General features: G+C 44.0%; 1 protein-coding gene across 2 annotated transcripts; it reads right to left on the bottom strand.

Annotated features, from left to right (window-relative positions):
- Positions 1-1,588: 1,588 nt before the first annotated feature.
- Positions 1,589-89,256, bottom strand: MAP6 (microtubule associated protein 6). 2 transcript variants are annotated; one of them, XM_061202859.1, is made up of 5 exons: positions 87,748-88,364; positions 37,011-37,175; positions 29,941-30,154; positions 27,641-27,837; positions 1,589-2,709 (listed from the first exon to the last, which is right to left on the bottom strand). In XM_061202859.1, the coding sequence occupies exons 1-5, from the start codon at positions 88,278-88,280 to the stop codon at positions 1,728-1,730; spliced, it is 2,091 nt and encodes a 696-aa protein (XP_061058842.1). In that variant the 5' UTR covers positions 88,281-88,364; the 3' UTR covers positions 1,589-1,727. The 2 variants fall into 2 exon arrangements, with proteins under 2 accessions (XP_061058842.1, XP_061058841.1); XM_061202858.1 differs by lacking the exon at positions 37,011-37,175 and having other exon boundaries at positions 87,748-89,256.
- Positions 89,257-107,414: the final 18,158 nt, after the last annotated feature.

The following is a 107,414-nucleotide window of genomic DNA, read 5'->3' as shown; positions in this document are numbered from 1 at the left end:
TTTCCTACCCCCGCTGCCTGGGCTGTCTGTACTTCATAGCCACTTTCTCTGAGAAGCCTTCCTGGATGCCCCTACTAAATTCTCTTTCTTCACTGTCCTCTCAAAGCCAGGCCTTTTGTTGTCCTAGGGCCTCATCCCATGCCACCTTTTATTGTCATAAGACTGGGACTTCTGTACCACAGTGACCTCATGCCCAGCACTGAGTGAGGCACAAAGTGAGTGCTAAGGACAAGTCAACTGCAGGCATGAGTGAGTGGGGGACTTGAGGCATTGTTTTAAAAGCCCTGGCTGAGCTGTCCTGGATACTGAATGAGGACCAGCAAATGTTAGGTTCTGCCCTCATGAGTGTCCTGGGACTCTTCTGATCAGAGGGCTGGTTTACTCAAGAAGCATGACCTCTGGATGATCTTTAGGACTGAGCCCTTGGCAAACAACTGTCATCCAGGATTATCCTGGGCCAGCTGGGTCCCTGCTCCTGTTTCCTCTGCAGGTTTCAACTCTGAACAGTCCAGGGCTCAGCTTGCTGCAGTTTGGTACCTGTTTGGTACCTAGGCTTTCGTGGAAACTGACCTGTGAAATAATAGAGCTCTTAAAACCCTTGAAATCTCCTGGGTTCTAGCAGTGTCTTTTGTTTTAATGAGGGGACTCTTGGTGGCTTCTGGATCACTTCAGGATGGGGGCTGGTCACCAGAAAGACCAAGTCACGATTAGAAGCTTGGAATTTTCAGCCCCACCTTCCATCCTCTGGGAAGGGGAGAGGGACTGGAGATTGAGTTAATGATTGATTATGCCAGCATGATGAAACCTTCATAAAAATCCCCAAAGTTTGAGGTTCGGAGAGCTTCTGGGTTGCCGGAGGCACTGGCAGGGTGGTGTGCTTGGCAAGGGCAGGGAAGCTCCGTGCCCCTTCCCCTATACCTTACCCTATGCATCTCTTCCATCTGGATGTATTCTTTATCCTTTGAGGATAAATCAGTAAACATAAGTATGTGTTTCCCAGAGTTCTGTGAGCCATTCTAGCAAATTACTGAACCCAAGCAGGGGGTTGTGGGAATGCTGGTTTATAGCAAGTCAGTCAGAAGTACAAGCGATAGCCTGGGGCTTGCAATTGGCATCTGAAGTTGGGGGGGCGGGGAGACAGTCCTGTGGGACTGAGCCCTTCACCTGTGGGAGCTGACGCTGTCTCTAGGTAGATAGCGTCAGAATTTGTTTCAATGTAAGGCCCCCCAGTTGGTGTTAGATAATTGCTTGATGTGCGGGACCTCCTCCACCCCCGCCCCGCCACCACTACCTCTGGTGTCAGAAGTGAAGTGTGGTCACAGTGTGAGAGTAAAAGGGAAACACACGGTGTCCCGCCCACACCCTCACGATGGGGTCCTGTCGTCAATCTCCAAGCAACTGCCACCCACTCCCATCTCATGCTGACAACTCACAGGAGCTGGGAATTTCTCAGATGGCCCGGATGGATGAATGCAGAGCCCTGCATGCCCACCCTCAAATGTGCATGGCGCGCGCACACACACACACACACACACACACACACACGCACACACACTCAAATGAAGCCAGACAGGGAGAGAGACACTACTGAGCCAGACGGACAAGTTTTATTAGATTCCAGCAAGACTATACAATACGTGTTTCATGCAGATTAAATGTGTCTTCGCTGCCCCGAGAGGGAGCACTTTCATTGCCAGCTCCTTCTTTGGCATGTCAAGGGGTGAGTGTCAAGGAGAACTCTCAACATATTCTGCATGGGGGACAGTTGGGATCATGACTGGGGGTGGAGGTGATACGGTGGGCAGCTGAGGGCTCCTGAGGCCTTGAATCTTCAGAGGCTCAGGGACCACAGGACCTTGGTCCTTTGCTGGTGGTGGCACCAGAGGACCTTGATTTTTCAGAGGCACTGGGGATATAGGAACTTGATTCTTCACAGGCTCAGGGACCACAGGACCTTGATTCTTAGGAGGCTCTGGGACCACGGGGCCTTGATCCTTGACTAGTTCTGGACCTTGATTCTTTACAGGTGCTGCAATTACAGAATCGTGATCCTTTAGAAGCTCTGGGGCCCCTCCACCTTGATCTTTGACTGGCTCTGGGACCACTAAACCTTGATTCTTTACAGACTCAGAGAGCACAGAACCTTCACTCTTCACAGGTGCTATGACCATGGCACTTTGATCCTGCGGTTGCTCTGGGACCATAGGACCTTGATCCTTGACAAGTGCTGGGACCATGGGGCCTTTATCCACAGGTTCAGGGACCATGGGGCCTTGATCCTTGACAGGTGCTGGGGCCACGGGGCCTTGATCCTTCAGAAGCTCTGGTACCACAGGACCTTGATCTTTAACTCTTGCTGGAACCATAGGACTTTGATTCTCTAGAGGCACTGGAGCCAAGGAATCTTGGTCCTTGACTGGTGCTGAGATCACAGAACCTTCATTCTTTAAAGGCTCAGGGACCACGTGATCTTGATCCTTAACTGATGCAGGGACTATGGGACCTAGATCCTTCAGAGACCCCAGGACCACAGAATCTTGATCCTTCAGAGGCTCTGGGACTGTGGGGTCTTCACCCTTTGAAGGCTTTTGGATCACAGGACCTTGATCTTTCAGAGGCCCAGGGCCCACGGGACCTTGATCTTTGTCTGGCTCTGTGGTTACAGGACCTTGACTCTTACGTGAATCACTGGTGGGTTCGACCTGGTTCCTGCAGAGGAGAGAGAGGTGGTCACTGTGAGGGCCAGCGCTCAGGCCAGGGACAGGGCAGAGCACAGATTGCCTGATAAGTCTTGGCCTAGTGGGGCCTGGGCAGGGCAGCTCTTGCTGGAGAGTCAGGAGGAGAACCTGATCTCCACGTCCTTAGTACAGAATGTGGGGTGGGGTGAGGAGCAGGCTTGGGAACTGGTCATTCAATGTGCTTGCCAATTGATTATAACCTGCGCATGGCACGGAGGGCAGCCCCCAGGTGACAGTGGCAGGACCGTAGCGGGACTCAGAGTCCTCCAGTGAGCGTCTGAGCAGCCTGTCCACCCCACACTCCACCCAGGCCACGCTGCCTTCCTCCAGAATATCTGGGCCCATCCTGGGGGCCCATCTTATCTATCCTCTCAAAGGACCCTACAGGCTAGGGTGCTCCTGTTCTCAGGGCCTTCCCAGACTCCTTCCCTCCCTAACCCCCTAGTTAGGTGCTGAGTGGGGAGGGGCAAAGGGTCCAATGCATGCATGAAAGAAAGAGGGAATGTTCCTCTTCCCCACCTCCCTTAAAAGGGAAAACGTAAAAACGTATTTTATCACTGACATTGTTTACAACAGCCAGCTGGCCGGGGTGACAATAAAAAGCAGAACAGCTTTTAATTGGTTTTATTATTGCTTTTAAATTCTCTATAAACAATGCTCCCCATTGTTGCCTGTATCACATTTGGTAGGTGACTGGCTGGGACTCCCCATTCAGGCAGTGAAGAGGCCCTGCTCCCCTCGCTCCGTCCCCACTCTGGCTCCCTCTACTCCCCCTGGGCCCTTGCCCTCACTTACTCCAAGGCTCTGGGGCTGATTTCCCGGCAACCAAGAGCCCAGGCCTCTCATCAGAACCCTCACAGGCTTCTCCACCTGCCTCACCGTGGACACCCGCCCCACCTCTCGGCCCACCCACATCATGGAGAGCAGGCGACATCACTGACACCAAGGGCAAACGTTGCCACACTCAGACCACCCCAGTCAAGATGAGAGTGCACCCTCCTGCCCTGCAGGCTGGGCTCAGCCAGTGTCACAAGCCTATGCACACTTACAGCACATTCTACTTTCCAAATCACTTCTTTCCAAAGCTCATTTCAGCAACCCAGCAATCCTGTGAAGCTCGAAGGGAGGATTTATTACCCTCACTTGTATGATATACAGATGAAGAAACTGAGGTCGAGTGGACAAGTGATATGGGAAGTGAGGGGACCTGCATGGACTGTAAAGTCTGGGTCTTTCCACTCCTGGGGCCTGTGCTCCTTCTCTTATAGCACCTGCCACATAGTAGGTGCTCAATATTGGTTGCTATTATTACCCTTTTACACATTGCAATCAAGTCTTTATGCTTAAAATCACTTCAGTATTTTAACAGTTCCTATAGTTTAAAGCTGGTCCAGTAAGACTTCTACTTGGTAACACTTTCTTAGCTCATTATGGTTTCATCTCTTTGGGCCCCAAGTGTGTCATCTATTTCATTGGGTAAAATGATATTTACTCAGAAACTTATGATGATTAGAAATTATGTACATAGAGCACCTTGTACCATATTACTATGTAATATTATAATTATTTTTCTATTTACTTAGAATAAAGTTACACACATCTGGACTATTTTTATTCTGACATGTCATCCTGATCCAGAAGCTTTTTACTATATTTAGCATCTTGAGCCCCGAGGAACTGACATCTCTCAGCAGAGTACACGGTGCCACAAGCAGCCTGTCCGTCCAGTCCCTCTTGATGTCTCTGAGCATCACAGTGGACAGAGAGGGGCCGGGGTCGCTCCCTGGTTCAGCACAACACAGAGCACAGCTGCCCTGGCCACATGAACCCAGCTGGCTGCCATCAGTAGGACCTTAGTGTTTGTGGAGGGAGCCAGGCAAGGCCACGAAAAACATGCAGAATCCAAGGATGGCACTAAAATACCTCTAATACCTGGTGGTTGGCCAGAAAGGAAAAATAAAAACCTAATTCAGAATAGAATCCAGCAGGACACTGATTAGATGAATCCTATCTGGGAGTGAACAACTTGGGTAGAGTCATCCTGAAAGGGGTGATGAAGCTGAGACAGGAGACAAAAGAGGTGACCAGGGCTTAACTTGATCTCAGGAGCTTGGGCTGCAAAACCTATCCCATTGACAGGACATGGACTTAGTGTCCCATTGGCAGGACATGGACTCAGCGTCCCCTGCTGTCATGGAGATTTAAAAGAGGGCCAGACCCACAGCATGGGGTGCAAAGTATATTTTCCCGGGTGTTTGTGGCACTGGCCCCCATGTCCTGCCTCATTTTTCTGCTTAATGAGCATTCTCAGCCAGCTGTGAACTAACCTTAAATTTGCTCAGATATACACCCCTATGTTGCTCTGGTTAGTAAACTTGTTCCCTTAGTAAGTAAGTGCCTTTAATCATGGAAAGTTTTAGAAAAAAGATTAGAAATGATAAATTAAATCAAATCTATATATTACCTTTTTTGGGTATTAAATTTAGGAAAAATCTATGTAGATTTAGTTTGAAAGTACTTGTAATGTTTAAAATAATTTGGCATATTATATCTAACAGATTAGCTCTGTGATTCCAATATAAAAGGTGTAATTTAATAATTACTTTAGACTTGATTTTAAGTTGAAAGATATAAGTTAACTGTCCTGAAGCTCTCATACTGTAAAGAAGCCAAGTCAGGACTTTTGGAAAAGCCACTTGGAAAGGCCATGTGGAGAGAGCAAGAGGTACCCAGACAGCTCCCAGCTGCTCTAACCCCCAGCCGTTCAACTCACCCCAGTTGATACACTGGAAATTTTAGGCAAGGCCGTGTGGCTGACAGGGTCTTGGTGCTCCGGCCGGGTGTCAGGCCTGTGCCTCTGAGGTGGGGGAGCCGAGTTCAGGACATTGGTCCACCAGAGACCTCCCAGCTCCATGTAACATCAAACGGCAAAAGCTCTCCCAGAGATTTCCATCTCAACGCTGAGACCCAGCTCCACTCAATGACCAGCAAGCTACAGTGCTGGACACCCCATGCCAAACAACTAGCAAGACAGGAACACAACCCCACCCATTAGCAGAGAGGCTGCCTAAAATCAGAATAAGGTCACAGACACCCCAGAACACACCACCGGACATAGTCCTGCTCACCAGAAAGATCCAGCCTCATCCACCAGAACACAGGCACTAGTCTGCTCCACCAGGAAACCTACACAACGCACTGAACCAACCTTAGCCGCTGGGGGCAGACACCAAAAATAAACGGGAACTACGAACCTGCAGCCTGCGAAAAGGAGGCCCCAAACACAGTGAGTTAAGCAAAATGAGAAGACAGAGAAACACACAGCAGATGAAGGAGCAAGGTGAAAACCCATCAGACCAAACAAATGAAGAGGAAATAGGCAGTCTACCTGAAAAAGAATTCAGAGTAATGATAGTAAAGATGATCCAAAATCTTGGAAATAGAATGGAGAAATATAAGAAACATTTAACAAGGACCTAGAAGAACTAAAGAGCAAACAAACAATGATGAACAACACAATAAATGAAATTAAAAATTCTCTAGAAGGAATCAATAGCAGAATAACTGAGGCAGAATAACGGATAAGTGACCTGGAAGATAAAATAGTGGAAATAACTACTGCAGAGCAGAATAAAGAAAAAAGAATGAAAAGAATTGAGGAGAGTCTCAGAGGTTTCTGGGACAACATTATACTCACTGACATTCGAATTATAGGGGTCCCAGAAGAAGAAGAGAATAGAAAAGGACTGAGAAAATATTTGAAGAGATTATAGTTGAAAACTTCCCTAATATGGAAAAGGAAATAGTCAATGAAGTCCAAGAAGCACAGAGAGTCCCATACAGGATAAATCCAAGGAGAAACACGCCAAGACACATATTAATCAAACTATCAACAATTAAATACAAAGACAAAATATTAAAAGCAGCAAGGGAAAAACAACAAATAACATACAAGGGAATCCCCATAAGGTTAACAGCTGATCTTTTAGCAGAAACTTTGCAAGCCAGAAGGGACTGGCAGGACATATTTAAACTGATGAAAGGGAAAAACCTACAACAAATATTACTCTACCCAGCAAAGATCTCATTCAGATTCAACAGAGAAATTAAAACTTTACAGACAAGCAAAAGCTAAGAGAATTCAGCACCACCAAACCAGCTTTACAACAAATGCTAAAGGAACTTCTCTAGGCAGGAAACACAAGAGAAGGAAAAGACCTACAATAACAAACCCAAAACAATTAAGAAAATGGTAATAGGAACACACATATCGATAATTACCTTAAATGTAAATGGATTAAATGTTCCCACCAAAAGACATAGACTGGCTGAATGAATACAAAAACAAGACCTATATATATGCTGTCTACAAGAGACCCATGTCAGACCTAGGGACACATACAGACTGAAAGTGGGGGGAAAAAGATATTCTGTGTAAATGGAAATCCAAAAAAAGCTGGCATAGCAAAGTCTCATATCAGACAAAGTAGACTTTAAAATAAAGACTATTACAAGAGACAAAGAAGGACACTACATAATGATCAAGGGATCAATCCAAGAAGAAGATATAACAATTGTAAATATTTATTCACCCAACATAGGAGCACATCTATACATAAGGCAAATGCTAACAGCTGTAAAAGGAGAAATTGACAGTAACACAATCATAGTAGGGGACTTTAACACCCCACTTTCACCAATGGACAGATCATCTAAAATGAAAATAAATAAGGAAACACAAGCTTTAAATGATACATTAAACAAGATGGACTTAATTGATATTTATAGGACATTCCATCCAAAAACAGCAGAATACACTTTCTTAAATGCTCATGGAACATTCTCCAGGATAGATCATATCTTGGGTCACATATCAAGCCTTGGTAAATTTAAGAAAATTGAAATCATATCAAGTATCTTTTCTGACCACAACGCTATGAGACTAGATATCAATTACAGGAAAAAAACTGTAAAAAAGACAAACACATGGAGGCTACACAATACGCTACTAAATAACCAAGAGATCACTGAAGAAATCAAAGTGGAAATCAAAAAATACCTAGAAACAAATGACAATGAAAACACGACCACCCAAACCTATGGGATGCAGCAAAAGCAGTTCTAAGAGGGAAGTTTATAGCAATACAATCCTATCTCAAGAAATAAGAAACATCTCAAATAAACAATCTAACCTTACACCTAAAGCAATTAGAGAAAGAAGAACAAAAAGACTCCAAAGTTAGCAGAAGGAAAGAAATCATAAAGATCAGATCAGAAATGAACGAAAAAGAAATGAAGGAAACAATAGCAAAGGTCAATAAAACTAAAAGCTGGTTCTTTGAGAAGATAAACAAAATTGATACACCATTAGCCAGACTCATCAAGAAAAAAAGGGAGAAGACGCAAATCAATAGAATTAGAAATGAAAAAGGAGAAGTAACAACTGACACTGCAGAAATACAAAGGATCATGAGAGATCACTACAAGCAACTATATGCCAATAAAATGGACAACCTGGAAGAAATGGACAAATTCTTAGAAAAGCACAACCTTCTGAGACTGAACCAGGAAGAAATAGAAAATATAAACAGACCAATCACAAGCGTTAAAATTGAGACTGTGATTAAAAATCTTCCAACAAACAAAAGCCCAGGACCGGATGGCTTTACAGGCGAATTCTATCAAACATTTAGAGAAGAGCTAACAGCTATCCTTCTCAAACTCTTCCAAAATATAGGAGAGGGAGGAACACTCCCCAACTCATTCTACAAGGTCACCATCACCCTGATACCAAAACCAGACAAAGATGTCACAAAGAAAGAAAACTACAGGCCAATATCACTGATGAACATAGATGCAAAAATCCTCAACAAAATGTGAGCAAACAGAATCCAACAGCACATGAAAAGGATCATACACCATGATCAAGTGGGGTTTATCCCAGGAATGCAATGATTCTTCAGTATACGCAAATCAATCAATGTGATAAACCATATTAACAAATTGAAGAAGAAAATCCATATGATCATCACAATAGATGCAGAAAAAGCTTTTGACAAAATTCAACACCCATTTATGATAAAAAAAAAAGCTCTCCAGAAAATAAGCATAGAGGGAACTTACCTGAACATAATAAAGGCCATATATGACAAACCCACAGCCAACATCGTCCTCAATGGTGAAAAACTGAAACCATTTCTACTAAGATCAGGAACAAGACAAGGTTGTCCACTCTCACCACTATTTTTTTTTTTTAATTTATTTATTTATGGCTGTGTTGGGTCTTCGTTTCTGTGCGAGGGCTTTCTCTAGTTGTGGCAAGCGGGGGCCACTCTTAATCGCGGTGCACGGGCCTCTCACTATCGTGGCCTCTCTTGTTGCGGAGCACAGGCTCCAGACGTGCAGGGTCAGTAATTGTGGCTCATGGACCCAGTTGCTCTGCGGCATGTGGGATCTTCCCACACCAGGGCTCAAACCCGTGTCCCCTGCATTGGCAGGCAGATTCTCAACCCCTGCACCACCAGGGAAGCCCTCACCACTATTATTCAACATAGTTTTGGAAGCTTTAGCCATGGCAATCAGAGAAGAAAAAGAAATAAAAGGAATCCAAATCGGAAAAGAAGAAGTAAAGCTGTCACTCTTTGCAGATGACATGATACTATACATAGAGAATCCTAAAGATGCTACCAGAAAACTACTAGAGCTAATCAATGAATTTGGAAAAGTAGCAGGATACAAAATTAATGCACAGAAATCTCTTGCATTCCTATACACTAATGATGAAAAATCTGAAAGAGAAATTAAGGAAACACTCCCATTTACCACTGCAACAAAAAGAATAAAATACCTAGGAATAAACCTACTTAAGGAGACAAAAGACCTGTATGCAGAAAACTATAAGACACTGATGAAAGAAATTAAAGATGATACAAACAGATGGAGAGATATACCATGTTCTTGGATTGGAAGAATCAACATTGTGAAAATGACTATACTACCCAAAGCAATCTACAGATTCAATGCAATCCCTATCAAACTGCCAATGGCATTTTTCACAGAACTAGAACAAAAAATTTCACAATTTGTGTGGAAACACAAAAGACCCCGAATTGCCAAAGCAATCTTGAGAAAGAAAAACGGAGCTGGAGGAGTCAGGCTCCCTGACTTCAGACTATACTACAAAGCTACAGTAATCAAGACAGTATGGTACTGGCACAAGTACAGAAATATAGATCAATGGAACAGGATAGAAAGCCCAGAGATAAACCCATGCACATATGGTCACCTTATTTTTGATAAAGGAGGCAAGAATATACAATGGAGAAAAGACAGCCTCTTCAATAAGTGGTGCTTGGGAAAACTGGACAGCTACATGTAAAAGAATGAAATTAGAACACTCCCTAACACCATACACAAAAATAAACTCAAAATGGATCAAAGACCTAAATGTAAGGCCAGACACTATAAAACTCTAAGAGGAAAACATAGGCATAACACTCTATGACATAAATCACAGCAAGATCCTTTTTGACCCACCTCGTAGAGAAATGGAAATAAAAACAAAAATAAACAAATGGGACCTAATGAAACTTAAAAGCTTTTGCACAGCAAAGGAAACCATAAACAAGGCGAAAAGACTACCCTCAGAATGGGAGAAAATATTTGTAAATGAAGCAACTGACAAAGGATTAATCTCCAAAATTTACAAGCAGCTCATGCAGCTCAATATCAAAAAAAAACAAACAACCCAATCCAAACATGGGCAGAAGACCTAAATAGACATTTCCCCAAAGAAGATATACAGATTGCCAGCAAACACATGAAAGGAAGCTCAACATCACTAATCATTAGAGAAATGCAAATCAAAACTACAATGAGGTATCACCTCCCACCAGTCAGAATGGCCATGTCAAAAAATTTACAAACAATAAATGCTGGAGAGGGTGTGGAGAAAAGGGAACCCTCTTGCACTGTTGGTGGGAATGTAAATTGATACAGCCACTATGGAGAACACTATGGAGGTTCCTTAAAAAACTAAAAATAGAACTACCATACGACGCAGCAATCCCACTACTGGGCATATACCCTGAGAAAACCATAATTCAAAAAGAGTCATGTACCACAATGTTCATTGCAGCTCTATTTACAATAGCCAGGACATGGAAGCAACCTAAGTGTCCATCGACAGATGAATGGATAAAGAAGATGTGGCACATATATAGTCTGTAAAATGTCCCACCACTCACGGTGCCATCTGTGTGAATGAGACAGAGCCACTCCCCCAGGGTGGAAGCCGATGCGTGGTGGGTGAGTGGAGATGGGCTGGGTTCAGCCCCACTCAGCCCACAGGCCAGCTGCCCAGGGGCCCTGCCCAACCTGCACAACTGAGTCTGAGTCTGGTGCCTTGAGCCAGCTGCAGATCTTCTCAAGACAGCATACGAGACAGGCTCCTTTCACCTCCCAGCCTGTGTACCCTCTCAGAAACTAAAATGACCTCTGGCTTTATCTTGGTTTCTGTTCTAATTGCCTGCCAGGCCTTGGGCAATTACTCAACCACAATAGACCTCAGTTTCCTCATCTGTAAAATGGGGATAGCAATACAAATGTCAGGGACAATTATGACAGAGGATCAGATGATCCTGTTGGGCAGGGATCTGAAATGATAATTTGTGACATTTGTAGAGTGCTTTTGTGCTTTACGTGAATAAGTCCATAACCATAATAACTGTGTAAGAGTTTATCAGATGATCACGCGCTCCTTACTTTAGCTCACTGGAGCCTCCTGGCAGCCCTGGAAGAAGGCAAGGAAGGTGGTGGACAGCCCTGCAGCCTCACCCTCCTGCACTGTCCTCTGGCCACCCCATGCCGCTGTTTTGTTTCTTTTTGTTTCTGCTGCCTGGATTGCCCTCTTTAACCCACTTTTCCTGTCTGTCCCTGATGGCTTGGCTCGGATCCCACCTTCTTACAAGGTCTTCCTGGATGCACCTCTCCAAATTAGTTTTGTCTGTATCTCCCTTGCAGCACCATTTTACAGTCTCTCGCCACATTCATAGATACCCTAATCGCATGTCAGTTTTCCCCCCATTCAACTGTGAACTCCCTGAAGGCAGGGGCCATCCACCTGGCCTGCAGCCCCAATGCTCAGCACAGTACCTGGAACAAATAAGGTCAAACAGAAAGATTTACAAATTATTGTTGCTGAAACCTGGTTCATCATCTATCCCATGGCCCCAGCCAGAAACTCAGAGTCATGCTAGATACTTTCGACTCCCTCAAAACCTTCACCCAATCCGTCAGGACCCATCTGTTCTGGCTCCTAACATTTATTTCCTGAATATTCACATTTGTTTCTCTCCCTCCCTTCCCCCACCAGCTGTGCCATCATCTCTGTGGACCACTGTCACAGTCCCCTAACTGGTATCCCTGGCCCCTCCTCCAATCCATTCTTCACACAGAAATCAGGATGACCTTTCAAAAAAGCAAATCCTTCCCCTGCTGAGGACGCTTCAAGGTTTCTCCTTGCGCTGAGAATAAAGAGGTTTTACCCTGTTCCATGGCCTCACCTCGCTGACCAGCCAGCTCCCACTGTCTTCCAGCTCTCTATGCCCCAGGCTCCCATGCCCTGCTCCTTTCCATTTACAGCTTTTGCACATGCTGTTGTCTCCTCCTGGGACCTTCTCTTGCTCCCTCTTCTGTTAATACTACTCATCCTCCATCTCTCAGCTCACCTTTCCAGGGAAGCAGATGTGACCAGGCCCCTGCTACAGGCTCTCCTAGTCCCTGACACTTTCTTTCATATCCCTTATCACAGCTAATTACTTGCATTCTTTTCCATTAATGTTTCTCCTACTAGACTGAAGCTTCAAAGGGCAGGACCATGTCAATTTTGTAAATCATTGTACCTAAAACAGTACCTGACCCAGGGAAAGCCCTGACTAAATACTTGTCGAATGAATGAATAAATGAGAGACTTTTCTGTGCCAGGCTCTGTCCTATTTGCAAAATGTAGCGTTCCAAGGTTACATGAGACAACCAAAGTCTTAGGAACTTAATTTTCTTCCCTTCTTCCTGTTTCCATGGTGACAGGCAATGCCTCCTGGGTACACACACGCTGACCTTGGATCCAAGCTTTATTAGAGTCTGTAAGCAGGATTACCAAGCACTGCCCGAGACTATCAGGAGAAAGGCTGATTCTTGCCATTGCACACAATTCTAATCCCATAATCCACCTGGTTTTCTTTCTTCCCAGACTCTCCCGATGCACCATCACAGCAGCCCGGAGCTGGGGCAGTGCTCCTGGTGTAGGGTCCTGTTCAGAAATCAGGGACCTATAGACCCTGTCCTTGAACCCCCTGCTTCCACAGCTTAGAAAAGCCCTGAGAAAGAAAGAAACTCATATTTCCTGAGCAATAACCATGTGCCAGGCTCGGTGCTGGGTATTTTAACCTAGGTCATTTCTTGGACGGTATAGAGCAGGCTGCTGGAGGAGAAAGTGCACTGACGGGGCTCGAGGCCAGAAGAGCTGGGTTCGAAGGCTGACTCAACTCCATCCTAGCCATGGGTGTCATCATGGGCATCCAGGCTGCAACGTTTCAGTTTCCTTAATCTATAAAATGGGGATTACAGTGCCCACCTTCCAGGGAGGGTTCATTTATGGAAACACTCAGGGCATGACCCCTGGAATACAGGTGATATTTAGTATTAACTAAATGTTAGTCCCAGAAGGGGACTCGGTGATCTGGTCCAATGTCTCACTCTACAGATGGGAAACTAGGTCCAGAGTGGGCAAGCAGCTCTCCCAAAGCCACACAGCTAGAAATAGCAGGTCCAGGACTAAATAGAGGCCTCTCAAAATCTCACTGGGTGGGTAGAAGGGATGGAGCAAACTCACTTGAAACAAAGATGGGCAGGAGCGGCTGAGAGGGGCCAGGCCGCCTGCACCTCAGGGGCCCTGCAGGAGGAGGGGGGACAGTGGGCCGGGCGATTTCACGGCTTTGTCTCCTCCTGTCTGCCTCCAAGGGCCCTGGACAGGCGCCCACGTTTCCTAGACACAGACAGAGCTCCCAACACATGATAAGAGATGCAGTTACCCGAGGGGGGATGTCAAGGAAACCGTCTTTGAAAGGCTTGTTATTCTTATGAAGAATTGCAGGAGACAAGGCCTTCTCAAAACAAGAACTCTCGCCCCGCCCCTCTCTCCCACGGGACTCTGTGGCCTCTATTTTAGCAATTATCATGGTGTTTGGTAATTACCTGCCTCTCCCCCTAGCTCGTGGGCTGTGTTTTGTTCATCTCTGCATCGTGAGTACCTAGTGTCTGGCTCATAGTACCTGACAGCTATTTGTGGGAGTAATGGGTGGCTGGCATACAGCTTTTTCTCTTTATTCTATTTGATGTTTTTTCTCTTTTATCCATTCATTGGACAAAGTCTGCTGAGCCTGCGCTCTGGATTAGGCCCTCTGCTGGGGGAACAGGCGGGAATGAGCCCGGGGCCCTGACTTGCGGAGCCCCCCATGTGGGGTGCACACCACGAACACTGTAAAGCTAACAGTGCACCAGGACCACCAGCCCTGGCCCCAAGCCCTCACCTGCCTGAGTTTCTCCAACCGGAGAGGCCTGAAAGTCCTTTCAGTGCGAAGACGTCACTTTGCTCGAGAAGTCCTTTCTCTCTGGTCCCTGAAAGCGCAACTCCGCAGAGCCACTTCAAAGGCTCCCAGGCTGAAAGGACAGACCTGGGGGTCATCGGGTCTCCTGAACTTGTGCTGCTGTCTCCCGCTGGCTGGCCCCAGCCTCTGCCCGCGCTGCCCCGGCGGTCGGTGGCGGGGGGTCAGGGCCACACAGCCGGGTGAGGCAGCCCACCCTCTGTAGCCCGGACCCTGAGCAGAGCCTGTATTTCTGTCAGCTCCACTCCCTGTATCCCTGCCCTGATCCGGATTCTGTGCTCTGGGGCCACCCTTCCAGAGAATGCCATGCTGCCTGACCCAGGACTGATATCTGAAGATATTCCTGGCTTCTCTGGGCAACGCATGTCCCCCAACAGCTCAGAGCCCTCACCGTCCCGACTGCTCTCCTCACTGCACATCTCCGTTGGCTTCCCTCCCTTGGAAAGTGTGCCCCCAGCACTGAAAGGGATGTCGCAGATACAGTCTCCAAGAAGCAGCATCCGCCACCTCTGCCCTGGCACCTCTACTGATACGGCCCTCGGCTGCTCTCTCTAAGGCACGTCAGTGCTGTTGCCCAGCACCACCGCCCGTCTGCCTAGTAACGCCCTCAGCAACTAAAGGTTCAGGTCTGGGGTTACTCCCTCAGGGAGATCACCCTGACCCTCCACCTCCAGGGGTCGAGTACTCCTTCTCCTGTGTCCACGCAGCCCCCCTCTGTCCCCATCCCCTTGCCCCATCACAGCAGCCTCCATCAGATGAGCTGCCAACCGTTCTGTAGCTGCCTCTCCAGACTGGGGCTCTTTAGGGCAGAGACCATGTCTGCTTCATTCTCTTTCCCTCCCTCCCTCTCTCCTTCCCCACCCTTTGCCCTCCCCTCCTCTTTACTCCCTCCATCTTTCCACAAACATTTAATAAATGCCTACTCGGTGCCAGGCTACTGACGAGAGTGGAGAGCCAGAGCGCCCTGGCATAGGGCTGGCACATACAGGAGGCCTCCACCCCAAATGGGAAGCTTAAAAAAAAAACTCACACAAGATCAAATTCTAACAACTGCATTTACAAGACACACAAATGCTTTCCTATTCTTAACTGCCTTAGCACCTTTTTTGTCCTCCCAAACTGTAACCTCCCTTTATGGTTTTCTAAGAGGACTTTACATCCAATGTGGCACATCATATTCTCACAGCAGCCCGTCACCCAGGCAGACAGGGGTCACTCGTGCCCCCATTTTCCAGAGGTGGAAGCGGGGCTCCGAAGGGTCACATAGTGAGTCAGTGGCAATGTCAAGACCTTAACTGAGGATGACAGACTTTCAGTCAAGCTTTTTCCTTTCTACAGCAGTATCCCTCAGGGGTGTGACTTCAACCATAGAGATTCCAAATTTGTCTGCAGAGGTCTGAACTGGGTCTGGCTTGACATGACTCTGACTGGTTCTGCCTGGTCCAGGAGGCTGGAGCCATTGACCTCTGCAGGTCCCCAACTCCGAGCTCCCAACTGTTTCTCCTGAGAGTTGCCCCTCTGGGACTCCAACAACCAGTCCCCCTTTGCCTCAGCTCTTCCTGCATCTACTACACAAGGACCTCCCTGGTTTACCTCCTGGTGTTCAGCAGACCCTGGCAAAGAAGATTGTCTCAGAAAACAGGGGCATCCTGGTCTAAGAGTACCCATCTGCACCCACACCTGTAAACCCTACCTGTATGGCTGCCAGTCAGTGTACCAGCCCGGGGCTACACAGGGAGTCCACCCAGATGTGGCTCATCAGCACAGGAAGAGCAGCTAAGACCATGGCTAGAAAAATGGCTGCCACCACAAGGCTTAATTCTGGGTGGGGTGGGTAGGAGGTAGTAACTGTGCTGATCAAACTCAGCATCTATGACCTTCATCTGACTCACTTTCCAAAGATGATGAGAATACTTAGGGTCACTGAAGGTTTTGGAGCAAGGAAGAGAGAGGATGAAGAGACTGCCCTTTCAGGAATTCTTTACAGTAGGAATCCTAGAGATGGTCCCAAGTACTAGACAAGGAATGGGTTTCAGTCACCCAAACCAGGCTCCAAATCCTGGCTCACCACTTACAAGTTGTGTGACTTTGTTATTTAATCACCTAGACTTGACTTCTTTATCTGTGAATGGGGATGATGCCTACAACAGACTCTCTAGCTCTATTGTGAGGATTAAATGGGAACAAGTGTGTAAAGGTCAAATAAATGCTCCTTCCCTTCCCCTAGGTTGTGCCACCTCTGCATTTTAAAAAAGTGGCACCAGACAGCTGGGGCAGATTCCTAGTTTGGATTTTTCTCCACCACTCCAGGTTCCCTGTGGGAAGATGTGTTCTCCTGAAATACAGAGAGATGGTTGCAGTACGTAGCTAGATAGTTTTGTTTTCTGCCCTGTGTTGTTGCTTTTTCTTTCTTTCTTTAAAAATTTTTTACTTTATTTATTTATTTTTTGGCCACGCCATGCATGGCATGTGGGATCTTAGTTCCCTGACCAGGGATCGAACCCATGCCCCCTGCAGTGGAAGCATGGAGTCTTAACCACTGGACCGCCAGGGAAGTCCCTGCTTTTTCCTTTTTCCTTTTTGCTGGTAAATACCTTTTCTAGATATAACCTGCTAAGAGCTAAATAAATTCCCATTTGTATAATAAATATTTTAAAAGCTTCCTTGGTTGTTTTAATACCAAGAAGGCAAAGTCAGGGGCATAGTTGACTGTCTTGATGAGCTGCCATGAATCTGATAATCCTGCTAATGACGCTTTTAAAAATGTGAAGTGCTGCATTAAAAGGATCATACACCATGATCAAGTGGGGTTTATCCCAGGAATGCAAGGATTCTTCAATATACACAAATCAATCAATGTAATACACCATATTAACAAACTGAAGGAGAAAAACCATATGATCATCTCAATAGATGCAGAAAAAGCTTTCGACAAAATTCAACACCCATTTATGATGAAAAACCCTCCAGAAAGTAGGCATAGAGGGAACTTACCACAACATAATAAAGGCCATATATGACAAATCCACAGCCAACAGCATTCGCAGTGGTGAAAAACTGAAATCATTTCCTCTAAGATCAGGAACGAGACAAGGTTGTCCACTCTCACCACTATTATTCAACATAGTTTTGGAAGCTTTAGCCACAGCAATCAGAGAAAAAAAAGAAATAAAAGGAATCCAAATTGGAAAAGAAGAAGTAAAGCTGTCACTCTTTGCAGATGACATGATACTATACATAGAGAATCCTAAAGATGCTACCAGAAAACTACTAGAGCTAATCAATGGATTTGGTAAAGTAGCAGGATACAAAATTAATGCACAGAAATCTCTTGCATTCCTATACACTAATGATGAAAAATCTGAAAGAGAAATTAAGGAAACACTCCCATTTACCACTGCAACAAAAAGAATAAAATATCTAGGAATAAACCTACTTAAGGAGACAAAAGACCTGTATGCAGAAAACTATAAGACACTGATGAAAGAAATTAAAGATGATACAAACAGATGGAGAGATATACCATGCCCTCGGATTGGAAGAATCAACATTGTAAAAATGACTATACTACCCAAAGCAATCTACAGATTCAATGCAATCCCTATCAAACTGCCAATGGCATTTTTCACAGAACTAGAACAAAAAATTTCACAGTTTGTATGGAAACACAGAAGACCCCAAATAGCCAAAGCAATCTTGAGAAAGAAAAACAGAGCTGGAGGAATCAGACTCCTGGACTTCAGACTATACTACAAAGCTACAGTAATCAAGACAGTATGGTACTGGCACAGAAACAGAAATATAGATCAATGGAACAGGATAGAAAGCCCAGAGATAAACCCACGCACATACGGTCACTTTATTTTTGATAAAGGAGGCAAGAATATACAATGGAGAAACGACAGCCTCTTCAATAAGTGGTGCTTGGGAAAACTGGACAGCTACATGTAAAAGAATGAAATTAGAACACTCCCTAACACCATACACAAAAATAAACTTAAAATGGATCAAAGACCTAAATGTAAGGCCAGACACTATAAAACTCTAAGAGGAAAACATAGGCATAACACTCTATGACATAAATCACAGCAAGATCCTTTTTGACCCACCTCCTAGAGAAATGGAAATAAAAACAAAAATAAACAAATGGAACCTAATGAAACTTAAAAGCTTTTGCACAGCAAAGGAAACCATAAACAAGACGAAAAGACAACCCTCAGAATGGGAGAAAATATTTGTAAATGAAGCAACTGACAAAGGATTAATCTCCAAAATTTACAAGCAGCTCATGCAGCTCAATATCAAAAAAACAAACAACCCAATCCAAAAATGGGCAGAAGACCTAAATAGACATTTCTCCAAAGAAGATACACAGATTGCCAGCAAACACATGAAAGGATGCTCAACATCATTAATCATTAGAGAAATGCAAATCAAAACTACAATGAGGTATCACCTCACACCAGTCAGAATGGCCATCATCAAAAAATCTACCAACAATAAATGCTGGAGAGGGTGTGGAGAAAAGGGAACCCTCTTGCACTGTTGGTGGGAATGTAAATTGATACAGCCACTATGGAGAATAGTACGGAGGTTCCTTAAAAAACTAAAAATAGAACTACCATACGACCCAGCAATCCCACTACTGGGCCTATACCCTGAGAAAACCATAATTCAAAAAGAGTCACGTACCACAATGTTCATTGCAGCTCTATTTACAATAGCCCCGACATGGAAGCAACCTAAGTGTCCATCGACAGATGAATGGATAAAGAAGATGTGGCACACATATACAATGGAGTATTACTCAGCCATAAAAAGAAACGAAATTGAGTTATTTGTAGTGAGGTGGATGGTCCTAGAGTTTGTCATACAGAGTGAAGTAAGTCAGAAAGAGAAAAACAAATACCGTATGCTAACACATATATATATGGAATCTAAAAAAAAAAAAAAAAAAGGTCATGAAGAACCTAGGGACAGGATGGGAATAAAGATGCAGACCTAATAGAGAATGGACTTGAGGACATGGGGAGGTGGAAGGGTAAGCTGGCATGAAGTGAGAGAGTGGCATGTACATATGTACAGTACCAAATGTAAAACCGATAGCTAGTGGGAAGCAGCCACATAGCACAGGGAGATGAGCTCGGTGCTTTGTGACCACCTAGAGGGGTGGTATAGGGAGGGTGGGAGGGAGGGAGACGCAAGAGGGAGGAGATATGGGGATATATATGTATGTATAGCTGATTCACTTTGTTATAAAGCAGAAACTAACACACCATTGTAAAGCAATTATACTCCCATAAAGATGTTAAAAAAAAAAAAAGTGAAGTGCTGGACTAAGGCCGCCAGACAGTAATGGCTCAGTTCTTGTCTACCTGGGAACTTGCAAATCAATCTTTGTCCTTCCCCCCACCCCATCTAAAGCAAAGGATGGGATCTTGAGCCATTAATCAGAAATTGGTTTGGTGTGTCCAGAGGGGATCAATGAAAATGACCGTGTAATTGCAGAAATGTAATCTGCACCAGGAGGTTGATTGATAAGGTGCTCAGGGAGCAGGGGCTGGGGAAGGGCTGGGAAGGCGAGGGGGCAGCAAGAGCCAGTACTAGAGGGGCATCATCTCAAGCTGTTGCGTGGCTGAGAGAGTGGCTTTGCCATGTGTAGCTCCAGCCACCACCATTCCGTTGGGACTAAGGGTAGTAAGTAACTGGGAAGTGGTGGTCCGCAAACTACCCATAAAGTGAACTGTGACAAGGGCGTTCCACTTACAGTTCACAGAGGCCTTCGTATGCATCCTCACGGGGCCCTCATAATAGTCCTCTGAATCACAAACAGGATTTTCTGTGATCAGACCTCTTACCACCTGCTACCCACACGCTGGAACCAAACAGATTCGGGTCACACTATATTCCTTGCTGACCAAACTCCTACCTTCTGAATTTGGGAGTCATATAGATCTGGGTAGTGGTTGATACTTGTATTCTTGTTATTTCTTTGAGGCTCAAAGAAAGTAAGAAACTCAGCCAAGGTTACACAGCTAGTAACTAGTAGAGCTTGGATTTAGAACCAGGCCTGCTGGCTCTAATTCCCAGCCATTGTTGCTAAGACATGCCTCTGCATGAGAGGCAGGTGCCTCTGCCATCATGGAGTTAGCAGCTCTGCACTGGGCAGGGGCTGGGCTCAGCCAGCCTCTTAAGATTACCCTCTAACCACGAGTCTATGATTTTATGAAGTCAGGACTGTTTAGAAAAAGTGGCCACATGACGTACAGAGGAGGCTGGCCCAGAGGCTGGCCATTATAAAAGCAGCGGTTGACCCCTCTGTGCTCAGCCGTTGCCGTGACCTTTCTTGAAACCACCCCTGTCTTGTGAGCAGAGCCAGTTACTAGGCAGAATAAAGCCTTGCGGAGGCTCGGTGGTCTCTATGGAGGCAGATGGTGAATATCATCATTCATTCATTCGCTCACTGTTCATTCAGCAAACACTTTAGAAGACATTATCTGTGGAAGACAATGGGCTGGAAGCTAGGGCTACAAAGATAAGCAGAAGGACAGGGTCCTTGCCCTGGGGGAGCATAGTCTAGTGGGGGGACACACACACACATATGAGCAGATGACACAGTACGTGTGCTAAGTTCCACGATGAAGAACACACAGGGAGCATCTTACCCAGCCTGGGAGGTGCGGGAAAGGCTTCCTGGAGCTGATCCCTGAGCGGAGTCTTGAAGGATGAGTTAGCCAGGTGGAGAAGCAGGAGAAGGGCAATCTGAGCAGGTGGGAGAGCGTGGGTAAAGCATGGAGGTGAGAAGCAGCATGGTGCGCTGAGCAGACATAAGCTTCTGCAGGCCGAGAGAGGAACCCACGGGTGGTTTAAAGCAGGGCGTGACATGGTCAGAGCTGCGTGTTCTAAAGATCCCTCTGGCAGCTTAAACCAGTACCAGTGGCAGTAATTTGTGTATCTCAGCATCTGAAGCTCCCTTGGCCCCAGGTAAGATGTCTGGGTTGAAATAGCTATATACAATACCAAATTAACAAGCGACTGAGGGCCACTTATATGAGGACAAGGGACAGAGAGTTAAGCTCAGTTCCACTGTTTGAAATAAAATGCACAAGATGGCGGTCTCTGATCCAACACCTCCAGTGTCAGGTTTGGGCACCTGTTTTATCTTGGTATCTCTAGTACCAAGTATATTTCTTATGAATGAAAACAGTTGGATCATTCTGTATTCAATAACCCAGTCAGTTAATTTAGCACCCAAAGGAGAAAACCTATATATTTGGCTGAGACAATCGGTCAATTCATTCAGGATGTTGGAGCCAGTTGTGTGTGAAAACCTGACCCAACTCTTACTTCCCCTCATTTGTATCTGGTTCCCAAGATTTAAAGGGGATCCTAGGTTAGCCTGCAGTTTGCCCAAGCAGACAGGGCACCTCGAGGTGAGGATATAGCTTAGGAGTCCAACTCGTCTGAAACCTGACTCCCTTCAGGCTGGCCCCCTCCCTTGGGTGAAGGGGAGAAGCAGCCCAGGTGGAGCTGGCAGACACCCTCCTCTCTGAGCTTCCCTCTCCTGTCTGTCACCTGGTGCAAACACCTGCTCCACTACATCAGAAGGGCTCAGTGGGACTGCACAGAAAGAAAGGCTTCGTAAGCAATCGGTAGTTATAAATTCTTAGAATATTATTGCTAAGGTTTGTGGACTCAAGGTAATTCAGTAGCTGGGATTCTTTAAAAGTGTTCTTCTTGATCAGTGTTTGCCTCAATCAGCTTCATATATTGTCAGAGTAACTATCAGAAAGACAGAGAACACAGACCTTTCAAGTACTGTACAGGGAAGGCAGAGGGGCCTGCAATGAGCTCTATTTAGTGTCCACTATGGGTTCCCTATAGCCATCAAGTCACTTCATCCTCACTCCTCTCATATGAGGTGGGTATTAGTGTCCCCATTTTCAGAGGAGGGCAGTCTGTGTTTAGTGAAAGACACAGACTGGCATAGCTGCCACCGACTTCCATCCACGAACCTGGTAAAGGCCTAAGGGCACCGCCACCGTTAACCTGTATTCACATGCTAAGGAAGAAAATATGTAAGGATGGCAACTCTGTTATTAGAGCTATTCTAGGGTGGTCTAGGTGTCATGAGGGTCGATGCATCAGTGGCAGTGGGATGGAGAGCTTTGGATCACGTGCCGGGTTCTGCACGAGGGGAAGCCGAGGAGAGTTGGTTCCATTGGTTTGAAACAGCTGCCTCTCCTGTCTCGGCTCGTCTGTCCCCGCCCTGTTGGCCTCAGGTGGGGCTGCTGTAGGGTCTACCCTTAACTGTAGATGGTCCACGGTCTACATCCTGAAAGAAACTTTTTATATCTGAGGTCCTGAAAATGTAAACTGCTCTAAGCATTTTAGCAGGGAGAGGGCCTTGAAACCATGATGACACCTAGAGGGAGTCCACTTGACACTCCCTGAATCTATGGGAAGCAGGCTGTGCATTCTTAAACCCTAGTGGAAAAAAAAATGAGGGAAGAACTTCACTAAGAACACAAACTCTAAGGAAGGATTAAACTACGCTTATAACGAATGTAGCAGTGGGGACCTATTTTAAAACTAGAGGCTGGTTTTAACTTCGTTTGCTGTTTCAGGGAGGTGGTGATAGTAATAGGTGGAGATTTGCCTCCTGGGCTTGGGCAGCATCAGGGAGCACAGCGGAAGCGAGGCTGAGGCTCCGGGTGAGCCTGACCACTGGGTGGTTCCCACCTTCCTGCTTCTCCGCTGCCCATTCTTGCCCTTTGATTCTGAGTGCGTCTCACCTTCTCCTGGGTTATTCTCAGTGTCTTCATACATGTGTGTTTTCTGTGTGTCTTCTCTCTTTGCCTCTCTTTCTACCTCTCCTGTCTTTTCATCTCTCTCAATCCCTAGTTTTTGATCAAACAATTCTTAACTGATCAAAAGAGAGCTAAATAATATACTTTTATGTATGTTTTATTATTGGACAGTATTTTGCATTTTCTGCCTCATACAAAAGCAGGCAGGTGGGTGGAATCCTTTCTGTTCATCTGGAAAACAAATATATAGTGTTTTTTCCCACATACATGATCCTTGATTATTCCTACCATGGCTCCTACTCAAAGCCCAGATTTTGAGAACCCGCAACAGAATGAGTCCCAGCCTAGAGCGAGAGAGGACCTGTGGCTGGCGCCCGGCTTGAGGGTGAGGGTGAGAAGCACGATGGCAGGAGCATGCGCAGGTGGGGTACAGCTGGGGGTGTGAATGGAGACCCTGGTTAGTGACCCCCCCCCACCACCGACGGCACCAGGACGTCCACGGCACCCTGACCCTCCCAAGGACTGAGCTCACCTGGCATTGGGCTCCCACATCTCTGCTCCTGCAGCCCCTCTGCCTGGCATGACTGGCCGCCGCCCCCCGGCTCTGTTCACTTGGTCGCCACCTGCCCATCCACTGAGGTCCTCCCTGACCCACAGAATCTGCTAGAACAGACTCCTTCTTCATGTTTCACTGTGATTGGAGGTGGGGTCTCAGCCATCCTGGTTCTCTGCTCCAGGCACAATGCCTGGCACATGAGAGGTATTCAATCAACACGCACTGGCAAAAGGAAGCGGGATCCCAAAGTATAGAATCTTTTGTCTCCCATTCCAGCAGAAGGATATCAAAGTGGGCACCCTCGGCCCTGGCTCTGAGGTGCCCACCCTTCTGCTCTCCTGCCTGTAGGCCTGCCCCTGCATGCCCCGCATACCCACATGCCACCCACTCTCCAAGATTTCCCCCCGTGAAGACTACAGATTCCCCACTCCCGGCGGGAAGAATCCTGTCCTCCATCTGAGCTCTCAGCTCCCTGGCCTGTCGTTACCTTGTTTGGACTCTCTTACGGCGGCTTCCACACCCCCGTGTTAGGCGCACACCCGACTGTCACGCCATCACCCACACAGTGAGCGAGCCCCTGAGCGTGGAGCCTCCACAGTGACCAGATTAAATAAGTGAAGGCATCTCTGCCGTCTCTTGGGAGGAGAAAAGCCAGAACAGACAGTCCTGCGGGTTGACGGGAAGAGGGTGGAGGTCGGGGGCCGGCCTCCCGGTGTGGCGAGGTGGTGCTGGCCACTCACCCCCAGCAACATGGGATCAGATCGTTATACTACCTTGTTGGCCACTGGGTCTCCTGGTCCATCGTCGCCTTTCCCAACACTTAGCTCTGACTGCTTGCAATTAGTATCTGAGAGGCAAGTATCTAAAAGAGTCAAGCTGCGTTATGGAGAACCCCAGAGAAACTGCAGGGCACAGCTCAGCTCGTGGAGAGCAGCTCAGATGGCAAAAGTTGGTTCCTTCACCTACTCAGCTGGGCCTTACCAAGGAAATAAGATCAAGAAAGTGGTGTTCGTCTTTAGCATTTATTTATAATTGGAAAAACTGTTTGTTTGTTTTTCTGAGCAAGCACAGACCACAAGCACGTCACAATCAATTGGCTATACATGAATATTTTTGTCATTTTCTTACTAACAGCAGGAATGAAATAGCACCAAGAGAGGTGTGCGCTACACATACATAGACAATCTGTGGTACGCAACAAAACCCAGGCCACAAAATCGTAATTAGACGCTTCCGGTCTGCCTTGAGAGAGGCAAAGGCATAATGGGAGCACCAGCGGATAACAAAAAGCTTTAAGGACCCAACGCACAGCTTTAGGGATCATCTTTGCAGGTGAGTGAAGCAGAAGGTGAGAAAGCTTCAGTCCTAGCTCTTTTGTCAGGGGAGTTCAGGGAACCACAGGGAAGTGTACAAAAATGGGGCGAACAGGCATTTGAAGCTTGGCCACCTTCAGAAAGGCAACACTAAAACACTGCTTGTGAAACTGAAATCAGTTCCAGTCAGCGCGTTTGGGATGCAGAACGAGACTGGCCGAGTTTTATTTGTAAACGGTAGAAATCAAAGGAGGTTTCTTGCCAGTGAAGTGACACATTCAAGAGTCAAAGCGAACTACCAACAGGGTTTTCTCAGTTGGAGGCACTAAAAAGATGGGGAGACTAAAGGCCTGAAAAGACATCCTATAGGTCATCTAAAGCGTCAGGTGGGGCAGGGAAGAAACTCAGTGCCTGGGGCCACAAGGTGGGTGGGAAACTCTACAATTTGGGCAACAAAAACTTGAATCAGACACAGGGGTGAAGTCCTACGTATCCTGGTTGTGCTGTGGTGCAGACATTTATACACACTACCCACCACGGCTGGCCCCGTGTCGGGCACACAGGCATCCAATAAGCGAATGTTGAGTGAATGGTCCCCTGTGCGTCGTAAAGTTTGATTTACTTGATCTGCAAAAAAATAGATAACTATTCTACGGAGAAATCCAAATCGCGGCTAACATCAACATGTCTGAGGAATGCCAGATCTCAAGAGAACGAACATACGTTGGCAGATTCTCTGGACAAAGTTAAGGTCATGCTGACCGAGCTCTCAGCATGAGATTATTGTTAAGATCAGCTAGCAAATACCTGAATCAGTACCAAGGTCTACTCTAGCCCTTTCCAGCTAGGCATCAAAATCTGTGATTCATAAACACTGAAACTCACTAACGTTTTCTACCTTCCTCGGTACTTCTTCCTCACAGTTCCTTCCCTGGGACAGAAAGGAAGATGGCAGAAAGGCCTGGCCAAGCGCTTCATTTCTGCAGGTTCTGTCCTCTTAGGAAATAGGGCCTGCATAGCACAGGCTCAATTAATTTGCAAGAGACTTCTCAATCAGCCCAAAGGTGACAAAATAAAATGGTGTAAATGGGGATTTTGCTGCCTGAACGGTCAGAAGATGAGAGAGCTTGTGGAGGCTCTATTTCCTCCAACTTGAAGGACCTAACGGGACTTTTGAGGTAGGGAACTGTGAGGACTTCACTCGTTACCACTTTTATTACAAAAGAAAAGTACGCCTGAGCAGAGGCTGGTGTCACACAACAGCCCAGCGATTTCAGAATGCCGGCGACAGGAAGCACCCTGGGGACATGAGAAACAAAGAGTACTGAGCAACCTACACGACGCCACGGGGTTTGCAAACGTAATTTTTCTGGTAGGTACGTGGGGTCTTTCCACAACTCCCTGACTAATGCCTACAACACAACTCTAGCACAACTAAGGTGGCACTGCTGCCACTGGCAGCTTTGGCCACACAGACACGAGACACACAATACAGGGAGAGCTGCTTTTATTCAGAAATGAGGTCAAAAATGCTTGCTAATCACATAGCAGGGAACTTTCCTCGTCTTAGGCTAAGTCATAGAAATTTCCCATAACCTGAAGTTCAGCATCTCCTGTCCTCTCCGAGGAACAGAGCAAGAAGAGTCCAGGCAGGAACACTAAACATTGTCACAGTAGCCACTACATCTGCTTCCTGCTGTGTGTTTCTCAGAAGCCAGAAAGCCACATTCTAAATACACTATCCTTACACCTTGAACCTTCTTCCTGGTTCCTCTGTAACCAGTCACTTTGCAAAATCCGCAGCACTGGATAGGCGGAGAGTTAACAGGAAAACAATCTTCTCATTTTTGTCATCTTCCTATGATGTCTGGAGTGTACCTACAACACCTAACCTTTTTGCCCTGGCCTAGTATTGGTCATCAGTGGCGCATCATTTACTTGGTATACAATTTAAAGCCCACTGATAGGAAACTAAATGCAGTCACGTGTTTCTAACAGAAGAGTCTATGAAAAAATTACTTAAACTTAACAGACACAACTCATTTTATGGACACGAAGGCCAGAACTTTTTTGTTTGCTTGTTAAATATTTCCACAAATTTTGTCAATTGCCGAAGCCCAGGTCAAGCTTCTAGAGCGCATGAATTTTGGAAAAGAACGCTTTTACCTAAAGTTCAAAATTGATCACTGGCACAGACCCTGGGGAGGAACAGGAGGAGGACGCCCTACATTCATGTCTAAGCACCGCCAGGACGGTTCCCCTGTGGTCCCCGGGCCTCCCTCGGCAGGTATATTCTCTCCCGCCAGGAGGCATCGCCCTGCACACAGGCTCTGGCTGGTCCAGGGGCCCGTGGTGCAGACCTGGTCTAGATCTGCACGGGAGGCAGGCCGCCCAGTCTCTGAAACAGGATCCGTCTGTTCAAAGAAACCAAAGAGCTCCTAGGACACTCAGGACCCAGGCAGATGGGAAGCCTCTAATCAATTTTGTGGCCTTTTTTGTTGGTTAGTGAAAAAGAAAAAGGAAAAAGGAGAGAAGAAGCAAGGGAAGTGCAGTGCATTACTCTTTAGCCTCAGCCAGCTTATTGTTCATCTCTGCGCTCTGCTCCTTGTCAGCAGGCGGGGCAGCGCTGGTGCCCTCCGCGCTCTTTTTCTTGGTGACCCGGCCCAACACCACCTGCTTGTCTTTGGCCTTCCTCAGGGGCTTATGGCTCGCGGAGGTCTTTTTTGGTTTGGAACTCTGGAGACTAGGTTTCTCCACCTGCACGGAGAGACAGACAGACAGACGGCGAACAGAAACACAGAAGGGGAGGGAGTAGGAGGGCGAATTTAGAGAGAAGACGTGATTAGTGAAAGGATAACAGTTAACAACACAGGACTCTGAGGAGCATGGCATGTAAAGCCTCTTCAGTGACGCCAGGCCATCCGGCATCTCCCCTCTGAAGCCCCCGCTCAGCCGTTCCGGCCGCCCTCTCGCTGGCCACACTGGCTCCCGCTGCCAGCCCTCGCCCCGGGCCACGCCAGGTGGGCTGTGTTTTTTGAGGCTCTCCCTGCTGCCCCTCCCCGCGGGAGGGCTGTACCTCACCATCCTGCTCAACTCAGGCAGGCACGTGAGTGGCTTTAGGCAAAGAAATGTGAGCAGAGGTGACGGGTCACCTCCAGACAGAAGATCAAGAGTCACAGCCTGTGCTTCCCAATGTGCCCCTTTCCTCTGCCACAGAGAGGCTGCTCCTCACCCTGAGTTCCAGACGGAGGAAGAGGTGCCGACGAAGAGAGCTGCAGCCCACCCACGGTGGACCCATACTGGTAAGAAATAAACCTTTGCTGATGGAAGACACTGAGATTCTGGGCGGTTTACTACCACAGCAGGAGCCGGCCTTTCCTGTTTCTGAGCTCCTGTGGACAAACGTCCTCACTGAGAGGCTTGGGCGGGCAGTCTCGCCCAGTGAGGCCTTCAGCACTGTCCAGCCATCCCCTCCTCCCCTCTGGCTGGCTTCCCAGACGGACTTCCCCAGAGCTGCCGTTCAAGCCCACTTCACTCTCCCCAAGCTACCTCCTGCTAGTTCTGCCCCCTCATTCCTGGAAGATGGTCTTTCCTTCTCTTTCTCAAGAACTCTGGGCCACTGGGTATGATCCCTCAATATGCCACCCTCCTCCCACCCACCTCTGGATTTACTTTCCCCAATCTTCCCTCCCTCCTCTACTTGAATCTTCTTTTGTCCAAAGTCAACCCCATGTCCTGGGTCCCACTTCATCTGTGGAAGGTGGGCAGAGAGGATGTTGGGCCTCACAGGCTGGGTCATCCACTCAATGAAGTCTAGGGGTTTTCAGTCACCCCTGACCTGTAAATAAGGTAACCGATCGTCCTGGTTTGCCCAGGACTGAGGGCTTTCATGGAATATGGAATTTTCAGTGCTTCATCTGGAGTAGTCCAGGCAAACTGGGTTGGGTAGTTGCCTTACCTGTAAACCAGTCCTGGGCCAAAGAGGAAACTCCACTTGACTGCAAGACTTTAGGGCAAAGCAGAGCAAAGACTCTTAGGTTTTCAGACTTTTACTGCTATTATAGAGAGGAGAGCTGATATTTGCACAATTCCGTATGGCTTGACATCATAGAATAAGCTATGGCATGTATGATTCCTGCCTCAGCAGCGGAGTCTCCAACATGATTCTCCCTCTCATGGATGCATATTGCGATGCAAATAAGGCAAAGCTCTGTTGTCATTGGAAAATCCCTGAATCCATTGTAACTTACTTAGAAATGAAAATCATTCACAAACTGTTTATTATAGTACCAAATTACTTGGAACACATCTTGAAGCTGATGTGACAGGTGTATTGTGACAGACTGAGGATTGTTGCTGGCTGGAGGGAAAGGATAACAAAAGGAAGGTGATTTTTAGGGATTTGGGAGGTAAAGAAGTGTCCAGTGATTGGAGCTGAGGATGAGGCAGGGGCTGGGTGGGAAAGAAGTCAGGCAAGGAAGCCTCCAAGGCTGGGTCAGCACTTCAGGGGCAAAAGCACAGTTATTTTAAGACAAGGGGATTTAGGGCTCATGTGAGATTTTCTGCCATTTTTGGGGGGGTTTCTCAAAATCAGAAGCTAGCTCTCTGGAAACCTACCAGTCTTTAAGCTGTTTTCATTTTAGGTAATGTTCCTTTAAAAATTCACTTTGAATTTAGCAAACGTCCCCGGTAAGAAGCCCCTCTGTCTCTGTGTGCTGTGAAGGAAAGGAGGGGCTTTAAAGAAGCCCTTGGGGGCAGGGCCAGAGTTGGCAGTACCCCCTTCCCCGCCCCCCAATCTCTGCTGCAGTTAACCCCTCCATGCCAGCCAGTGCTGATGGGTCCCCAGAAGTTCAGTCTCACCTTTGGCGGTTCCTTGAAGGGCTCACTGTAGAGGCTGCGTATTCTTCTGCGATCAATGAACTTATTGTCAGCTGGGGTTGGCTTATTGGCCTCCCCTTTGAACTGGGAGCTGTAGCTGGTCTCATGAGCCATCTTATCATCCGGGGGCTTGTACTGGGGCTTGGCTTTTATGGGTTTCACAGGCTTGATGTCAGTCCATGCTCTGAATTCATTCCTGCAAATCAAAGAAAGCCTAAGTGATACGATACATCCTATATCCAGAAGCAGTGCTCTCGCACAGGGCGGCAAGCACAGCAGGTTCTCAGTTAGTGCTTGTCGTGCTGACTGATGTGTGGCTGAAGCGTGAACTCACTCTCTCCTCCTGCGTAAGGGTAAGTGTTCCTTCCTGCCCGGTCAAGGCAGGTTGTGATAACAGCAGCAGTACTTCAGAGAAAGAGCGCGGGCTCCCAGCTCCCACTGTGTGACCATGGACAGGCAGTTCTCATCTTTAGGCCTCATTTTCACAATACCTAAAATGAGGCTGAAAAAACTCAACCCATTCAGTCATTTATGAGTTCAACACGTATGACCGAATGCTGCTGTGTGTGAAGTTAGAGAGCTGGAACTGTTAAATGAGACAATGTGTTGGACATTATGCCTGATACATTGTGGCCAAACGAAAAAGTGCCAGTTCTGATTGAGTTATTTGTAGTGAGGTGGATGGACCTAGAGACTGTCATACAGGGTGAAGTAAGTCAGAAAGAGAAAAACCAATACCGTACGCTAAAACATATATATGGAATCTAAAAAAAAAAAAAATGGTTCTGAAGAACCTAGGGGCAGGACAGGAATAAAGACACAGACGTAGAGAATGGACTTGAGGACACGGGGAGGGGGAAGGGTAAGCTGGAATGAAGTGAGAGAGTAGCATGGACATATATACACTACCAAATGTAAAATAGATAGCTAGTGGGAGGCAGCTGCATCGCACAGGGAGATCAGCTCGGTGCTTTGTGACCACCTAGAGGGGTGGGATAGGGAGGGTGGGAGGGAGACGCAAGAGGGAGGAGATATGGGGATATATGTATATGTATAGCTGATTCACTTTGTTATACAGCAGAAACTAACACACCACTATAAAGCAAATATACTCCGATAAAGATGTTAAAAAAAAAAAAAAGAACTCTACAAAAAAACACAACTAACCATCAAAAAAAAAAAAAAAAGCCAGTTCTGTTCCTTCCTTTGTCATGATGAAGATGCTTTGTAACCCTGAATCTTTAAAGTTAATACTTCTCTTCAATAGCAGAGGGCTTGCTTCTTGTGCTACCTGAACTTTAACAATCTCAATCACTTTAGATGAAAATCCTTATGAAATGTCTAAATGCCTGCAGATCATAAATAAGCAAAATGTACTGAACACAACCGGATGTCACCATGGGGACTTGTGTTGGGATACATGATGTGTCAGAGAGTCTTGGTGGGTTTGGTGTGAATGGCTATTGGTCCTTACCCTAAATGATCCCTATTTGGTGTTTTTTGAGTCAGTGTGTCAGTTTGCTTGTTCATAGCAATCTCTCTCCTGGTTTCTAATCAGCCATATCTGATCTGTTACAGGACTGGAGAGTAGATGGTGACAGTGTTCAAAACAGGGTAAAATAAATGTTGCTGCTGATGTAGGCCACAGGGTCCATCCTGTTTGTTGAGTGCAAGACATTCAATACATAAGCTTTGTGGCTCTGAGGTCTTTATCAGGTCTTCCCTCATTTGGGGCCATGAGAAGCTGTGTTGTGGGAAAGGAAGAGCCAGTGTACGAATATCTGTGGAGTTAGGCTCTCCAGCACCCTCTCTCATCCTCATGGTAACTCCCTCCTTCAGGGCTCAGACATGAGTACCACAAACAACAGGCCATAGGGGACGGTAGAGAGAGCTCAGGCTGCCAAGGAGACACACGAATTCTAGCCCTAGCTCTGCCTCTAGGTAGATGCTAAGCAGGCCTCTCCCCTCTCTGAGCCTTAGTTTCCTCATCTGTCAAAAAAAGAATTGACCAGACAATGTCCTTATAATGTCCTTCAGGCTCTGAGGGTCTCTGAGTTGATAAAGCTGGTTTGGTAACACTAAGCCATATCCTGGTCATTTGAGCTCCAGAGGGGCACTGGCTCATGTGTGAGCAGACTGACCACAGTTTCTTAAGAGATCCTCCCGAAGCTTTAGACTTGCCTTTCCAGTGCAGTTGGACCTCCTTCTAAATGCCCCACCAACTCAAACTCAGCATCCCTAGAACCAAATCCTCTTGTCTCCCCTGCCAAGTTGTCTTCTCTTCTTGGATTCCCTCACTGCTCCATTGCTCATTCATTCATTCATTTATTCATTCGTTTATAAAACATTTACTGAGTGCTTAAGGTCTGCCTGGCAGGATGAACTCAAGGTATGGGAGAGGGAGGGACTGGAGTTTACTCCAGGACAATAAGATAGGCTCCATGAAGGAGGAGGGAGTGGGGAGCACAGGGGAGGAGCTCCTCCACCAGCCCGGGAGTTGGGGGGTGGGTTCTGGAAGGAGTCACTGAGGTTGACAGGGAGCTGGCCGAACGTGGCGGGGCGGGTTTCCAGGCAGAATGGGGGGCATACAAAGAGGCTCACGAGAGGCCCGGCCCCCCAGGAGGACCTGCGGGCAGCTCGGGCGGCTGGGTTGAAGCTTGGTGGGGAAGGACAGGAGAGGCTGGGCAGGTCATGCAGGTCCTGCCAGCCACGCCAAGGGGATAGTCTGGAGTGTAACAAGGAGTTGCCATGGATGCATGGGGCCAGATTCTTCCTGGGGAAGAGAACTTCGGTAGCAGTGTGAATGCGGACAGAGGGGGAGGGGTGGAGTGGGAGGCCAGAGGGGATGTGCAGTGAGCCGGGAGGAAAGCGGAGGCCTGAACCAGGATCATGGCAGTGGGGACGGAACACGGCACTGAGTCGAGGGAAATGGGCGGGACTCGAACATGGCTGAGCTGAGGGAGGCCAGGCTTGGAGAGATATTTGGGTTTGTGGGTGGGGACACTACCCCCTGAGCCGGGGAACCTGGGAAGAGAGGGGGTTTGGGAGGAGGGTTGAGACCCTCCTGATTCTGTTAATGGCAGCCACCCACTCGGCTTCAAGGCTGCTTTTTGATCCTCTCCTCCCCTCCTCCCCCCCACCCCCCGGCTTCGCCTCTGTAGCCTCAACCAGTTACCATGACCCGACTTCTGAGCCATTTTGGCTCTACACACAGGCCCACTGCTGGCCTGGGTTGCCTCTGGGGCTCAGGCTCCATTACCTGCCTGAGGCGCCAGGACTCCCTTCCTTCCTCCCACCCTCGGGCCCTGATACTTGGTCTGCATCTCCCAGTAGCCAAAGCAGTAACAACCTGCCTTCCAAAATACGATGGTAGAAACCTGGATTCTCTGCTCCCACCCCTGCCTGCCTGCCTGCTTGCAGAATGAGGGCTGAGATAGGTATACACTGGCCCTAAGCACTGATTCTGGGTCATTTCTCCCAGGCCAGCTTCTGCAGCTTTCTCTCTCTCTCTGCAGTGGCCCCTCTGGGCTGGCAAGTGTCTCTCTGTGAGCATTATCCATGGGACGTGTCCTTGTGGGGACAGCTTGGTCACCCTGGTCTTGAACAACTTTGGTACATCATCTTCACGTGGGATGTGTTAATGAGTCCCATAATAATTTCACTGTACTTAAAACAGGCTGTTAGGTTTAAACCCAAATTCTATTACCTAGAACTTTCTTTGAACTCTCCACAAAACCTTCCCCAGCCACATGGAACAATTAATCATATGTCATAAAAAAATTATGTACCATTCATTAGTCACCTCTTATAAGCTGGAAGGTTGTTTTTGTTTTGTATATTCTCTATAATCCTTACAACAACTTTGAAAGGAAGCAGTATTATTTCCCTTTTATGAAAGAGGGTCACCAAAGCTCAGAGAGGTTAAGCGGCTTGCATAAGGCCACACAGCTGGCAAAGAGCAGAGCTGATTCTCAGCCCAGGTCAGTGGGGCTCCACAGCCCACATCCTTCCCACTGCACTCGGACAACGTGCTGGAGCTGCAGCGTGCTGGCGGCCCTCACCGGAGGTGCTTGTGCAGGCTCTGGCCTGCTGTCTGCAGTGCTGTGGAGGGTTTATATGACACAGACTGGACAGAGAATACCTGAGCTCCCCAGCCCTGAGATGCTCCTCCCAGAGCAGTATGGGCCACATTCTCAGGTCAGTCACGTCCAGTTCCTTTTGCCACGAGTTCATGGTCCCCTGTAACCATCAACTCCCCTTTCTGTGCAACCAGATTTCACCTTGATCATTCATTCATTCACTTGTTTGGCATTTGCCAAACTCCAGCCATGGCCATGGCATGTGGCCCACAGAGAGGAGGAAGCCAAGGTTGAGGTCTCTACAGTATACTGAGTCAGGGTCTGTCCATGTGTGACCCTAAGAAAAGGCAGAATGAAGCAAATGGGGCAGAGCTCAGAAGGATAGAGGGGAAAGGATGCTTTATTCTGAGGGGTGAAGTGGGAAAGGGGGCACTGAAGGATGCAGATAGAGAAGTGGGTGGGGGGAATCAGGCAGCAGTGAGGTATTTGGGGCAGGTTCACAGAGCAGCTAAACCGCTCAGGGAGCTGGAGAGTGGGGCTCTTGGAGGGATGGCAAGGTGACCGGGTGGGCAGGAGCTAGGAGCAGGCTGTACAGAGCCTGGAATGCCATGCCTGGATGCTAGTGGGAGGCCTGGGGAGCCGCTGAACACTTCTGAGCGAGGCAGCTCTATTCCTATTCCTCCACTGACGGTGTCCTCCTCCTCTCAGACTGTCCCAATTTTAGTTATTCTTCAAGGCCCAGCTCAGGGCCCTCCTCTTCCAGGAAGCCCCCCTGGATTACTCAGCCCAAAGTCTCCCAGTTCTTGGCTCCTGGACCCTCTACTGTACTGTCCAACTTTGTGGTTACCTAGCAGTTTCACATTCTTTAATTCTTTCATGAGTCCGTTTGTCTCTCTCGAGGGATAAGATATGTAACAGAAAATTCATGACAGGGGGCTTCCCTGGTGGCGCAGTGGTTGAGAATCTGCCTGCCAATGCAGGGGACACGGGTTCGAGCCCTGGTCTGGGAAGATCCCACATGCCACGGAGCAACTAGGCCCGTGAGCCACAACTACTGAGCCTGCGCGTCTGGAGCCTGTGCTCCTCAACAAGAGAGGCCGCGATAGTGACAGGCCCGCGCACCGCGATGAAGAGTGGCCCCCGCTCGCCTCAACTAGAGAAAGCCCTCGCACAGAAACGAAGACCCAACACAGCCAAAAATAAATAAATAAATAAATAAAAATTAAAAAAAAAAAAAAAAGGGAAGCATTTATTTACAGGGCCCATAAATATTCTTAAAAAAAAAAAAATTCATGACAGAACTCTCCTTCAAGTCCAATCTCATTTGCGTGGCTGCAGAGGGATATCCTTTAACTTACCCTGTGTCAGACTACAGGTTAGGGGCCTGGCTGGGCGAGGACCTCAGTCCCCACCTGCCCTCCAGGGCCCTTCCCTCCCCCTGGGCCATCATTCAGAGCCACACTCCATATCTTTCCTACATTCCTCTCAGGATTGAAGTGTTTGGCATTCAGTAGGCATTTACTAGAAACAGCTGTTACTTGATTTCCTTTCTGGTCAGCAACTGGCCCTCCTCCTGAGCCCTCCCTGCCTGCCCAGATGGTGCAGCGCTTGCTCCTTGGAGGCAAGAGAACATCTTATGCTTCTATCCGGCGCCCATCATGCTGAAATGATGATGGTCTCACGAACTTGTCTCCTGCCTTAGCCAGAGGCCCTTTTCACCAGGAACTGAGCTCTGTTTATCTGTGTTTCCCTGCTGCCCTGAATAGCATAGAGCAAAACATCCAAGAAACATTTGGAGAATCAAAGAAAATCAAGGGTCCTGTTCTACTACAGAGACTTGTGAAGGCTGCTCACACATGGAAAGCTGCTCACATGTCGAGCTTCTATTATTGCTTAAACCACCCCCCTAAAACCCATGAGCCGCAAGTCTTAAGTCCTTGTCGGGAAGAGTTTCCCTTATGAAAGTAAACATGCCAAGTCACCCAAGCTTCCACAGAATCCATCCTCCCTAGATTGACAGGAGGCACCTAGCGCCCCTGCTGAGTGAAGCCTTCTCAGGTGGGAAAGGGGCTGGCTGGGGGCAGCGGGAGCACGGAGAATCAGGACAGGGAAGGAGAGGAAAACTTAACAAAAACTTGCCCAGCACCTACTTGTTAAAAGGTTGAGCCCTTTAAGAATCTAACCCTAACCATCATCGGATGAATGGATAAAGAAGATGTGGCACATATATACAATGGAATATTACTCAGCCATAAAAAGAAATGAAATGGAGGTATTTGTAATGAGGTGGATGGAGTTAGAGTCTGTCATACAGAGTGAAGTAAGTCAGAAAGAGAAAAACAAATACAGTATGCTAACACATATATATGGAATCTAAGGAAAAAAAAAAGGTCATGAAGAACCTAGTAGCAAGACGGGAATAAAGACACAGACCTACTAGAGAATGGACTTGAGGATATGGGGAGGGGGAGGGGTGAGATGTGACAGGGTGAGAGAGTGGCATGGACATATATACACTACCAAATGTAAAACAGATAGCTAGTGGGAAGCAGCCGCATAGCACAGGGAGATCAGCTCGGTGCTTTGTGACCACCTAGAGGGGTGGGATAGGGAGGGTGGGAGGGAGGGAGACGCAAGAGGGAAGAGATATGGGAACATATGTATATGTATAACTGATTCACTTTGTTATAAAGCAGAAACTAACACACCATCGTAAAGCAATTATACTTCAATAAAGATGTTAAAAAAAAAAAAAAAGAATCTAACCCTACTTTAGCCTTTGAACACCCTGTGTGGTCATTGTTATTCACCCCATGCTGTGTGTGAGGAACTGAGCACGGAGAGGTGAAGGGACACCAAGCCAAGCCAGTACAAGCCAGTACGTGGTGAGGCAGTTACTGGACCGAAGTCTGCCTGACTCAAAGGCCTTGTTCTGTCCGCTTCTCCACACTTGGGGGTGGGTGTGTAACCCACCTCAAGCTCATAGCGACTCTGGATCCTGGCAGCAAACACAAAAAAGCACTGCTCTTCAGCCTGTCTGGTACACACCACAGTGAGGCTCTGGGCAAACTGGGAGGATCCACATCTGCAGGCTGCTGCGCTGGCCTCCCAGAGATGTTCCTCATGCCAAGGCTTCTCCTGTATCGGGATGTAAGGAAGTCATGGGGATAGAATGATCCAACCACATTGCCAAGGCCCCACTGTCCCCTAGATGGACCCCATCACTTGAGGCTTAGGGCATCACTGATGTCCTAATAATCCCTGCAGGGGCAGAGAATGGGTTTGGGACTATGATGTCCCTCTGTGGGTGAGTCAGCTGCACAGAGAAGTGGCTCCACTGCTATGTTCAGGTCTGGGCATAAGGACTCCTTACAGGACTCCGCTGTTGGCCCCTGTGTGCTGGGGAAACCTATGGAGGGGAGCCTGGGCCGGCCCCTGGGCCCCAGCCAGGGATGGCGGAGCCAGGCCCGGTGTGAGCCGTCTCGGTGTGTGGGGACTTGGTGGACAAGATGTTCCTGGGCTGCTCTCTCGGGACCTTCAAATCACAGCATAGTCACGCTTAGAGCAGCTGCTGAAGTAGAGCTTTTGGATTGTGCTGACCAGGCAGAGTTTTTAAAGGGGTCAACAAATGCTCTACCTTCACCTCCTCCTGTCCAGCCCCTGTGCCCACCTCACCTGGGCCCTCAGCACCTCCTCTCCCTGGACCACGGCATCAGGATCCTGGTCCCCATCTCCTCACTTGGACCCACCCAAGACATGCTGCAGGACAAATCTGCTCGGCTGTGAGCACACTCTCCCCTATGGGAACACCTTAGCAGTTCCCAGTGTCCTAAAGGACCAAGTCCCAGCTAAGGTCCCTTCTAGTTGCCACGTGTCACGATTCCTTAGGATGATAGGCAGAGCCCTGTGACTTGGCCCCAAGTGACCATTCCAGCCTCATTTCTCTATCTTCATCGGTCGTCCACATCATCACTGAGTGAGTGTTTTCTGCGTGCCAGGCTCTTTGACTGCGTTGTCTTATGCTGTCCTCACAACGACACTGTGCCACGGGTACCGTCACCGACTCTGCCCAGGAGGACTCCACACTGCCCTTCCCCAGACACAGGCTGCACTTTCCTGCTGTGCTGTTCCCCTTCCTGGCACGCTATTCCCTCCACGCCTCCAGTTGCTGAAGCATTACATGACCTTCCGTGCCAGGATCCAGTGCTCTCCCCTCCAGGGAGTCCCCAGGCCCACTGCTGAATCAGGCCTTCCTCCTCTGACCTTCATCTCTTGGTAGCACTCACTGTCCTCCAGCTTGTCCTAGGCCACCCGTGTAGATACCTTCCTTCCCTCCCAGGCTGTGCCCTTGTTGAAGGTCAGGACTGGCTTTCTGCATCTGTGTACTCCTCACTGTGCCCTGGACAGGGATTCAGAATGCAGCCTCCGCCTCACCCCTGTGAACAGCTAAACAGGAAGTCCCTGGGCTGCCCCAGCCAGGGAGGGGGCATAAAGTTGCTACACGAGCATCTCATGGCATATATACCACTTCTCACAGTATGTCCACAAATTCCTTGACATTCTTCCCTTAGGTGGAGTTTAATTCCCTGCCCCTTGAATGTGATTGGACTCAGTGACTTGCTTCCAACAAACAGAATACGGTGGAAGTGATGGTATGTAGCTCCTGAGACTGCACCACAAAGCCCTTGTAGCCTCCTCCTTGCTCTCCCTCTCTTGGATCACTCAGCCTGGGGACAGCATGCTGCCACGTCACGAAGACACTCAAACAGCCCCTATGGAGAGGTCCATGTGGCAAGGAACCGAGCCTCCTGCTAAAAGCCATATGAGTGAGCCATCCTGGAAGTGGACCCTCAGCCCCAGGCAAGCGTTCAGGGAACCTCACGAGAGACCCTGAGCTAGAACTCCCCAGCTAAGCTGTTCCTGGATTTCTGACCCTCAGAAGCTGTCTGAGATCATTAACGTTTGTTGGCTTAAACTGCTAAATTTTGGAGTAATCTGTTACATAGCAATAAATTCTAATACAGACCCCAATCAGAAATTATTCTTCCCATCGAAAGGAGTTTTAAAAACCCAGGGTTCAGGTCAGCAAGGCAGAGAGCACTGGTGTGAGCAGAGCCCAGGAGGTTCAAGTTCCCAGCAGAGCTGTGGCATCAAGTGAATAGAGACGGTCATCCTCGGGTTGTAAGGACCTGAGCGGGAACATTTTGCAGCCTTCACTAGAGGTAGCAAAGCCTCCTATGCAGCAAAGCTGGTTAAGAAATACGTGTCTGGGGGCCTGGTCACAAGCAGAAACAAAGAAACTCAGGCCCTCACAGGAGAAAATGATGCCTCAGTGCACACAGCACATGCCAGGGCTCAGGGAAGCACAGGCCGAGGGCAGGGAGGTGGGAACAAGCATAGAACCTGGGCCAGAAGAGAGACGGCGGTTCCCTGGCAAGAACACAGGCTCTGGAATAAAATAAACCTGGGTGCCATCTTGGCTCTAACCCTCCAGTCAGTCCCTCACTTGCTCTGAACTTCAGTGAGCTCATTTGGAAAGGATTTGCTCAAGGCCTGTTTCACAGGATTGATGCGGGGTTAAATGAGAACGTATTAGTTGCAGAAGACCTGAACATCAGAATTACCAAGTCTATGGTGGATAACTGTATCATAATGTATTTGGTTTTCATTACAGAGTCACGTGCTCAAGAAGAATGACTGAACATCTTCTTCATTGCAGTCACGAAGCTGGAAATGCAGTGTGAAAGCCAGATGCTGCTCCAGCCTCACTGACCTTGCAGTTAGTGGGAAGGTCTAAACAATTACACAGACATCAAATATCTGTCCAGCTATTGTTTTTTCTGACCACTGCAGTCAACAGTTTGGTGCTCAATGTGGACAAAATTTGGATAGAAGCTTCCAGTGGCAGGTTCATTTCTGAATGCATTTCACGTTAGACTTGAACAAAGTAGTGTTCAATGAATGCCTGATTAATTGAATCTCCAACACTGAGGGCCCATTATAAGCAGATGTTCACTCCGTAAGGCCTTGTCCCACTTAAGCACATTTTCTTGCAGTGACTCAAGGGGAGATATTGAAAGAGCAGTTACAGAGGGAGAGACTGAAGACAGGCGAGAGCTGGGTGATTGATGAAGCCAGGTCCCAGAAGAGGAAGGGGGGAGGCATCAGGAGAATGCAGAGAGGGTTTGGCCTTGGAGAGACGGTGTTGTAAAAGAAGAGAATAGAGGCTGGTCCTTCATTTCTCATTTGGAAAAGCCTGAGATTTACAAGAAACAATGAAACAGAAGTATAGAAGGACAATTTTACTGCTGTGAAGAATATCTACATGTGTTAATTAGTACAAATCACCTCCTGACAGAAGTGGAGTCTTAGAATAATAGATTATTGCCAACTACAATCATATATAAATTCTACTTCTCTGCCCATAAGCCCCAGATATATTTATTATGTGTCTAAGTCCTTGGGAAAGATACTTGTTTCCCAATTCTCTTGACAACGAAATTTTCAACAACATTCCTCAACTGCTTTATGAAGGAAGAAAACCACACTTTTAAATCTTAATGGTTTAAAATCTTCCGTAGATTTTCATCAGTAATTTATGTTGCCATGGAAACATTGTCTTTGTTCAAAAATCATGTCCACACTTGTTATATTAAAGTGTTCTAAAAGAAGGGAAGCAGGCTCCTTCTTGAACTCAGGTGGAAGCAGTCAGTGAATGCTGTCAGTTGCCAAGTTATTGTCAGGAGTTGGTTAAAGGAAGTAGGATTTGTAGATTAAAAAGAAAAGAACATCCCTGAGCCTGGTGGGGTGCAGGGGGCTTAGAGAGGCTTCTCTCTCCTTCTAGGGGGAGTGGATGATTGCTTCTTCCCGCCAGAGATGACTGGGTCAAGAGAGGAGCTTTATGATCTATGCATGTGTATGTACTACATGCATCTTTCAGCTTCTTCTATGTGAAAGGGAATCTTATAGAGAATGCCAACATTCTAATCATTTAGAATTGCTCTTCTTATCCATTAAAACCCAATAAACACATGCACACCATGTGTGAGTTTTTTTTGAAATGAGGAAAGCACACACTGGGCAAAAAACTTGTCAGTATATAAAGTTTGAAGCTTATCTAATGTGAACAGAGAATGAGAGGAAAAGAATCCTCCTTTCCCTTCCATGGAAAGATCTAGCATGGGCATCAGTTGGCAATGACAAGTGTCGGGACGTGGGTTCCCCTCATTAGGTAAATGGCTCTTTCTGCAGGTAACTGCTGTCTCAGTCTGTCACGGGCTGCATGGGGCTCACAGGCCCCCGTGCACCTGGGAAACAGTGCCTCACACAGAGAAAGCCATGTGCACGATATATATGAGTATGATATATATGAATTATGAGTACAGATAGTTAAAAATGAAAACTGCTCAAAGTAGGAGTCAGTTTGATTCTACACAAATTAGTTTAGGTTGCAGTATCTAGCAGGCACTATGCTAGGAACTGTTGGGAAGAAAAAGGGTCCAAAATAAGAAACCTACAGTTGGCAGAGGTGGAGGATAAGAGTGGGGGAACGTGGTAGTTAAAGTAAGTGCACATACAAATACACCTCACGTAGAAACGAGTAAGAGCTAGATGAGAGGTTATAAGAAAATTACAGTTCCACGTCCTTGCTTGCCAACCCCCACTTTCGCATTATTGTCTGCGTTTATTATTCGCAGGAATGCAGGGGTTGTTGCGCTACAAGGCCATAGTTATCTGGTTGAGGCTGCTCTCTTCTGGATGGTTGGGTCCCCAAGGACCTGTGTCCATTACTTGCAGAAAGATGGTTCCTAAGACAGGAAATGGGAACCTTGAGAGTTGCCCTGAAAGGGGGGAAAGAGTGCTGCCTCCTTCTGGGTAAACCTAGAATTCTGGGAGGACACTTCTATGAGATGATCTATAAAAAGTGCCAAGGACATTGTATGATACATCCAGTGAAGTGCTCAATAAATCCAGGTTTCCTCATTCTTTGCTCTGGGTATAGGAGGTACTTGATAAATATTTTTTTAACAAATAAAGCTGGTGCTGAAGATAATATCATTTTATGACTTCTTGAGACCTATGCTAATTTACTCTTTAAAGTGTAGCTCCATTACAAGGAAATACTAGGAACAACTTCACGTCATTAAACTTGACAATATAGATGAAATGGACAAATTCTTAGAAAGATGCAAATCGCAAAAGCTGACTCAAAAAAGAAATAGAAAATCTGAATAAATGTATATCAAGTAAAGAAACTGAATTAGTCATTTAAAATCTTTCCACAAAGAAAATCCAGCCCCTGGTGATCTTTCTATCAAGCATTAGAATTAAAATTCACATTGTTGAATTCTATCAAACATTAAGGAAAAAATAAACACCCAGCCTAACAATCTCTTTTCAAAACAGAGGACGAGAGAACACTTCCTAACTCATTTTAAGATGGGTAATATCACGTATTACCCTGATACCAAGCCAGTCAAACACATTTTCAGAAAACTACAGGCCAATATTACTCATGAATATAGATATTAAAACCCTTAACAAAAGATTAGCAAATCAAATCCAGCAACATATAAGAAGGTTTAACAAGTGATGTTTATCCTAGGAATGCAAGCTTGGTTTAAGATACCAAAGAAAAAAAAAATTAATGTAATATGCCATTTTCATAGAATAAAGAACAGAAACCACATGATCATCTTAACAGATACAGAAAAAATGTTGGACAAAATCTAACACCTTTTCATGATTAAAAAAATCTCAGTAAACTAGGAATAGAAGGGAACTTCCTCAACCTAATAGAGGACATCTACAAAAACCCTAAAACTACCATCATACTCTATGGTGAAAGACTTAATGCTTTCCCCTTAAGATCAGGAATAAGGCAAGGATGTCCACTGTTATCACTTTTCTTCAACATTGTAGTGGAGGCCATAGCCAGTATAATAAAGCAAGATAAAGAAATTAAAGGCATACAGATTAGAAAAGAAGAGTAAAACTGTCATTATTTGTATATAACATGATCTTGCATTTAGAAAATCGTCAGAAATCTACAGAAAGTTCTAGAACAAATGAGTGAGTTTAGCAAGGTTACTGGATACACAATGAATATACAAAAATTAATTATATTTCTATAGACTAGTCTCAGACAACAAGAAAATAAAAAATTTAAAAATCCATTCACAACAGCATCAGAAAGAATAAAATGCTGTGGAATAAGTTTAACAAAAGAAGTGCAATGCCTGAACACTGAAAACTACATAATATTGCTGAGAGAAATTGAAGACCTAAACAAATGAAGTCATATACAATGTTCATAAATTGGAGGATTTAATATTGCTAAGATGGCAAATCTAGAAATTGATCTATAAATTTCAAAGCAAATATTATCAAGATCCCAGCAGGACTTTTTGTAGAAAATGACAAGCTGATTTTAAAATTTATATAGAAATACAGGAGATCTAGAATTGATAAAAATTTTTTGAGAAAGAGAAACAAAGTCTGAGTATTTATATTTCCTTATTTCAAAACTTATTATGAAGCTATAGTAATCAAGTATGTTACTGGCATAAAAATAGACACATAGATCTATGAACAAAATAGAGAGTTCAAATTGATCTTTGTATACAGTAGTGTGTTGAAGCTGGCCTATCCTGGCTTACAGAGCTGACTGTCAAATTTTCAGGAATTTGGTGAGCTGATTGTTAAACTATTGGTAGCTTGAAATGAGCCATGTAAGAGTATTCATACCAGGAAATTGGCCAACACTACAAATTAAGCCCCTTCTTTTTCCCAGAGAGTTAGTTGTTAAACATTTACCATCATACCATTGCTCACATATATGGTCAATTTATTTTTGACAAAGGCGCTAAGGTAATTCAGTGGAGGAAAGGATAGTCTTTTCAACAAATGGTGCTGGGAAAACTGGATATCCATATGGAAAGAAAATTAATCTCAACCATTACCTTACACCACACACAAAAATTAATCAGAAATGAACTATAGACCTAAACTAAATGTAAACCTGAAAATGATACAACTTCATAAAGAAGACATGGAAGAAAATCTTTGTGACCTTGGAGTAGGCCAAGATTTCTCAGATATGACACAAAAGGCAAAAACAATAAAATTTAAAAAATGATAAATTCAATTCATTAAAAATAACATTTTTAGTCTTCAAAAGATGCCATTAAGGCAAGGAAAAAAAAATCATAGTCTAAAAGAAAATATTTGCAAAACATATATCTGGGGGCTTCCCTGGTGGCACAGTGGTTGAGAATCTGCCTGCCAATGCAGGGGACACGGGTTCGAGCCCTGGTCTGGGAAGATCCCACAGGCCGTGGAGCAACTGGGCCCGTGAGCCACAATTACTGAGCCTGCACGTCTGGAGCCTGTGCTCCGCAACAAGAGAGGCCGCGATAGTGAGAGGCCCGCGCACCGCGATGAAGAGTGGACCCTGCTTGCCACAACTAGAGAAAGCCCTCGCACAGAAACAAAGACCCAACACAGCCATAAATAAATAAATTAATTAGTAAAAGAAACAAAAAAAACATATATCTGATTAAAAATTTGTATCCAGAATATATAAAGATCTCTTAAAACTCAATAATAAAAGACAACCCAATTTTAAAATGGGAAAACTACTGATAGACACTTTACTAAAGAAGATATACAAATGGCAAATAAGTACATGAAAAGATGGTCAACACCACATTTTGAAGGGAAATACAAATTAAAACCACAGTGAAATACCACCACACTCACTAAAATGGCTAAAATAAAGATCACTGACTACACTAAATGTTGACAAGAACGTGGAGCAACTGGATCTCTCATACATTGCTGATGGGAATGTAAGATGGTACAGCTACTTTGGAAAAAAAATTGTTTTTAAATTAACTGTACACTTACAACATGCCTCAGCAATTCTATTCCTAAGTATCAAGGAGAAATGAAAATATACATCTACAAACAATTGATACACAAATGTTAATAACAGTATTATTCATGGTAGCCAAAAAGCTAGAAACAACCCAAATATTCATCAACCAATAAATGAATAAAGAAAATGGTAAATCCACACAACGGAATAATACTCAGCAATAATAAGGAATGAACTAACATGGGTGAATCTCAAAAGTACCATGCTAAATGAAATAGCCAGACAGAAGATATGACATATATGATTTTGTTTATGTGAAATTGATAGAAAAGGCAAATTATAGAAACAGAAAGATCAGTGGTTGCCTAGGCCTGGGAGTGGGAGGGAGGATTGATTGTAAATGAGCGGGACAGATGACAATATTCTAATACCATCTTTCAGGGATGGTTGCCCCGATGCATAAATTTACTAAATCTCGTCAAACTGTACTTAAAAGGGGTTAATTTTATGTTATGTAAACTATACCTCAATAAAGCTGTTAAAATATCCAGCTGTCTTGTCTTCTTTCCTGACATCCCTCCCCTTGCAGGGAGCTGATCCCTGCCTCCTTTAGTGCCCTGGGACTTCCCTGTACCAGCTTCTTTGTCTGGTTGCTCACACTGCATTCTTGGTTGTTTCCAAGCCCATCTGGGAGGCCTGGGAGGACAGCCAGGGCTTCCAAGCCCTCTCTGTGTCCAGGTGCCTGGTTTGGAGGCTGGAACGTTTGATCATTCGCCCAGTCAGTGTTGCTGAACACGTAGATAAACACCCTTGTCTTCACTTTTTTAATTGTAAAAGTAATATGTAGCAGTTACAATTAGTTGTCTACTATTCTTTTTCCTATTAATTGGTATGAATCTCTATAAGTATTAGAGATAAAAATAAGACATAATATTTCTTTGCCACTGTGTTTCCCAGCTTGTCTTTTGCCTACCTCTCTATGGCTCTATCTATGTCTATGCAAATCCCAGTTTACATAACAGTGACCTACCATGGCTCCCTGTTTGGACTACAGCCCTGCTGCTCGGGGCCTCAGGGTGTTTGGACAAGTGCACGATGAGAGACCCCAGTGTTCCACAGCAGTCTCCTGAGCGTCACTGGAAAGCTGTGTACATAAGGCCTGAGGAGGGACAAGAGTCAGCGTGACTTCCTCACTTGTGGCTACATCCATATATAAGCTTTAAATTTGCACATGGCCTATTCTAGCAATCTTTTCCTTTATCCTTTTACTCTTGAGGTTAAAAACCTTTAAAAACCCTTCTCTATGCCATAATCATATAAATATTTACCTATAGTTTCTTCTTTATGTATTTATTTTTTACCTTTAAATCTTAAGCCATTGGGAATATATTACTATTTTCATGTAGACTGCCAAAACAGAGAAAGAATCAGAGTACCCACTATTGTCAAGGATGTGGGGAAAGTGTAGCCTGGCCCAGTGCAGCAGGGCACTACAGTAACTGCAGGGCCCAGCAGAGGGTCTGGAACATCATAAGTATCTGTTGAATTTGTGAATTAGTGAATGAGGCCTTTAAAATTGCTATCCTTTGATCTAGCAATTCCATTTCTAGGAACTTGCCATAAAGAAACAACTGGACAAGAAAGTATTTTTTTCAAGTAGCACAAACTCTGGATTATCATATGTGAAGGCTGCAAATCACTCCTCTGTTTGGAAATACGAATGCATTCCAAGTCTGACAGTGCTGGAGCACAGCTAAATCTCAGAAATTATTAAATAATATTTAGCCTAACAATATTAAATAGGTGATCTCCATGATGCCATTTTTCGTGCATTTAATGTCAGTGTGTTTCTTGTTGCTAATGATTCATTGGAAGCGGTACCCCTTAAATTCTGCCTTTGACTGCCTACACTCCATCTTGTCTGAGGTCAGGGGAACTCTGGGATGCATCAGGGAAAGAGCAGCCTGGCAGGAAAGGGGTGGGCAGTAGGGTGAGTGAATTAAGGACTTCATTTACCCAGGCAGACTAAACTTTATGGCTTCAATATCATTCTTTCTTTTTACATGGTAAATTTACTTGCAGGAGGTCTTTCAGCAGCCTGCTAGGTCTGAGGAAGCAAGAGACATCCTCAGAGGCATCAGAGTCTGAGAAAACGTGAGCCTGTTTTCAGGCCACACAATCTGGAGGGGCTTCCTCAAAACTGGGGTCGAGAATTGCTTCATGAAGCTGCAGCGTAGAACTCAAGTCTTGTTTGTCGCTTGCCTGGGTCAGGGACCAGCGTGACAGTGATTTGGTGTGGCAGGCGCCTTCAGAGGCTGGTTGCTAAGGGGCCAGAGAAGGGCTAGGGCTGCATTACATCCTTCTTCCTCTCTGTTCCAGGGGCAGGAGGAATTTACACGTTCGCTCTTCAACCATCAGTGCAGCCCTTAAGGCTGGAGGTTCCCTGAGTCTCAGATTGGGGCAACAATTTACTTGGGGTGTGTCAGTCAGGACCAGATTTGAGCCCAGGTCTGTTCAGCTCCACATTTCAACTCCATAAGCTGCCCCGTGAAACCCGAAACACTCCCATTACTCTGTGTGTTGCGCAGGCCTGTCCTTACTTGGAATTTTTTTCTTCCCCCTTTTGACTGGGGAAACCGCTGTGTCAAGATGCAACTCAAATACAGGCCCCAAAAGAGGTCAGGAAAAGGTCTGCATTCCTGAGATGGGCACGTGTTGGGCTGGGACTAGATATTGCCTGACCCCTGGCCACATCCCGGTCAGCAAACGTGATTGAACCCAGCACCTCGCACACAGCAGGCCCCCAAACAATATGTCAAGTCCTGTTTCATGCCTCTGAGCCTCTGCTAGCTCTCTGTTCAATAGGCATGCATGAAGCATCCCTGAGTAAGGTGAAGTATGAACTTGCCTTTCAGGAACTTTCTGCCCCATGGGGCAGAAGCCCCACCAACACAAGAAAGCAAAGGTGAATGGCAGGGCCTGAGGAGGGCAAGTGCTCTGGAGCTGAAGGTCCCACAGAGGAATCTGAGGGGGTTCAGAAGGTGAGTAGGGGTTTTCAGAGAAGGGGAGGCACTGACATTTCTGGAAGAAGCATTGAAATTCCTGCAATCCTTTCCCCCTCTGAGCTTTCCAGGGCTGTTGATAGGAAGGAGATCCCGTCCATAAACTCATGAACATTGTCTATGCACAGAGCCGTCTTAGCAGCACCCTCCCCCAGCAGCCTGGAATGGTAGGTTCTAGCTGGTAAGGTCACGAGCTTTCAGCTGGGCAAGCAAAGCCCTTCAGAACACCTAGTCTTTGGGGGAAGCAATTAATATTTCATAGGCAGCCTCCTTCAGATCAGTGCCCTGCCTTCTCTATCTGACAGACTGAGCAGGTCATCAGGCTGGCGACAGAGGGGGAGAGAAGAGAAGGGATGTGTCGGGCCCACAGTGAGCCATGTGCTTCACAAAAACACGCTCTCACCTAAATCCCCAGGCAGGCAGAGGACTCCCACCCCAGCCCCACAGCACATCCTCTCTGCTGCCTTCGTCTCTCGACAAGCCTGTATCCTCCTCTAACTGGAGGTTCTTGAGGGAAGGAGCTGTATCCCCAGAGCTGAGCCCAGGGCCAGGCACAGAGCAGACACTCAGAAAAGGCTTGTTGGGTGAACACAACTGCATGAGAATCACAGAGCAGCAGAGCCAGACAGGCACCTGGAGACTCTCACCTTATTTTACAGCAGAGGATTACATGAGGGGCAGTGGAGGCAAAGAAGGGGGAGAGGTGAGGTGGGAACACGTACTGGACTTGGACTTGACTCTGGAGGCAGCAGGAGTCACTAGAGACTTGGGAGCGGGGGAGTGATGTGATGATGTGGCCTGGGAGGTACTTTGGTGGGGTGACTCAGGCCACCTGGGAACAATGAGGGGTTGGGGATATGGAGGGACTGAAGCTGCAGATTCAGGTACATTTTAGTTAATGATGACAGCATTACAAACTTAGTGTCAACTCTGCTAACAAATTATTGAATTCCCCACTTAGTGCCTACAGCAGTTATAAGATGGTTTTCCTCTGTTGAGGGCCTGCGGTGTGCCAGATGCTTTGCACTCATTTAATCCTCAGAACTACCTTTTCAGATGGATGTGATTACCTTCCATTTTAAGGGTAAGGACAGGATGCTCAGAGAGGTAAAGTGAGTGTCTAAGGCCTCAGAGAGCCTGGGGGCCAGGCACCGTGTCAGCCCCTGGGGAGAGAGAATGAGGCGCTCCCCGTCAAGTGAGGGCGGAGGAGAAAGATAAGCAGCCTTGAGACCTGTGGTATGAGAGGTGCTGTAAGCAAGAAACACAGGGGCTGGGAGGCCACAGCAGGGCTCTAATCACTCTTAGGGGGTCATGGATGAAGTCTTATTGTGACAGGTGACAGGAGAAATGCATCACCAGTTGGAAACAGCCCATCATCCTAATAGTACTTTTGTTTTTTTGGAGCAAAACCAGGCTATGCAAAACCTAAAAAGAAATAACTCAAAGTAGAAGGAAAAGTATGCAGAGCATCACTGCATGAGATTCAAAAATCATCTTCACGCTTATAATCATTTAACACAGAGGCTCCTGCGTGTGATTTCCCAGCAATGGGATGAGCCCTGTCTTTCTGCTGCAGGAAACTCCGGGGCCATTAGGGGAGTCCCAGGGATCGTGGGAGAGAGATGGCTGACAATCCAGCAGCGGATGGCCTCACACAGGCCCACCACTTAATTAGTGAGGGACAGTGTAAGAGAGACACAAGTCAGGGGTGGTGGGGGACAGGGCACGTAGGGTGATTCTGCAGGAGCGCCAGCATCAAAGGGGGTCAGGAACTGAGACACCGCAAACAGCCACTACTCTGCACATGTGGCCATGCCTGCATGTCCCATTTGTGTTCCTATGTGTGTGTGTGTGTGTGTGTGTATGCTCCGGCCAAACAGTAAGAGGAGGGAGGGTTGGCCACAAAAGGACATGAAAATGAGGAATTTTCCCACTTAGAGACTGATTTGCTTTGAGATTGATCATGATAATGGTGATGGCAGTGCAGGCAGCTCACATCACAGAGAAGCTTCTCAGTGCCAGGGACTGTAGGAAGCTCATTTTGTGCGTTCTCTCATAGGTCACAGAGGACCTATGGGGCTAGAGCTCTTGTTATTGTTCTCGTTTCACAGATGAGGGAACAGGAGCTGAGGGTGTTAAGTGTCACGACCTTGGCTAGCAATAAGTGGAGCTGCTGGAGGTCCTTTATCAAGGGACCTGCAGGCTGGCATCCGCGTGATGAGTGGGGGTCTCCAGAGAACCCCGCACGGTGCCCCCAGGAGAGAGTCCACCCCACACACCTGCCGGTCCAGACAGCAGCGGTCACCACGACTGCGCCAGTCCAGGCTAGAACCCTCCTGCTCCCCTCCCTGGGCTCTTGTTCCCTGAACACCAACCTGGGCAGGTGGAATGCTGGAGGAGGGGAGCCGGACAGGTGGGACATAAGCCCCACCACAGACTTCCGCGCCAGAGCAGGCAGAGCTGCAGGAGGGGAAAAGCCTTAACTTGAAATAGACTGACCCTTTTCCTACAACATGGGACTGGACTTTTTAATGACTGAAGGACTTTCATTCACTGAAATCTGATGTACAAGTGATGGGACTTGCCCAAAATTTCATGCCAGGGTACGGGAAGAACTTGTCCCAGAATAAATTTGAAGGGATAGTGGAGGCAAAAATAAAGTCGCCTTACTATTCTGTCCTACCCTATGAGTTACAATTAGTGAAAGCCTACTGTGTGCCAGAAGCTTTCATAGTTGATTCACACCCTTGATCTAATTTAATCTCAAACCAATCCTTCAAGATAGAAGTTACTATTCCTATTTTACACATTAGAACATGGAGGCTCAGAGAAGAAAAGTGCCCCATCTAAAGTCACAGAGCTGGCAGGTGGCAGTGCCGGGGCCCAGACTCACAGGGACTCCACCCCAGGATCTTTCTCCCATGTCTTTGCTCCAGACGCCGGCAGGTCAACCTGAGCCGAAGAAAGTTGGGATGGGACCTTCTGTGACATTCTAAATCACAAGAACATTTATTCTGCATTAGTTCTGCTCTCACTCAATAAAGACTTCACTACAAAGGATAAAAGGCTTTGGTCTAAATACTAAGTGACAGAGCCGTCAAATGTATTTTAGAGCCTCAAATGTATTTTAAAATTTTGAGACCAAGGGGATTGGAAAGGAAACAGTTTATTCTGAAGACGCCATCACCTGACTGGCTGTCAAAGGATTACCATAAACGGCAGGAGTCATAACCAAGTAAAACAATGAGAGAGGCTGGATTGGATCTGGATCTGCATTCAAGTTGTGAAGCAAGGCTGGAGCTATACTGGCAGGGGTGTGCTGGGGTTCTATGGAGCGAGCTCTTATTATAGGACAGGAGAGAATAGGAGGGGAACGACGGCTGAGGGGGGAGAAGAGAAGTCAGGGAGAGTAAATCTCACTGACACAGGAGCAAGAGTCCCGATTCTTGCTCATAAGATAAATATTTAATTTTAATATCTTCTGTTAATACATTATAATTATCCACAGAAAGGAGCTATCGAGAGAAAGGCAAAGACCAGGATCTACCTTAGAGAAGATGCCTCACAAAAACACATGGCTGAATTTCGGTCTGTGTGTGTGTGACAGTGTGCCCGTCCTGTTGTAATTATAATCACTACCACCGTCTTGTCATTGTTTTCATCACAGCTGATCTTTCTGTCTCACCCGCTCCCTGAAATCTGCCTGCCAGAGTCAGAGAATGAGCAGGTGACTTGGGCTCACACCTCCCACCTTTGCAGGTGAATCTCATGCCTTTGTCTGGTTTTGGTAACAGGTAACACTGGCTTTATAGAATGAGTTGTGAAGCGCTCTTTCCTCTACTATTTTTTGGACGAGTTTGTGAAGGATTGGTATTAATTCTTTTTGAACATTTGGTAGAATTCACCAGCTTATGTATTTAGTTATTTTTGGTAACCCATTGCACCTGGCACAGAATTGATGTTCATTAAAGGATATTGAAAAACAGAGAAAAAACTAGTGGAGAGACAGAAGAGGGAGGGGCAAAATAGGGACAAGGGATTAAGAGGTACACGCTACTATGTATAAAATAAACAAGCTACAAGGGTATATTGTACAGCACAAGGAATACAGCCAATATTTCATAATAACTATGAATGGAGTACAGTCTTTAAAAATTGAGAATAACTATGTTGTACACCTGAAACATATAATATTGTACATCAACTATACCTCTATAAAAACTTTTTAACTTAAAAAAGGGATATTGAAGAAATGAATCTGTTTCTATAATTTTGCATCTTATAAAATTTATAAGATTTTACTTAAATATGTAAGAGGTTACTTGATACATCATAGACTATTACACAAGTCCAGAATGGAGGCCATTTTCCAAACTATTTATACCAGGACTTGAATTTTATAGTTGTGACCTACAATCAGTCCTAAAAATAAACTCCCTCAAATTCCTCTGACTGCCCAGAAATATTCACTTGCCTCAGCCTGTGATGAGTTCCAGCTTCCTCCTTTCTCTTTCCTAAACTCACTCACTGTTCACTAGAAGAACCTATAACTGCACTTCAAATACAAAATGCTTAGCTCAGAAAGCCTTCAAAAAAAGTAGTGATTTTCAGTGTTGCATTAATCACAAGAATTTATTACCTTTTAAAAACAACTGTCCTCCAACTTTGAGTGGCAAACATTACCAGAGAATTTGTTAATAGTGAAAATTCCACTGTTCGCACCCCTGGGATAAAGTCCTGGAATCTGTATTTTAACAGGCTCCTTGGGTGATTCTAATACAGCTGGTCAGAGGAACTCATTTTGGGAAACATCACTTTAAAGTTACCATGACTGTGTGGATGGAAGGTGATGAATAAAGAAACCGTGTCTGGAAAGGGCCAGGCACAGCCCCAGGCTCAAGGCACATGCTGAGGGGCCAGTGTGACTAGTTTAAGTACCAACGGAATTACCTCCAAGAGGGTTGCACCTGGGTAAAAAGTTAATTGTTGGCAGGCTTGTAGGCCATATCCAAGTATTTGGGGTCACTCTTTCACAATCTCCATTCATTCCCAACAAAGCCTGGCCTATCAGAAAGAGCTTGGGTTTGAATCCCAAACATGCTATTGACCAGCTGTGTAACCAAGAAAGTCACCTGCCCTTTCTAAGCCTCAGTTTCCTCATCTGTAAAATGGTGGTAATGTCATCTACCTTGCTCTGATAGTGTGATGATTTAATGAAATACAGCAAAAGTATTTTCTTACCTGACCTTCGCCCTTTGCTAACCCCCTTCCCTGCCCCTCCTCCAGATGAGATCATCTGGACACGGCACAGATGCACTTTCACAACTCTGACAATGGATGACTGTCAGGTGGCTCTCTGAGCTAACAAAACTCAAACATGAAAAGGGGGAAAAAGAGGCAGACTCAAAGGCTGGTGACCGGAAGATCACAGGCTTGCTTCTGAACACAAACCTCAGCATGAGAGCAGTGAAACTCAACTGAAGGAGAAAACGCTTGTATCCTTGGTGCTTTGATATATTTAGGGGGAGACAGGAAGGAATACCAAGGTCAGATCTAAAAGCAGATCAATGTAACGTGATCATTTCTGCTGTCCCAGGAGATAGGCACTGAGTATCCGATTATGTTACTTAGATGGGATCATACAATTCCATCCAGCAAATACCACCTGCCAAGGCATTTCTGGCATATTTTGCTGCAATGGACACCAAGTGTGTGAGTGAGTAAACCTCTAGCGATGGTGAAATTACCTCTGCGGGCACCATATAGATATTTCTTACTTTAAATCTGTTAATCAACAGATAGTCTAAAACGATGAGTCTCTTTTGATTCCTTTTATATCCACTTCCTACGAGAGCTCTGGGGTCCAAATGATTAGTTCTGTGACCTTGGAGGCATGTTACTTTACTTCACTGAGCCTTTTTATTGAATTCTCACTTCAACCCTATTAACTCTATTCTATTTCCAAGAAAATGAGGTGTAGGGGGTGCCTTACCCAAGGTCACCTAGCAAGTGAGTGGCGGACTGAAACTGGGCAGGCTCCTCTGTGTTCTCATCCACTCCAATTCTGGGTATTTACCCAAGGACACCAAATTAGGTGGGCAAGATCTCCTTCACATGTTCTTCTGGGTCTTTCCACATCCAGCTATCTGGGATTATAATTTGCCAGAGGGAAGAGTCAATGTGTAATTCTCTGTAATTCTTGTGCAAAAGTGTATAAAGAAATGACTCTCAAAAACAGACAGTAACAAGTAAAGCAGGTCCCATGAACTTTATCTTCTCCCCCAATTCTTGGAAGTAAGTCAGTATATTTATCCCTCTTCTTCCTTCCTTTCTCACAGAATAAATATGCTTCAGTTACCATCATTTCTGCTTTTTACTATTCTATAATCTACTGTTTTCTAACTGTCTACTAGTCAAAAAAGACATAAGGACCTCAGGGGTATACATAACAAATTTTCAGGTAAAGAATAGGGATCTTCTGGACTAGGAAAGAGTAGAAAGAAGAAACTAGAACCAACCAGGAGAGTTAATACTGGGGAAATGTGGTGGAATTTTAGAGCTGGTAGATTCTGGAGATGATTTAATCCAGTATGTTAATCTTACAAATTGGGAAAATGAAGTGGAGAGAGGGAAAGTAACTCCATGGAGTCACATAAAAACTAGTGGCAGGGCTTCCCTGGTGGCGCAGTGGTTGAGAATCTGCCTGCCAATGCAGGGGACACGGGTTCGAGCCCTGGTCTGGGAAGATCCCACATGCCGCGGAGCAACTGGGCCCGTGAGCCACAATTACTGAGCCTGCGCGTCTGGAGCCTGTGCTCCGCAACAAGAGAGGCTGCGATAATGAGAGGCCCGCGCACTGCGATGAAGAGTGGCCCCCACTTGCCGCAACTAGAGAAAGCCCTCGCACAGAAACGAAGACCCAACACAGCCATAAATAAATAAATAAATAAATAAAACCTTAAAAAAAAAAACCAAAAAAACTAGTGGCAGAGAGGGAACCAGCGCTCAAGTCTCTCAAGTCCTAGTCCGTTTTTTTTTTTTTTTCCCTACCAGAATAGGCTGATCGTTTTAAAGTTGCTAATATATGTTGTCATTAAAAACAACAAGAGATACTATCAGCGCAAAACCTAACAGTTTGCAACGTACCTTTATGTAAGTATTTCACTTGAGGTACCATTTAGAGGGCATTAGAAATCATCCCATTGTGTTCTTCAAGTTCCTTGGTGTTTGCTCATAAATCCCTATCCCGCAGGACTTGTGAAGGCAAATGATCTTTCCAACAGGTCCACCTGCCTATTGTTCTTTAGGTTAATCCTCATATGACTTGAAATTAAGTCTCCCTCCTTGGGCAGATAACCTGAGCACACAGGATTTTCCATCAGTAACTACTGAGGGATCGCTGAGTGATGCTCAGTAATTCACTCATTCATTTATTTGACATATATTAACCTAGATTCTGTGGACAGGAGATTGGGATACAACAGAGGCCACAAGAGACCAAGTCCCTGCTGTCTTGGAGAGAGTGACATACATTCCGGTGAGAGGAGATGGGCAATAAACCAATAAGCAGTTATATAATAAGTCAGGTGGTGGTAAGTTCTAACAAGACTAATAAAGGTGAACAGAGAGTCACATGTGCCTGTGTCAGTTTGTGCTGTGTTACCTAGGGTCAAGGACAACCTCTCTGATGAAGGGACATTTGGCAGAGACCTGATGGGGTGAGCCTTGTGAATGTGTGGGGAAGAGTGCTCCAGCAGGATGCTAAGATGCTGAGGCAAGAGGTGTGTGAGGGACCAAGGTCAAGGGAGACAGGAGCAGAAAAGGACAGGCAGATGGGTAGGCCTTGCACATACGAGCGAGGGATATGATTTTATCCTGTGTGAGTCAGGAGTCACCGCAGGATGTGAGGAGACCCCATCTAGTGCTGAGCACCACGATTCACTGGTCATTTTAGGAGGTTAAGAACAGCCACTACTTATGCAAGGAGGAAGCAGGGAGGCCAGGGAGAGGCTACTTCAACAGTCCCCGTGACAGATTACAGGTGAGTGGGCTGCAGTAGCTGTGTCCCCATCCCCAGGCCAGGCAGATGACACTCTGAGTAGGGATAGGTGCTGAATGAATGAGTAATCTCACACAGGAAGTATGTAAAAAGTGCTAAGGGCAAATAAATGAGAAGATTTATTCCACTTTATGGGAGAGGGGGCAGAAATGTCAAAGAAGTCACAGTGGAAGCTTGATGATTAAGAATTCACCAAAGATGCAGAACATAGGGCTTTTCAAGGTCAAAATGGTGAAAGCAAATTCACAAAGACCCCTGTGGTCAGAGTCCTGAGGGCAGGGAGCATGGGGGCGCACGGCAGTCAATGACCAGACGGTGGGCAGCCACTGTGCCGAGAGCCCACTCACATCCCTCCACTCCTCAGGCCAAAAGCCATGCCGGGTAGGCCCAGGCAGGACAAAGGCTTGGCCTCCAGGGGCTTCCGACCTGGTTTCAGCAGAATGGACTTTGAGGGGCTGGCGCCGGAGACCAATGGCCAGGATACTAGTTTCCTTGTCGGGTGTGTCTTTCTCAGTTTTACGAGGGGCAGTGGGGCACGGGAGGCTGATCATCATTGTTGCTGCTGCTCTTCTTTTCTAGAACTTTCAGAGGGACTTCACTCACTTAGGAATGGGCTCTTCGGAGCACATGGGAAACTTAGAGAAACATGTATTGAGTTAGAGTCTGTCATACAGAGTGAAGTAAGTCAGAAGGAGAAAAACAAATACAGTATGCTAACACATATATATGGACTCTAAGGAAAAAAAGGTCATGAAGAACCTAGGGGCAAGACGGGAATAAAGACACAGACCTACTAGAGAATGGACTTGAGGACATGGGGAGGGGGAAGGGTAAGATGTGACAAAGTGAGAGAGTGGCATGGACATATATACACTACCAAACGTAAAATAGATAGCTAGTGGGAAGCAGCCGCATAGCACAGGGAGATCAGCTCGGTGCTTTGTGACCACCTAGAGGGGTGGGATAGGGAGGGTGGGAGGGAGGGAGACGCAAGAGGGAAGAGATATGGGGACATATGTATATGTATAACTGATTCACTTTGTTATAAAGCAGAAACTAACACACCATTGTAAAGCAATTATACTCCAATAAAGATGTTAAAAAAGAAAAAAAAAACAGAGATATGCTGACACTTTTCAAAACACTGTGCAGGAAAAATTCTCCCTTTTCTTTTAGTGAGGGTTTAAGGGCTATGAAAACTGCAATTGTCATTTGTAATCTTTTCGCTATAAAGAGACACCCCTTTTATTATTCTTTCCCAGAGCTTTCTCACACCAAATTACTAATGAGGTAATTACCAACACGATAATTACTGCATGATTACTAGGGGAGTGGAAGGAAAACGCAGAACAAAAGCAGCAGCCAGGGTTTGGGTTGTTCTGTCAGAGATCCGATAAGTATGGTTTCTGTGAAAGGCAGTAACTGGAAGTTTTTCAGTTCATAAAGTGAGAGCTACATTACCAGGGTTTTATAAAGTAATTAGTTAGAAGCATGCCTTTTAACCCCAGCCCCCGGGGTTCCGGTATCTTCTTGAGGCAGCCTGGCTGGGAAAGCAAGGGGCCTCTGTAATCAAACAGCTGCCTGGAATCCCCTCCACCCCTTCCTTCCATGAATCCTGTACAAGCACCTGAATCCACCCGAGCCTCGCTGTACTAGAGACACAGGGGGAAATGCACCTTGGAGGTCTTCCGGGAGGATTAACACAGCGACCCCAGGGCCAAACTAGCGCGGCTTACTAAGCCTTCCTCTCAACCTTCCCAGTCACCACCGCTTGCCACAGCACCATCTGCCGAGACCCCAGTTAGGCCAGGCCAGAGGACTCAGCATTATTCATAATTCTTACCCACGTATTTTCCCTTGAAAGTGCCCCAATCACTTTCAGTTAGTCTGTCAGTTCATATTTTTTTAAAAAATCTGAGCTAAAAATAGAAATACCGGGGATAAACACGGAATTCGAAAGATCACACAGCTGCACTGGAGGCCAAGCTGGGCGTGGAGCCTGCTGGCCTTCTGAGGGGACTTGGTTCCCTGGCTGTGTTCCCTCCTGAGGCCATCAGGGCATCTGTAGCATCAGCCTTCCCCAGCAGCCAGCCTCAGACAGCCAGGGCAGAGGAGGCAGGGCCGGGGCTATATCTCTGTCGTCCTGTGTTTAACGCCTAGCTCAGCAGATGCTACATGAGGCAGGCAACCCAAACATAACTCTTGTTTAAGAGCTGACATGTAGAAGATACTGAAGCACAGCGAAGGTAATGGTTGGAATAAGTATCTAAGATTTCTTTACATATGTATAGTATTTTACTCTTTAGATTCTAGAATGCACCTAGCTTGTTTTCCCTAGTCTGGCCTCCAACTTCAGTGTTCTTAAGGATCAGCTAGGGTGGGAATGAGGGGCTTTTTAACATGCAGACTCCTGGGCCCCATCCTTATAGTCTGATTCTGAGTCCCAGGAAGCTGCATTTTAAACAGACCCTCCACGCAGTTCTTTTTTTTTTTGTAATTTTTTTTTTTTTTGGCTGTGCTGGGTCTCCGCTGCTGCGCGCAGGCTTTCTCTAGTTGCGGTGAGCCGGGGCTACTCTTCGTTGCCGTGCGCGGGCTTCTCATTGCAGCGGTTTCTCTTGTTGCAGAGCATGGGCTCTAGGCGCACGGGCTTCAGTAGTTGTGGCTCGTGGGCTCTAGAGTGCAGGCTCAGTAGTTGCGGCTCACGGGCCTAGTTGCTCCACGGCATGTGGGATCTTCTCGGACCAGGGCTCGAACCCGTGTCCCCTGCATTGGCAGGCGGATTCTTAACCACTGCGCCACCAGGGAAGCCCACCGTGCAGTTCTGATGCAGGGCCATAGACTGTCACAGGGAGAGGAACAACTGAGGTATTCACTTGTTCTGCACAACTTTGATATAAACAGAATATACACAGATATACACAAGATATAAACAGAATAAACGTCAGAGGGTTTAAGTGATTTGCCCAGGGTGCGCAACTGGCCAATGAATGCAGAGCTGGGATTCTCTCCCCTCACCCTGCCCTGCTGAAAACCAATTTCTTCCATTAGCCTTTGTCAGAACAAGTATTCTTGAAATAATCTTTTCCTCTTAACACCCCAAGTGTGCTTTTTTTTTTTATTACTTACAGCTTTCCTCCTTGTACAATACAATGCTAGAATAGCCACCTGCCCTGTCTCTGCGTTAAACATGCCTTTTTATTCTGGTGTTTTGGTATCTGGGGACTTGCTGACCCTGGGGAGACTGCTCCCACCTCCACCCCAGGGCTAGCTGTTCCTAGAGAGCAGACAGGCCTTTCACATGCAAACCACCCAAATCCAGTGCTCACCTCCACCACCTCCTTTACTAGGCTCTCATTCCTGGGTCACTACCCTCCTGCCCTAACTACCCCAGGGCCAAGGCACCAGATAACCATGGACGACCTCTACGCCCGAGAGCCACCGGAATCATTGAAACTATCCAGCCTGCTTACTCTGCCTCACCCGTTCCTTCTTGTGAAACCCACAACAAAGGCTCCTGCCCAAGCTTTCCCTCACTCCTTCTGCCTCCTGACCAACACCCCCCCCCCCAACACCGTGCCTCCCCACATGGCCCTGCAGTGCTTGTGTGGTCTGCCCCTTCTCTGAGAACAAACTGTCTTTTCAACGGCAGTCCTCTCCTGGTGTGTTGGCTTATCACACCTGAATAACAATAAAGCCTACATTTTCTAGCAGCGTCCCATAGTAAACTAGAAGCAACTTGAGGACAAATTCTGTCTCTCTCCGAACAGCTATTAGACTAACTCAGTGTCTTGTTCACTATGGGTGTTCAAAATATATTTGTTGAATTGATTCTAAAATTTAATCGAGAAGCTTAAATGAAGCTTCAGTGACTTTGTTCATTTTGGGGGTTAGAATTTGAAGTAAAATTTGAAGCTGCTCCCAAACTTACATTGTTTCTCTCAAGCAGGAGTGTACAAGTGAACAACATATGGTCATATGATGGTTGGGTTATTGAAACTGTGGGTCAAATCCATTTCATCTGCCTTCACTAATCAAGGTCATTTTATTTATTATTTATTTATTTATTTATGGCTGCGTTGGGTCTTGTTGCTGCGCACGGGCTTTCTCTAGTTGTGGTGAGCAGGGGCTACGGTTCGTTGCGGTGCGCGGGCTTCTCATTGCGGTGGCTTCTCTGTTGCAGAGCACGGGCTCCAGGCGTTGTGGCACTCGGGCTCAGTAGCTGTGGCGCATAGGCTTAGTTGCTCCACAGCATGTGGGATCTTCCCGGACCAGGGCTCGAACCCATGTCCTCTGCATTGGCAGGTGGATTCTTAACCACTGCACCACCAGGGAAGTCCTCCAAGCAGCACTTAGCCTAAAAAATAAGATGTCTGCCTGAGTTGTTTTCCAGGAGCTTGGAGTCAGCTGTGTCTTTTTTGAGCTGAGTTGATTAAGGCTGGATAGGACCACGGATCATTCAACTGAGCATGCGTGAATGTCCACTCTCCCCTCGGTAACCTTTTGAATGTGCAGAGGGCTGAAGCTTAGTTTCGCCTGCGCAGAAGACAGTTGTCGCACCTTTTCCCAATCACCTTTACCCTGCTCCCCAAGCCTCAGACCGCCCTGCTTCATTATTCTTTACCCCATAAATACCCTAAGCCCCTTGCCTTTGGGGAGGCAGATCTGAGACTTTTCTCCCGTCTCTTCGTTTCTCTGCCTTGTGAATAAATCCTCTCTTTGCAGCAAACCTTGATGTCTCAGTGTTTTGGCTTGCTGAGCGTAGGGGAAAATGAACCTAGTTTGGTAACATTATCACAGGCTCCCTTCAATCATGCAAGGACAGTATTTACTGACACTGAGTTGAAAAAGACACATTTCCTGCTTTCTAGTTTGCCATGAAAACAGACACTTTTGACTCATTAATAAACATGTAAAAGGACAGAAATATTTAAAAGGGCAGAAACATATCCAATAAAATAAACTCAGCTATTTTATAGAGTCTCCAGTGGGCTAAGTTGGGAGTACTTCTGTGCAATGGGATGAGAAATATGTGAGCAAGCAAAACAAAAAGATGGAGCTGCAGGTTGCTTGGTGAGAGAAAAGAGAGCACTGGACCAGGAATCCAAAAAGACTTAGATTTGATTCCCTACTCTGAACCCATCTGTGTGTGTCACTGGGCGCATCACAAACCCAGATGTCAGCCTCAGCTGCCACATCTGTAAAATGGGAGTTCAGACAAATTACTTTTAAAACTACTTCCAGTCACCAAGCTGCCAGTGGTTAAAAATTAAGGCCTTGAAATGTAGTTCTTCTGAAAGAAAGAAGAAAGGAAGGAAGGAAAGTAGGAAGGAAGGGAGGGAGGGAGGGATAGAAGAGGTGCAGCAGGGAAAATGACGTCCATCATGATGTTTTGAATTAACAGTGGTAAAAAAGTGAAAGCAGGTGAAATGTGCAGTAATAGAAGAATGGTTAAATAAAAGGTACTATGCCCACGTGATGGAATAGTGTGCAATCATTTAAATGATGTAAATAAGGAGTTTAATGCTTCAGGAAAATTTGAGGATACTAAGGTAGGCCTTATTAGCCCTTATTTGATCACACTCTCCTCACTCATCACCGATAGCCCTTATTACAGCTCTCGTGGTGGTTGCTATCACCCCTGTGGAGTGTCTTGCTCAAGGTCATACAGAACTGAGTGAACCCATGAGAAAAGAGCTGGTGTCAATAACGAATCAATCTGAGAAACACTCTGTTTCAAATGGCATCTTGGTCTCACCAGCAGTTTGCATATTTCAGTTGGTGATGCCACTTTCCCTCAAATATGACTGGTCACTTGAGGACGCAGCACCCGCCATGTGGTGTAAGTGTTCTTGGGGTAACAGGAATGATTGGGCTTGGTTGTATCAGGAAATTCAGGAGAAATGATCCAGATACACAGTTCTTACCCACTATGCCACACTCTATGTTCCATACAGCATTTAAATCTCAATGCTCTTTTCAAAAATATCTCAGCAAAACAATCTCCATTCTCTTCTCCCTTTGGAAGTTGCTTTTCTTTATGCACAGGCTTTATCAAAGTTGCTTAAACACACAAGAAATACCCTATTCAAAAACTGGTGAAACGACTAAAATGGGCACCACTGGCTCAGATGGCACAATAGCCATCACTTAGGAATATCCATTTTGTATCAATTTGTCCTTTTGGCCTCAGCCATTCATTTTCAACCAGGCAGATCTGCGATGCGAATGCAGGGGGGCATCTCGCTACACAGCCCATGTTTTTTTTTGTTTTTTTTTTCTCGAAGCTAAACGCCTGACTCAAAAGAACCTTTAAGAAAGCAGAATACAGAACTGAAAATGCATGATTTCAACCTTACAAAAATATGCATAGAGAAAAAGGCAAACTAACACCAAAATTAAAGCACCCGATTATGAGTGGTGGGATTTGAGGCAATTAAAAATTTCATGTTTTACTTTTCTACTAAGTTGTACTTTTTAAAAAAAAACTAAATTTCCTATTAAAGGAGGAAGGGAGAGAAGGAAGGAGGGAGGGAGGAAGAGAGAGGGAGAGAAATGCTAACATTCAAATTGCCTCAAGAGATCCTCCTGGGCGCAGCTGTGCAAGTCACAGTGCTGTCTGGAGGTTTCCTTCCGGGGCCAGATGCTGGGTTGGCTATGCTCATGCCTCACCCTTGCTCTCACAGCTGACGGCCTCCCACTCCATTGAACACACATGAGTCTGTCACTTTCAGTTCCACTTGATTTCCACTCTCCCCTCTGGCTGGTGGCCCTGAAGCCCTCCTGGCAACCTCCATACTGGTTCCCATGGATACCCTCGGCTCCCAGACAGGCGGCTGCTCAGAGCAGATGGTCGCCGGCTCTGGGTGGGGCACAGACTGGGGGACATGGGAGTTATCCAGCACCCTGCATCTTTCTGTTCCCCCCCTCCCAACGCACTGCACACGGACACGGACACGGACACACACACACACACACACACACACACACACACACACACGTCTTTCCCTAGATCCTGCTTGGTTCTGGCCTTGACAAGGAACTCGTGATGTTTCAAGTATCACAAACACTACAACAACAATGCTAACATTTACTGAGCACCAACCATCTGCCAGTCATTGACCTACGAAGTGCTTTGCATACGAAGCAAAAGAAATAGTTTACCAAAACAGTTTAAGCAGTTCAGTTTTTCTGACCCAATTCAAACATGACTGTTTGGACCAAGTCTTTTGGGGATTAATGTGACTGTTGACGTGCCTAAGAATAACCTCAGAAGCATACTGAAATTTCAGGTTCCTGGGCCCAAACTTAGAAATTCAGATTCAGAAGGTCAGGCGTAGGACCCAGGAGTCTGGGAGGGGGCCCAAGTGATTCCAATGCAGGTGGTCTGGACCACTTGAGAGAAAGCCTACGCTAGCTCAGGGATGCTCAGACTTTAGAGTACCCATGGGGTCTGTTAAACTGCAGTCTGACTCAGGATGTCCAAGGTGGTCCCTGAATTTCTGCATTTCTGATTAGCTTCCAGGTGAGGCTGATGCTGCAAGTCATTGGAACACACTTTGAGTGACAAGAAACTAAACGGTCAGTCTTCCAGAGGCTGGTGCATGCAGCACTTACCTGCCAACAGCCCAATTAGGTAAACCATTGGACTTTTAGCAATTATTCAGTAGTATGGTTCAGAGAGAGTGCAGAACACTGACCCCCCTTCCTGCCAGTGCAGACCAAGAGCAGGACTGTATCCAACACATCCGCCGGCACGAGAGTCCTTGGCACTGTGCCAACAGTGCCCAGGTTTCCAGTCACATCCCTGCTCTTCCCCAGCAGGAAGTCTATGCCCAGCCTCCCATACTGTCCCATTTCCTGTGCTTGGTTTCTCACGCCTCAAGCCTTTGCACATGCTGTTTGCGGTGCACTTCCCTTACTACGCGACCTCCATCACCTGGCACCTTGCTGACTGCACCACAGCATCATGGCACACCCTGCATCCAGCCTTGGCCCTCTCCCAAACCTCTCACCACACAGCTCCCAGACAGGTCTCCTGAGAATACAAATCCAATCACTCACTCTCTTGTTTAATATTCTTCTATGGTTCCCTAGAATTCTGGGGATAAGGGGTCCACAAGACCCTTCATGAATTACCTCTGCCCTTCTTCTCTGGTCTTCTCCTACTTCCCACCCTGTTCCTCAGAAGACTGGGAATGAGCTTCCCTCGTTCTGTTCCCTCTGCCTGAGATGTCTCCCTCTACCCAGCAGACTTCTATTCAACCCTCAGAACCCTGCTCAAACATCAGTCCTTCAGAAGCCTTCTCTGATTTCCACATCTATTTCAGATGTCAGTGATGTGCTGCAGCCAGCTCATACTATCTGGAGAGAGCCAACTGCTAGATTTTCTGAGCTAGTTGTTAAGCACAGCCATTATAGAAATGTAATTATATAAACATATGATTAAATAAATTATATTAAAAGTAAAGGTAACAAATGCTCAAAACACACAACTTTCTAATTATTTTACCACATTTTACTGTTATCTATGCTCTGGGGATGATTTAGATCTACTGTATGCATTGGATGGAAAGGCTACATACCGGTGTGCTCCTACCCACCCTGTAGCAGGTGATGTCAGGTGGGCAGCCTGAAATTAGCCGTGGTGGGATGTGGTGGGATGTTGACACCATGGAAATCAGCAAATGCTACAAATCAGCACTAGCTTTCTTGTTTTGCTGATTGTCCAGACTTAAGGAAGTGATAGGGTAAATGTTAATAAAGCAGATTAAACTTAAAAGTGTGCTATATCTGTGGCTGTTCCATTGTGAACAGCACAAAAAATTGAGGAAATATTTTTCCAGTATTCAAAACTATTACCTGAGCAAAGACGCTCACAGCACTGACTAAAGAGTGAAGTTCTGACATGTCTTTGCATCTTCATTGCTTCCCTTTCACCTCTTCCTTAATATAAACAAGAGTAGCAACCAACGTTTGTCAGACCTACACTCGTGTGTCAGTAACATCAGTGCCTTCTTTGTAAAGTCAGATAGTGATGAAGCACATAGTCAGTCTGGTCTGTGACCTATTTGTTGGTAGTGGAATTGTAAAAACTGACGGTGGATTTTTTGCTAAGAAATATAAAATCATACTGAAGTTATAGGTGTTTGGAGTTTTCAATAAGAATATTGTGTATTTTATTATTATTTGTCAAGTGTGTTCACATCCTTTATGTCAATAGTATAGTATGTATGTTTTTCCTTGGGGACCTGGTTGTTAACCATTTTCCAGCACAACGCTGCAGATGCCCCTGCTCTGTTTTCTTACAGCAGCCCAATCTTGCCTTTTTTTTTAATACTTATGAGCCCACAGTCTATAAAATCCCTGATTTACATATTTGTTTCTTCACCCAGTATGAAGACTCCTTGACAGCAGGGACCTCGAACTTTCTATCTTCACAAACCCGCTGATTAATAAGATTCTTGGCACAAAGGAGGACATTGGTAGGTGCTGAAGGCAAATTTGACTTCATCTATCAAGTCTTTCTTGCAACCCACACTTGACAGAACCAGCCAATTCTGTGCACCTACAGCAATTTCCACACGTCTCACACGTCCCTCCTGGCGGTCCTAGAGATGGAGCTCAGAGTAGGCCTTTGACTGTATGCAGAACCAAGTAATAATAATAAAACCTGACATTTCCTGCAGATGTTATGTGCCAGGTGCTTCTCTAAGTGCTTTACATGCATTAATTCATTTAATCCCCACCCCATGAGGTAGGTGCTGTTATGATTATTCTCATTTTATAGATGAAGAATGTGAGGTCTAGTGAAGTCAAAAAGCATGTCCAAGGTTAAGGAGCAGAGCCAGGATTAGAACCCAGGTCATCTGGCTTTAGGCATCTAGAAATGAGTGGATGGATGGATGGATGGACGGATGGATGATTTGCAAAGCAGCTCCTCTCCTAGGTAGCTTCTGATTCTATATATTATAGTTTACGTTTTCAACACACTGAAAAAGAGGAATTCTTATTCTTAGAGGCACATGGCTATAAGCTCATTACTTTCTTTGAGGTTCCTCTCAAGAAGCCTGCCTGGCCCTGAGCTTTTCTCCCTGTTTGCTCTGGAAGTGCTGAGCAAGGTACCAGGACCCTTGTCAGCCAGTTTCCCACAGATGGCCTGGCAAGTACTCTGCCCAGGGCCTGATTCTGCAACTGTACAAACCACTACTCCAATGGGGGCAGGATGATCTAGGGAGGGGAAGATACAGCTTCAGAAGACCTGTTCTGGGGTGTAAATTATGCTTCCCATTATTAGCTATGAGACACTGGGGAAGGTATTCAACCTCTCTGAGTCTCAGATAACAAACCTCTACAACAGATTTGGGAAGACTAGCTATAATGTATACTAAACTTTTACTATTATTTCTACTACTACAACTACTACTGCTGATAGTTAATATTTATGATACTTGTATTATGTGTCAGGTACTAATCCAAGTGGTTTACATATAGTAACTAGTTTAATTCTAAAAATAATTCTTCAAGGTAAATACCATTATTATCCCATTTTATAAATGAGAAAACTAGGTTTAAATAAGTTAGCAACCCGCACAAAACCAGAGGTATTAAGTCACAGAGCTTGAATTCAATCTAGACTTGCTAGATACAAAAATTAACCACTATATTATACTTCCTCCGTCTCTATACTAGTCTATGGAGATGCTTTGCAATGGTGTACTGGTGTTCCTAGACAGTGATATAAGATAAAACTGAATATATAAGAGGGAGAAAGATTGTGAAGACAGAGAAAATACTGTCATTAATTGCAGATAAAATGATCATCCAAGAATGGAAATTTGGTTGAGTAAGCTAAGTTCTCCTCCCCCCCTTAAAACACATAGAAATGCTGGATAAATTATAATAAAATATAATAAAAATCTTTTTTACATTCAGAGATGAGCTCAAAAGAAATAAACGGGAAACCTCAGATGCCAAAAGCAAAGGCATCCCTACATCAGAGCAGTAAGCCTGAGAAGTGACACCACTATGGCAGAGGGGAACCCTTGGACCCCAGTATCAGCTCTAATGGTAAGGCAGTGGGAGGAGACCAGGCTTCTGGAGTCTGGGGAGTGGAAACTGAAACTGCAGAATGAAGCAGGGCCACAGAGGCACTCCTGCTGTGTAAGGGAGTTGCTGGCCTAGAGAAGTAGCAAGGAAGCCCCTTTCTGCTAAGGGTCTAGGTGGGGGTGATGGCAGGGGTGGGGAAGTCTGTCACAACCAATCAATCTGCTCAGCATGGGTGTGGAGTCCCTAATTGTGCATAATTGCTCTAGGAGGCCACTTCTACAACCCACAATAAAAACTTTAAAAGCATATGAGGAAATGGTTTGCCATGATGATTAGTGTCCTAAGAACTTGAAATAACATCATGACCTGAAAGAGACTATTTAATAAACGTTTAATGACACAAAGAAAAAGAAATCATAATGAGACAATAGGGCACTATGAAAAAAAGAATAGCATATTTGAAAAAATAAAATAGAACTTCTAGAATGAAATACCATAGAAATGAAAAACTCAGTGGATGAGGTAAAATCATATATGTGAAAATTAGTGACAAATTGAAAAAATTATCCAGAATTAAGCACAAAGAGATAAGACATATGAAAATAAGAAGGACTTTCAAAGACAAGGAGGATATATGAGAAGAAACAGCATATGTAAGTTCTAGGCGAGAGAACAGAGAAAAAGGAGAGAGGCGTTATTCAGAGATACAGCCTGAGAAATTCATGGAACTGAAGAAGTAATGCATCTTCAAACTCAGGAAAACAGTGAGTCTCAAGCATAAAAATAAATCCATGCCTAGATGCATTATAGTAAAGGGTAGAACAGCAAAGACAAAGAGAACAACATTTAAATAAAAACAGGGAAGAAAGATCACACAGAAACGAATGACTGTTAGAGTTATGGCAGACTCCTCACAGGTAATGACAGAGCCCAGCAGACAGTGGAATGAAGTCTTCAAAGAGCTAGAGAAAACTCTTGTCTACCTAGATTCTTCACTCAGCTAACTATCACTAAAGCATGAAGTGCGATAAAGATATTTCAGACAAAGGACATACTCCAGAAGGCAAGAGCAATAGTCAAAAGGCAATGGTGAGCAAGATATTGCTGAATATTAAGGCAAGTCTAAATAAGAATTGAATATAAAAATGTATGATTAGGGCTTCCCTGGTGGCGCAGTGGTTAAGAATCCGCCTGCCAACGCAGGGGACACGGGTTTGAGCCCTGGTCCGGGAAGATCCCACATGCCGCGGAGCAACTAAGCCCGTGCGCCACAACTACCGAACCTGCGCTCTAGAGCCCACGAGCCACAACTACTGAAGCCCATGCACTTAGAGCCTGTGCTCTGCAACAAGAGAAGCCACTGCAATGAGAAGCCCGCACGCCACAACGAAGAGTAGCCCCCACTCGCTGCAACTAGAGAAAGCCCGTGCGCAGCAACAAAGACCCAACGCAGCCAAAAATAAATAAATAAAATAAATAAATTTTTAAAAATGTATTATTGATTATTTCTATATGAAATGTCTTATAAAGCAAAGATGAGCTAAAATATAAGACAACAGGAACATGCAGGTTGGGAGGGGTGATCAGAGGTAAAGTTTGACTAACTGGAAACTGAGATATACAGATTGAAAAAATAAGGATAGCCACCAAAAAACTACCCAACAACAATAAAAAACAGAAATAGAATGTATAACTTCTACACAGAAGGAAATACAGAAAAGTTTAATCAATTCAATAAAAGGCAGGAATGGATCAAAGCAGGAGCAAAGGAAATCATGGCAAATATAAAATCTAAGACAATCAGAAGAGACAATATTAGAATTAATGGGAGAATACAGCAAGTTTATAGGCACAAGGTAAGTATACAGCAATCAAATTGTTCCTATGCATCATCAACAACCAATTAGAAAAGATAACGGGAAAAAAAATCTCATTCACTACAGCAACAAAATCTAGAAAACATCTAGGAAAAACAAAGAGAAAAGGACCTTTTTGAAGTATATAAAAGAAAACCTGTGTAAATGTAATGACATATAGTCATCCCTCGGTATCCGCAGGGGATTGGTTCCAGGACCTCCACGAATACCAAAATCTGAGGACGCTCAAGTCCTTTAGATAAAATGGTGCAGTCCAGTCTGCCCTCCGTATGCCTAGGTTCTGCATCTGCAGAATCTTGTTTACACATAGAAGTACTCAGTATTATTCAAGATCAATTTTCAGATTAATCTATAACTTTAACCCAAGTCCAATTAAAATCTCAACAGTAACGTTTGTGGTGGCTGAAAACTGAGTCCAAAATAATTATGAAAGGGTAAATGCCTAAGAAAGATGAAGACAATTCTGAAAAAAACAAAAAACAACCAGAGGGAGACTTCCCTACTAAAAATCAAAACACATTGCAAGGCTATAATAGTAAGTGTGGTGTTTGTGAGGAACAGAAAAGTAGGTCATTGAACAAAATAAAGAGCCCATAGCAGATCCACACCAATGAGGGAACTTGCTATGAGACAGAGGGAACTTTTTAAATCGGGAGGAAAATGACCCTTCAAACAAGTGGATTTGGATCACTGGCCTTCTACACAGAAGAATGTGAAACATATCCCTATCTCACACAATACAGAAAAACTAATTCCAGATGTATTACAACCCTCGATGTGTGAAAATAAACCTTGAAATTATCAGGAGAAAATATAAAAGAATGCATCTCTCTCTTTGGGATAGTGAAGTATTTCTTCAATTAGGAATAAGAACATAAGCCATAAAGGCAAGGACTAAATACACTGAATACATTAAAATGAAAAATTTCTGTGTGACAAGAGACTCTGTAAATAAAGGCAAAAGACAAGACACAGGAAAAAAGGATTAATAATCAGAATCAATGTAGATCAATTAAAAAAAGATAACCTCCTAATAGGACAACAGCCATAGGGTATGAATATTCAGTCCACAGAAGAGGAATGCACATGGCCAATAAACACATGAAAAGCTTCTTAATTTCACGGAAAATTAGGGAAATATGAAATAAACAATATACCATTTCCACACTATGAAATTGGCAAAAATTTTTAATTCTGACATTAGAAGAAAAAGGGGTATTTTTATACACTACTCATTGAAGTATAAATGAACCCAGTAATTTTCCAATATCTAGTGAAATGTGTACAACCCAAGAGCCAACAGTTTCATGTTTAACTCATAAATATATTCACAGAGAGACATAAGAAAATTCATTGCAATATTATTTGTGATAGTTAAAAATTAGGAAAAAAAATTAGGAAAACCTAAATATAAATAAAGATAAGTAATAATATGTAAATATATTCATATGCTGGTAGATTATACAGCCATTAAAAAGAAGGAACTATATGAGTGGATGTTTACATATGCATGTTTGTATTTTTTCAAGATATATAATGTTGAGTGAAAAAAACAAAGTCACAAAATGATACATAGCGTTGGAGGTCATTTAAGTAAATACACACACACATACAGCAATGCCTTACATAGTTTATGGATAAAGAGGTGTGTACCCCAAAAGTGGTGACCTCCTGGGGAGCAGGGGGAGGAACAGAATGGGTCTTTTGGCCAGGTGGGCAAAAAGACCTTTACTATGAAAGAAAAAATGTTTTAACACAGAAAAGACTGGAAGTAAATATAATAATTTTTAAAATTCTGGGTAGTAGCAATATGGGTGTTATACTATTCTTTGTAGAGTATTTTTTAAAGTTCTAAAAAAGAAAGAAAAGAGAAAGTGCTTTGAAGATTTCTCGGACAAGATAGCATCAGCTATTTAGCAGGGAATAAGAGCAGTATCAAATGCATGAAACCAAATCCTTAGCCACGAGCTCCCTCTTCAATGTAATTGGATTTTCCAGTCACGGTCGTGCTCCCTCCTCTACCCTGTGTTGTCTACTGCAAGCCAATGACAAGGGCTCTCTGGTACCATGCATTGGGGTCTTTGAGTCTGGTCCTTTAGCACTGGGAAGGACTTGAGAGGAGACTGGGCCAGACTTCTAGTGACAGGCGAGGAAAATGAAGCCAGAGGAGAGGCTTGTTCAGGGTCACACGGGAATGCAGACGTCAAGGCTCATCTTCATCCTTCAGGGCTCGGCTCAAATGCTACTTCCTCAGATGACAGCTCCAACTCCTGGTCTAGGTTAGGCCTGTCAGCTCTCATTAAGTGCTCTGTTAGCACCTTGTACTTTCCTTGCCTAAAATTCCTCACAGCTGTGTTTAACATTAGTTATCAGAATGCATGCTTAACACCATACCTACTGTTGTACTGGTCACCCATGATGAACTGCGTCTGTCTTGCTCATAGCGGTAATCCAGGAACTTAAGTGCAGAGCCTGATCCCTGAAGTGACTGCTCTCCTGGCCTCTAAAGTGCTGTGCATTTAGATTCCATGCTCATTTCTGAGTATAAATATTTAAAACTGCAGGACCTAATGGTTTACAAAACATGTTCACATCCACACAGCCTATGACATATAATACTGCCCATTTTCTGGAGGAGGAAATTGAAGCTCAGAGACTTGAAATAACTTCACCGAGTTTACATAAATAGTAAATGGAAAGGCTGGGATTTGAACTGAGGTTTATCTGAAGCCAAGACATTTGGTTGATCCACTGCACCATGGCTACCAGATCAGTATCAGTGATTATTATTATTTTTTTTAACATCTTTATTGGAGTATAATTGCTTTACAATGTTGTGTTAGTTTCTGCTGTATAACAAAGTGAATCAGCTATATGTATGCATATATCCCCATATCCCCTCCCTCTTGTGTCTCCCTCTCCCCCTCTCTATCCCACCCCTCTAGGTGGTCACAAAGCACAGAGCTGATCTCCCTGTGCTATGTGGCTGCTTCCCACTAGCTATCTATTTTACATTGGGTAGTGTATATATGTCCATGCCACTCTCTCACTTCGTCCCAGCTTACCCTCCCCACTCCCTGTGTCCTCAAGTCCATTCTCTATGTCTGTGTCTTTATTCCTGTCCTGCCCCTAGGTTCTTCAGAACCATTTTTTTTTCTTTTAGATTCCATATATATGTGTTAGCATACGGTGTTTGTTTTTCTCTTTCTGACTTACTTCACCCTGTATGACAGACTCTAGGTCCATCCACCTCACTACAAATAACTCAATTTTGTTTCTTTTTATGGCTGAGTAATATTCCATTGTACATATGTGCCACATCTTCTTTATCCATTCATCTATCAGTGATTATTAATCTCCCTTACGTTCCTCACAATTTCTTCAGAACTCTTCCCTCTTCTATTGCCCCCAGCCCTAAACACCCTTCTGGTTAAAAGCACTCATGCTTCTGCCAGTGCAAGATCTTCTGCCTTTTCCTCCTTTTCCATCATCATCATCACCATCTTCCTCCTCCTCATGTATCTCCCTGCTATTGAAGTGGGAACAGACACAGAGTAAATCAGGATATCTCAAACTGTGGACCTCACAGTCATATCCCCAGACCTGAGCTCAGTGTCTTATACATAGGAAGTACTCAACAAATAGGAATTGAATTAAACTGAATGAATGAACTGAATATGAATTGAATTGAATCCATTCATTCACAAAGTAATACTCTCTACCAAAATTCCTCCGTCTAGGTAGAGATTAAGGTAGCACTTATAAAGTGTCACCTTCTCACAAATGTTGTTTGAATTAGGACTATCAGGATGTGCTAAAAAGGCTCCCCAGAGAATGGTGTTAGATTAGATTCTTAGCAGCTAGAATCACCAAACCTCTCTCCAATTCATAGCCAGCCTTTGGCCGACTCTGGAGGCATGCTGGATCAGGGGCTTCTTTGAGGAGTCAGAACAAAACTCTCATGGTAGAGCTCTCTTCCATACTTTTCTTGGATGCTGAGTCCTAGGCAAGCGGATTATGTCCCTCTACAACTTTTAATACCACTATTTCCTTGTCTATTTCTTTTAAAGTCTGTTCCAGCACCTGGGGAAGCCCTAAATGGATGGTCATAGCAGCCAGAGACTAATAATATTTCACAATGGAGACTCCTGTACCTTGTATCCTTGGTTGCTATGAGAGATGGGTTGGTTACCCATTATATATAAAGACAAAGAGACTCTCACTCGTACATCAGTGCCCTGTTGCTTTTCAGTCGTAAGGAAACAAGAGAGTGACTATGTCACTTGGGAAGAATAAATGATGTGCTTAATAAGGCATGGTCAAACCAAGTATTCTCAGGCACTCTGTTCAGGAGGTGATTTGCTACTTAAATACAGAGTCTGAACCTTGGTAGCACAGTATTCCGTCCTCAGTGATATAGATCAGAGATTGGCAAACTATGGTCCACGGACTAAATTTGGCCCTCAACCTGCTTTTGTTCAGCCAGGAGCTAAGAATGTTTTTTGTAGATAAATGTTTGCAATCAATATGATGAAAAAGATCACTAATTTTGAACCCGATTTCAGCAAAAGTTATTCCCCTAAAAAATCCATTCTTCTCATTAGTAGACCCATATTGCAAAAGATTATATTCTATTATTATTATATTTTGAATTTCATCAATAAAACTTTTTTGGAAATTTGTTCTTTCTGGTTATATAAGGGCCAGCAAAGCCTAAGATATTTACTATCTATCCCTTTACAGAAAATTTTCCGATCACTGGTCTAGACCTTTTCAGACTTGCCTCCTGCTGTATCATTCCTCACACTGGGAACATTTGCCATATCTGAATAGCTGTGGTCTCCAAATGCACATCTAGCTCCACATGCTTCAGCTATCCCTCTGCCTGCAGTGTGTCACCTCCCTGCCCACTGATCGTTTTGTCTACTGAAATCGGCTGATCCTTCAAAGTTCAGCTCAGATGATACCCTCCTCTCTGAGGTCTTCCCTGATCCTTCAAGTCAGACTAAAAACACTCACAGAAAATCTTTTGTCTGAGCAGTTCATGGTTCTGTTCCCAGAAATACAGAATGTGTGCACACAGAAGGGCAAAATTACCTCTCTATATTAGCCAAGTGGTACTCGAACCCACTGGGGAGATGGATGATGAGGACAGTTGTTGTTTACTGAGCACTCACTATGGGCTAAGCATTATGCTAAGTACTGCACATACATCATTCATTCATTTGTTCAATTAAAATCTATTAAGCATCTCCTAAAGACCATGCACTAAGCTTGGTGCTCGGGGTGCAGTGGTAAGTATGACAGGTAGGAGAGTCACAGACTTAATGAAATGTTAAGTCTTTCAACAACCGTGCAAGGTAGGTGTCATTGTCAACCAGGAAACAAAATCAGAGAAGAGAGGTTAAGCAACTTGACCAAAGACATACAGTTAATAGATGGTAAGCAGGATTTGAACGCAAAGCTCCAAATAAAGCTAGATATCTGGGAGGGGCTGGAATTACTATTAAGTATTGTATTCTTAAAAGGCCTTCTTCATTCTTATCTCATTGGTAAAGACCTCTAGGAAGGAATATATAGTTCCTAATCTTTGCCTTCCCAGTGGAACTAACTCCACGCTTTTGACACACTGCACAGGTCAACACCTCCTCAGGAAGTGGTCCCTGATTCAGAATGAATCAGACCCCCCTTTCCTCTATATCCCCTCAATACCTTGTGCATATTTCTATTATTGTACTTGCTACCATTACTGTAATTTTCTTAATATGTTTCTCTCACTAGACCAAGAACTCTTTTAGGACAGGTACTATGTAATTCATTTCTAAATCCCCAGGTTCTAGCATAGTGCCTGATACAAGATGTGGCAGATGTTAAGTGAATGAATCAGTGAAAGACTTTTATTGGTAACTCACTCTGTTCTGTTCTCTCAGTGATAACAAAAGTGGGCAGCACTTACTGATGGGCATGCACTCATAAAAGCATTATCTCCCTCCGCCTCCATCATGACTCTGTGAATTCACTACTGTAATTATCTCCTTTTATTGATGAGAAATATAAAGGCTTTCTAAGGTCGCACAGATTTTTAGTTAGAGAGAGATGATTCAAACCCAGTTTTAGTGGTTACCAAATCCTTTACTGGACACCAGGACACCGCCCAGGACTCATACAACCATCTCTTCCATGAATCTTGCAACAGAATTAACCAGCCCTTGCTGTGGCCCTTGAGAACTCTGGCCCTGATTAAACCTCACCAGGCCCTGCCTGGTACTTATGATACTTGCATCCATGTTACCTCCCCCACCAGACGGCAAGCTACTGTATGGGGGAGCAATGTGCTCTGCACCTTGAATCCTCATAGCCCATAGCCCCAGCCGTTGCATGCTCTTAAGACGATGCATTGAACTTGAAATAAAAATGATATTAAGCCCACTACATTATTATTATGATATTATGATCAAATAAATCCAACCTAATTCCCTGCTTTTATAGTATAAGCCTCTTTCACAATGGACTAAAAGCCCCGAAGGATAGGAAGGATTTAGAAAGAAGATGGAAGGCGGGCAGGAGGGGAAATTGTGAGCAAAATCCAGCAATGGTTATGTGTGGAGCTTGTCAAGACTCAGCTCAGCCTGTGATTTGGCTAGATCACCCGCTGGGGACCCTGAGATTTTAAGGTACAACCAGAACTGAGAATCTGCAGGAAAAAGCATCAGGTGTTGTGAAGGGAGCAGTGGGCAAAAATGCTGGATGCACCGGATAGGTCAGATCCTGGAAAGCCTTGACTGCAGGCTGAGCTGCCAAGGCCTTGCCCTGGAAGGGAAGGGGATCCATGGAGAGTTCAGGACAAGGAATAGTGAAACCATCCATCCCTCTGCCCCTGCAGAACCAGGTGGTGAAGGAGGATGGCGTGGGCTTAGGAGAGTGGGAGTTGGGGGCAGGTAGCAGCCCTCCCAGGAATGGCATGTTGAACTGCGGGGACATGGCAGGGGTCTGCTTGAGCCCACGAGTAAGACACAGCTGGAGGCCGGAATGAGGAGAACCAGGCTCCTGAGCCAGACCAGTCACTGACTGGTTGTGTGACCTCAGTCCCCAGACCTCCCTGACTCTATTCTTCATCTTTAAAGAGAGAGATGTTTACCTTAAAAGGTCATGATAAAGTCTAAATAAAAAAATATGTTAAAGCAATTGGCATTGTGCACTCAGCAAATGAGGTTGAAACTCAATTACGTCTCTGTTCTAACATTCTGCTCTTTTGCTGTCTGCCATTGTCTATCTTTCGCCCATTATTACGGTTTAATAGAGAACGATTCTTAGGGGCCAAGAAGATTGCAAAAAGGCACTCTAGGATATGCCACAATGTGGGCCAACTTTTTGAAGTCATTGCACAAAGTAGACAGTGACCACAAGCAACAGCACAGTGGAGGCACTTATGGTGGCTTTTGTGGTTTGGGGTTTGGGTCCTATTTTCCTACCGAAAGAGGTTCCATCAGGCTTGTTCCTGCAAAGCCTCTTCATTCAATTTGAAAAGGAACACACACTGACAATGGACTATGCCGGGATAGGGAGGATGCAGAAGACTACGATTATGTTATACATGTGTGGGTAGCTTTTGTGGGACGATGGTGGGCCTATGCTCTCGCTCTCGGATGGGAACAGCACAGACACACATGCTCCTTCCTTGCCTGACTCTTCTGCTCATCCCTGATATGTCGGGGAGGCTGGGCTCTGGCCGCAGCACGTTCTTCTTCTCACTCTCTTTCTTCCCACCCTCCCTGACCCCTACGGGTTTGATCCTCACTGACAGCTCGATATCCAGATATTTCTTTCCTGTTCTGCCTTTTCTCCTGAGCATCAAACTTATAGCTCCGTTTACTTAGTTTGTAATTTGTTTCTTACTTTTTGTTGAGTTATAACAAACAGAATAAAGTCCATAAATCTTAATGGTTCGTATGTATAGACCCACATGACCGCCATCCAGATCAAGATATAGAACATTTCCAACATCTTGGTCAACTACCCACCCCACCCCCAGAGATTATCACTATTCTGACATCCATCACCATCACTTACCTTTGCCTGTTTTTGAAATTTCATATAAATGGAATCATTCAGTAAGTACACTTATATCTGGTTTCATTCACTCATCATTATGTCTGTAAGACCTATCCATATTAGTGAGTATTGCAGTAACTTTCTTTTTCTGCTATGTAACAGTGGATCTCAACCAGTGGCAATTTTGGCACACCCAGAGGGCTTTTGGCAATGTCTGGAAAGATTTTTGATTGTCACAACTTGGAGGGGGATAATGTGGGGAACGCTACTGGTAAGGCGTGGAAAGAGGCCAGGGATGCTGCCAAACATCCTACAGTGCACAAGACAGCTCCGCACAACAAAGAATTATCTGGTCCAAAATGTCAGTAGTGCCGAGATTGAGAAACCCTGTATATTCATCTGCTATAGCTGCTCTAACAAATTACCACAAACTGGCTGGCTTAAAACCACATGAATGTATTCCCTTATAGTTCTGTAGTTAAGAGTCAGAAATGGGTCTCACCGGCTAGAATCATGGTGTCAGCAGAAGCAAAGTGCTCCTTCTGAAGGCTCTAGGAAGAATCCATTTCCTTGCCTTTTCCAGCTTCTGAGAAGCTGGTGCATTCCTTGGTGCATGTCCCACTTCCGTCTTCAAAGCCAACAATGGCTGGCCAAGTCTTTATCACACTGCATCACTGTGATACTGCCTCTTTCACTTATAAGGGTCCCTGTGATTACAATGGGCCCATCTGGATAATCCAGGATACTCATCCCACCTCAAGAGCCTTAACTTAATGACATCTGCAAAGTCCCTTTTGCTTTGTAACATAACATATTCAGAGGTTCCAGGAATTAGGATGTGGACATTCTGGGGTGGGGAAAGGGGACCATGATTCTGTCTACCACACCCTACCAGGTGATAGTCCACTGTATGAATATACCACAGTGTATTTTTCCTATTGTGGATGGACATTTGGGTTGATTTTACTTTTTAGCTATTATTAATAAAGCTGCTACACATTCTTGTACAAGGCTTCTGCACTCATTTTTGCTAGGTATATACTCAAGAGTGCAATTGCTGGGTCATAGAGTAAACATATGTTTAACTTGAATAGATAATGCTGAAGAGTTTTATAAGGTGATTGTAGCAATTTACACCCTTTACCAGCAGTGTGGGTTTCTATTTTCATTTTCTATTGAACACCTCCATGTAGTCTTTCTAAAGATACCTCAAATTCAACTTATCCAAAACTATGCTATCTAGCTCAGTGAATGATTGTTTCCCCAGACATCCAAAGCATCCAAAGGAAACATCTTAGACTCTTCCCCCTCCCTTTCTGCAGACTTTCAATTAGCCTTATGTTATTCTGTACCATCAGTGCTTGTTTACATCCTTTCCTGGCTGGAGGTCTTCATAATCTCTCACCTAGACCACAGCTTCCTTTCTGGATTCCATGCTCCCAGTCTAATCCCCTCCAATCCATCCTTCCCACTGCTGCCAAAGTCACCTTTGCTAAAATCCAAAACCTAATCCTCCTTCTTCATTTGCTCATAGGATAAAGGAGCTGGCCCAGCCTACCTACCTGGTACACCTCTCACCATTCTATCCTCATCCAATGAGACCTCTAAGTTCTACCTGCTCAGAACTGCTGACAATTTCTCTTCTGTACTTTTACTCAGACTGATCCCTTCCCCATTTAATGCCCATTCATCTTTGAAGATTCAGCCTAGCAGTCCCTTCTCTACTGAATCCTTTCCCTGATAACCCTCAAATCAAGTAGACTTAACCTCTCTCTCCTCTGTGCCCCACCAAACCCTGCATAGACTTTTTGTTAGGGCACCTATAACTTTTCAGCTCACCTGTCTCTGCCTAGTAAACATAAGTCTTCCAAGAGCAAGGACTACTTTGTCTTCCTAGGAATTAGCCAGATATAGAGCAGACACTAATCAATATTCAGTGGATTGAAAATGGTTTGAGACAATACATGTTAATATGATGTGGAGGAAGTGCCCTGTGGAGAGAAAGATTAGTGTTAGACAAAGTCTGTGCCTTCAACAGTTTTAAAACCTAAAGACAGACAAGAGGCCTTGTGGGTCCTCAGCTCTAACAGGGAAGTAACAGTACCACTTCTGCAGAGCTACTATAAAGATTACAGGCGAAAATGCGTCTAAAGTTTCTAGCAGCCTGCCAGGCACATAGGAGGCACTTGATTAACTACTACTATTGTTTCTAATGGTGAAAATTAGCATCTTTAGTGAACATCGAGAGAATTTTTAGTTTGCTGGTCGCAATCCATTTGCAGTTTTCTTCATTTGGCAGAGAATTAGAAGCTCACCTGTCTAGATGTCTACAACTGACCTAATTTGAAAAGCCAAAGCTGCATTGATTACAGAGATGGCTCTTTAATCCTAGTGGACATTGCTGGATTATTTTAGTTTTATATCCTGGACACAGTGATTCTTTGTGATTATAGATTTAGAACTATCACTGGCTTGACTTTTTTTGAAAGTTCATAGATGCATTAGATGCCATTTTTTTCTAGGACAGCAACCAAGGATTAATTGTGCGTATCTTATCTCCTCTCCTCTTTGTGGGTTAGTTTCAGTAACATTATATCTAACTGCGCAAGGTCAACCAATGATCTAGAAAAATGCTTTGCACACAGTAATTCCTCAGTAAAAATTTCCAGGGCAGCATAAGGCTTCGCTGAGTTAGGTGCCCAATGTGGTTTCCATGATTAGTCTCTCTCCTGCTTTTCTTCCCTCCCTTCTGATCACTCTTTTGTCTTTTTCATGGTTATCCCTTCTGCTGTCAGTACCCCAAATACATGTATCCCTCAGGGCTCCATTCTCTGATGGCTAATTTTCTCTACTTCCTCTCTAGGGATGATTTCACCTCCTCCCATGGCTTTAATAATATCCACAGGATGTTTCAAATCACAGCCCGATCTCTCTCTACACTTCAGATCCATTTATTCAGCTGCCCCTTGAAACTTCTTGTCAGATATCTCATAGACAACTCAAATTCTAGATACTAAAAATAAGCTCAACTTCCACTCCTGACTTTTTTCTCCTCTACATTCATCATAGAATTCTAAAAAAAGTCTGTTCCTTTTTTAAAAAAATATCTTTATTGGAGTATAATTGCTTTACAACGTTGTGTTAGTTTCTGCTGTACAACGAAGTGAATCGGCTATATGTATACATATATCCCCATATCCCCTCCCTCTTGAGCCTCCCTCCCACCCTCCCTATCCCACCCCTCTGTTCCAATGACTAGGACCACTACCAGTTACCCAAACCAGAAAAAAGTTATCCTGGATTTACCCTCTTCCTTGCATCTCAATTGGTCATTAAGATCTGTTTTTCAGTAACTGTATGTACTATGTTATAAATCTCCAGTCCCACAGCCTCAGTTCAGGCTTTATCATTGTCCCTGGATTATTCCAATAGGCTCGTTATTGAAAGGCCACCCTTTCTCTAACCTCCCCTGGTCACCGGTCAGTGGGACATTAATAAAATTTAAATCATATTAAACTATCATGTAGTTCCTCTACCTAGATTCCTTCAGTGACTCATTTCTTTAAAAAAAAAAAAAAATCCAAACTCCTCAGCCAGGGAAATAAAACTGTTCCTAACATGACCTATGCTTACCTCTCAGAGCATAAAAGGTAAAGGAATTGTAAAAATAAGAGCAAAACTTACTGAAAAGGGAGATGGTCAACAAAACCAAAATTTGATTCTTTGAAAAGACTAAGCAAACCTCAATAAGACAATTATGAAAAAAAAGAGAGACGGCACCAATTAATATTAAGTATGAAAGGGGATGTAACTGCAGATAAGTAGAGATGATTTTAAAATCCACAAGATAGTGCTATGGTGACTCTTATGTCAATAAATTTAAAAATTAAAAAAAATTATAACATTTCCTAGAAAAATATAAATTACTAAAATTGGCTCAAGAAGAAATACAAAAGCTGAATAAATGAATAACTATTAAAGACATCAAACTGGTAGTAAAAAAATAGTCTATTCATGAAAAAGACACCAGGCACAGAGAGCTTTACGGGAGACTCTTATCAGATATTTGAGGAGGAGTACTTGTTATAAGAATTGTTCCAAATAACTGAAAAGGAGAAAAATCTAACTATCTAACTTTATAGACATAACCATGATTCCAATACTGTACCAGATTGATATAAAAAAGGAAAAGATTTTAGACTAATTTCACTTATGAATATATATGCAAACATTTCAAATAAAAAGTAGCAAAAGAATTCAGCATCATAAACTATATTTTTCTTTAAGTAAGATTTATCCTAGGAATGGAAAGATGGTTCAGTATCAGAAAAATCTATTAGCAGATTAAAAATAAAAACCCTAAAACTTTCTCACTTGATGCCAAAAAAATCATTTAATAAAATTCAATACCAACTAATAAGAACCTGCTGTATAAAAAAATAAATAAAATGGAATTCAAAAATTCAAAAAAAAATTCAATACCAATCCACATTTTTAGAAACCCCTAGTAAACGAGTATAAAGACAAGTTTCTTAACCTGATATGACGCTATATTATAATGACACAGAGCAATCCTCATACTTAATGATGAAACTTAAGAAGCATTCCCATGTCTCAAGACAAAGAAGCCTATTATCAAAACTATATGGAGGGACTTCCCTGGTGGTGCAGTGGTTAAGAATCTGCCTGCCAATGCAGGGGACACGGGTTCGAGCCCTGGTCCGGGAAGATCCCACATGCCGCGGAGCAACAAAGGCCGTGCAGGAAATGCAAATCAACACTACAAAGAGGTAGTGAGCCTGTGCTCTAGAGCCCGCGAGCCACAACTGCTGAGCCTGCATGCCACAACTACTGAACTAGAGCCCGTGCTCTGTAACAAGAGAAGCCACCACAATGAGAAGCCCACGCACCCCAATGAAGAGTAGCCCCCGCTCTCAGCAACTAGAGAAAGCCCGTGCAGCAACGAAGACCCAACGCAGCCAAAAAGAAAAAAAGAAAGAAATAAAAAGCATTAAAAAAAAAAAAACTATATGGATATCCTCACCAGTGTAGCAATATACATACACACAAAAATATATGAATATCAGAATGAAGACAATAAACTGGTATTTGCTAAAAGTATACATTATCTCCACAGACAGTCCAAGAGAATCTACAAACAAAATTAGAGTGTGGTAAAGTTGCTGAATACAATAAAAACATATAAAAATTAATACATATGAGCAATAACAAATTAGAAAATGTAATAAGATATATGCTTGAAAATAGGAAAACTAATTTTAAATAGCTCAGAAAAAAAAGATGATAGTATGGCATTAGCTCAGATTAATGGAATACAACAGAGATCTCAGAAATATATTCAAGCATACGTGACCCTTATGTGATAGAAGAGATATCAGTGGGGATATTAATGGGGAAAAGTTGAACTGTTAAAAACGGTATTGGGATAAATGACTTTCCATATGGGAAAAAGGAAAATCAGATCCCTGCCTCATTCCATACATAAAGTTAAATCCAATTATATTATTAGAGGCTTAAATATAGAAAAATAAAACTTAAAAACTATTGTGTGTGTGTGTGTGTGTGTGTGTATGTGACTTTTGTGGAGAAAATTACAAAATGTAAGTGAAGGACAAAAAGACAAATAAATGGCAAGCAATACCACGTTTGTATATGGGAAAACTCAATACCTTAAAGATAGCAAACCTTCCCAAGTGGTGTTTTCGCAAGTAAGTCTGAAGTTCACCTGCATAAAAATTACCTAGAGTGCTTCTTAAAATATAGATTCTGGGCTTCCCTGGTGGCGCAGTGGTTGAGAGTCTGCCTGCCAATGCAGGGGACACGGGTTCGAGCCCTGGTCTGGGAGGATCCCACATGCCGCGGAGCAGCTAGGCCCGTGAGCCACAATTACTGAGCCTGCGTGTCTGGAGCCTGTGCTCCGCAACAAGAGAGGCCACGATAGTGAGAGGCCTGCGCACCGTGATGAAGAGTGGCCCCCACTTGCCGCAACTAGAGAAAGCCCTCGCACAGAAACGAAGACCCAACACAAGCCATAAATAAATAAAAACAAATAAATAAAAATTAAAATATATATATATAGATTCTTAGGCACCATTTTAAAAGTACTGAATCAGCATGTCTGAGGATGAGGCCCGGGAATCTGCATTTTAGAAAACTCTCCAGATGATTTTTTTGTGTACTAAATTTTGAGAACCTCTGTCTTAAGGGAAGAGGTCATAACCTGAATTGCACATGAGAATTATCTGGGGCAGTTTGAAAAGATTCACATGCGCAGGCTATACCCCAGACCAATTAAATCAGAATCTCTCGGCAAGGCAGCTATGTAACAGCATTTTTAAAGTTCTCCAGTGGTTCCATTATACAGCCAAGGTTGGGGACCACTGCCCTGGGTGAAGGTGCACCTAGAGTCAGGTCTGTAAGGTTTGCTGCCCTTCCCCATTTGAACATTTACTTCTAGTGCTAACCGAGTAGGAGTCCCCCTTTATTTTGAGTAAGGAAAACACAATTTCTTTACATAGGGTTATCACTTTTTGGTATCTCCAGTATCCTGTCTGATACACTGCAGGGGCTTGGTGGTCATTTTCCAAAATTAATTCAGCTAAATGAAACTGAATGAAATGAATCAATACGTAGGCGAATAAATTTTTCATCTAACTTAAAAAATTTCACTGGATTCAACAAACCTATATGATAGTTAGGCACAATGTTACACTGTGAGAGATAGAGATGAACAAAATACAGCCCTTCCCTTCAGGTGTTCCTATCTGGTAGGGGAGGCAGATAGAGACAAAAGTATCTTACAATCAAGCGGACTATGAGAAGTGTACAGAATACGAAAAGGAAATAAGAGAAAAATTAGTCCTGCGTGGCAGGACCTGGAAGGCGTTGCTGAAGACTAGTATCTGAGATTGGCCTTGAAGTATTGCTGGGATTTAGTCAAGAAGATCCTAGGGAAACGGGCAGTTGCCCTGTAGGTACAGGGCAGTTCTGTATAGCATAAGCCAAGTCAGATGGGCCTTTCTCTAACCTTTATGGAAGACTGCAGGGTAGATAGGAAAGGCTCTTTTTCTTTCTGATTTCCTTGTTACCGCTCTCATTTTTCAAGTACTATTTTGCCTCTGGTTTATTAATTTTACCTCCTGGTGCCCCAGCTGATTTCTTCCAGGAAAAGTTGCTCATTAGCATTTCTATGGGGAGCACCTGCTACCCCATCTATCACTCTTAACCGATGGCTGGGGCAATGGGGTTGGCTGAGAGAGGAATTTTAATCCCCTCCTATGACTCATCTATTTCCTAACTGAGAATGCTAGGTCTAAAGTCACAAATAGCTGCGCAGTAAAATCCATCCTTAACATTAAAAATAACAAAGACATGTTTCTCAATTTTATAATATCATTTATGTAATATGAATGTATTGAAAATCAACTTCATGATTGAGAATAATTCTAAAGATACCTCAGATACCACTTGAATGCAAAAAGTCTCAGGCTAGTGTGGATAGGTTATGAATTAAATGAACTGTTGAACAGGGAAGGTTTCTCAAAACCATAGTGTCAAAGGACATTTGATGTTATCTACTGATTGTACATTGCAGGAGAAAACCAAATAGCATGTATATGACTCTGGATGCTGAATATATATTTTATATTATGTACCAATATATCAAGCTGATGGATTATATATCCTTTCTCTATTTAAGCAAACTGCAACACTGATGTTACGTGACAGATGTCATTTGTAAAGCCCATGGGATGAACCAGTCACCATGGTGTAAACCACCATGATTTATGTAGAGTGGCAGAAGAAAAGGATTTGTCAATCAAATTATCAGTGAAATGTAGCCCAGCTTGGCTTCTAAGGTGATGTAAGGCTCATCTACAGAAGACATGGAACATACTTAAATTCAGGAGATATTTAGAATCCTAGCAAGGAAAAGGATGTGAGAGAATAGGGGGGAAAAAAATCAATGGTCCAGATAAGCCTATAATTTCCAGACATTTTTTTCTTTATAGTATACTTAATTAATTGATTATCTTATTTCTTCATATCTACTTTCACCCAAAGTGCATTTCCCTATTATTAGTTAATTTTTCTTCTGGAAGAAAAAATAATGTTAAATTTCACATCAAATTTGTCAAGTACTTAAATTGTCCATTAAAGAAATTGATGTTTCTTAGCAATATTTATTCTCTTAATGCTTCAAAACCCTTCTGATGATACAGCAAAATGGAACTGCTGATCCCAAAGTCATATGCATAATTAAATTTTACAGAAGACTCAAATTAGAAAAAAATGTTTTTTGAGGTACACAGAGATTTTTCTTGACAGGTTGATGAAATTCTGATAGCTATGAAAAATAATCATTCTTACCAGCTGCAAGAGCATAGCCTGCCCCTATTCAATCAAATCACTTGCAGGATGTGTGTAATTCTAACTGTAAAGCATGATATGCTTACTGCACAGTTAAGGTGTTGTTTGGGAGGAAAGAGGCTACACAGAACAAAGGTACAACCCAAAATATTTGGAGTGAGTTGTGTCTGAAGGGTGGTTTACGCCCTGACTGTCTGAACCATCATTTATGAACAAAGCAAGTCCTACTAGCCTGGAAACATAAACTGAGTAGGATCATCAAATGAGATTTGAGAATCTGGATCTCTCTTGATTGGCATTGACTATATTGAGGTGAGGAGAGGTAGATTCTGTCTGGTAGGTGGTAAGGTTCCACCTGCCACAGGGTGGTAGACTGGGAGTAGGATGATGAAGAGGCCAGTCCAGAAATCTGTGATGTTAGGCCAACCTTAGGGTTCTTAGGGAACAAAGGTAGGGCCTTGTAAACAGCAAAGCCATGACAGAGTCATAAAATTGTATCTTGGCTTTGTTTTTTTATTCCCCTTGCTTATTTGTTTCCTTTCTTTTCTTTTTGATCCTCCTTGGTAACAGCATAAAGATTTTGTGAAAATTCCACCTTCTCATAGCTAGAACCAAGGAAAAGGATCCATGTCCTTGCCTGACCCAGAGCTTTAAAAGGAAGTGGTGTATTCCTGGGGGACCAGCGTGGTCATGATAACAAGACACCAAGAGACAAATGCCAGGTGGGAGGTGGAATTCAGGAAGAAGGAATAGGGGCCAATTGATTAACTGCCCCTTTTCATTGGGAAATGCTTTCCAGAGGTAATACCTGAGTGGGGGGCAGATTTTGTCTTAACAAGAGAGGATGTCTATCAATGCTATTCTTCCTCAGCAATAAGAGGGAGTGTTTGTCATACTTAATGGAGAAGGACATCAGTCTGATGAGGCTACATATAAGGTCATGGCAAAAGACACTAACTCTGCAGTCCTCCTGTCCACACCCTCCTGCAGGAAGGAGGCAACTGGCTGTGGCATTGATGAAGGACCCCATAAGCCACAGTTTGAACACCTCTAGCTCAATTACTCATCGTGTACATCTGCTTCCCCAGAGACCCCAAACCCTATGCCACATATTCAGAGTCAACAGTGATCTGTTAGCTAATTGTTTCCATTTGAAACATAAGGGCAGGACTGAAAGCTAAGCATTCAGAAATACATATTAAATGAATGAAGGGTGAGAAAGCAGACTGGAAGGACTGAGGCTGCAGCAGAGGGAGAATTCTAGAAAAAGAGAGAGAGAAAGAGAGAGAGAATGAATAAATAAATATGCTCTTGTTTGAAGGCATTCATTTAAAGGAAATTTAAATGTGCTGAAGAGGGGGTTCTTGGTGGTAACAGAATGAGAACCACATTTGGCAAACATGAAAGGAAAGGAGATGCATCAATAGGGGAGAAGGCTGGAAGTGTCTGGGAAGTGGAAATCAAAATAATGAGGCATCATGCAGAAGGCTGGAATGGAACCAAGATGTACTAATTACCTACCATGTGCCAGGCATAATTCTCCTGAATCATCTCATTTAATTTTCAAAATGTCTAGCACAGTGCTTAGCATATAGTAGGTGCTCAAAAATATGTTGAGTATTTAATATTAAATCAATACATGAGCAAACAATCTAAGAGAAGAATCTATTATCCATCACGTCTTACAGATAAGAACCCTAGGCCAAGAAATGTTAAGAAACTTGCCCAGTGAGTCACAGCTAGAGGTGTAAGGAATCTGCCTTCAGCGTAAGTGGCTGAAAGAGGAAGGTGCTCTATAAGGGACCGGCAGGGAATCTAGAAAAGGGTGTGGTGTTTGGTCGTCTCCCAAGGATTGAGATAGAGGGGGTAAGAATGAAGGGCCAAGTGAACCGGGCTAGGGAGGAGAGGAAGGGGGAGAGATCACTCTTCTTTCGGGAGGATTGGCCCTGCAGGAAGGCACCGAGGCCCTTGGGCGGCAGCTGAGCCAGCAAGGGGCAGCATCCAGGCTAATGCAGCTGGTGAGTTGGGTGGGGCAGAATGGAAGCACAGCCAGTGAAGAAACTGCAAAGGTCTCTGTTGGGCAGGCAGGGACTCGGGGTGGGGCAGAGATGGGGAAAAGATGGCTGAAGTGGTTAAGTGAAAGACTTTGGCAAGATGGGGTGGATAATACTAACAGCTTTCACCAAAGAAAGAGCCAAAGAGCAGTCGGCCAGGGCTGGGGAGGGGGAGGGGGTGTGTTCTGGGCCGGAGGGGGAGGCTGACAGGGAGGCCTGCGATGCAGAGAATCTGTGGGAGAGGGTAAGGATGACCAGCCCCGTGGCCTGAGCTGCGGGCCGCGTCTCACCTGTAAGAGCTGCTCACCGCACTCGCCACCTCCTCGCGGATTTGCCTGTTGAGGGCGTCGGCCGCCGCACGCCCCTTGCCCCCTTCGGGGGCCGTGGCCTGGGCTGCGGGCAGCAGCGTCTGCTCGTGCCCCAGCCCCTCGGCGCGACGCAACATCCAGGCGGGCCCAGGCTTCTTGCGTGTGTCGCGGTCTTCCTCACTGGTCGCCCTTCCAGCCGCAAGGCCACCTGCTCCTCCAGGGGCCGCCTCCTGCTCCTGGGCCTCGGCGGCGGCCTGCACCGGCCAGCGCTCCTGGCTCTGCGGCCGGCGCTGGGGCGCCCCGAGCACAGGCGCCGCCGCCTGGGAGGACGTGGGTATATGCACTGGCTTGGGAATCCACGGGTGGTCCCCGCGTCGCGGCAGCGGCCAGGCGCGGAAGTCCTTCTGGTACTGGGTCTCGCGCTCAAAGGGCGCGTCCGAAAGCTGGTACTCGCTGCGCGGCCGGCAGCTCGGCTCCGGCCGCTGCACCTTCCAGGCGCGGTAGTCCTGCCGCATCACCGAGTCCGCGGGGCCCGCGCTGGAGGTGGAGCCGGAGCCAGAGCCCGAGCCCGGGCCCGGGCCGCTCCGGCCAGAGGTGGCCCCAGCCTCGCGTTCGCCGCTAGGCCCCGGCGCCGGCCCTGTTGCCCGGGCAACCGCATCCCCTTCGCCTTGGGCCGGCTGCGTTTCTATGGCGACCGCGCGCGCCGAGGGGGGCGCGGGCGCCGGCTGCGCCGGCTGCGCCGGCTGCTGGTGCGGCGGCTGGGCGCCCGGGTGCTCGGTGGCCTCCGAGTACTTGGTGAAAACCAGCGGCACGGCGATGTCTGCCTTGTCAAGCTGGTTCCAGAAGCGGGCGATGCAGCAGGCGCGCGTGATGCACGGCCACGCCATGGTGCTCGCCGCAGAGCTAGTCCTCCCTCTTCTTGCTCGATTCTAAAGCAAGTCCCTAATCTTCCTCAGTCCCCTGGCCCTCGTCCGGCCAATCTGGTTCTCACCGTGTTTTCCTTGGTGGCCTGAGCTACCGCGCCCTCCTACCTCAGAGAGCACCCGGGAAGGTTGGGTGGGCAGAGCTATCACTGAGAAAGTCCGTAAGGTCCCTCGATGCCCGGCTGTAAACGCCTCCGGGAGCCGCCGCACAGGTCTCGAGAGCGCGGTCTGCTGTGGGCACCGCAGCGTGAGACACCGCGTCCCGGGTCCCCGGGCGAGGGCGTCTGGGACGCGCCCCTCCCTGCGGCTGCTGCGGCGCTCAGACCCCTGCCAAGCAAGGCAACGCGAGGCAAGGTGGCTGCAGGCTTAAGCCATGGCGCAGAGGGAGGGCCGGGCAGTGTGGCCGCAGGGGCCGCGGACAAAGCTCTATCTTCTCCTTCCCGCCGGCGTCCAGTCTTAGCCGGCCACCTAGCAGGGCTCAGAGGAGATTAAGTCTCGAGGAGACCGAGCATTGCTGCCGCCACCGCTGCTCCCAATGATGCTGCAGCCGCCGCCGCCGCTGCCGCCGCTGCTGTCTCTGCTGCGGGGAAGCGGCCCCACCCTTTTCTGCCGGTCAGCAGAGGGGTGGGGCGGGGGGGCGGGATCCAGGAAAGATGCTGAGAGAAAGCGCGATGCAGAAAAAAAATCACCTGCTGTCGTCAGCGCGCGCTGCTGGGAACTCGCCCTCTCTCTTTTCCCTCCTCCCTCTGATCTGGCAGCTCCTCCCTCTTCAGTTCCTAGGCAACAACAGGATCTGGGGCCTAGGTAGGTTCAAGTACCAGGCTCCTTATGACTTGCTGTCCTTACACTGGTTGCTTCCCAACTGGGAGCCTCAGGCTCCTCTTCTGTGAAATAGGGTCAAACATGTGGGAAGGGTGGGGGGGATTCAATTTAAAAATACGGAGGAAACCTCTAGTGAAATGTCTGTCCCAGAATATAGGTTTTTTAAAAAGGAAGCTCCTGTTATTGGCCAAAGTCTCTGGCCTGGATTTGAACCCCTTTGGCTGGCTTCTGATCCAAGCACTTGTCAGTCTTATCCACAGACCTTGCTCAGATGTGGGAACAGGAACCTGCAGACTGATGGTACCTTAGCTGTTCCCTTCCTACGGGACCCTTGGGGGAAGGGATGTCTTAGAGCTTCCCAAGAACCATCCAATCCCTGTTCAGCCCAGGGGCCACACTGGAGGGGAGACAGTGAGAAGTAAATTCTTGAAAGGGGCCTAAGTGGGGAGGTCGGGGAGGGTGGGAAACAGCGAGATCGTGTCCTGGGAGAGGGTAGGCCTGACATGCAGTGGCTTTCTGCCATATTCCTGACCCCTAGCCTTTGCTTTTCTTCTACCTGGGAGGCAGAAAAATTTTGGAGTCAGATGTTCCTGCTTTGCCTCTGATACTTCCTACCTGTGTCACTTGGACAAGTTGGGTCATCCCTGAACTTCAGTCTCCTCACCTATAGAATGGAGGAAATAATAGCTACCTCAAAGTGGTTTTGTGAAGATAGCTAAGGACTCAGAGCAGAAGCTGTGAGTCAGATCAGATCCCAGAGGATTCAAATCCTGGCTTTTGCATGCCTTAGCTCATGGCCATGGGCACATCACTGCAACTTTCTGACATTTAGTTTCATCTTTGAATGTGGGTGCCAGCTCTCAACTCACAAGGTTGTTCCGAGAATTAAAATGAGATAATCACTAAAAGTGCTTACCACAATATCTGGAATATACCAATGGCTCAATAAATGGTAGCTATTAGTATTCACAGGACCCACCCTGGGAAACCCATAGGTGGAGCTTCCCAAGCAGGCCAGGCACTTGGACACCTTCTCCAGGAAGACCTCTTGTTCTTCTGAGTATCTCCTTTTGGTATCTCCTTGCACTGTTTCCCACTCCCTACCCCTAGCTACATTCACTGGCCTACAGCTCTGTTTCTCTCCAATACAGACAGAGTTTTCAGCCTCAGTTAAGCTGGGGGCATTGGTATTTATGGGGGAAAAAGTCATTTATGTGTTTAGATTGGGAATTGATTGCAAAATACAGCTTTTATTTTAAACCTTAGAATCAAACAGGATGAGAAGACAGCTCTAATTAGTCAATTGTCTGCTGAACTTCCTCCTACTTGGGTCTTGGCCTCTTGGTGATTTGATTTGAGTTCCACAAATAAAATGATGCCTGGCACTGTTTTCAGTCATAAGGAGATATATTTCTATAAACAAAATAATCTGGTCTCACCCTTCCTCTCCCCAGTTCTGCAGAACTCCCTGGGATTTGGCTTCTGCCTTTCCAATAATTATTTCCAAAGGTAAAAAGATGGACTAGCAATTGGAGTTGGAGGTCATTAACAGTCATTGAGACTTTACCCTTCCTTAATTTAGATGCCCACTCTGTGCCTTGGGCACTGTGGAACACAGATGAATTCTAGCTCTGGGGGAGCCCTCAATTACAGGGGTGCATTATGAAAGGACTGGGAGATAGATACATAAATAAATAATTAGCAAATAGTATGGTCAGCATAAGAGAGGTTCATTCACAAGGTGCTGAATGAATGACTAATGACAGATGAGTAGGAACTCTCCTAGCAGAAGTGTAAGTAAGAGTGCTCCAGGCAACTTCATCATCAATATCACCTCCCACATTCATTCATTTGGATTTTCTAAACACGTTCAATCGTACAACCTTCTTGAACCATACAATGGCTCAGTGGGATAGTCAAGTCTAATGGTTGTCTGTTATGTGGCTTGCTTAGCATCAATTCTGATGATAATAACACCTCCTTATTTGATTTTGGAGACTGCTCCTTTTCTAATTTCAGTCCATATGATTTGGGTGGGGTTAACCCTACTCAGTCCACTTCCAGATGTGACTATGTGACCCACACCTGTTTGCCAGTCACTGCATCACGCTGGCCAAAGTGACTAGTTTACTGATTGACATGTGATCCACATTGGACCAATTGGAGGAAATCCTAGACTTTAGCTGAAACTATCTGTAAAGAGCCACTCTCTTTTTTACTGAATTTCTACATGGGAGACCATGAGGCTACTGTTGTTAGTGACCATCTTTGCCATCAATGGGGGAGGCTGCCTGCCTAAGGCTGAATCAAACAGAGAAAATCAGAAGAGGATGCAAGATTCTGATGATGTCTATGGAAGACTGCAATTTGTGCCCCAAGCTCATTCTCTCCTTCTTCCTTTTAGGAACAAAAGCCTCCAAGTTTTAGTTGGGCTCTTGGTTACCCAACCAGAGACAACATTTTCCAACTTCCTGCAGCAAAGAGCAATCATATGTACTTCCAGGCCACTTCCTTAAAGAAGTTGCTTGGGTTCAACTTCATCTAGTGTAGAATGTGGACACGGTAGAGGTGAATTATCATCTGGGGGTTACAGTGCCTATGACATGGTGGATAAGAACGTTCAGGTGCCAGGATTTAGCCCTGGGTATGGGAGGATAGAGAACAAGATAGAGGAAACCTATCTTGGATGACCTCCTAGCACTGAGCTCTCCCAGCGGCCTTGGACCACCTGCCTGCTTCTGCACTGTTATGTGAGAAAGACACACACTTTTCTCTTCTTTGAACCATTGCTCTGGGGTCTCTGTTTCAGTCTTTTTGCCATTTGAGCATGTGGATCTGGCCATGCTTGAACTAATTTGAGGTACATGAAGACAGTGTGGAACTAAGATACATGTAAGATGGGAGAGAGTGATCAGAGTTAAAGTATTCCAAAGTCCTTATTTGTTTGTGAGGAGAAGAGTTATTGATTAACTTATTAACCTAAAATGTTTATTAACTTAAAAATGCACATGGAAGGAAAGAAAAGCAGCTATAGAAAACCTTATTAAGGCCAGAAAAAGGGTAAAAATAAGCAAAGAAAACACATAGCAAATAGAAAATAGAATACAAGGTGGTAGAAATATTTCCAAATATATTAGTGATTGAGGTAAATGTAAATGATCAAAACTTTCCGGTTAAAAGAGAATGTCAGACTGGAGAAAAGCACAAAACAAAATGCAACTATACACTGTATGCAGGAAACATATTTAGAACATAATGACACATAAATATGGACAAAAAGTGATGGAAAATGTGTAGCAGGCAAATACTAACCAAAAGAAAGCTGATACCATTATATTAATATCAGACAAATTGATCTTAAAACAAAAATCATAATTGGGGATAAAAATGAACGGTCATCACATAAAAATAGAAGAAACAATTCACCAGAAATATATGACATAGTTTGTATCTAACAATATAGCTTTAAAATATATACAGCAAAACTTGCTAGAATTTTAAGAAAAAATGCACAAATCCATTATTATCATCAAAAAGAGAGATTTAAAAAAAACACATCTAAGTAACTGGTAAAACAAACATAAAATGTTGTTAGGAATGTAGAAGATTTAAACAATTAATAAGCTTGATCTAATGGACCCTGCATCCAACAATTAGAGAATACACATTCTTTTCAAACTTAAATGGAATATATATAAATTGACCATATAGTAGGCTGCAAAACAAACATAAACAAGTACCAAAGACTCCTACAAATCACTTCTTCTGATGATGATGCAATGATATTAGGAACCAGTAACACCAGAAAATCACAAACCTCCACATGTTTAGAAATTAAGCAAAAAAAATACTTCTAAATAATTCATGGGTTTAAAAAGAAATTATAATGGATACTAGAAAATATTCAGTGCTGAAAGAAAATGAAACGTTATACATCAAAGTTTATGGGATGCAGCTAAAAACAATATTCACAGGGAAATTAATCACCTAAATACATACTTTAGAAACAAAGAAAGATTAAAAATACTCTACTGATCAGATTCAGGAAGTTAGAGATCATCCAGAGCAAACATAAAGAAAGCAAAAGAGGAAAAAAAAAAAAAGAAAATGTAAGGTAATTAAATTAAAAAAAAACGTATGTTAGAGACTGTCAAAAAATTCAAAAGTTGCTTCTTTAAAATAGACAAACCTTTGACAGATTCATCCAGAAACAAAAACACACAAGTAAGCAAAAGTCACACATCAACAATTTTAGGAAAGTAGGAGGGACAATTGTAGATATAGCAGAGATTTAAAGACTCATCGGCAAATACTAAGAATTACTGTCTGCTGATAAATTTGAAAAACCTTGTGTGGTAGGAGCCTCCAGGATGGCGCACAATAATCTTGACCTCCTGGAGTGCATAGCTCTGTGCGTAGTCCGCTCCCACACTGCCTAGAGCTAACCCAAGCAACCAATAGGATATTGTGAAAATGATGGTGTGTGAGTTTCGAGGCCAGGTCAGAAAAGACATTGTGGCTTCATCTTGCTCTCCCTTGGATACCCACCCTGGGGAAGCCAGCCACCATTTTGGGAGGATACTCAGGCAAGCTCGGCTGCAAATGATGAGGAACTGAGGCCTCCTGCTATCAGCCATGTGAGTGGTCCAAATTAGAAGTGGATCCTCCAGCTCCAGTGAACCTTCACATGACAGCAACCCTGGCTGACATCGTGACTGCAGCTTCATGTGAGACACCCTGAAGCAGAAGCACCCAGCTAGTCATTCCTGAATTCCTGACGCATAAAAATTATGTGAGGTAATAAATATTGATTGTTATTTAAAGTGCTAAGCTTAAGGGTAATTTTTAAATTTTTAAATAAACTTTATGTACTTATGTATTTATTTTAAATATACTTTATTTCTTAGAGCCTTTTTAGGTTCACAGCAAAATTGAGGATAAAATACACTCAGTTCTCATATACTCCACTCCCCATCGCCACACAGTCTCCCCAACTATCAACATCCTGCACCAGAGCAGTACATTTATTACGATTGATGAGCCTACATTGACATATAGTCACTCAAAGTTCATAGTCTACGTTAGGGTTCACTCTTGGTGTTTTCCAGTCTATGGATTTTGATAAATGTTTAATAACATGTATCCACCATTATAGTATCTACAGAATAGTTTCACTGCCTTAAAAATCCTCTGTGTTGGGCAGATTCATCCCTCGCTGCCCCCCTGCTCCTGGCAATCACTGAAATTTTTACTGTCTCCATGGTTTGTCTTTTTCAAAATATCATATAGTTGGAATCATTCAGTATGCAGCCTTTTCAGATTGGCTTCTTTCACTTAGTAATATGCATTTAAGGTTCCTCCATGTCTTTTCATGGCTTGGTATCTCATTTCTTTTTTAGCACTAAATGATATTTCATTGTTTGGACATACTGCAGTTCATTTATCCATTCACCTACTGAAGAATATCATGGTTGTTTCCGAATCTTGGCAAGTATAAATAAAACTGCTATAAACATTTATGTGCAAGTTTTTGAATGGACATACATTTTCAACTCATTTGAGTAAATACAAAGCAGCATGATTACTGCATCATACAAGAGTATATTTAGTTTTGTAAGAAATTGCCTGTCTTCCACGGTGACTGTACCAATTTGCATTTCCACCAGAAATGAATGAGAGTTCCTGTAGCTCCACATCCTTGCCAGCACTTGGTGATGTCAATGTTCTGGATTATGGCCTTTCTAATAGGTGTGCAGTGGTATTTCATTGTCTTAATTTGCATTTCCCTAATGAGATATGATGTGGAACATCTTTCTATATGCTTATTTGCCATCTATACATCTGCTCTGGGGAGGTGTTTGCTCAGCTCTTCTGCCTATTTTTTAATCAGGTCGTTCATTTTCTTATTGTTGAGTGTTAAGAGTTCTTTGTACATTTTGGATAACAGTCCTTTTTCAGATATGCCTTTTGTAAATATTTTCTCCAGGTCTATGCCTTATCTTCTCATTCTCTTGACAGTGTCATTTGAAAAGCAGAAGTATTTAATTTAATGAAGTCCATTGTATCAATTCTTTATTTCATGTCCTCCTATGCTATTTTCAAGGAGTTTTATGGTTTTGCATTTTACATGTAGGTCTATGATCCATTTTGAGTTAATTTTTGCGAAGGGTATAAAGTTTGTGTCTATATTCATTTTTTTGTGTGTAGATGTCCAGTTGTTCCAGCACCATTTGTTGAAAAGACGATCTTTTCTCCATTGTATTGCCTTTGTTCCTTTGTCAAAGATGAGTTAACTATACCTACATGGGCTATATTGGGGATCTCTATTGTGTTCCATTGATCTATTTGTCTCTTATTTTGCCAATACTACGCTGTCTTGATTACTGTAGCTTTACAGTAAGTCTTGTAGTCAGGTAGTGTCAATCCTCCATCTTTGTTCTTCCTTTTTCAATATTGTGGCAGCTGTTCTGGGTCTTTGTCTTGCCATACAAACTTTAGAATCAGTTTATCGATATCCACAAAATAGTTTGCTGGGATTTTGACTGGGACTGTGTTGAAGTTTTAGGGTAATTTTTTATGCAGCAATACAACTAACCCACCCAGGAGAAATAGAAAGTTTTCTTAGGAAAAAAATATATCTTACTAAAACTGAGTTTAGAAGGAATAGAAAACTTGAATAGTTCAATAAGTTGAATCAGTAGTTAAAAATCTACCCACAAAGGAAAACAAAACAAGACAAAATAAAATACCTGATACACTGACCTTACAGGTGATTCTCACAAAACTTTCATAAAACAATCCCTATGCTATGTAAATTATTCCATAAAACAGCAAAAAAAGGGAGAACTTCCCATCCCAGTTTAGAAAGCCAATATAATCGTTGTACCAAACTAGACAAGGATAATATGAGGAAGAAAAAATTATAGGCCAATCATAGCTGTAAAAATGCTAACTGAAATGACAGCAAACAATTCAAAATTCTACATAAAATTACTAAAATTTCAATATTAGTGTTTAATCCCAAGAATGAACACTTCTAATAACAGAAAATCTGTAGATATAATGCTAAACGCTTCTAGATTAAAGAGAAACATCACACAACCATCTCAAATAGATGTAGTATTTTGAAAAACATGATAAAAGTTGACACCCACTAATTAATTTTTTAAAACCCTTAGCAAGCTAGAACGTTCTAATATGTCAAAGGATATCTACCAATAACCTACCAGAAATAGTACACGTTACAGTGAAATATTGGAAGCCTTCCCTCCGTCTTCAGGAACACAACCAGGGAGAGTTGATCCCAGTCGTTAGGGTTGGCTGAGAGAGTCTGGTGGTTTTGGATTTCCAATTCTGAAGCTAGGTAAGGACTGGAGTCAAATACCTCAGTGCTTTTGCTATGGCTGGTATGACCACAGAAACAGGAATTACACCAAAATTGTGAATTCTTTGAATCCTGGAATCAGAATAAAAGAAGGATAGAATCTTAGAATCATAAAATATTTATTTAGAGTCCTAAATCTCATAATAATAGAATGATACAGTCCTAGAATCCTAGAAAAATGAATGTTAAATTCCTAGAATCTGGGAATAATTGAATATTCTTCTAAACTATTTATTTATTTATTTACTTGTTGCAGGCTAAGAAATTCTTCCTTTATTGAGCCAAAATAGGAATTCTTGCAATTTCTTTCTTTCCTTGAGACCACCCATGGCAGCATTTTAAAGTCATATTCAAAAACAACTGTTATATCCTCTCATCTTCTCTTCTCAGGGTAAATATTCCTAATTCTTTCACTTATTATCATATCCAAATATTATACTAAAAGCCGGATACTTTGATACTCTATAGATCTCCTGTTACTCATCAAACTTTCATCCACTGTTTTAACAACTATTGATGGTCTTGCCTGAGATAACTATTATTATGTTGTTTGCCAAATAGCGATTTTCTAACTCCATTATTCCTTATACGTTTATTAGTTGACATCATTGTTTATACCCGTATGGATTCATGAACTCTTTTTTTTTTCCAGTGGGTTTAGTTTATTACTATCACTTTTTATTTTGATGCTCAAACTACTCCAGATTTTCACAGCAGGAGCCCCTTGGTATGACTCTGCAGCTCCATTTGAATAAATGATACAGACACATCTTAAGTTCCATAGTGAACACACTCCCTGCCCTCCTTTCTCCAAAGTTACCTCCAAAAGAAGATGGTATAGATGCATGTTTTTGTACATGGATTACATACACATGTACCTACAATAAATGTGGTATTTTTTCCTGAGTGGTATCATACTTAATGAAGCCTTTTCAATGTGCCTTTTCCCTAATCAATAGGAATTTGAGAGTCATCCATGCTGATACAGCTAGATTTAGTTAGGCCGTTTCAACTGCTCTCTAGTAGTCTGTTGCATGATAAACAACTTAAAAAAATCTACATCTCCATTGATGAACAGTTAGGATGTTTCCATTTTTTAGTTGTTACAATTGGTACAGGGTATTTTTCCTTATGTCTGTCTCCATTGACCATATGAGAGCATTTCTCCAGGGCTGACAATCCAGAAGTAAAATTTCTTGGTCATACTATATGCTTCTTTTAATATAGAAGGAACAACTTGCTCTCCAAAGTGGTTTTACCAATTTACACTCCCACTTGTGACATGTGAGAGTTCCTGTTTCTCAGTATCCTCACCAATATTTGGTATTACAAGACTTCTTAACTTTTGCCAGTGTGAAGGCTGTGAAATGTTATATTAGGGGTGTTTAAATTTGAATACTAGGGAGGTTAAGCATATTTTCATGTGCTTATTTCCTGTTGGAGTTTCTGTGCATTACCTGTTTGTCTATTAGGTTAACTTTAAAGAATTATTTTATGAGTTCTTTATACATCCTGCATATTAATTACTATGGCTTGTATGTATTGCAAATATCTTCTCCCAGTGTGTAGCTTATCTTTTAACCTTGTTTATAGTATATTTTGGCATACAGAGGTTTAAATTTTTAACATAGTCAAATGTATCAGTGAAATCAAAGTTTATCCAACTTTGTGGGTTGTAATTTTTGCATCTGTAAGAACTCTTAGCTACTCTGATTTAAAGATAATCTCTTATATTGTCTTTAAAAGGTTTTGTCTTTATATTTTTAATCTATCCTCTGTGTGTGATGTGAGGGTGTGTGGTAGACTCCCATTCTTCCTTGTTTACCATACCCCAACTTATTTCAGTTCCCATTAACAGTGTACTTCCTTCCCTTTCTGACTTCCTTACAGCCAGAAGTGGTCATGCGACCTGATTCTGCCCAATGAGGTATAAGCAGAAGACTGCTTACAAGAAGTTGCAAAAATACTGCACAGAGGACCCTGTACCCATCACCTATCAACTCCTGATGGTGACATCTCAAATAACTATAGTACATTACCAGAAGGAAGTTGACATTAACACCATACAATTATTATTTTTTTTAACATCTTTATTGGAGAATAATTGCTTTACAATGGTGTGTTAGTTTCTGCATTATAACAAAGTGAATCAGCTATACATATACATATATCCCCATATCTCTTCCCTCTTGCGTCTCTCTCCCTCCCACCCTCCCTATCCCACCCCTCTAGGTGGTCACAAAGCACCGGGCTGATCTCCCTGTGCTATGCGGCTGCTTCCCACTAGCTATGGATTTTACATTTGGTAGTGTATATATGTCCATGCCACTCTCTCACTTTGTCCCAGCTTACCCTTCCCCCTCTCCATGTCCTCAAGTCCATTCTCTAGTAGGTCTGCGTCTTTATTCCCGTCCTGCCCCTAGGTTCTTCATAACCACTTTTTTAATATTCCATATATATGTGTTAGCATATGGTATTTGTTTTCTCTTTCTGACTTACTTCACTTTGTATGACAGACTCTAGGTCCATCCACCTCACTACAAATAACTCAATTTCATTTCTTTTTATGGCTGAATAATATTCCATTGTATATATGTGCCACATCTTCTTTATCCATTCATCTGTCGATGGACACTTAGGTTGCTTCCATGTCCTGGCTACTATAAATAGAGCTGCAATGAACATTGGGGTGCATGTGTCTTTTTGAATTATGGTTTTCTCGGGGTATATGCCCAGTAGTTGGATTGCTGGGTCGTATGGTAGCTCTATTTTTAGTTTTTTAAGGAACCTCCATACTGTTCTCCATAGTGGCTGTATCAATTTACATTCCCACCAACAGTGCAAGAGGGTTCCCTTTTCTCCACACCCTCTCCAGCATTTACTGTTGGTAGACTTTTTGATGATGGCCATTCTGACTGGTGTGAGGTGATACCTCATTGTAGTTTTGATTTGCATTTCTCTAATGATTAGTGATGTTGAGCGATCTTTCATGTGTTTGTTAGCAATCTGTATATCTTCCTTGGAGAAATGTCTATTTAGATCTTCTGCCCATTTTTGGATTGGGTTGTTTGTTTCTTTAATATTGAGCTGAATGAGCTGTTTATATATTTTGGAGATTAATCCTTTGTTAGTTGATTCGTTTGCAAATATGTTCTCCCATTCTGAGGGTTGTCTTTTCGTCTTGTTTATGGTTTCCTTTGCTGTGCAAAAGCTTTTAAGTTTCATTAGGTCCCATTTGTTTGTGTTTTTATTTCCATTACTCTAGGAGGTGGATCAAAAAAGATCTTGCTGTGATTTATGTCAAAGAGTGTTCTTCCTATGTTTTCCTCTAAGAGTTTTATAGTGTCCAGTCTTACATTTAGGTCTCTAATCCATTTTGAGTTTATTTTTGTGTATGGTGTTAGGGAGTGTTCTAATTTCATTCTTTTACATGTAGCTGTCCAGTTTTCCCAGCACCACTTATTGAAGAGGCTGTCTTTTCTCCACTGTATATTCTTGCCTCCTTTATCAAAGATAAGGTGACCATATGTGCATGGGTTTATCTCTGGGCTTTCTATCCTGTTCCATTGATCTATATTTCTGTTTCTGTGCCAGTACCATACTGTCTTGATTACTGTAGCTTTGTAGTATAGTCTGCAGTCAGGGAGCCTGATTCCTCCAGCTCCGTTTTTCTTTCTCAAGATTGCTTTGGCTATTTGGGGTCTTTTGTGTTTTCACACAAATTGTGAAATTTTTTGTTCTAGTTCTGTGAAAAATGACAGTAGTAGTTTGATAGGGATTGCACTGAATCTGTAGATTGCTTTGGGTAGTATAGTCATTTTCACAATGTTGATTCTTCCAATCCAAGGACATGGTATATCTCTCCATCTGTTTGTATCATCTTTAATTTCTTTCATCAGTGTCTTATAGTTTTCTGCATACAGGTCTTTTGTCTCCCTAGGTAGGTTTATTCCTAGGTATTTTATTCTTTTTGTTGCAGTGGTAAATGGGAGTGTTTCCTTAATTTCTCTTTCAGATTTTTCATCATTAGCACATAGGAAGGCAAAAGATTTCTGTGCATTAATTTTGTATCCTGCTACTTTACCAAATTCATTGATTAGCTCTAGTAGTTTTCTGGTAGCATCTTTAGGATTCTCTATGTATAGTATCGTGTCATCAACAAACAGTGACAGATTTACTTCTTCTTTTCCGATTTGGATTCCTTTTATTTCTTTTTTTTCTCTGATTGCTGTGGCTAAAACTTCCAAAACAATGTTGAATAATAGTGGTGAGAGTGGGCAACCTTGTCTTGCTCCTGATCTTAGTGGAAATGGTTTCAGTTTTTCACCATTGAGGACGATGTTGGCTGTGGGTTTGTCATATATGGCCTTTATTATGTTGAGGAGAGTTCCCTCTATGCTTGCTTTCTGGAGGGTTTTATCATAAATGGGTGTTGAATTTTGTCGAACGCCTTTTCTGCATCTACTGAGATGATCATATGGTTTTTATTCTTCAATTTGTTAATATGGTGTATCACATTGATTGATTTGCGTATATTGAAGAATCCTTGCATTCCTGGGATAAACCCCACTTGATCATGGTGTATGATCCTTTTCATGTGTTGTTGGATTCTGTTTGCTAGTATTTCATTGAGGATTTTTGCAGCTATGTTTATCAGTGATACTGGCCTGTAGTTTTCTTTCTTTGTGACATCTTTGTCTGGTTTTGGTATCAGGGTGATGGTGGCCTCGTAGAATGAGTTTGGGAGTGTTCCTCCCTCTGCTATATTTTGGAAGAGTTTGAGAAGGATAGGTGTTAGCTCTTCTCTAAATGTTTGATAGAATTCGCCTGTGAAGCCATCTGGTCCTGGGCTTTTGTTTGTTGGAAGATTTTTAATCACAGTTTCAATTTCAGTGCTCGTGATTCATCTGTTTATATTTCCTATTTCTTCCTGGTTCAGTCTTGGAAGGTTGTGCTTTTCTAAGAATTTGTCCATTTCTTCCAGGTTGTCCATTTTATTGGCATAGAGTTGCTTGTAGTAATCTCTCATGATCCTTTGTATTTCTGCAGTGTCAGTGGTTACTTCTCCTTTTTCATTTTTAATTCTATTGATTTGAGTCTTCTCCATTTTTTACTTGATGAGTCTGGCTAATAGTTTATCAATTTCGTTTATCTTCTCAAAGAACCAGCTTTTAGTTTTATTGATCTTTGCTATTGTTTCCTTCATTTCTTTTTCATTCATTTCTGATCTGATCTTTATGATTTCTTTCCTTCTGCTAACTTTGGGGTTTTTAAATTCTTCTTCTCTAATTGCTTTAGGTGTAAGGTTAGGTTGTTTATTTGAGATGTTTCTTGTTTCTTAAGGTAGGACTGCATTGCTATAAACTTCCCTCTTAGAACTGCTTTTGCTGCATCCCATAGGTTTTGGGTGGTCGTGTTTTCATTGCTATTTGTTTCTAGGTATTTTTTGATTTCCACTTTGATTTCTTCAGTGATCTCTTGGTTATTAAGTAGTGTATTGTTTAGCCTCCATGTATTTGTATTTTTTACAGTTTTTTTTCCTGTAATTGATATCTAGTCTCATAGCGTTGTGGTCGGAAAAGATACTTGATACAATTTCAATTTTATTAAATTTACCAAGGCTTGATTTGTGACCCAAGATATGATCTATCCTGGAGAATGTTCCATAAGCATTTGAGAAGAAAGTGTATTCTGTTGTTTTTGGATGGAATGTCCTATAAATATGAATTTAGTCCATCTTTTTTAATGTATCATTTAAAGCTTGTGTTTCCTTATTTATTTCATTTTGGATGATCTGTCCGTTGGTGAAAGTGGGGTGTTAAAGTCCCCTACTCTGATTGTGTTACTGTCAACAGCTGTTAGCATTTGCCTTATGTATTGAGGTGCACCTATATTGGGTGCATAAATATTTACAATTGTTCTATCTTCTTCTTGGATTGATCCCTTGATCATTATGTAGTGTCCTTCTTTGTCTCTTCTAATAGTCTTTATTTTAAAGTCTATTTTGTCTGATATGAGAATTGCTACTCCAGCTTTCTTTTGATTTCCATTTGCATGGAATATCTTTTTCCATCTCCCCACTTTCAGTCTGTATGTGTCCCTAGGTCTGAAGTGGGTCTCTTGTAGACAGCATGTATATGGGTCTTGTTTTTGTATCCATTCAGCCAGTCTATGTCTTCTGGTGGGAGCATTTAATCCATTTACATTTAAGGTAATTATCGATATGTATATTCCTATTACCATTTTCTTAATTGTTTGGGGTTTGTTATTGTAGGTCTTTTCCTTCTCTTGTGTTTCCTGCCTAGAGAAGTTCCTTTAGCATTTGTTGTAAAGCTGGTTTGGTGGTGCTGAATTCTCTTAGCATTTGCTTGTCTGTAAAGGTTTTAATTTCTCCGTTGAATCTGAATGAGATCCTTGCTGGGTAGAGTAATATTGGTTATAGGTTTTTCCCTTTTATCACTTTAAATATGTCCTGCCAGTCCCTTCTGGCTTGCAGAGTTTCTGCTGAAAGATCAACTGTTAACCTTATGGGGATTCCCTTGTATGTTATTTGTTGTTTTTCCCTTGCTGCTTTTAATATTTTGTCTTTGTATTTAATTGTTGTGATTAATATGTGTCTTGGTGTGTTTCTCCTTGGATTTATCCTCTATGGGATTCTCTGCACTTCCTGGACTTGATTAACTATTTCCTTTCCCATATTAGGGAAGTTTTCAACTATAACCTCTTCAAATATTTTCTCAGTCCTTTTCTTTTTCTCTTCTTCTTCTGGGACCCCTATAATTCGAATGTTGGTGCGTTTAATGTTGTCCCAGAGGTCTCTGAGACTCTCCTCAATTCTTTTCATTCTTTTTTCTTTATTCTGCTCTGCAGTAGTTATTTCCACTATTTTATCTTCCAGGTCACTTATCTGTTTTTCTGCCTCAGTTATTCTGCTATTGATTCCTTCTAGAGAATTTTTAATTTCAATTATTGTGTTGTTCATCGTTGTTTGTTTGCTCTTTAGTTCTTCTAGGTCCTTGTTAAACGTTTCTTGTATTTTCTCCATTCTATTTCCAAGATTTTGGATCATCTTTACTATCATTACTGTGAATTCTTTTTCAGGTAGACTGTCTATTTCCTCTTCATTTGTTTGGTGTGGTGGGTTTTTACCTTGCTCCTTCATCTGCTGTGTGTTTCTCTGTCTTCTCATTTTGCTTAACTTACTGTGTTTGGAGTCTCCTTTTCGCAGGCTGCATGTTCGTAGTTCCCATTGTTTTTGGTGTCCTCCCCCAGCGGTTAAGGTTCGTTCAGTGGGTTGTGTAGGCTTCCTGGTGGAGGGGACTGGTGCCTGTGTTCTGGTGGATGAGGCTGGATCTTGTCTTTCTGGTGGGCAGGACCATGTCCGGTGTAACACCATACAATTAAATAGGCTACATATAGACCTCACATGGATTTTAGCAGTTTTTGCATGTACTCATTTTTTAAAAATTAATTAATTATTTATTTATTTTTAGCACATTGGGTCTTCGTTGGTGCGCACGGGCTTTCTCTAGTTGTGGCAAGAGAGGGCTTCTCTTCATTGTGGTGCACGGGCTTCTCATTGCAGTGGCTTCTCTTGTTGCGGAGCACAGGCTCTAGGCACGCGAGCTTCAGTAGTTGTGGCACATGTAGTTGTGGCTCGCAGGCTGTAGAGCGCAGGCTCAGTAGTTGTGGCGCATGAGCTTAGTTGCTCTGCGGCATGTGGGATATTCCTGGACCAGGACTCGAACCCATGTCCCCTGCAGTGGCATGTGGATTCTTAACCACTGTGCCACCGGGGAAGCCCCTGCATGCACTCATTTTTAAAAAATATCTCTTGTGTATAGTCTATGACATTTTATCACATGTATAGATTTGTATAAACATAACCACAGTCAAGATACAGGACTGTTCTATCACCACAAAGCATCTCTCTCTCCTGCTACCTCTTCATAGTCACACCCTTCCCTGATTTTCCTGGTGGAAAATGCCCAGAGAGGAGGGGTGGCAACCACTGGTCTGTTCTCCGTCTCTGAATTTTTGGTGCTTGATAATGTTATCTAGATGTAATATGTAGCATATAATATTTTGAGACTGCTTTTTTCACTCAGCAGAGTTCCATGAAGATCCACCCAAGTTGTATATGTCATTAGTTTGTTCCTTTTTATTGCGGAGTATTATTCCTTTTGTTTAACCATTCACTCATGGAAGGACACTTGGGTTGTTTCCAGTTTGAGGAGATTACAAACAAAGCTGCTATGAACATGCTTGTACAAGTTTTTCTGTGAACATGTTTTCATTTCTTTAGGATAAGTGCTCAAGAGTGCATTTACAGGTTGTATGGTAAATGTATGTTTAATTTTTTAAGAAACTACCATCTGTTTCCAGAGTGGCTGCACCATTTTTCATTCGCATCAGTGGTGGATGAGAGATTCAGTTTTGTCACTGTTTGGTGCTATCAGTGTTTTTCATTTTAGCCATGGGTGTGTAGTGGTATCTCATCATTTTAATTTGCATTTCCCTAGAGGCTAGTGATGTTGAACATATTTTCATGTGCTTCTTTGAAATGATATATTTAAAATTACATCTTTCACTGTACTTATAAAAAAGATTATTGAATTTTGGCATATACTGATCTCTACTCAGCAGCCATACTAAACTCTTTAACCAGTTTTAATAGTTTCTAGATGATATTGAACTTATTGTTCACAAAAATGACAATTTTGCCTCCTTCCTTCTTACTTATACTTCTCTTCTTTCTCTTATCCAGTTGTCCCTAATGTACCCCTAGAATTATTATTCTCATCTTTAATGCATATGTTTCCACTACCTCACCATTAAGCATGATGTTGATTTTTGGCACAAGATATTTAGAATCCATTCATCTACTCCAATTTTACTAAGAATTTTTTTAAAACATCAAGAATATATAGTGAATTTATCAAATGTCTTCACAGTCTCTTCAGAGAGGATCACATCTTTTCCACCTTTATCTTTCAACATATTTAATTATAATTTAGGTTACTAATATTGCTGTATGGTGAGGCAAAAAAAAAAAAAAAAAAGAGAGAGAGAGAGAAAAGAAAAAGGAAGCAGTCCAAGCTTGTTTATAAGTTCTTTTTTTTTTTTTTTGGCTGCACCACGTGGCACGCAGGATCTTAGTTCCCTGACCAGGGATCGAACCCAGGCCCCCTGCTATGGAAGTGCAGAGTTCTAACCACTGGACCGCCAGGGAAGTCCCTGGACTGTTTTCTTTTTGCTGCACTTTTTTGTCACAGTGGCCAACAGTGTTATGATAACTTTACAAAAAGCATTTGGATACTTTCCTTTTCTGTGCTCTCTAACAGTTTAAACAGAACTGGAGTTATCCCTTTCCTAAGGACTTGAGATAACTTACCTGTGAAGCATCTGCATCTGGGGCTTTTGGGGGGCAGCTCCTTGCCACCTGCCAGAGGGATTATGTCATTCCCTTATTTGAGACTCTTCAATGGCTTCCCAGTGCCCTTAGAATAAAATCTGACTCCTAGCCACGGCCTTCCAGCCTTGCAGGACTGGCCCAGATCTGTTAACAACCTCCTTTCATACAGTCTCCTGCTTGCTGTTCACTGCACTCCAGCTCCACTGGTCCCTTTTCTGATCCTGAAACATACCAGGCTCTTTCCAGCCCCGGAGGCTTTGCATTTGCTGGTTCCTCTGCCTGGAATGTTCTCCTTTTAGCACTTATATTGCATGGCTTATTCTCATCCTTCAGGTCTCGCTTAATATCACATCTCAGACAAGCCCTCCCTCACCATCTTATCTGCTGTGAGGTCCTTTACTTCTCCCTCATCATTCTGTTTATTTCCTTAATGTATCACTCATCATGCTCTGTTATTATCTTGCTAACTTTTTACTTGCTTATTGTTTGCTACAACACCGTCTATCCCACTGTCGACTATGAACCCCTTTGAGTTCCCTGGAAACTTGCCTGTCTTAGGTACTCTGTTTCCATTCTCTAGAACTCTGTTTGGCACATAGCAGACAGCCAAACAAACAAATGAATAAAAAATATTGTTGACTGAATGAATTAATCAGAGGACCAGTGAAGGGACCACCGTTGTCAGAAAACAGGTAAGAAGGAATCACCTAGGGTGGAGCTCAGGTTTGTACAGGTTTAGGTGACAGCAAAAGAGCCAGGTGGAAAGTTCTGATAGGCATTTGGAGATGTAAGAATGTAGTGAATTGAAATGTCGATTTGAGAGTTATCCTTAACCATCTGTTAATGCACTTAATTACCTGCCTACTCATCCATTAATCCATCTGTCTCTTCATTCATCTGTCCATGCATTGATATATTCATTCATGGATTCAGGCCACAAACTTTTGAATAAACCGTGAGTAAACTATGAGCCAAGCCCTGGGCACCAGGGTTACATTGACCAATAGATAGTCTCTGCCCTCAAGGAGTATAAGTTTGAAAGGGATGGGAGAATAGGGGACATAAGTAATAACAGACTCTAGTAAGCACTGCTATGAGGTAGCTA

The sequence above is a fragment of the Eubalaena glacialis genome, chromosome 10 (assembly GCF_028564815.1).
Source record: "Eubalaena glacialis isolate mEubGla1 chromosome 10, mEubGla1.1.hap2.+ XY, whole genome shotgun sequence".
Taxonomy (NCBI): Eukaryota; Metazoa; Chordata; class Mammalia; order Artiodactyla; family Balaenidae; genus Eubalaena; species Eubalaena glacialis.
This window is presented reverse-complemented; position numbering and strand designations above follow the sequence as displayed.

Coding starts and splice junctions, on each gene's coding strand:
- MAP6 (XM_061202858.1), bottom strand. CDS start 88,652: ATGGCGTGGCCGTGCATCACGCGCGCCTGCTGCATCGCCCGCTTCTGG. Junction 30,155..87,747: donor GCGGTGAGCAGCTCTTACAG/GTGAGACGCGGC, acceptor TTTGATTTGCAG/GAATGAATTCAGAGCATGGA. Junction 2,710..27,640: donor AAGCTGGCTGAGGCTAAAGA/GTAATGCACTGC, acceptor TCTCCTCTGCAG/GAACCAGGTCGAACCCACCA.